Source organism: Plutella xylostella, chromosome 8, assembly GCF_932276165.1.
Source record: "Plutella xylostella chromosome 8, ilPluXylo3.1, whole genome shotgun sequence".
NCBI lineage: Eukaryota > Metazoa > Arthropoda > Insecta > Lepidoptera > Plutellidae > Plutella > Plutella xylostella.
Window position 1 is genome coordinate 2,851,196 of NC_063988.1, and position 142,488 is coordinate 2,993,683.

Here is a 142,488-nt window from a genome sequence, read left to right on the forward strand (position 1 = left end):
AAAGGGCCTACCACACGCGTAAGTATCACCACAGTTTTGCCTGCGCAGTGGTGCCTTTCTTGAAAGGCAATGTATTGCGTCTGTCTTGCGTTCCCAACATTAAAAAAAACGTAACTTCTCATCAGAGGCGTTTTTCCAAAAAGTAAAAATACTAATATGATCAGGGATTTATGATATTTGGAGAACCTAGAAACAGTAATATAATGCCTAAAATTTAGAAGTTAACTTGCAAAAAGGCCAAAAATGGCTTTTTCAGCCAAAATCTATAAATAATAAATTCTACGTTCTAGGTATTTGGTTCTTACTGCTAGGTTCTAAAAAAAGCCCTTATCTTGATGAAAATTTACGTAACTATTTTTACTTTTTGTAAAATCGATTTTGAAGAGAAGTTATGTTTTTTTTATGTTGAGTACCTAGCCTATCCTAACGGAGAGTCTCAGTGACGACGCGGACATGGAACGCGAGCGGCGCGCCCTGGCAGTTCGGTGCAACATGCTCGCGCGTAGGTTTAGTAAGTGCTCTAGGGATGTCAAGATTGTGCTCTTCAAGGCGTATTGTCAAAGTTTTTATACATGCCAACTGTGGACTAACTACACAAGAAGAGCATATAGCATCCTTAGAGTGCAGTATAACGATGCGTTGCGAATCCTGTTGAGGCTGCCGCGGTACTGCAGTGCGAAGGCCATGTTCGCCGACGCCAGGGTGCCCGACTTCTTCGCCGTGATGCGGCAGCGCGCCGCGGGGTGCTGGGACAGAGTGCGCAGCTCCAGTAACGAGCTCATTACTGCTATAAACCAGGATATCTATGGAAATAGGTTTATGATACATTGGTCGTGCCTGCACCAGTCTGCCAATAAGAAGTAGAATAATGATATTTTTTACAATGTGTTTGACTATGTGCCCCTTTACAGCATTTTAATATTTTAATATTTTAGCAATATTTTAGCATTTTATTATTATATATAATTGTGTATTTTAACTATTCTATATTTGTAATTACTTTGACTTTTATGGGTTGTAATATTGCCTGAAATAAATGATTATTATTATTATTATTATTATAGGCAAGACAGCTGCAATACATTGCCTTTCAGGAGTAGGGGGCAGGCCGGCTTAAACACGGAATACCGTGCGTGTAGTTGGTAAAGGGCCTACCACACGCGTAAGTATTACCACAGTTTTGCCTGCGCAGGCCGGCTTGTACTGTACATGGAATACTGTGCAAATGGGTGGTAGAACTGTATAGTGTATACCGCGGCAAGCCCGAAGGGCTGCTTGCGCATTTTTCGACATGTTTGAATTTTTAATAATTTTGCTATTCATTAGAGTCTTCTTTTAAATCCTTGAGTAGTTTAACATGTGAATGATTTTTTCAATTTTACAGCAATTTTTTTGTCCACTTCGATCGTGTACGGTTTGATTTTTGGGAATAGCAGGCAACTAGACTTTTTTCTAGTGAAAAAATTCTAGTTGTTTGCAAACATTGAAAATATACCAGTAGAAGAAATATGTGTGAATTGTGATAGCTCGGCGTACCTGCGCAGTTGTAACGGTGGTGATACTTGCGCGTGTCGTAGGCCTTTAAGGCAAGCAATTTTTTTTTAAATGTTTTACATCCTTTTTTATACAGGGCGTTACAAAAAGGGTATACTAAGCCGAAACCTACATGTGCAGCATGGTATATCTAAGCCCGAAACTGAAATCAGAATTTCAAAATTCGCGAAAAAAAATAATCATTCTCCATAGTAAAAAGTCACGTGACCAACATTTCTAGTTAAAGGACGTTTTAGCTATTGAACTGTTTTGTCACTATTTGTCAAGGAACAAATTGTTCTAAATTAGGGGCCTACACAGGCTTTGTGCTTAGGGCCTCCGATGCTCTTAATCCGCCACTGTTGCCAACGGTTTTTTCCCTATGGTTGTAAGCATTTTTAATTTTACTTTAAACCTCACCGGAAACTAAGTAATCCCCTATGTAGATACGGTAGCTATAAGTATTATGTGCAGATGCACATAATACTTATAGCTACCGTATCTACATAGGTACATATGGAACGTAGAGGTAAACCTCAATTTCCCGAGGAATTAACCACAGATAAATTGAGTTGCCCGCGGGTACAGCTGCCATGAGATAGATTACACCGCGCTGTGTCTTACTTATAGCCATGTTGTACGTTACGTTAGCAAAAGTTGGAAATACCAAGATAACTTTTTTGTGGTAGGTATATCATCGATCTATGTAGGTAGGTATATTGGAGCTGTACCTAAATGCATATTACAGATTTATCGTTTCCTTCCGACGACCGAATGGCGTAGTGGTTAGTGACCCTGACTACTGAGCCGATGGTCCCGGGTTCGATTCCCGGCTGGGGCAGATATTTGTTTAAACACATATATTTGTTCTCAGGTCTTGGATGTGCCCGTAAAATGGCAATAGGCCCGCCCCCTATTACATTGGGACTAACATAACACTCTGGCGAAAAGTGGGTGCAGCAATGCACCTCTGCCTACCCCGCAAGGGAGTACATTAGTACAAGGCGTGAGTGCGTGTGTGTGTGTGTGTGTATCGTTTCCTTTAATGTAGAGAGTACAGACTAATGACGGGTAGGTAGTAACGTAGTAAGTAAGAAAGTACTTAACCAGATCTGTAAGTACCAACCGCAATGGAATTTATCAAGACCATGTGTAGGTATTGGTTCCTACTTAACGCATACTTTATGGAAACGGCACGTCTTTCATTAAGTTTCATAAATGCCATCCCACCGCCCGGCGCCCGCCCCGCGCATTCCGGCATACCGATATAACCTCTAGGGGTGCTGGAATCTTCATTTCACTCTGTAGTAGGTACATCTAAGTAGATAGAGGCTTTGCTTCTGCCCCTATTCATTACTGATCTCGCCTCTGCCGACATCACTGAAATTTTGCACAGCCCAAATGGCGGGAATCTGAGAGATATTGAAAGTTTGAAAAATTGAAAGAGTGAAAATGCACGTGAAGTGTACTGTGGCTGTATTTCTTTCGTTAATTTCCTTCCATTATTCTTTTTCTCTTCCATCAAAACGAGGTAAGCGTAACTTAACAATAACTATTGAGTAGTAGGTATACCTATGTTACTTATTTAAATTTATAACTGATTTATTAGTAAAGTTGTTGCGATGATTATTAGTGGATTTTTCATGTTTTTTCCCTCTGTACTGAAAGGGTTCGATTCCCGGTCGAGCCATTAACTTATATATTACTACTACTCCTTTTGAAATCATTGTGTCGAGCAGATACAATGCCACGTTTTACTTGTTGGCTGAGACTGGCCGAAGAGGTTGTGTTAACTAGGTACATATTTTAGAACTATATTTTACCAATATAAATAACGAATGGTTCAAAAAAACAAGGTGCAAGCAAGACAAGTAAATACATAGGTACAAGAAATAAAATGTTATTTTGCAAAGGTTGCTTTCGGATTTGTGGTTAATTAAATAAAATCAAGGACTTTGTATATATAACAGGACTGAGTACTGCCAAAATTTTAATTACTAAAACACATCGTTTCAGTGTTGCCAGTGGCAGATAGTCAAATAAAACACGAATCAGATCAAAAAGTAACATTTTCCCCAGAAAAGTAACATGACATTTTTAAATAATTATGGAAACCGACAAAATACTTAAAATTCAAATTCAAATTCATTTATTGCAAGTCACATTGTATATTATTATGGCAGTTTATTATACAAAAAGTAAAATAATTTTCCTGTCCTATTCGATAAAATTTAAAAAATCAAAAAACATACAGTCATTGTCAGTCAAAACTTATTTCAGTTGCAAACACGACTCGTTATTAAATGACTGATTCCATAAAAACGTACTCATTTATTGGATTAAAATAATGAATTCAACATTTACTTAACAAATCACAACGCAAATTACAAAAAAAAACAACGACACATAGTATTAGGTAGTTACTTTGAAAAAAGTATCGACTGATCGATTCACTGCTAGTCAGACAGAACTTAGAGTGAACCTCACTCGACTCACTTGTTCGCACGCCGAGAAACCGGGATGGAAGATTGCGAAATAAACTCGACTCACGCGAGTGAGTGAATATGCGGCACGACGAAGTTGAAAGATTTTCACACCGTTAGTCAATTCACAAAATCAAGTACAAGCCAACGTAACAAACAAAAAAATGTATAATTCTTGGAATTGTTTCATTCATTTTTTTTTCCTAGAAAATCTAAAAAGTAACACAAATATAACATATTGAGTCGTGTAACATGGAGGTAACACAAGAGGGTCAAAAGTAACGTAAAATGTTACTTTTGTAACATTCTGGCAACGCTGCATCGTTTTCTGTTGTAATAAGATTCAATTTGGCAATCAACGTTTCAAGAGCCAAAACGAGCCGAGCGAGATAGCTAGATTAGAGGCCGTTTGTCCCTTACTAACGCTTGCCATCCCAAAAAAAACGTGATAGTTGGTAGAAAATATTTGATTTGATTTGAATTGAAAAAGTTAGATTTTTATTTCAAACAATCATTTAATTATCTTACGAACTCTGAGCATAACTTATAATAAAATAATAACTTTAAACTTACTAATAAGATTAAAGTTATTATTTAATAAGATATTATTTTGTATCGTACCTCATAATAATTATGTTTAACCTGTCATTATTTCAAACACTTGGTAGTATTCTTTTTAGTACCTCATGCCAACCTTCATCTGTCATGGCGGTTTGTTTTGAATTTATTTGTTGTTGTCTTGTCATACCTAGTTATTTTTGCAAATTAGTAAGTTTCATTGAAGAAATTGAGAAAAAGTGCTGTGTACAAGTTTGTAAAAGTGAATCGTGTGGTGGTTGCGGCATATTATTTCACAGGTAAGCCGAGAAAGGTAATATTAGATTTATAACAAATAGGGTAACCATGCGGTATGACAATCTATTGGGGCTACGAGCTACCACACAAAATAACAAAATTTTATTCGATTGTCCACGCATATCTTCGAAACTATTGATCCGGATGCGACCATGTTATTAGGGTTCCATACCCAAAGGGTGCCAACGGAACCCTATTACCTAGCTTCCACTGTCTGCCCGTCTGTCTTTCAATGTGCCATGACTAATTATATATTTTATTTCTTTGTCAGATTTCCCAAGAATGAAGATAAGAAAAAAATATGGCCAGCCATCCAGATGTTGTTCCGGTGATCATCATCATCCAGTTCAATGTAATGAAGAACCACACATGAGTTCCAGTTGTGAAGGCATTAGCTAATTCATATTTAAATTTTAACATACCTACTTATTCCATAATGGAAAATCTAATTCCTTAAAGAATTTAGGCAGTAACATTGGCCTCCGGCAGAATTGTATAAAACAATATTGTTTAGCCATGTTTAGTAATAATACAAATAAATTCAATAAATACAGTGTCTTTTATTTGAATTTGTCATAATCTACTATATCCCATTCCACGGGGAAAGACATTTGATAAGTCAAAGTCAACATATAAATACAAACAAAAACTAGCCTTATTCGAATGTAATAAGGGTTCTGTCAGATGTCTTTCCCTGTGGAATGGGATATAAACTTTCGCCGTCCTTGATAATCACAAAATAATTTCATTTGCCATAGACAGCTTCCGAAGATATATATCTCCGATATATGCAACTCCGAAGAGTGACTATAAGATTTTGTTAACCTACGGTAGCGATTGTTTAGTAGAATTATCCATAAATTGTCTACCTATAAAGCAATTTTTTTTTTTGGGTCCCAATTTTTGATCACTCTGTAATAATTATATTACTACAACAAGTCCCCAAAGTCCCACGTAACACAAATTTCGTGGTCACCTTATTAGAAAGGGACAAACGGCCTCATTACTACACCTCCTGCTCGGCTCGCTTTTGGGTTCCGAGTACTCAGTCCTGTTATATATACAAAGTCCATGAATAAAATAGATCGATTCGATTAAATAATCCACTTCCGTTTCCCACTTTATTTGTGCTTTATTTTGTAAGCGAAGGCGTTATTATTCTGAGGTATCATACCCCATTTACACTCTCGCACGAGTGGCGAGGCGAGCGACAAGGCGAGGGGCGAGGCGCGAGTGTGAACAGACGCTCGTGGCTCGCCTCCTCGCTCGCCTCGCCACTCGCGGCGCTCGCGTCCGGAGCGGTTTTTGGGGCACGAGTCAAAGGAGCTCGCGTCGAGCTCGCGTCGCACGCGAGCGGGTGTTTACACTCTCGCGTCCGCTTCATTCAGGCTTCTACATCGTGCCGCGCAGGTTGTGTTCGTCGTCGTATAATTATAACGTAGTGTTTTTTCCTCAGTTGTATAATGGATTGGTCGCAAGACGAAACATTTAATTTCATATAAGTAAATATTTCAATAAAATAATAATAATAAAAAAACACTAAAACGTAAGAAATAGCTGCTTAGATATATTAGTACTGTCACATAGAATAGGTCTAAACCATGTCTAAACCTTAAATTATTTCTTACGTTTTAGGCCTGGGTCTCCTATTTTATGCTATATGCGGCGTCCGACTTTGGCGTAAACGTTTCGATCAAAGTCCGAAGCCCTACCTACGGCGTCTACGCGCCAACGTCGGCGTGTGAGGGAGACCGCATTAGTACATTTCTATAGTGAGCATCGTGACGCGGCCTACGGCGTGACGCTGGACGCGACCTACGGCGTAAATAGGAGACCCAGGCCTTAGTGGTTTTTTGAAGTCGTTTTTTTATCATTATTTTATTTTATTACTTATTTATACTTAGTTTATTTGCAATAATTGACAATCAAAATTAAGAAGCAAATGATACCTATAAGTCCTACTAGTCAGTAGTAAACACGAAGTAGTTGCTATATACCTACCGTTGAGGAGTTCCCTTGACTACCTTCCGTTTCCATCATCAGATCAGCTCAAGGTCACCATCATATTTTTTTAATGTTAAAAATATAGGTAAGTATGTACTTTCTAAATTTCATTAACTACAATCGGTTAATAGGTACCCAAAATGGAAATTCATAGCCTGTTTTTAACCCTTTACCCACCCTTGGAGGTGGAATCAAAATTTGAAAAAAATGGGACCACATGGGATCTCAACCCAATACATAAAAAAAAAGAATTTTCAAAATCGGCCCATGAACGGCGAAGTTATCGGTGATCATACATAAATTCTTTATTGTTGCGGCTAAAACTTCGACGTCCTCCATCGTTGCTAGCTCAAAGACAACTGCAGCCTTACTCCCAGCGATGAGTGGCTGAATCGATTTCAACAAAATCGCTAATATCGTACTCCCACCGCACATTTTTGCGGCTCATTGTGTTATGACGTCACGCAAACCGTTCAGTGAAAATTATAGCGTTACTAAGCCAGAAATTCGCACCACGAGCTCATCACACAGACTAGATTATAATGTCAAAATTGCACTGAGCCGCCCCTTTGAAAAAAGTTCCTATTCTTGCAACGCAAAGCCATTACAATGGCTAATTTTCCTATTTTTGTAAGAAAAACAGCCTGTAATTATACCTACAAAGTGATGTGAAAGTAGTTACTAAGGATACGTGAGGATTGCAAACCAGTCTCCCTGGATATTCAAAGGAGTTGACGGACAATTTGATTGAAGACTTTAGCTCCATGAAACTAGCTGATTTTAGCGTAACAAATAAGGTGAGTATCCACGAACATAATAGAGGTACATGTGAAAGTTTCTTCAACTAAAGGCGGTGATCTATTCGCGAGCAAAACCTACAATAACCTCTAAGTCCGCGGTCTAAAAAACCTCCAACGAGGTTACAAAAAGAAGGTTTGCTGAAGTAAAGTGACAAAGACCCTTGGTCTGAAGCACGCCACGACTTTGCCAATGATGAGTGTAGACTGTTTGGTTCGCTAATGGATCACCAACGAGATTCGACAAGCCAACAATCTATACCGTCGCCTCGCCAGTGGATGACCGCCTTAACACTCATGTTCTTAAGGCATGAAGAAGAAGCCTTAAAGGAAATATCCTTCAAAACAAAGACAAACCTTATTTTACCATTGTTGTAGTCCTATGGCACCCCAGAGGTGTCATAACATCTGCCACCTATCTTTGTTTAACCACCTATGTTTGGTCTCGCTCCAGCCAAGTCCAGTGGCTAACAATATATACCTACTAATAATAATAATAAGATAAACCTTCCTATACTATCATAATGTCTGTAACCTAAACCCCATGATACTAACCAGAATTTTGGTATTTGTAGGTTTTTACTGCGTTGCAACTGGCTCCAGACTGGAATTTATAACCAAGACTAAATATTCAAGTGCCTATCTGAAGTACTTAACAACAAGTTGTATTAAGATCTTATGAAGTTAATACCTACATAAGAAACTAAATTGGCATATCATTCTGCTACTGAGTAAGTCACTTAAGCTGATTTCAATTTTCTTATTTGTAGCAAAAAAACCCTAGCACAAACACTTTAATTTTATGATGCACTGACAGTATGAAAAATAATTTACTTGGCTTGCTTATCTAGATTCTATATCTATAAAATATTATTTGATTCATCTGTTTTCTAAGTACCTTAGGATTAAACTGTAGTGCTGCGGTGGGTATCTTTTGTAGTAAAAAAATATACCTATGCTGGCTCAATCTCCGCCTACTACAGAAACAAGACTATCTATTCTTGGACCAACAGAACGCCTATCTCAGCTATTGGAACACCCAGGCTTGCTGCTCCATTTTACTTGAGAGCTAGGCTGGCTGAGCTAAAATTAAGGGGATATGTACAAAGGTTCCACTCAAGAGAGCCACGTACAGGAGCTTCACCACCTCTCAGAATAGAATAGAAAATCTACTAAATAAAGTTGTATCAATACCTTGATAGTGCAGTCAGCAATAGATATTTATGCCACCCCAGTAACAAAAATTTGATCCTCATGGGTGGAATAATAATATTTTATCTATACTTACTAACTTAAGTATTACTTACCTTAATATTAGTTATCATTATTTTCCATGTTACATAAATATTACCTATCAGTGGTCATAATATCTAAGGGCTTGCGTTGGGGTGGCATACATATCTCTTTGGTTGACTGTACAATATATTATTATTATATCCTAACCTATAGAATTACTATTAATCTTATTTCAGATAATCAAGAAGCAGTTTTTTAGCTAATAGAAGAGAACCTTATGCTTGATATTTCAGAACACTAATAATAATTGTGATGTGATTTAATATGATACTTAATAAACACAAAATACAGCAAAAACCATGTTTCATTTCATTATTTACCTGTTGATGTTGCACTTGACTAAGAGGTCATTCATGATCCTATTGATTTATAAAGGCTTGATAGGAAGTATTCCTTCTTAAGAGTCCGGCAATGATAACATTGCAACATGGAAGAATTGTATAAGTATGTAACATTGTAAGTTGTACTTTTAATATATGGATACCTTACCTGTTGCAATGTTATACCCTTGCTATTTCACCAACCGAGCAGAGTGGCAAGACAGTACTCTTCGATCTTAAACCATTCCGTGGATCACAATTTAACAAGAGTGCTCAGCGGAGGACACTGTCTCGGGCCGCTCTACTTGGTGGTGTAATCGGGGTGTTAGCATTATCTGCTTTATGAAGATTAGGTAGACACATTTTTTATGTTTAAAGCAGGGTTTACTTACATGATAACATTGTGTTTTTACATAAGCAGACACTTGGTCCATGCATAATGTTACAACTCTTATTACTAGTTATTACTGCTTTTTCTTAGAACTGCTTTAAACATAAAGAATAAAAAATAAAACAGCCGCATTCAACTTTTAATATGATTAATACATTACGAGTAATCGTTTATAGAGTTTACAATGCATGAGTCTAATAAGTACACACCTAAACTATGATCACTTACGACTTACGAACTTTTGGATTTCGATATGATTATGGAATTGTATTAAGTATATGTGGTTGAAAGCACGATCTTAGAGTATGGGTTTGCACTTATTATTCAGAAATATTATCACGGTACAAGATATTTTCAGTATTTCACTGTAATTGTAGGTTATGTTGAGTATTTTTTCAATAAATTTCCGCCTTGAGTTAAAACTTTCACAAGATATTTCCTTGGCTATACGGTGACACGCAACGTCTTCTTCTTTCTGTAAACAATGATTGATAGTTTAATATCTATAACTTTGTAACAAATTATCGTAATATTTTATCGGTCTATTTTATAAATCGAGTCGATCTGAGTCTGCAACTTAACCACTCCATCAGAATACTATACTTACGTCTTCTTTCTTCTTTCTTTCTTATATTATTATGTATTTAGTGCACAAATATCTATTTAAATAAGGAAATTCCATTTGTAATTTTGTTTTATCATTGTTATTGTATGTTGTATGAATGAAGTGGAGGGAGTGCAGTGTTGCCGCAACGGAGTTCTCAAAACGCACATATCCAGCGCTGAAAACGTACATTTAGGGTTAAAACCGTACATGAGCTGTTTTTTTACTAAAATCACTCAATTTAGCTTTTCCAGCTCTTTCGCACCTGCTCGTCAGCAGAAGTACTATATTTTAATAGATTTTAGTCGTGAGAAACGTACCTATATTTATTATAGCATTTTAAAAAGTGTTACAATGTCCTAAAACCTTCAGAGTAGGTACCCCGCAGTTTTATGTATGATATTGTTGGGGCCATAGGCATAGGGTCAAGAAACTTCGTGGGTACACACACAAACAGCTGACAGACAGGTACACAGATGTTTGTAACTCCTTCCCACCTTCCCTATCCTAACGGAAACTGCAGGTAGATGAACACTAGCTGTCATCTGCCTTATACTCATTGTAATCATGTAATAATCATATTGGTTGAGAAAATAATCATACAAGAAAATCAAAATCGTAACTAATTGTGGTTAATAATTTTTTTGCTGCGATTCCAAAAAAAATACGTAAAATAGTCCATAAACAAAGATTTTACACATGATAATCATGATATTGGAAGTTAAGTTTAAATGGTACATTACATGGACCAATTATATACACATTACACATGGGAGGCTAAAATAGTACGTCAAATGTGTAAAATGTACGCTAATGGCAACACTGAGGGAGTGTTTTCACAGGTTCACAGAGTATTTTGATTTTTAGTTTGAATGCGTTCAAAAGCCCCTAATTTCATATTTTAACGTTTACAAAGTTAAGTTTTTGTGAATAATAAGTAAAAAATGGCATGAGTGATGACTTTAACCTAGTGTTTACTAAGTATTTTAATTAATATTTTACTAACATTGAAAAAATAAAAACATAATATGGACTGATGATTACCGGATTTCTTATTTCAAGCTTCGCTAGTACTTCGAACGCGCACCAATTTTTTCCTTGTCAGAGCGAGAAAAAACACAAGATCTTATACAATTTTATAGAGCGACATCTCTTTCTTTCACCTCTATTGAAATACGGAACGCAACATCGGCCTGATATCGGCTTACTTCGGCTACCGTTTCAAAAATAATCACTAGTCGTTTCTTGATATATTTTCTACGTTGTCCCTGGTCCGCGGCTCAGTCAAAACCGAGGTGGTGGTACCAACTGAATCGGCCTAAATTTTTCAACTGAGTTTTAATTGGCTTTTTTGGATAGCGACTATTAATCGCTGGGAGTAAGGCTGCTGAACTCTGCACGAGAGTGTAAACACCCACTCGCGTCACACGCGAGTGGGTGTTTACATTCGCGCCTCCGCACGAGTGACGAGGCGAGCGTGGAGGCGAGGGCCGAGGCGAGAGTGTAAATGGGGTATGATCAATGTACCTAGAATGTAGAATAGGAAGGAAGGAAGTACCTACAGTATGGTTTTTGACTTTTTCATTCAATGCTACTTCCGATTTGTTCACACAGAAAACAATATTGCTGAAAGCCAATCAGTGTTGGACCCTCATGGATTTTTACTACTAAAATGGAGAACCGATTATACGAATCGAAGAATTCGATTCACTTTGCTGATTTCCGAAAAAGCCCCTTCATTCAATTGGATGGCCTTAGGTTTTTCGGATCGAGGGGACCTTAATAATTCAGATGTGTGTTTGCTATGGACAGATTATAAGGGACGTGATCATTTTGAGGTAATTTTAATTGAATTCTTATCCGAGCTACTGCATTGATGTAAATAAAAGTGATAAAAAATTTAATATTTTAATTAAAATTAATCTGCAAGTATACACACGATGTCATTGTCCTGACCCCTGAAACGATTCCTACAGCAACCTAGCTATATCTGATTTATGCAAACCATGATACATATTTACAGGACATGAACTCCGACGAGGAAGGGAAATTATTCAGAGATATAAACCAAAACTGTGAAAACTTCGTTCTTGATACCGAAAGCCGAAGTATTTCATTTGAGCGCTACTTTGATACGTGTGATGGCGACGATTACGTAATTGAAGTAAGGATTTATGTTGTAATTTTTATGATAGTTTCAGTGACATTAAGATTTCCATGCAGAGTGCAAGCTTTCACTCCGTTCGAGCAGTGACGAGTAAACGCGAATTCGTGTGGCGCAATAGTCACCAACCATCTAGCGGTTTACGCACTAGATTCGCGCCATATGACTTGGAGTAGATTTTCACTGCTCGATCGGTTAAGGAATACCTACACATGGCTCTCTAAATTGTATACTGTTTTTATTTAACTTTAGCAATGGCAAGTAGGTAAGCTCCACATAATATTGTACATAGTGCCAAGTACCTACCTACTCATATTTTCTGCTCAACAGGATGGCACAACACACATAATCTGGGCTCGTGGTATGGATAAATTATTTTCCTCTAAAGGATTATGTTTGGCTGGCACATCAAGCCAAGACCACGGATTTATTAGAGTGAGGCTCTTGACGCCACCGGCATTAAGAAAACCAAATGCACGTCAAATAAGAGTAACTAATAAGGACTTCAAAGTTCCTGGTTCCGATACAACATATTGGTGCAAAGTTCAAAAACTACCCGACTTTGTATTGCATAAGATGCATCATATTGTGGAGGTAAAGTATAATCATAAAAAGGAAGAAATAGGTATTTTCGGTATTCATATTCATTATAATTACCTAATTTCCCATTATGATGCTGGCATGCTTACTAAAACAGTACCTAAATACATAATTATAATTAAGTATACTAAATCAAAATACGTTTGTCTTTTAGTTTGAATCGACTATTACAAAGGGAAATGAAGGATTGGTTCACCACATGGAAGTATTTTATTGTGATACTGACCACGATAAGGAGATCCCTTTATACGAAGGAAGTTGTTTTGATCCCAAGCGCCCAGAAATCATAAAATCATGTTCAAAGGTATAAGTAAAATAAAGTATTTTATTAAAAAAGGCACGTACCTAACTAAATCCTTAAATTTATACTGAGATTTTATGGTTTACTTCTGATTCCAAGGTAAAAGCAGCATGGGCCATGGGAGCACTTCCATTTACATATCCGGAGGAAGCTGGATTGCCACTGGGTGGCCCTAAAGCTAATAAATACATAATGCTAGAAGTTCACTACAATAATCCGGAAATGAAAAATGGTAAGTAACTAGTAAGATAGGTAAATACTTACCTATCTACACTTTAATCACATTCAAAAGAAAAACCCTGTTAGGATAAATTTCGGTTTTCTTGACTAAGTATACCTACATTTAGATGGGCTGTTTTGTGTTGCACTACGATAGAAAGCATGTCCTCCGTAGTGAACTACTGAATAACAGCTAAGCGTAATTTACATGCTTCTGGCTATCTAGGATGATAATTAATCGGTTTAGTTCTCGTTACAGATTGGGTCGACAGTTCTGGAATAATTTTACATGTAACAGCTAATCGTAGACGGTTTGATGCTGCCATTATGGAACTTGGACTTGAATATACGGATAAAATGGCTATCCCTGGCCAGCAGTATGCATTTCCACTTAGTGGATATTGCGTTCCCCAGTGTACTGGGGTAGTAAGTAACTGAATTGTGTCATATTTAAGCATCTACTAAAGTTATTTACCGAATACAAAATACAAAAAGGATTTTCTTAGCCAACCTACCTACTACATTTGACAGGTACTAACTTATTACTCTTGCTATTTAAGGGGCTACCAGAACAAGGAATTGTTGTATTTGGGAGTCAGCTTCACACACATTTGACGGGTGTTGCTGTATGGACGAGACATGTTCGACAAGGAGTGGAATTGTCTTTGCTCAATCGTGATATGCATTACTCAACTCATTTCCAAGAAATAAGACTTTTGCACAACCCAGTACGGGTTTTGCCGGTATGCTTTTAAGAATTGTAATATATTTATTCTATTTTTTTCTTATTTTTAGTCAAATTAGGTACTTACATAAATACTATTTTTATTTTCAGGGTGACTTCCTGGAAACAACATGCTTGTATCGCACTTTAGATAAAGTCAATGCTACGATCGGTGGTCATGCTATAACGGATGAAATGTGTGTCAACTATTTACATTATTATCCGGCCACAGAGTTAGAAGTCTGCAAAAGTGCTGTAGCCAACGAAGCCTTGGAAAATTATTTTAAATTTGAAAAACGGTTAGTTAAAAAAACCTATAAATTTTCGTTTAGTGAAATTATTAAGGGCAGAATTAACGGTAACTAAATAATAATTCATCTTCATATTCCAGCTGGGATAACATGTCTATTTCTGACAAAGCCTCGCCGCGTGAAAACTATTTATCTATTCATCCGTGGACACCTCTTAGAACTCAATCTCTACAGAAGCTGTACGTTGAATCTCCGATATCCATGCAATGTAATAAGTCTGACGGAAACAGATTTCAGGTACTTAAATAAGTATAAATGTAATGCACCATTTTTTTCATACTATGGTGAGATGTGGAAAAAATAAGATCTTATAACATTTTTGTTTTTCAGGGAGATTGGGAAGGCATCCACATACCGACAGTAAAAGTGCCGCTACCCTCTGAACCTAGAAAATGCCCTGAATCATATTAATAAACAGAGATACCTACCTAACTACTCATTTCAAACTTACATCAATACTTTCCTTTGTACAGTCTGGACTAGAGAAACCTGACCCTTCTCCCTACTATTGTCAGTCTGTGGAGAGTCAGGTTTTCCCAGACAGTGCATTATCTTAATGTAAAATTTTATGTCTAACATAAACCACACATTTAACAATGTTTAGAAGTTTTTTTTAGAATAAATAGTAGTAGATGAAAATGTTGTATAAGTATCTTCATTACTAAACTATGATTATAATCATCAGCTTAAATGATTATATAGGTATTAAGTATGTATTATTATATGGAAATTAAAAAAAAATGTTAAATAAAATATAATATGTATGTATGATATGACCCTAAGCTTGTAAATAACCATAAATGTACTTAGTTATGTAGGAATTTAGCAGTACAGAATAAAGATACACGATAAAAACAAACATTGACATGATACTTTTTCTTTATACCTACCTATGTTATGTTAAAACTCCTTAAAAAAACCCAAGTTTTAAAAAAATAAGTTTTTTTTTAAGTTTCTACTATTGAATTCAGTAATGGATCAATTTATACCTATTTAATAAACGTGATAAACCAATCAGCATACTGGGATCTTGGTTGATTTTCATACGAGGAGGGTAGGACCGAGAACATATAATATCGAGTAAAAAGTTTACGAATCGATCTGCGCCAAAATGTACCCGCAACTATCATCCTTCATCCACCGAGCATAAAATATTTAGTTAGGTTTCATCCCTAAAAAAATCGATTCAAAACGGCAAGCGACTATACGATACTAAAATGTGATTTCCCAACACTACTACGATTAAATTTAATCTGTGAATCTTGACCGAATGAAGTTTTGGGTTTGACATTTTATTCATTCATTCATTCATCATTGGTTGGATTGTGAAGTTGCATCGCCGAAAATTATTTACCTTAAATTTATAATTTACTTCTTCGTTTTATTGTGCTCTTTCTGAACATGGCTAATAATGATTATGGATTCAATAGTGACGATTCACCGAATAAAACTAACTCGCACCTTCAGCTCCCAAGCCCAATAATTACTAGGCGAAATCGGACAGCATCTACGTAAGTTTCTAGTCTCTTTTATTTACATATTTACCTATGAACATCAGTCATCATAGAATAATATGTTTATCATGATAATATTTGGTTGTAGGTCTGAACGGGCGCTCGGCAATCCTCAGGAAAGTGGTAAAATTAAGTCATTTTGTCGGGAGAGGGGACATGGCTTTGTAACCCCTGATAAAGGTGGTGCGGATCTTTTCGTTCACATATCTGAGTAAGTAATCGTTATAGTGACTACCCTCGATGGCATGTAGGTCTGGGAGCACCAGGGCAACCTGTCTTCTTGACTTGTGCTTGACTTCTGTTACCCAATTTTTTACCAAACTGATTGATTCTGTTTTGCAGTGTGGAAGGTGAGTATGTGCCGCTGCCCGGAGACGACGTCACCTACCGCCTGTGCCCGATCCCGCCAAAATTTGAGAAAAACCAAGCAGTACACGTCCGGATAATGCATTTAACTCCTGAAAAACATTTGAAATGGGACGAACCACCACTGTAACCATATTTAAAGGAAGTATAAAACCTTAATTATTTACAACATTTTATGCAGTTCACCCTTCCACCATGGGTTACACCATACTATCATGTGTATTTTTAATTATGCAATAACACAATTATTTTCTGAGTTATGTATTTCACTAGTTTTTGTACAAGCCACCATGAAGTTTCTTCAACACATATTCTAGTAGCAGAATCCCACTTTTATGTTCTTGTGTCACAAAATATTTTTAGTTTTATCCTCCTGTATTTTACACTACCTATTTAATTGTAATCATTATTTTACCCAGTTTTTCTAGAAATATTGCAAAATACTAAATTCTTTAATTTGAAATGTAAAGATAAATGATGCAGTGGTCTTTTTAAATGTTAAATTAAAGTGAGAAGCCAACATGTGGTGCTAATTTTTGAAGGTTTTGCCATCGTCTTTGTAAGTTTTTGATAACAATGTACAGTTGCGACATTAATTGAGTAGGGGCTTCTTGCTTGACACAAGTAAAGTTTTATTAAAGTCACATGTTATTTAGAGGTTTTATTGACTGACCTTAGCACAACTTGTAGTGACTTATTTACTACCTAATGTTTCAACTAAAATCTGTTAAAAGCCAAGCAACTTTAGTTTAGCGATTATCGATTATGTATTTACAATTTCATACCTACATATTATGTTGTGTCCCTCACCTATCTCATTTCCTAAGTTAGTAATAAAATATTATCTCACTTCTTGGATTTCACACGAGACAATAATGTTGCAAATTCTTTGTCCACTTGCAGCAATACCTATTGTGTAGAACCTGAAATACTGCAACTTTCCAAATAGTCTCACATTCCGAGTAGATGTTACAATCTTTCATCTGTACCTTTTTAACCCATTCCAACTTATAACTTAAATTCTATTCCACTTACATATTTCAAACTTCTCACAACAAAGGCCTAAGTGTGGTCTAACCATGAACAATGTTATTATTATAGAGATATGGAATTTTGTATGTATTTATAAATAAGTCAAATTAATGTGGCCATGAAGCTTATGTACTTTTAACTGAACAGTCTGTAGCAGTATTACTAATAATGCAGCGAATATAGTATGTGTAAGTATTATGTGGTATTTTATTTGGATCTAATTAAACCTACGGCATCATTAACCTGGATTCGCTTTATCAGGAAGTACAGTCAGCTTATTAGTAGCTTAACATTTGTACTTGTAAAAATCACAGGGTGCTCGACCGACAATAGGTGGCAGGTTGACTGGTAGAAAATAGCTTCTAGCATTAAGTCCACCTGATTGTACATAATTACTTCTGTATATTGTGCAATAAAAGAATAAATAAATATGTAGTGTAACACACTTATCTTCCTCCAGAAAGATGGTGAGAAATAGTATAAAAAACATAAGAAAGAAGTCATCACGATTACCTGTCCTACAAAAAAGTGTTTTGTGTCCTGAATGGTTGAATAGGCTGTTTGTGATTTGACAAGGTATAAAAGTGTATAACTGCTAATGACGCTGACCGTACTTACTCTCTCTTATCAGCAAAATATATAGACACAGTCAGTAATCTTATCACCAACATTATGATACGAAATTAGAATGCTCTCTGTTAAAAATATGCAACTTTTTCCGGAAACAAAGACAGGTGTTTAATCAGTATGTATCGAGTTTATTACATAATTATTAAAAAACAATTTATAAATACTATTACAAACATTTGATTTTATTCAGTGTTACTTGACTAAACTTTTAATAACTGCCAATTTACTTACAATACACCAGTAACATGAAGCAGATTATAACTTCAGTATAAGCAATACAACTTTACACTTATCTTAATTTCATTACAAACAGTAACCTTGATATTATAAAATTCAAGCAGAGCAATAATTGTCAATAGACAAACATTGTTTAACAAAATAATTGCTATCTAGTGATAAAGCGTTTATTTCTTTATAAAAAGATATTTTTTGAAGAAAAAAACGTAAAAGTAATCAATGATGCCTTCAGCTCGAACACTGATTTAATTACACCCTAATTATATCCTAGTTTAGTCTGATCATAGCCTATGCTATATTTAATTAGTTTTATTAAAGCTTAACACGCCACCTGTCTGTGCTAGCGTGAGTTTAATATTAAATGAATTGGTGTGGTGCATTTAGAGGCTTGTCTAGCCTATTCTAAATCACATTTCATCTAAGGAGCGGTACCAGCTGACTCCAGAAATAAGTTTACTCTTTTGTACCTTTTCGAAACGACTCTCAAATAAGTTTATAATTTGCCAAGGTACAAATATAATAAAACCTATTAGATATTTATGGAGTGGACACTACTCTAACATATTATAACGAAACAACCTTAACGTTTGATACCATTATTATGTATATTCTATCTTAGGAATAAACTATATTTTACAGTTCTAATATTGTCAATAGGTGTACAATTTAAGTGATTTATGTATGAAAGAATGAATGAAGAAGGATGGTGAAGAAATCTTGAACGATTATTTTTAGCAGCCGAAATATCGCAAAAAAGGAAGACATACATTATTTCCTATAGTTATTCAATAAGTGTATGCTTTTAGATGTAAAAGCTATCATATGAAAAAGAAAATTCGATGTGTATAAACATTAAATGCGGCATCTTAGATTTTTTGCAAATTACAAAGTTAAAATAGATAAGTATAGATATCCATCCATGATTTGGTACAAATCAGAATTTTAACAAATTGATGGTTATGTGATAAATCGATGGTTATGATAATTACGGTAGGTACAATTACGGGCCCTACATAGATACTGCAGGCGCGGTAGCGAGCATGGTCGCTTCATTCTTTCCCGTTGCCGTTGGTTATACCGCCATTCTGAAACGAAAAAAAAGAAACTTTATAGTAATGATACAGAAATCAAGGGGATATGTACAAAGGTTCCACTCGAGAGAGCCACGTACAGGAACGTCACCCCCTATCAGAATAGAATAGAATAATGATACATATACAAACATACCTTACCTAACCTACGGTGCTCAAACATGGTCACTGACTGAGTCTCAAAAGTCCAAACTCAAGGTTTGTCAGAGAGCGATGGAGCGCAGTATTTTGGGAGTAAAGCGAACAGATCGCATTCGCAACACCGACCTGCGCTCCAAAACTCAAATAGCTGACGTGGGTGCCAAGACTGCTAAACTGAAGTGGGACTGGGCGGGGCATGTCTGCCGTATGCAGCCGGAGAGGTGGGCAAAAAATGCCACCAAATGGATACCCAACAACGGCCGCCGGCGCAGAGGCAGACCAAGAAAGAGATGGCGGGACGACTTGGACAATTTTAACACGGAATGGTGTGAGCAGGCCCAAGAAAGGGATAAGTGGAATGTTCAGGGAGAGACCTTTGCCCAGCAGTGGGACAATAGAGGTTAAGAAAAAAAAAAAAAAAAAAAAATACAAACATAATTGCTCACGACTGTAATCGCCGATAGGGTAGTCAAGGCGATTCATTTTCTACGACCTAGTAAGCCTGTAAATTCACTATTGCTCATAAGCTAGTCATAGTTAGGTCGAGTATAAGAGCTCCTTGCGATGTGTGACTTAAAAACCTGCCAGAGTATTCAAGACGAAGTTCGGGTTCGCCGGCCACGGGAGCACACGCCCGGAACTAGCACGGTGTCGCTGTCAACGGCTACATCGTGGAGGACATCATCATCATCATCAAGCTACAGAAGCCGGTCGTACCTCTGTGTCGAGCTGGTAGTGCCTCTTCCGCAGCGCGGCGAGGCGGCGGCGCTCTGCCTCCAGAGCCACCTCTAGCTCCAGGGTCCGCACCTTGCTCTCCATCTCCAGCCGACGCGCCGCCGTCAGCGTCAGCTTGCTCGTGTCCAGCGCTTCTGTTGGGGTAGATGTGGGATTAGGTTACAGTTCGGTATTAACAACTCGTTCTGAAGTTGGCAGCGATTACACTTTTAAATAAGTAAAGTTTACGCAAAGACAGCTCGGCGGATCAAAGTTCCTCGTCTGAAATGCAGCATCTAATCTAGCTATCGCTGCATTGCCTAATACGGGGCGCAAGAAGTGGTAAAAGTTTTCCGACGCGTTCGCTTTCGAGGCCGCGAAATGTGTGTGAAAGCAACGCAAAACTTTATTTCGCCACGTTTTATCTTTCGTTCCGTGGAGTTTGTCACCAAAATGCTAAGAAGAAGTCATTACATAGATAGAGCTTAATTTAAGTTTTTGATTAAGTTAAAATATGTATTAGTTTATTTATATTTAAATTGTATACATGTAATTGTATGTATGGGCCTTAGTTGCCTGAGAATAAATGAATTTTATATTATTATTACATACCCTGGTCGGTGATGAGTGCACTGCCGGCGCGCACGGCGGCCACCACGGCGCCGGTGGCGGCGGCCACGTGGCGCGACGCCTGCGTGAGGCGCGCCAGAGCGGGGGACGCGGGGGCTGAGCGGACGCGAGATGCTGCTACTAGTTGCGCCGTGCTGCCTGCCACCTGATGGTTGAAGAGGAAAGGGGAATGTAGATAGATATATAGAATATTCTTTATTTGTACAGTTTTTTATTTTTTTATTAAGCTTACATATTAATTCTAGTTTTACAGTATGTCCCAAAAAACTGTTTGTATACAGAACTGTTTGCCTGTGGGATCGGAGTCTCTTTATACTAAACAAAATACTTATATATATGGTAAGGGGCAGATAAACCTGACCTCTCAGAAGCATTGTTGCTATGGTTCAGGTTACTCTGCCTCTGACCGTACACACACAAGAACAGAATTTACCATGCTTATATACAAACACATAGGTACAAAAAAGGCGGTGTTATTACTAAAAGCTTATTTTTGAAGACAGCCTTTAATGTACCAAGTACAACCATTTCTTATTTAGAACCCTGCCGCACTAGGACATCGTCGCCAAGTGATGTAGGTACCACACATTTCAATAAGTACTAACGGCTTGGCTATGTAATGGTCTAGTAAGGCAAGGCTTAGTAAATAATGCAAGTAAATAAATATAAATACGCACCTCGTGTGCGGCCGCGGAGACCCCCTCGGACCGCCCGGAGCCGGACGGGCTCACGGCCTCGTCCGCTGACGACCTGATGAATTAAATAAACAAAACAATATGTTAATGACAATTATAATAATAAAAAACATAAGCCAAGCCAGAGTCTAGTAAGTGATCAGTATTCACTATCAATGTTTTTGTGTAGATATAACAGCTATCGGCTCTGCTTTGTTTGGGGTCGGATGGTCGTGTGTGAGATGTCCCCACATAATGTCACTCACACGAGCAGCTTGGCGGCGAACACGACGGCCTTGGCGGCGGAGATGAGCCCGTCGCTCCACTGCGGGTTGCGGCGGTACAGCACGCGGCGCGCCGGCGCGTCGCCCAGCTCGCCCTGTAGCTGTCGCGCGTCTTGCACTAGCACCTGGGGCATGAAGGTTATTATTAGGTGTTTCATTTTAAATCTAATACAGGATTGTTTTATAGGTATATAACTATATGAGAGCGTATAATACATGCGTCCAGTTTCACCATGCGGTCGTTCGCTGCATAAAAAGCTAAACGATGATAAATATGAATGCAAGCAAATTAAGTAAAGTATCAATATAAAAATGGCTGCACATTTTACATAGCTAAAGTGTCACGAATAGCTCGATACAGCATGAAGCATGAGCCGTTCTCCAATTTGCTATTGTCATTTATTTATCTACCCTAATCTTAGGATAGGATAGGATAGGACGTTACAATTAGGTACCTAATAGAGATGGGAAAGCTATGAATACTTAAATACTCAGTTCTCATACCTTGACGGCAGCCATGAGCGTGGTGCAGGCATCCAGGATCTTGCTGTTCACCTCTAGCTTCACCCCCGAGTCGCCCTTACGGCTTGCTGCCAGCATTTCCTGGTGAAGAATTTATTTATTAGGTTATGACTGTGTTTAAAATTGAACGGTATAAACAGAAGGGCTAAGAAAGACGTGACATAAGTTCTGGAATAACATAATTATGAAATATGGGTATTGCACACCACACTAAAATACCTATAGATAGTTTACAAAGATTCATTTCTGCTTTTCCAGTAAAAATATCCTTACCTCAATCTGCCTCGCCGCGTCTTCGATCGCCGTGTCCATATCAGCCAACTCGTCGTCCACACTCCTGGACCCGTCGACCGACCGGTCGGCGGACACGGCGGCCACGAGCATCTCCCGCACGAGCCCGGACAAGTCGCCCGACTGATCCGACGACGCGCCGGACGAGAGTGATTCCATGCATTGGACTGTGGCGTTGAGCAGTGACCGGCACTCGCTCGTTAGTTCTGTTGGAGAAGTTTATGGAATGTTTTAAATGAGCCCGTCGATTTACTTGAGAAATATTTCTAGATCTGCGTTCTTGATACAATCACTACCGGCAACTGACAGTTGAGCGGGATACATCCCTACAGTTCATTCTAATGCTAACACCACACTGCTTCCATGGTTCTGCAGATGAAGGTAAGTAAGTAAGATGAAAGCGTAGCACGCGGCGCATTTAAGACGTGACAAAAGTTCTCCATCGCGCTCGCTCTTAAGGCTGCGCGATGGGAGTTAGCGCGACGCAAAAACTTTTGTCAAGTCTTGATTGCGCCTCGTGCTAGCCCTTCAGATATAATGAAATACCAAGCTATATACTGACTATCAGACACGGCCATGTCGGTGGCCACGTTGGCCACGTCGGTGACGTATGTGGCGAGCTGCGCCGTGCTGTGCGCCGCGAGGACCGCCGCGCGCGCCACTGACCCGGGGCTCTCGGTCACCTAGAAGTAAAAGAAAATTATGATTTCTGCACCACAGTACAGGTGCAGATGTGATACAGAAAGCATTTAGCCTAGGCGTATGCTGGGACGTAGGCCGCACGCACAGCAAAGAACAGATTGTCAGTCCGGCTCTGATGAATTGGCGTTGGCATTACTTGACATCTCTCCGCGTGCATCACTCCTCTTGTAGTCCCTTATATGCCCTTCCCGCGCAATGAATCTATTAATCGATATGGATATTTTCTCCTAGGTTCGTATTGTGCATGAGCGGATAGGTACATAGATACGAACCATGGAATAAGGGGCAGCAGATCGAACAAGGTTGCTAGCAATTACCTCAATTATATTTCCATTTGTATTAATGTGCAATAAACAGTTTCAGTATTTTTTCTCACCTCTTTATGCCTGGCGAGGTCTTCAAACGCGGTGGCGGCGAGCGCGGCGGCGGCGCGGCTGGCGTCCCGGGTGCTGCCGCCATCTAGTGACGACAGCGCAGTGGTGGCCATCTGATGCGCCGCTGAACCAGCTGACGAGACTATCGCTAGCCGTTCTGTGGGTACATAGATAGCTAGATAATTCTTTATTGCACACAAACACAGAAATTAAAACAGGAAATGTACGACATAGACGGTTCAATTGTAATTTCTTCCACACTACCTCTGAGGATAGAAATATAGTGGGTAGGTTCTTTAGAGTTTATGGAGATAAGTTGAAAGCCAGTTAGCGATAATTTGGCAGCATGATCCAGTAGCCAGAATGACTACTCAAAGAATCACATTTGGGTATGGAGACAGTCGCGTAAGGCGCCATCTACAGCGGGCTTTGAGATAGTTTCTGATTCAATTTTGTCTGAACCATAAAATCTATTTATAATTTATAAGCCATGATCTACTGAAAGATGCAACACCTATAGAATATAGAATTAGTATTTTAAAGGTAACGAGCAATGCTGTTTGGGGAATAATGTATTTGTATTATTTATTCAAAAAGTTTTTAAATCAACCAACAAAGCAACAAAAACAATCGACTCACGTCTAACCACCTCCGCTTGCGCATCCACCAGTTGCCGCGTCAATTCTCCCACTCGCTCTTCCAGCGCCGTGCTGCCCTGCAGGAGGTCCTGCAATTCACACTCGGCACTCAGCTTCTCCGCCTCCACGTGACCCAGACGAGTCTCCAACAGCTAAGCCATGCAAAGTATACTTATCGCAAGCGCCGTAAGGTCCGTGGAGCAGCCGCAGCGAAGGAGCAAGGTAGAAGAGAAAAAAAACATGCCATTAGAACCATGCGATACAAATCATACAAAGCCAGTTTGTACAGAATATACATACTGTAGTTTTTCTATGTCACAGATCTGTGTTCTAGTGTGGAGGTTAGAAACGTTTCACTCAAGACTCATGCGAATTGCAATGCAATGTTGATTATGATGTATGTGTTTGTGACATACAAAAACTATAGGGATATTGAAAAAGATTACATTGATAGATTTACAATAAAATAAGATTTCTATAACATTTACATTAAGATTTTGCACATAAAATTTTACTGTGAAAGGGGAAAAACTACAAAAAGAAAGTAATAAAATAGTACGAAAGTGAAATGGTACTAACACAATGACGTCACAAACGTGTTTCCTTCACCACAGATTAATATTTTAGTCACAGATAAGACGTTCACAGTGTGGACGCTGCACAGACATTTTGATAAACAATTCACACTGTAATTTTCAATTCGAACCTGCATTTCTTGATCTTTATTTAAGAGTAAGTTTTTCAATTCCTGCTTCTCATTTATATTGGATTTTTCTAACTCACTGAGTTGTTCTTTCAGATCATTTATTTGTTTCTCTTCATTTGCCAGTGCAATTTCTTTTTGTTTTAAAGCTTCAGTAAATGCATTATTGTTTTCTTCGATTTTCTTGGTCAGTTCTTCAATCTTATTTTCTTTGTCGTATTTGATCTGTTTGTATTCTGCGGTCAATCTATTGATTTCTTCATTTAGTCTTAACTCTAAACCCTCTTTATCAGCTTTGGTATTTTCATATTCAGATTTAAGATGTATTAATTCTTCTTTCAATTTTGAAACTTTTGTTTCAGATACCTAGTAAAATAGATAAATGGGAGATTATTAATATAACGGTTTGTAAAGTACAACACAGACTTATTAAACATATTGTATTTTCATAAAACTAACCTCTTTATATTCAGCGAGCTCAGAGATAATTGATTCTTTATCAGATAAACAGTTAGTTTGTTCCTCGGTTAATTTCTTTACTTGTTCATGAAGATTTCTTAATTCGTCATTTTTCATAGTTACATTTACGTCATTATTAGACACAATCGCATAATGTTCTTCTTTTAAATTCAGCAGTTCATTGTTAGCTATTTCTAGTTCTGCATTTCTTTCGTTTAGGTCGTCTTCGAGTTTTGCTACATCGTCTGCTAATGTTTTGGCTTCAACACTTATAGCTATAATTTTGTCATCCTTTTCAGCCTGTGCCTTTTTTAAGTCATTGATGATTTCTTGTTTGTCCTTTAGTTTTTCTTGTAAATTTGTAATATCTACTTGATATTGCTTCATTTGAACTTCCAGCCCAGATCTTTGATCTTTGAACTCTTTGACCTCTGAGCTGATGTCGACTATCTTATCATTTAGCTCTTGTATCTTTGCGTCTCTAATGTCGATGTCGGCTTGCAGGCCGGAAATAGTATTTGTCAAAGATTCCAATTCATATTTTAGTTTCAAATTAGCGTCAGATATTTCAGAAATATTACTCTTTAGTGCAATTATTTCCGATTCTTTGGCTGTAATATCCTCATTAAGTTCTGAAACTATTGCATTCATGTTTTGTTCCATTTCTGAATATGCTGTTGCGTGATCGTTATTTAGTTTTTGCAGTTCATTCAGATTTTTCTCCACCTCAGATTGTAATTTATTTTTGTTTTCTATTTCAATAGAAAGATTTTCTCTTATTACATTGTACTCCTCTTTTAATTTTTTAATAGAAGTGGTCGATTCTTCACGAGATTCAGTAAGATTATCGACTTCAGAATGAAGTAACTTAATCTTATCAATTAGTACCTGAGTCTCATTGTCTTGTTTCATTCTACAATTATCAAACTCAGTTTCTATATCGGCCAGTTTTAACAGAGCTGCTTTCAAATCAGCATCTTTCTCAGCCAAAATACCATCTATCTGTTTATTTTGTTCTGTTATTTCTGCTAGATGTTTCTCATGTTCTGTGGCGAAGTGTGTTTCAACGTTGTTTAGTTTTAATTGTAATGTTTCTAAATCGGATTGTAAGTCTGTTACACGTCTTTCATGCTCCTAGTGAAACCAGAAATGTTAGAATGAGTTAATGACAAAATTACTATCTACAAAATGAGAGATGATAATCAAGATGTTATTACAAGGAACGAATGGTAATAAAATGAAAAAAAAAATAACATAAAAATGAACAAATCCATTTTAGTAAATCTCTACTCAATTAAAAGATTCAAAGTAATGGTTAGAATATTGTACATGCAGCTAGGTGAAAACCTCGTGCTAGCGAATTACAAAATTATACCACTCATGCAAGCAAAGGCATCTACTAAGTTTTTTTTACTTAAGAACTCTTTCGCATGCATTTTATTATTTATATGGTTAATACTCGTATTCATATCACACCAAATTTTGACATAATTGGTTATTGAGTTATCAACATGAATGTATTCTCTCGTGGCCCAATGGTCATGAATGATGATCACGACGGATACAAAGACATTAACATTACCTGCTTCTCCTGCTGAAACTGTTCTTTCAACACTTCTATCTGCTTCAGCGCTGCCTCCTTCTCTTCCACCGCTTTCGTGTACTCTTCTCCGCTCTTCTCTCTCAACCCTACCAATTCTTCTTTAACCCTACTCAATTCCGTCTCTCTATCTTCCTTTTCTTTTTTGATGTTCTCGAAATTCTCTTTAACGTCTTTCAGTTCTGATGTTATGTTGTTGATTTTCTCCTGTGCCTCTGTGGCCGCGGTCTTGTGTTCTATCTCCAGGGTCTCCATGGATGCTCGTAGTGTTTCTAGTTGAACGTCCTTTTGTCTCGACAGCTCTAGTTCGGCTCTCAGGCTGGTCAGTTCGTTCTTGTACGCTTGCACTTCTTCGCTGGATGACGCGCTTTGTTGGAGGAGCTCGACGTCTCTGTTGGTATCAATAATATAGGTTTAATTTTTACCTACCTATCTTGATAGACATAGGTCTATCAAGATAGGTAGGTAAAAATTTACTGCGAACATCTATATGTTAGAATTGTTTTAGTAATTAAACCAAAAGTCTGTCGATATACCGGTGTTGTAATACTGAACGTATATTTCGTATAATACATAGGTAATTAACTTTTAATATGTTATATTCACTACGAAGGGAATGGTAACTTCAGCGCCTCAATCCCTCACAAAACCTCCCCCACAAAAATCACCAATCAGTATAAATACGCTACACAACAAATAACTAAAGAACTCACTTGACTTTGTCGTTGAGTTGTTGTTGCAGCGCCATCTTGGCACTCTCGTGCTCGGCCGCCGCCGCGCGCAGCGACGCCGACAGCTTGTCCACTTCCGCTTTCTACAAACGAAACGAAACATTATGCTGTTTATAGTAATGACTAGAATTGTGAACTGCAGATGTTCATTTGGTCCTATTTTTATGTAAAGTGATTTTCCAAATCATAAAAACAAATAGCTATAATAGAACTTTTAATCACTAGCCATAAATAACGGGATAAGCTGCTCTCTTTTTCCCAAAAGCCCCAACGCAACAGAGCGCAATATAAAATTTTATTATACACAAACTAACCTGTCGAATTAAACTGATGTGTTCCTCTCTCAGCTGCGTGTAAGCTCCTTTTAACTTCTGGAATTTTTCGTCTGTCAGTTTTGCTTTTTCTTCTGTTTCCGTTAATTTCTCTGTAAGTAATAAATAAGGATTAGTAACTACCGAAATTAATACAACAATTTTACATAAAAATAGATAATATCTCAACGTACGTTTGATTTCGGGCGTCTGTGCGGATATAAGATCAGCTTTTTGTTTCTCCTGTTGTAGTTCAGTCTGCAAGGAAAAACAAGTTAGTTGGAATAGTTCGATACCACGATCTAGAACTTGCGTATGTTCGCTTCCCTGACACCTGACGGCATTCTTTGGTACCACTTCGCGGGATCCATCCTTATGACCGATTTACGGTTACAAATAAAATATGCCATAGAAAGTGCAGCATAACAAAACGTGACAAAAATGTTGCGTCACGCTAGCTCAGTTCGCGCGGCCTCGATGGCGAAGCACCTTCACTTTTGTCACGTCTTGTCGTGAGCATCTTGCGTGCCATGCTAGGCATGCAGGCCATACCTTAGTAGCGTGCAGTTGTCCCTCGAGCCGCGAGCAGTGGTCGCGCATGGCCGCCGCCGCCGCGTTGCGCTCCTGCATCAGCTGTTGCACCTCCGACCTGGCTCACAGATACAATGTCTTATAAATACTAGCTCACAGATACAATGTTAGGGCCTTATCATACTAGCGGGTTGCAAGCGTCCTTACGGTGGACCGGGGGCGTAGCGAATACGTTGCGGTCGCGCAACGAAGCTACAGCGGCAGCTTCGTTGCGCGACCGCAACGTTTTCGCTGCGCCCCCGTTCGAACCCGAACGGCGGGTTCGTTATCAACGTACATAATAACTATACAGCGATCCGCCATAAATACGTCGCTGTGATTGGACCACGCATTAAACGAGTTCGACATCGATAACGAACCCATGAAACGGTTCATCGCGTATATGTGTTTGTGCGAGAGTGTACATAATGGCGTCGACGCCCCTTATCTATTCTTGTATTGTGAAGGCGGTACCTCATTCTCCGGAGCTCGCCCTGCAGGTGGTCGATGAGGCGGTCGCGCTCCAGCACGGGGTCGGGTTGCGGGGAGGGGGGGGGCCGCTCGAACGTGTCCACTTGGTCGGGCGACGACATCTGAGGATCAGGTCAATATTTAAGGTTTTCAACATAAAACTACTATGCGATTGCTTGATGATGTTTTTTACGAATCAGTGATAGATAGATTTAGATTTTTCCCATGAATTCATCCCCATTTTCTCCCTTATGGGGGTGAAATCATCGAAATTGCCAATACACGTATATAATATTTTTCAATCCTCATCCTAAACCCAAAATTTGATACAAACTTTTATCCCCTATTTTACCCCTTTAGGGGTAGAGTTTCTGAAAATCCTTTCTTAGTGCTCACCTACACTACCTAAGGAACCTACGTGCCAAGTCTCAAGATTGTAGCTTGTGCTGCTTGGAGTGTGCGTTGATGCCCAATTAGTGACTTTCTTCTTTTATATCTATTATCTATATAAAAGTAACTCGTGTTAGTACGAACGTCTATAACTCGAGAACGGATGAAACGTTTATAGATAGATAAGAAATGGGATACAAGGTCACTAGCTGGTACGAACCAGCTCAACATACCTGGCTCATAGTATCAGACGTGTCGATGAGCGAGCCGATGGCGTCCTGCTCCTCGGGCGAGGGCTCCGGGATCGACACCACGGGAGCCACGTACGTGCCGAAGTCACTCTAAAAAAAAAAAAATAATTATATATCTTAATTTTCTACACTAATATGATAAAGAAGACAGATTTGTATTTGTGTGTGTATCTTTGTTACCAATAAATTCAAAAACAACTGAGTAACATAGAATATTTTTATCCCGGAGTTTCCACCGGAAAACTTTTCAAAGCGAAAGGAAGCTCAGACTGGCGAACTGAGTGCAAAGCAGCCTTTGTGATCCTTATACACGTATCGGACGCGTCCGATACGTGTATAAGGATATTTTTATCCCGGCGCACCATGGACAGTGACTGACGCTAATCTGACTGCCCAATCCTTTCACAAACCCTAGTCTAGACACACCTGCAGCAAGAAGTTGGGCGGGTTGGAGGGCAGGACGGGCAGCGACAGCAGGTTCCGGTAGTACTGCAGGCTCGACGCGTGCTTGTAGAACGAGCTCAGCTTCTTGAACTGTTGCCCGAATCTGAAAGAAGTATTTGATTAATATGTTCGAGGGAAGTTAATGTAAAAAGGCCGTCTCTGGCGGTAGTGACCTTAAGTAGTTTCTACATTCTAGGTACTGGGTCTTGGGAGATAGATTAGGGTCTAAAAATTGGAATGAGCATGAAAAGCGCATGTCAGCAGCAGTCGTCAAGCCTAGTCACAGGCCTTCGGGCAGCTTGAAAACATCAGTCGGGTTGCCCACTTACTTTAACTTCAATTTACCTCTCGCGATGTCCAGACAGCGTGTCGGCTGGTAGAGAAGCGTGCAATCGGAACAGTATCCTGACATTACAGTCGTATGCCTAGCTAGAGTCTTGCGGGCACAGAATGAGCTCAAGTCTGCTCTAGGATCAAAAATAAAAGCTTAAAGTTACCTCTCGCGATGTCCAGACAGCGTATCAGCTGGTAGAGAGGCGTGCAATCGGAACAGTATCCTGACATTACAGTCGTATGCCTAGCTAGAGTCTTGCGGGCACAGAATGAGCTCAAGTCTGCTCAAGGATCAACATCAGAAGGTTAAAGTTACCTCTCGCGATGTCCAGACAGCGTATCAGCGGGTAAAGAGGCGTGCAATCGGAACAGTATCCTGACATTACAGTCGTAGATCTGGCTGGAGTCCTGAGCGCATGGTATGAGAGCTGCCAGCCGGCACTGACCCGACGCCGTCATTGAGTTGGCGCGCGCGTTGCCCAGACTGTCGAATACTGCGTGCATGGAGTATGGTTGTTAACATTATCAGAGTTTGTATCGTCTTTACACTGTATAATAAACATCATTACTGTGTATAGGCTCAAATAGTGTCCGAGACTTTTAACTTTATGTTTGATTATGTACTCTAGTTATCCAATAAAGTTTTGTTAAGGTCACTTTGGGTATTATATGAGTTTATCTTTAGTACATACCTGCAGCTTGTAGGTTCAAAATGTCATCCATGTAGTCGAACAACTCCACGCATAGTTGGAAACTGCAGAAAAGAACATAGGTTAATAAACTAACAACATCTTTGTATTTTTTTTGTAATATTGGTACAATAAAGATTTAAATAATAATAATAAAATCAATGTGTTGTGTCAACTAAACTTCTCATCTCCCAAGCTGTTGGCAACCCTAAAATGTATAAATTATAAGTTATTTATGGCGTCACCTCGCAAGTGGTGGTGCAATTCACTGGAGAAAATGAGAACAAATGTAAGAAAACTTTTCAATCGCGCCAAAAATACGAAAAAAGAGGAAGATTGGAAAGCGTTTCAATTAGCAAGAAATAAATTAAAAAAAGAGACTAGAGCAAAAACTAGGGAATCCTGGAGGAATTTTTGCGGGTCAATTCAAAGTGAAACTAAAGCTGCGAGGGTAAAAAAATGCATGTCAAATGACTCTCAAAATCAGCTTAAAAAAACCAGATGGTACCTACACAAAAAACGAAACCGAAAGGAACAGCCTCCTGTTGCTCACGCACTTCCCTGGCTGTGAAATGCTAGCAGAAGAGTCGTGTGATCAAGATCAGCTGTCACCAATAATTAATTCTTCTAGTTACGCTGAATCTATTGCGGCCGCCGTAATAAATGAAGAAAAAGTAAGATGGGCTATCACCTCTTTCCTTCCCTTCAAATCGCCGGGAGCAGACGGTATAGTGCCGGCTCTCCTACAGTGGGAGGTAGATATTATCTCACCACGGATAGTAGGTATCTTCAGAGCCTGTATAGCCCTCGGGTATATACCTAAGGGATGGAGGGAGGTGAAAGTAGTATTTTTTCCTAAAGCGGGTAAAGATGACTACACCTCTCCGAAAGCCTATAGACCCATTAGTCTGTCATCATTTCTTCTAAAAACTTTAGAACGACTGTGTGACAGATATATACGTGACGGTGCACTTTCCGTGAAACCTGTCCATCCTAACCAACATGCATACCAACCGGGTAAGTCAACAGAGTCGGCCTTACACGCAGTGGTAAGCAAAATTGAAAATTCAATATTGTTACAACAATCCTGCCTTGCAGTTTTTATCGATATTGAAGGAGCTTTTGATAAAACTATGTTCAATAGCATAAGTAATAACCTTAAAAATCATGATGTAGACCCGGTCATCAGTGCCTGGATAACAAATATGCTTAAATCAAGAACAGTATCTTTTACTTCAACAAATGCAATAAGATGCAAAGTAGCAAAGGGATGTCCGCAGGGTGGAGTGTTATCTCCATTGCTGTGGGTTTTAGTTGTGAATGATCTACTTTGCGATCTAAATAAAAAAGGTTTTACAACAATAGCCTACGCCGATGACGTTACGATTCTCATTGGCGGTCTGTTTGTAAATACCTTATGTGAAAGGATGCAACTTGCACTGAACATCATAGAGGAATGGTGTCACATACATGAATTGTCAGTGAACCCAACCAAAACGGAAATGGTTCTATTTACCAAAAAGACTAAGATAGGTAATTTAAAGCTACCTAAACTTTTTAATACAACCTTAAAGTTAACAAATGAGGTAAAGTATCTCGGCATATGGCTAGACCACCGCCTAAGCTGGTCTAAACATGTGGAGAAAACCCTAAGTAAAGCAACAATATCCCTATACCAAACTAGGAAACTTGTTGGATCCAAATGGGGACTCAAGCCAAAGCTGTGTAAATGGTTGTACACAGCGGTGGTCAGACCTATAATAACATATGGAGCAGTGGTTTGGTGGCAAAGATCGAACTTCATTACTGTGAAAAACAAACTACGACAGTTTCAAAGGCTTGCATGCGTTTCAATCACCGGATGTATGAAGTCAACCCCAACAGCCGCCCTAGAAATAATTCTAGGACTTCCACCACTCGATATTATCATCAAGCAGGAAGCTAAAGCGGCGGCGATAAGGCTAAGTAACATGGGATTATGGTCAACGAATACTACTGCACAGGGACACAGTCGCATACTTGACATTGCCAAGTTGTCGGCTCCCGGGTCCACTGAATGCAGCGACACTACTATAAAGACGTTTATCTTCAACAGAAGCTACACTATCCAGCGAGATCAGTGTGGCACATCAGACGAAAACAATTACGACATCAATATCTACATTGATGGAGCCAAGAACAAGAAGGGCAGCGGTGGAGGTGTCTTCTGCCCGGAACTTAATTTACAATACTCTGTCAGCTTCGGGAACAAAGCTACTGTTTTTCAGGCAGAAGCTGCCAGCCTACTTGACGGAGCTACACAAATAAAAGACACAAAAAATTGCAATATCTGCTTCTACACAGACAGTATGGCTATTTTAGGTGCCTTAGGCAGAACTGTAACAAAATCTAAATTAATTTTAGAATGTCACAGAACACTGGAAAACCTAAGCATTTCAAATAATGTAACAGTACAGTGGATTAAAAGTCATAACGACAACATAGGAAATTGCGAGGCTGACCGACTAGCAAGAATGGGATCAAATACCCTACCAATAGGGCCAGAACCATTTATTAGTCTGTCATCAAAGGCAATAAGGCAATGTCTCACCGATAAAACACTATCTGAACACAATCAGGAGTGGAAAAATCGTGTAGATTGCAGACAAACTAAAGCGTTTATTGTATCACACAACCACAAACTTACACGCTACTTACTCAACCTGTCCCGTAGTAATATATCATTAATGGTAGGATTAATAACAGGACATTGTTGCGTGAATAAACACTTATATACCATAGGTAACTCAACTAGTCCCTTATGTAGGACATGTAAGGAAGTAGATGAGACGGTTGAAAAGCTTGTCCACCTACTACAGAAACAAGATTATCTATTCTTGGACCAACAGAGCGCCTACCTCAGCTATTACAACACCCAGGCCTGCTACTCCAGTTTACCCGGGAGCTAGGCTGGCTGAGCTGAAACCAAGGGGATATGTACAAAGGTTCCACTCGAGAGAGCCACGTACAGGAACTTCACCCCCTATGAGAATAGAATAGAATAGAATGGGTTGTCTTGTAAGGAGGTAGGTCGGAGGCGAGTTGAAAGACGAACGGTTGATGCTGAACTAAACGTATATTGTATAAAAGTATGAGAGAGTATACATATGTGTTAGTAAAGGTTACATGTAGGTATTATAATATAGTTGATATAGTCTTACTTACACACTACACCTCCCACGGAAGGGAAAAAAAAAAGAACTTTATATTATGTGTTCTTTTTTTTTTTTTATTACACATACATTTATGTTTATATTATATTGTAGTACACATGTTATGAATATTATTAATTAAAATCTTTAGACAAGTAATATCCCTGATTAAAATATAATTATTAACTTTTATATAGTTTAGTCCTATTCTTATGTACTATTGATATTTTACCATCCTTTATTAACTCTACATTGGGCGATAAATCTCTGATTACAGTATATGGTTCCGTCCATGGGCTATCAAATTTGCTACAATTTTCTTTCTTAATTACTACTAAATCATTTGGCTTATAAACTACAGACTTACTATTTTTATCGTATACATTTTTCCTTACAGTTTTACTAAATATAAGGTTATCACGAGCTTCTTTCTGTGAAACCTGAAGCCTATATTTTAGTTCTTTAGGGTAGTCGTCACAAGTATATAATGGATCTATTGTACCATTTGACAAATTACTAGGTAAAATACATTTTTTTCCATAAACAAGCTCAAAAGGTGTAAACTTTGTTTCTGTATGAACAGAAGTGTTGTACGAAAAACACCAGAACGGCAACCAATTACTCCACGACTCGGGGTGATTGTCAGTTTGTATTCTTAAATATGCTCCTAAATTTTTATGTGAGTTCTCCAAAGCGCCAATTGATTGGTGGTGATATGCTGTTGACTGTAGCTTAGTTATGTTTAAAAGTGTACATACCTCAGCCATCGTAGAAGAGAGGAATTCCGTTCCTCTGTCTGTTGCGATTTCTGTTGGTATTCCGTAAGATAATATGAAGCTGTTAACAAAAGCCTGTGCTACCTCAGAAGTACTTTTTGTCAAAAGTGGAACTGCCTGAACAAATTTTGATAATTCGCATTGCATAGTTAAAATGTATCTATACCCTTTATGATCCTGATCTAGCGGTCCTACTACATCTAAAAATATTTTTTCCATTGCGGTGTGCGCGGTAGTTGTGATTGTCATTGGTTCTTTAACGTAAGTGGAATGTTTTTGTCTCTGACACTTATCACAACGACTTACAAAGTTATTTATGTCGCGTTCTAATCCAGGCCAATAATAGTATTTCCTAATTTTATTAAACATCCGCCTTATACCTGCGTGCCCACTGGTTGGTAATAAGTGGAAGTCGTTCAAAATAACCCGCTGGTCGTCTTTATCGTCAATCCTTTGAATTCCTTGCAGAACGAATAATCGTGGACCATTCCACTCACTTGTTTTCTTTATTTCTTTAGCTAATGTTTCTATAAATATACTACTTTCTTTATTCTTTATACAATATATTGCTTGAACAGAACATTTTTTACAAAATTCCTCAAGTTCCTTCACAAATACGGCTCGCGTGAATTGTGAATGCGAACATGGGTTTATATAAATTACTTTCTTTGACGGTACATACATTAATATATTTTGATAACTTCTTTCCGTAATTAAATTGTCTTTTATTAATTTATTTAGTTTCTCTTCATTTATAAAACTCAATTCTACAGACTCCTTCGGTTTATTATTAATTCCTATTACTCTTGGTTGGTCTGTAGAAACAGTATAGTCCGAAGGGACGTAATGAGTAGTATTTTCGTCATTATTTATAGTAAGTTTTCTCACTTGTGCTCTAGTCATTACATTCATCACGCTTTCATTCATCTCTTTCAGCTCATTTGAAGTCAATCTTATACGGGATAGTGCATCTGCTGGTGCATTGTCCTTGCCTTTTACATATTCTACGGTGAAATTATATTCTTCCAACTGCAAACGAAATTTAGTTAGCCTACTGCTAGGGTCTTTCATACTAAACAAATAAACAAGTGGTTTATGATCCGTAATTACTTTAAAATGTTTGCCTAAAAGATATGGTCTAAAATACTTGATGGACCAAACTATCGCGAGCAATTCCTTTTCTATTGTCGGATAATTTGTTTCAGCTTTATTAAGTCCTCTGCTTGTGTACGCTACTGGCCTACCATTTTTGTTTGACAATACTCCAGCTATGGCATAGCCAGAAGCATCTGTTTGTAATTGAAACTCATTAGTGTCTGAAAAATCAGGGTACTGTAGTACAGGTGGAGACAATAGTGCGTTCCGAAGTTTCTCAAATGAATTTTGGCATTGAGTGTCCCATATAAAAGGTTGATCTTTTCGACATAATTTATTAAGAGGGTAGGCTATTTCTGCGAAATTTGATATGAATTTTCTGTAATAATTACTAAAAGCTACGAATCTTTTTACTTCGTCTAAATTTTTGGGAATGGGATATTCAGCCATAACTTTAATTTTACTAGGGTCTGGTAAAATTCCATCTGCAGTAATAACATGTCCAAGATATAAAATTTCTCTTTTTAGAAAATCGCATTTTTGTGGGTTTAATTTTAGGTTAACTTTTCTCAATCGACTAAATACATCAAATAATTTTTTATTATGGTCATCCAAACTTCGGCCAAAAACTATGAGGTCATCTAAATAGACAAAACATTTGTCAAATGCTAGGCCTGACATTGCAATATTTATCATGCGCGAAAATGCATTAGGGCTGGTTTTTAACCCCATTGGCATTCTTTTCATCTGATATTGCCCTGAACAAGTATTGGCATTATTTTCTTCATTTATTGAATTTACATTTGGTTTCGTGACTTGACACTGTGGCGTACAAAAAGCTGTATATTTCCTACTTTCTTCGGAGAGTTCCATCTGATAATACCCAGAAAATAAGTCTAGATGTGAGTAGTAAATTGCACCCGAAAGAGAGTCAAAAATTTCCGAGATGTTGGGTAAGGGGAATTTGTCATCTTTTATTCTTTCGTTAACTTTCCTATAATCAATAACTAGTCGCCATTTTATTTTACAATCACTAACATTTTTCTTCGGCACTAGTAATATCGGACTTGACCACTCACTTTGAGATGGTTCAATTATTCCGTCTTTTAACATTTCAGTGATTTGCCTGTTGATTTCAGCCTTATGGGCTTGGGGTAATCTATATGGTTTACTAAATGCCGGTTCTACGTTAGGTTTTAATTGAATTGATTGTTGACAAATATCCGTTGCGGTCAATTTATCCCCCGACAAATGAAATATGTCAGCAAATTTCGCACATATATTTTCTATAGCTCTCTGCTCTTCTTGGTTTAGATGTCCTAATTTAATTTGCGGCAGTAATTTTTTTACTCTATCTGCATTATTTCCACTGCTACCAAATTGAAATATGTAATAATCACTTAGCTTGTGTATTTCTGGCTCTAATGAATGTATAGATAGTTCTGTTTCCGTTGTATTTAAAACTTGAATGGGTATTTTTCCATTAGTTGGCCTAACTATTGAACCTGCTATATAAATTCCATCGCATATCTGTTGGGTACACACCATACAATCCTCAGACATACTTGTCTTGATAAAATAAACAGATTCCGATCGCGCTGGGATTAAATAATTATAATCATGAAAGTCATGACTAACTCTTAACACCGGCATAGTGATGTTTATGTTATCCGTTCCAATTAAGGTTAACGTATTGGTGTTGTAATCTAAAATTGATCTGTACTTCTCTAAAAAGTCGCTACCTAATATTCCTGCTGTGACACATGGTATGGTGTCAAATACGAAGAACTTATGTTGAAAACAATGTCCATTTATTTCTAGTTGAATAAAAACATATCCAATAGCCTGTATTGTGCCGCCGATACCATTTATGCAAGACCGTTCCTTAATAAACTCGATGTTATGTTCCAATAAATGTTTACATTTTATAGCCGATAATGACGCACCCGTATCAATTAGCCATGCATAATCTTTTCCATTTAGGGCGAGGTTCGTAAATAGGGTACTGCTACAAGAAAATATTACTTCATTATTCTCGAAAAAACTGAATTGTTTCCGATGATTGCTCACGCTGTTCCTCCGGTGTGTTATGAGAGTCGTCACTCATCATATTGACATGATTCCCATTGTCATAGTTCCATGGCCTGCCAAAATAATTAGAGTTATTACCTGGATAGCGCTGCTGGTAGTAGGCACCTCCCCGGTGCTGCTGGTAGCCCCCGCGGCCGCGCCCTGGGCCGCGCTGCTGGCCCGGGTGTCCGCGCGGCGGGCCCATGTACCCGCGCTGCGGCGGTTGCCCACGGTTGTACCCTCTCTGGTTTGTAAATACGCGTCCTCTGTAATTCCTAGAAGGTACGTTATTATTACTCATACCCATGATATCTCCAGAAGATCACACTTCTTCATCTTGAGCTGCTTGTATCGCATCCTGAAGTGAGCTGAAATTACGTGCAGCAATTATTGTGCTTAACCGTCGGTTCCTCAAACCGTCGGAAAATCGTTTAATTGCCATCTTTTCGTTCAACGGCCGTAATATGGCATAGTGATCTGAATTTCCGTCAGCTTGAGAAACCGTGAGATCCGCAAAAAGTTCTGTAATTTCCTTTCCGTATTCACTAACAGATAGTTCGTTTTGCCTAATATTCTGGAGTTTACACTGTATTGCCGTTGCTGATTTTTTCGGTAATAATAGACTTTTCATATCCAGTAACAAAGCTGACACACTTGTGTAATTTGACTCCATCTTAAGTTTAGCCGTTTGCGATAGTCGACTTTTAAGCACAAATTGTATCAAATTAGTTTTACATTCTTGTTTTGACAAAATAGTGTTGTAATAATCAATTCCATCAATCAATTGTTTCGTATTATTCTCCTGATCTGTCATTATGGGTAATAAGGTCAAAGCGGTTTTTAAATTAAAAGTCTCCATAATTGCAGTTTCACAACATAAACTCTTAACGTCCTCAAATAAAGACTCAAACTTCGTTGAAATATTTGTAATTAAACACAATTCCTCCTTACCTATCTAACCTAACTTGCACTCCTCGCTAAAATCGTCAATTAAAGTATTATATTCCGATAACAAAATATTGGCTTCCTCTAATTTTTTCGTTAAAATAGAACCATGCCTTCGCTTTGCCCCTATCTTTATTAAATATGTACGAATATCTTTTAGTTTATCATATACTCTGTTCAAGTTACATGCCATTAAATAAGATTTTCCAATACAAGTATCAATTAACTAACTGGTTACATATTATTAAGAATTAATAAGTATGATGAATAATTATGGGGGTGGGTAATACCTTCGTAATTAAATGTATAATAATTAACTTACATACGCAATCTGACAGTCCTTAAAAAAATCTTCCTGTTTAATCACTTCCAACTTTCAATCACTATATTGCCCATATTATTATGTTCACAATTATTATTTATTTTCGTAACACTGAACTTTAACACTCAAACCGCTTCTGCTTGGCCCAACCTCCTCGTCTGGAGCGCGTGAGCACGCGCGCGGCGCTCGATCTTCCCGTTGATGCAGTCGTTCACGTACTTTGCCAGAAAAAATGCTCCCAGAACTGCTAGCACGAACATCAGCCAGTACAAGTAATCGTTGGTCTTCGCAACGTGACCCATCAAATTTTCATTGTGCTGGATTATCTTGTTTGAATATCCTATTTGAGTGAGGATATCTTGACGATTTAGGTCCTCTACGGGAGGCCTCATTGTAGTTGCAGTGTTCCCCATTTATATAATTTACACAACACAATGTACGATAGTATACCACGAAGACACTATATTTTTAATGCTTCAACAATTTTTACTAGCCGACCTCATTAGGCCCGTCTCAAATGGCGAGGGTCGCCATGTAAGGAGGTAGGTCGGAGGCGAGTTGAAAGACGAACGGTTGATGCTGAACTAAACGTATATTGTATAAAAGTATGAGAGAGTATACATATGTGTTAGTAAAGGTTACATGTAGGTATTATAATATAGTTGATATAGTCTTACTTACACACTACAGTCTTTTTGGATAAGATTTTCTTTACCGTTTCTGAAACACGAGTAAAAATACACGGTCCAAATCAATCGTCACGTTTTTATAAACTTCTGCAAACTACAAACATCCCCCAAGGCCTAACTACAACATAATTACAATCCACATCCTCTTAACGGTCCTTCGAGCCGGACATCGACCAGCGACCTCATGCATACTCACTAGTTGTTAACATCATTCTCGGCGATGGCGTCCAGCTCCTCGGCCGTCAGACTGAGACTGGGCGGGAAGCGCGGGTTCCTCGCGTGGAACTGGATCTTGGTGACCAGCAGCTGGCAGTACAGGTGTACCAGGCGCCCGTAGCCTTCGCGAAGGTGGACCTGAGGGATTGTGAGCGTTATTAGTACGGGGAAAAAAAGCTAATAGATCCAAACGCTAGGCTAATTTCAGTAATTTTGTTGGTGAAAAATATGACAGCTGGTCTAGGGATTGTCACCGTGGTGGAAGGATTGTGGCCAGTGAGAATATCGCTGCCCGGAATTTTCCGAATATAAAGACAACTGATTCGTCACTCTGCTCCTTTCGTGTATCCATATTGCACAGATAGGTATACATAAAAGCAGTATCTTATGTAGGCGGTAGGCGATATCAAAGTCAATCAATATTTTGCGAAAAACGATGGAACTACTTACCGAATACCAAACCTTCGGACCTGATACGGCGCCATCTTTCTTATTTTCGCTTTCGTTTGAGGCAGAAAGGTTTCCTGAATAGCATAGCAAGCTTACCCACAGCTTCCCCAGATTCTCAATCATGCCGGTGTGTCTCCGCGAGTCGTCCAGACACGCGGGGTGCCCCTCGCGCAGCACCTTGTGCGTCACGTGGCAGAAATTCCACGACACGATGTCAAGAACCACGAGTCAAGCCGTGTGCCCCCGAGCTAATTACTATGGCATATGGTTCTTATCACCCAGGTGTAAAGCCACTCGGTTTGGTTGTAAATTCCATATGCCGGTAGGCGATAGCAAAGTCAATCAATATTTTGCGACAAACGATAAAACTACTTACCGAATACCGAACCTTCGGACCTGATACGGCGCCATCTTTCTTATTTTCGCTTTCTTTTGAGGCAGAAAGGTTTCCGGAATAGCATAGCTAGCTTACCCACAGCTTCCCCAGATTCTCTATCATGCCGGTGTGTCTCCGCGAGTCGTCCAGGCACGCGGGGTGCCCCTCGCGCAGCACCTTGTGCGTCACGTGGCAGAACTTCCACGACACGATGTCAAGAACCACGAGTCAAGCCGTGTGCCCCCGAGCTAATTACTATGGCATATGGTTCTTATCACCCAGGTGTAAAGCCACTCGGTTTGGTTGTAAATTCTATATGCCGGTAGGCGATAGCAAAGTCAATCAATATTTTGCGACAAACGATAAAACTACTTACCGAATACCGAACCTTCGGACCTGATACGGCGCCATCTTTCTTATTTTCGCTTTCTTTTGAGGCAGAAAGGTTTCCGGAATAGCATAGCTAGCTTACCCACAGCTTCCCCAGATTCTCTATCATGCCGGTGTGTCTCCGCGAGTCGTCCAGGCACGCGGGGTGCCCCTCGCGCAGCACCTTGTGCGTCACGTGGCAGAACTTCCACGCCACGATGCGGTTGTCTTGGAGCGGGAGACGGATCGCCACCATCTGCAGGGGTTATGAGCTTTAATGTCACTTTATACATCGTGCGTACGAGTGCGTTGCGATAGATATAAACACGTACATAGTGCACCTTTATTGTACACGGTTTCAAAGAATTAGCCAGTCAGATTTTCCGTGCAACTGCTTCCTTCTGTAAATCATTCTAGTATATGTGGTTCAAACATGGGTATGTTGTTCAATCAGGGGCGTATTTGGTTCAATCAGGGGAGTATTTGGTTCAAGCAGGGGGTATGTGGTTCAGACAGAGTTATGTGGTTCAAATTTAATAGAGGTATTTAGTTCAGACAAGGGTATGAGGTTCATACAGGCAGGGTATTTTAGTTTAGACAGGGGTACGTGGTGCAGACAGGGGTACATGGTCCAGCAGTGCCACTCACCCAGTAGGTGACGGCGCTCTGCTCCTGGAAGGTGCCGATGATGGTGCTGCGGACATGCTTCTCCTTCACCGGCGTCTCCACCGAGTTGATCGCCTTCTGGATCGCGAGCGTCTGTCGGAAGACACGAGCTTTCATTATTACAGAGGTTTCATACAGCAAATTTAGTGAAGGAAGTTTTGTAGCCGCTATACAAGGTGATGCAAAAGTGGTATAGTCAACCGATAGGGGGTTACTCAGGGCGTCATCCTAGATAAATTTTGTTCTACGACTTTAATTTGAAGTAATCTAAGAATCTATAGGGAAATAAATAAATAATAGCATTACAAGCATGTTTTGTAAATATTCTAGTTCTCATCACCACTATAAATTAATTTATAATGGCATGAGCAAGGCTCAGGTGATGTTTATGTAATAAATACGTAGTTTAGCGCTACGGTTGAGGTGTGGAAACATAGTTCACTCATTTAGGGTGAAGCTACTACTAATGACAAAACATTAAAATTGCTCACCCTTTTACTTGGTATCTAAATAAAAAATAACATATAAGTAGGTATTATTAAATTTAATAAAGTTTCATCGACCCTTCAATAGATTCATAATACTATTCTCTTATAGATAGGTATGCTATTACAATAGAAATAAAAATTAAAAATAAATAAACTAAACAGGAAACCAGTAAAGGTCCGAACACCACACACCGTATGTATGGGAGTACGGAAGTATGTGAGCATTCCACCAGCGCTGACTCATGGATAATGGCTGGGTCATTGCAGTCGCAATATTTATCCGCTTTAATTACTGCCTATTACACGTGACCCATTACTTAATAGGGGAATTCCTTTGCTACTATAAAATATACTACGAGTATAATAAACATTGCATGATGTTGGATAAAAACAATCGACGCAAAAAAACTTCATCATAAAAATTAAAACAGTCCCATTTTTTACTTAGATTGGGTTGTGTAAAAGTTTACTTATGATTATCCATTACTTTTCCTTTTATGTTAGCTACAACTTGTTGTGATGACTCTACAAAGATATCTACTAAGTTATCGCTGAAAGTTCTGTGATCAAGTAGATTTAAGTAGAAAACTTAATTCATTAAAGTTGAGATAACAACGTAGTTGAGGAGATACGCCCGACTTCACCCAACTTATAGTTTTGTTTACTCTCCATAGATTGAATCGATGAATAAGTCTTGCCTGGGAGTAGCTACATAGCTCACCGCGTTAGTAAGCTTAAGTGACAGTGGGCTGGTCACATCTGTCGAAGAACCGATGACCGATATGGGGTAAATATGTTCTGGAGTGGAAACTAGGCAAACGTAGTGTGGGACGCCCTCCGGCTAGATGGGGTGACTGCTATAGGCTAATGACGAGGAGTAGCTAATTGTGAGTTTTCTGTCAAAAAGGTTGGAGGGCAGGTGAAAAGTACCAACGCATGTATTCAATACTACTCAAGTATTTCGTAAGTTAAACATAATTTAAAATTACTTGTAGTTTATAGTAACCTTTTCCTTGAAAATAACAATATAAAATAATCAAAAAATGGCCCGAATCCAATGAAGCGACAAATTGAAATTGAAAAAAACATTGTAATGTTTTCTCAATTCAAAATGTTTACATTTATGTAGTTAGATTTTTCAGTTAGAATAACGGGAATGAAAAGTGACCACAATTCTGTGTATTAGAAACACAAAGATTGTTCTCATGATTTAGGTTGTTATATTGGTGTCACGCTGTGTGTTTTATTTGTGCGCTTTTTGATTGATCGTAACTTGTGCTGAGTCAGGTCGTTGTATAAGTATAAAGATCCTTTGTTTATGATCTCACTAAGATTTTGCACGCTGAGTAATGGAACGTTCGGTTGAAAATTCAAATATAATTGGCATCCAAGCACACTTGATATTTGGACTGCAATGTATACCAACTAAATTACCACTTCGGATGAATTAAATTGAAATAAACGCACATGCAGTGTAGGTAATATGCTTTGTTGCAAGGATTTATGGTAATGCGTGTGAGCACTGAGCAGCGGATATGCAAGGCCAGATGCGGTATGAAACAGTAACTTATATGTACATTTATTTTAACATCCGTAATCTGCGTATCAACCATTTAGTATTTCGATTTCTTTAGTGACCTCCCACAAATTTATACTTGCGTTGTCTGTACAGGTGTACACTAAGCGTGGTGTGAATCTCTATCCCAATCATCATCAGCCAATAATCATCCACTGCTGGACATAGGCCTCTCCCAAGGAGCGCCACAACACTCGGTCCTCGTCCTTCCTCATCCAACCACTACCGGCTCTACCCGCCTAAGGTCGTCGGTACAGCGGGCAGGAGGGCGTCCCACGCTGCGTTTGCCTGTTCCTGGTCTCCACTCGAGAACTCGTCTACCCAATATCAAGCCTCATTACCGGTAACAGTAACAACTGGAAAGAAAAGTACCTTTACGGCCAAAAGTCGGCGGCGGTTACTTGAATTCGTGAATAGTTTAATTATTGAAAAAATCACACGATTTCACGTGGCGTGCGCGTGTAATAATGACACTTTCATTATTAATGTGAGGAAAGGTTCATGGTACTAAATTGCCTTCGAGGCTTTGCTTGATTAAAGATAAAGAAACATTTATTTGACAAACCAACAACAAATACTGAAAATAATTCAATACAAAACCAATAATAGTCAGCAGAAATTATCATCATCATCATCTGCTAACACTCGTCCACAGCTGGCTTGTGCCTACGCGTCTGAGTTCGTCTGCAGAGGTTGTGGTGTTTCTTGGGAGAGGCCTATATCGATAGTTATACGGACGATTATTATCGGGTAATTATCAAATTCGACCTAGCACTCTCGGCAGACCTTTGCTTATTCATATTCTGCAGTAAGGCAGTATCTTTTAATTCAGTTTTGTCATCCATGAGGAAAACCCTAAAAACTGTCTTCAGGCAAAGAGTATTAACTCGACGGACTTTACATTTTGTGCTCGTTAAAAAGGCAGATACTATTATTTGGGGCAAATTTGTCACCGCATACCGAAATGAAATGTGAGGACATATTATCGAGTGCCGTGACTGTCGTAATTGTGGCGTGAGGAGAAAGTAACCAAGATCATGTTACGACATTTGGATTATTTACATTGATTATTAAAAAGGAACCTAAAAAGGTTTTTAGTTAATTAAAATTACATAGTCGATCCTCTCTGTTAAAGGTTTACCCATTGGTTGCTAATTGGTGTCGCTAGTGTAGGTACAGGAGTAAATAGTTATGCATTTGCATCCATTGCGCAAGACAAGCGGTAAGTAGGTATTAGAAGTTGTGAACTTTTTTTCGGTTATTAATTAGGTTTCTTTCAAATATCACAACATTAATTTCAATAATGAGAACAGTTCAGCAAGCCAATCTACCAAAAAACACCATAGATACGACTAGAAGGTATAAAATGTCGTATAATACACAGGTGGCGTACACAAAATAAGCAAAAAAAAAACTTACCAGCTGCTGGAACCTTTTCTCTGAGCTGGTGGTCGCCATAGCAACGAGTTAGTGCGGCGAACTGTCAGCGACATGCATTAGTGCGACCCAGTGCAAAGTGTGCCCGATAGATGGCGCTGAAAGAGACAGTGGCGCCACACAGTTTTAGTACTGTTAGTTGCGGGCGAAAATGGTACTAGAAATGAGAATTAAAATGCCGCATGCGATTTTAAATGATAGATACATAGGTAATTGTTTAGTTAAGCTACCTAACGGTAACAAATATTAATAACATTAAGAATACAGTTGTATTGAATGAGTACAGGTATGAGAAGATTAGTTTACCTGATATTTTATGAATTAAATAAAAGTGGAAGCAGCATGCAGAAGGATTATGTCTGAACCGTTGTGGAGTCTCAACTCGGAATTACCTGTAACAAAAAGAAACAACAGGTAAAAATTACTGTGCAGATTTTGTGCGAACGTCAGTTTTGCAGAATTTATGTCTGACTTTATAATGTTTTCCTACCGTAAAAAGTTATGTAAGTACTTACTGCCAGTTTCTATATCTCTATCTATCCATAACTGGTACTTAGTTACTTTCATACGATTTTGACATAATTAAAAGTAACAATCTGTCAAAATCGTATGAAAGAAACTACCAGTTATAGATAGATAGAGTTATAGAAACTGGCAGTTAATGAAAGAAATATGAATAAGAAAATTAACGAAATGATTAGAACACTGAGCGAGCGACCGTTGATTACTGCTACTGATTAGATGAACCGTACGGCTTCCTAGACGTACAAACTAGAGACAAGACCGAGGTAAGCTCCTTACGTGGGATTTATTTATATGGAGGGCACGAAAATCAGGCTACTAAGTATTAAACAATGTAGTAATATTATTTATCATTATGGCATTTGATGGATTTGTACATAACGTTACTGCTAAGCTCGACTTGTTGAAATGCCTGACTCAACGCTGTGTCAGGCATTTCAACAAACTTTAAATCTTATTCAATGCATATAAGTAATTTAGAGATTTATGAAAGTTGTTCAGAATTACGAGTTCTGTGAACTTCTTTGATCTTTATAAAGTCACAATGTATATTTTTGTATGCATTCACCTACTATACACTCCGCGCCGCCTACACTAAAATGCAAGTAGGTAAAAGGCGTCATAATCAAATTAATTTTAAACATAGCCCACGCGGGGAGCGGGTCAATGCAACGCTACTAAAGTGGGACTGGTTCGAAACTCATGGGATCAAATGTTTGAACCATCGAAGTAGATTTTTTTCTACTTCGATGGTTTGGACCTAAAGTTACCTGTGATGTTCTCCTGACTTTCTACTTATATTTCGTCTTGTAGGATTCGATGGCTTGTAAATCTTGTAATACGGAGAAGCACTAAAATTATGCACATGCATTTTGTATGTTCACTTTTTACATAAGCAACAAAAAACATAGTTTTCTTTTTTGATATTAAAAATTCTGTAAGCTTATGACTTTTTAAGATTATTATCTTTCCTTCTGGGTCCAGACCCACATTCAAGTTGGTAGCTGTTATTTCCGCGGCTATATCAGTCACTGCAGTGGGCAGAGCTGGTACCAGCACTCGGCACGCGGGCAGGATGCGCCGACAGACACGCCCCGCCCACTATCGCCGGCTACATCTAGCTACTCTACACTACCAACATACAAAATTACATACCTAACTATGTAAGTAAAAAAACTTATGACTAATTGTTTCGCCAAACTGGTGAACAGTTTGTTGGCGGTACGCTTGCTCTTATCAATAAATTAAAGTTTTAGAAAATGATTTATTATCTGCAATCATAGGCTATTGTTAGACCCACGCTGCCACCTCCGTGAGGTTAAGAATACGAACTTACTCTATAAGCATTCAGTATAAACTGACTTGTTTCACACCAGTTGCTGTTATTGGCTACATTGTAGTCGAGTAGGACTTAAGTTCAAGCGTAGATAGATTTACTCGAGTGAGAAACTAGGCCAAAGTGAGCGTTATTTGTATAAATAAATACATAATAATAATTTAAGTACTGAATTCAGGCATAAATTGATAATAAACGGTAGTTTTGAAGGACTTCCATAAACGATTTTCATAGACGGGAAGAAGAAGGCAGTATTTTTTGACCATACAGAAACATCTGACACTCTTACAACAATCACTTCCCATAAGTTTCTAACCACGAGCAGGCAGCGTCTAACTACAGGGGCACCCGCAGCAATAGCTCACGATTTCACAACCGGCCACGGCCATTGTACATTGTTCTGTGGGATTAGGTGAGCGTTTCCCATCCACCAAGCTGTCTCAAGTCTCTACCAATCTCCGCTATGGAGATATATCCGTTATTGCCGTAGCACTTGATAGGATTGATTTTTTTTATTCGGCGGGCGAGAGAATGATTCAAATATGGATTATTAATATGAACTTATGCCTTAGTAGTAACGAACTGATATTTTAATAAGTATCTCGTAATTATTTAATCTGTGCGTATATTAGGTCTCTTCCTTCTTAGTTGCACTTCGTGTATGTAGTATTATATGAGTTGAAGAGCTACCTAATTATGTCCATGGACACTTTATGTAGCAAGTAAGAGTTAACATACATGTATTAATATCGGTACAGTGATAATCTCATTAGATGCATTAAGTATGTAATCTGTATTAAGGCCAGAGACTCAGCGCCGAAGCTCAACTTCTTCCAGTCAAGCTTTGATGTGATTTTATTAATATTATGATGATAGTGGAGTTTACACAAAACAGTAACAAACAAGTACAGCATGTTTTATTCAAAGGTATTTGGGCCATGTTTAACGTGACCATACGTCCCGCTTTGGGCGGGACAGTCCCGCTTTCAAGCTGTGCGTCCCGCTGTCCCCCGCGAGGGCAAAAATGTCCCGCTTTCTTAAATAGACCAAACGATAATTTAAATAACCTACATTTTTTAACTTCATCCCATATTTCCTTTCTTTCTTTTAATCACTTGAGACAAATATTTATCTTCTTATCACTTACTCACATAGACTATAGGGAGTAATATGAGTCCGAGTTCCACCGAGACTCCGCGAGTAATTTCGTTCAGTGACGATCATTGACTCGCTCTTGCTCTATCGTGTATATAAATTTATCTCGCTCATCTACCAATTCCTAACAAAGAAGAAAAGCGTGAGAGTACATGTTTTCAAAAAAGTAATCTGTATTAACTTTTATGAATGTGAAAATAACATAAGATGCAGTATTGATAAGAATTAAATTAAACTACTCAAATTATTAAAAAAATCAAAGTATGATGTTTAAGAATTTTGTAGCGTCTGGTATGAGAACACCCAATTTGAGAATTTGAAACACGGAATATGTAAGTACCTAATTTACAAAATATTGCAATAACGATTTTTAAAATATCGATTTATAAAAATATGATAATTCGTGATTTTGACAATAATAAAATGAACGTTTCAAAAACTTTAGAACCAAAATCAAAGATAGGTGCGACGACGAGCAAAGCGAGGAGGAGCGTGTCCGGTGCACATAGATATCGAAAAACAAAGCGGAGCGTTTCAAATATAGAGTAAAAATATTGTTAAATAGAAAACTATTTGTAGTATTTGTTGTTAAATTACACAACAAAGCAAAACAATTGCTCGGATTTTTACGGTGTTTAATCTTAAAACCTTAGGACCTAAACCTAAAGATAGGTGCGACGACGAGCAAAGCGAGGAGGAGCGTTTAGGTGCACATAGATGTTGAAAAACAAAACGGAGCGCAGCGAAGCAAAAAAAATGTTAAATTGTTAACTAAGTCTTATTCGGGTATTTGTGTTCTCAGAATATTAAAACTTCGGGATTAGTTATTTAATCGATTCGATATAATAAAAAATCGTACATTTAAAACATCGAAATTATAACATCCGAAAAATTTACTTTGGTCATTTTAATAAATCTTTTGTTCGTTTATCAAATTTTTCGTAATTTTCGTTATTTGTAAACTTTACTAGAACTATGAAATTCATAATAAAAAAATCGTTATTTTCATATTCGTAAAAAAGTAATTCGGATTTATGTAGTGTACCCGTCTGGTATTTTTATAAAAACAAAGTAAGTAGGTATTTAGGTATCCTAAATATACCAAATTTAGATAAATATAAAAAAAAATGTCATTTAGCATTCATGCATCTCTCTCACATTTCACTCTTTCATCGTAGGGATTGCACGTTCAATTGATGCACTGAGCAAACTGAGCGAAAAGATAAGAAGATAATATATGTATCTTTGAGGGATATGAAATTCCGCAGGTGTCCCGCTTTGACAAAAAAAATAAATGGTCACGTTAGCCATGTTCCATAAACACTACAAAACAGTAAGTGCAGTATTTTGTGCTTTGCATATAGGTATGTATATGAACTGCTGAAGTGAGTAAAGAAATACCCTACTTCGAAATCAGTACTTTAGTAACCTATACTTTGTAATAAGGATGTTTTACCCACAAAGCAAATACATAGTAGAGCTGCCATATATCGTTTTCTATATAGGATAAGATGAAGCCACTAATCGGGGTTGAAGGCTGAGGTGCGCGGGGGTGCGGGATGCGAACTCCATCTTAGTTCAAGTAGATGAACTTTTATGTAGAGCTCAGGTTAACGCCATCTAAGTTCAAGTAGAAAAAGAAGCCTCTGTGGTTATACATTGCGTAGCTCATATGATATCTGAAGGCCAAAGAAGAATAAATGACGCAATGTATTTCAAATTTATTTGTCATTGCGAACTGGTAGACAGGGACGGACTAAGGCATAATATAAAATTGGGGGGCTAAATGGTCAGAATTATATACAGTATGAGGAAAGGGAAACATGATTTTTTTTTTAATATGTTTATTAAATAGTTACCTACTTAACAGTTACCTTTTTATTATTTATATATTAAAACTTATTGTTAATTAAATAGACAGTACTCACTATCGTTATTACTCAATAGTTTTACTCGAAGTCGAGTAAAAATCTACGTATGGACCGCAAAACTCAGCTCTAAAAACAGCTCGAAGGCTCGCGCCGCTCGATGGAATTAAATGAAAGTAATTTTCGTCGAACCTACTCGAAGCCGCTCGAAATATGTGTATGTGAATACTAAATGACGCGCCCCACTCGATAAATCAAAGCTGAATGGGTGGACGAAAGTCCATGCCATGGGTTATATTATACTCGACAGTTTAGCTCGATCGAGTAATACCGTATGTGAGTAAGTACGGACCAAAACACCAGATGGCGATCGGGATTGAAGAGCTCAACGTGCCTTCCAAAGCACGGAATCGTTTTCATTTCGGATATTCAAGTGATTAAAATCAGGTATAATATTAATCACCTGTAAAAAGAACAGTCTTATTAAAATGGTGTCGCTTTGTGACTCTGTTGTGTTTGGAAGTAACAATATGCCTGAATCTAATATTTATATATTTCTCTATAATTGCTTTGGAGAGGTGTGTGATATGATTAAATAAAGGTGGCTGTTCTTGGATATGTGCATTTAGTGAATGGAGCCAATCCTCATTTATGGCTGATAATCACGACGCACCCACACACTCTCATGTCGCCGCCATTGTTGTGCCTCAGTGTTTAGTTAGCGAGATTCCTTCCGCCTTTTTATCAACATCGATGGTTTTGATAATAAATTTAAGTTAGCTTTTCTTGTGATGGAATGTAAGGGGTAAGCGCCTTCTCTTATTTTTTTCAAACCTTTTTTTCGTGTTTAGTAGGTATGTCCTCCGCATTAAAATGTAGAGAATATACTTTGCTGTATTTTGTTGGACTCAGCCTGTGGATTAGTTTAATTCATTGCTGCTTCAATGCAGTGTCAGGAAATCTAAAAAAAACTACGTCTTTAATTCATAAATAAACATGACGCCCCCTATTTATTTTTTTATCCGATCTAAGCCGCCTGAGTACGTCCCTGACTAGTATTTCTATTTGACACTAGATGGCGCTTCCAGCAATTTAGAATGTTCTAGAAGTAAAATAAAATATAATTTAAAATATTACTACGCGTGAAAATATACTTTGCTTTCGTCCACAAATCTTCTATCATCACTGTAGCTCTTACATCCAACAATGCAACAACTTCATTTTGATCGAGAAACACGTAAAATAAAATCATTTCAAGACTCACTCGTACTGCTCAAGCTCGGGACCTGTCACGCACTGATGTCAGCACCCCAAGCGTGGAGTAACTGAACTACAGACCGTGTGACGACAGGTCGAACTTGGCTACGTCACGGCTACGTTGCTTACAACAGCTCTACTATGTATTTGCTTTGTGGTTTTACCTTTGACCTAAGTGTGCATTTACACTGCTGGCTGCAATTGCGTGAAGAAATGCAGTAACTTGACAGGAACCTACGCTCTGCTGTACTCTACATATTATAGCTACAGGAGTTACTTATCATCATCATATACATATAATCTTTGTACTTATAATTGTGTATTTGTACACAAGCCAGTACTTAACACAGTTCCTACCAAATCTTTTAGAGGTAAGTAGGACGACCACTAAATAACAATGGATTTAATTTTTATTCCTAAATTCCGACAGGAAAAGCTTTTTTAAGGCGAAAACAGTCATGCAGCATGCAGCCCAAAGCACGTAGGCATATAAACCAGATCAACTATAACTAGTCTAGACGCGTGTATACAGGATGTTCAGCGGAAGAGGATGCGATAGTGATTGCCCCTGTGCGCCAGCACTGCGCCGACAGGTCAACGGGGTCTCTTCAGCTTTTGAAAAGTAGGGAATGAGAACTGTCATTTATAAACACGGTCCGTATCAGCAACGCACCCGTAGAGTCGTGGTTGGAAACATCTATTTTCATGAGCTAGAGTAAACCCCCACAGCCTCGTCGACCATTACTGCCATGTGCACAGTACACATCATACCAAAATACATTAAAAACACAGATTGTCTGATCATCTGGATGCTTCCAGGCTGTAAACATGATATGTGCGCGTGGTTGAGTACAAAGAATTTTGGTCGTAAAGCTAATTTAGAAACGCATAGCACCATAAAATATTCCGTTATGCGAGCCATCGTTTACTGTAGTTCACTATGGTGTACAAACAGATGGACACGCGTGTTGCACATCATACATGTGTGTTCTGATAATTATTGTTATAATTATAAGTGTTCAATGTACGGAGGATGCGCTAGAACTGATAAAACTCTGAGTGAGCTTAACCCGCACCGCAGTGTGGGGGTTACATTGTTTCAGCTCTTTTCATACTATGCCCTCTAGTACGAAAAATAGAGGCATAATCGTACAGTGGTATGAATATTTAAAAATAAATTATTATTAAAAAATATGGCCTAAGCTTGTAATAGAGGGTGTTTTAATTAATTTCATTTGCAGGGAAAATGGAGTAAAAGTTACATGTAGAAACCGTGTCTATTAGAAAGGTAATAACATGGATATCAAAGATAAATGCGATTGTTAGAGAAATGCCATTACATAGAGAAAACAATATTGAATCATAACTTTAGTTAAATACATGCATAATGATGGTGAAATTCTTGAGGAGGTAGGTATCCTAATTTAGAATGGTCACTAAATATTATTTTATGTAAATTCATGTATACTTTAACTCGAATAATCATAAACATATTAAGTAAGTATTCAATGATGAATCAAGATCACTGGGTCACTATAAACCGGGCATTGTTCAAAAACTGGTTCAGATCTTCGACCCAATGACTTAGAACTAAGATGGAGTGACTATGAATATTTATGATTATTTTTACGGAAAATATAACGGTCAGTGTTTCTAAACATTCTACTATATCTACAACTACTACTGTATGCTGTAGTATAACTTAGTATATGGATAAAACGGGAAATATGATGAGTTTAATGCCAAAAGGGTGGATTCTGGCTCCATTAAAGGGACCGACCAAGTTGGCGAATTCATCGTATTAAGTATAAAATACATATCTACTTATTAATAAGGAAACTTGCTGCATAGTTAAGTAATGGAGAGTTAACCTTCCGAGTCATCGGTGACTCAAGGTAAACCCGATAAGTGTAATGTAATGTAGAAGTAATAATATTTATAAACAAACAAAAACTTAAGTATAATTATTCTTATATTTATTAAGTAAATAAGTTAAATGATGCATTCATAAAAAACACAAATAGGAAATAAATGTCAATTTCTAAGTATACACTATACAGGTTCAATCAGAAAAAAAACAGACGGTATAACATAACCACATCTAACCACCTACCGTTTATGTAGTAGGTGTCACGTACGCACCTTTTTGTAACTCTATCGACAACATTCGTACTACAAGGCACATCTATGATGCAAAAAAAACATACATACAAATACAACAGGCCGTCTCATTTACGTAATCCATCATTGAATGCTAAATACATATTTATTATTATGATGATGTAGCAATCAATCGCGGAACATTCCTTTGTCATCAGAAGCATGCACAAACACACCACATCATTGCACAAGGAATTCGCTGATGCATAACAAACAGGTCAACGACCAAAGAGTCGAAATTTAAAACGATAAAATTATGTCTTTACGGCCAGTCTTAGTACAGGACTGTTTTTCCAGTGTGTGATCCTTTCAAAGTGCTTCAAGGGTGATCAGAATCAAATGATGAAAGCATGATCTCTGGTGAACCCTTTTGACTTATAGTAGCAATGAATAAATGGTTGATAGTGCACCGGCCCTGGCTCACATTATATAGAGGATGCTCTCGAATTGGTGTGGCTGAAGGCGGAAGCAGACAATCACTGTCTTTCACTGGCGATCGTGCTTTCAATTCAATTTAGGGATTTATGGGCGTCTTCGTATCAATTTACTACGTGTTCATTTAGAGGGTTTAGTGAACTGTAACATTATTCTTCAAATTCCAAATGAAAAGCCAAAGTGAGACACAGACTCCGTTTTTTTGTCGAGTGAAGCAGGTGCCTAAGTGCGACTAACGCTAAGGCGCACAAAGGAACTTAAAGCCAATGTCGACCTTAAATCTGTGCTGCTTCGCTTTGACATTATACGGACAGAAAACAGACATGCCTACATAGATTAATACGCCGACATTAGCTTAGACTTCCTTTGTGCAACTCTGCAATTAAAAGTAAAGTTACAAGCTGCTTGTAAGATTTATAATTCTTATGTTGGTATTTGGTATATTTGTGTACCAATATGTAGGTATTTTCATTCGTGACCGAACTCTTTGTTCCGCTTGTAACCGTGGCAATGATCTTTTATTACTGTTTTGACCGAATTTATCTCCGAAACTATACAAGGCATACAAGTCATTGACTGATTTTATTCCGCGATGCAAACGATAACATCTTAAGTCACTGAGTTTCAAGCTAATCACTGTGTTTGTAATATCATGATATTCATGATCATGTTGGTTTTGGTTGCAGGTGCTGATAAAAACCTTTGATAGGAACCTCCGGGAAACTACATATTTAACAATATTCAGATATACTATACTATACATATACTCTAGATACGTTTTTTCATTACAATTGAATTAATATGTATTTAGGGAGTATATTATCAAGACATAATACCTATCAGACCTCCAAAAAATCTAAGAACAAAAGAATTCGAGAATAATATCTCTATTAGGTAGCGAAATACAAAAGGGACTTACCGATAAAATCTGATATAAACGTAAGTACATACCTGTTTTACTCTAACGGTGGAGCTAAGTCGACCTTGGGAGAGGCCTATGTCCAGCAGTAAGATTACAGCAGGCTAATAATGATAATGTCACAACACAAGTAGTCACAACACTTTAGACACTCATAATTTTCTTTCAGTTTGATCACTAAAGTGTTATTTGCAGACGATCGCGCTGTATTGTGAAACGCATCGAGTCGAAATTGATAAGTTATCGAATGCGTCACCACTTCACGACAATCGGCCTTTATCTAGCTTTGTTTCAGATAAAACTAAATACAACAGACGAAATTTGAAAGGTTTTTCCAGTTTAACTTAGAAAAGCATTAAATATTGATAGTTGTTGCAGTCCTATGGCACCCCAGAGGTGCAGAGGGTCTCCACTAACGTCCGCCACTTCCGCCTATCTTCGGCTGTCCTTTTGGCCTCACTCCAGCTTAGTCCAGCGGCTCGCAACTCGTTTTCGACGCTTCGGCGCCATGTTTGGACAGGGCGTCCCCGGGAGCGCTTGCCATTTGGTGGCCTCCAGTCAAAGGCTATAGTTGCGGCATTCGTAGCTCCTCTTCGTACAGTGTGCCCAATCCATCTCCACTTTCGTTTCGCAATTTCCTTGCCGATGGGAGATTGTCGGCACAGCTTCCACAGATCTTCGTTACGTATTGTCTTCGGCCAGAAAACGCGTAGGATCGACCTTAGGGACTTATTAACGCACACTTACAGTTTGTTCGTCAGCCCTTTCGTCACTCTCCACGTTTCGCAACCAAAGAGCAATACGGACTTCACGATGGAGTCGAAGAGGGAGATTTTTATCCGCCTTGTGAGCACATTCGAGTCCCAAACAGGTTTGAGCTGGGCAAACGCAGCCTTCGCCTTCTTGATCCTGCTCTCTATATCCTCATCTGCTCCTCCCTGACGGGTGACCGTGCTTCCGAGGTAAGTAATTGCATCTACCGAGTCCAAGCGTTGGTCATCGAGTATTAAGGCGTCCGAGGTTTTAGCCTTGATACGCATATCGACTGTTTTGCGTCGGTTTATTCGCAGACCCATTACTCTGGCTGGCAAATATTGATAGGATATTCTGCAATTATAAGGCGCTCTCTGATCACCGGTTCAATCTAATGAAGGTGGATAAAAACGCACTGGACCGACGACGGCCTTTGACAGGTGGCCGGTAGTGGCTGGACGAGGTAGGCCGAGGACAGAATGTTGAGGTTGAAGCGCTCCTTGGCAGAGGCCCTATGTCCAGCAGTAGATGATTAACGGCTGATGATGATGATGATGATGAAATATTTACAATAAAACAAACGTAACGTAAGCAAAGGATCGGTCAACATCTTGTGAAACTGTCTGTTTATGTACTCAGCTGCAACACAACACTAAAGACAAACTCTTTTGAACCTAAATCCTATCAATCATAGGGGTCAAAATCACCTGGCAAGTCAACGGCCAACGGGTAGGACTGAATGACGTAATTTGACACACTTGCAATCAAGTCAAGTGTAATTCAGGGCTTTATGACAATAAGTTAGAGGCTAATATAGCTTGCAGTGGATTATTACATCTATGTTTGTGTAGGTATGCAATAACGAAGTGTTTCCCTTGCTAGGAGTAATAGGAAGTTACTTATTTTAGGTAACTAGGAATGTCCCTTATTTATTTCACTTATTATTGGAGGCTGGGAAAATGTTTATAAATGAATACCTAAAATGCTAATACTGATTTTTAAAAAAATATTCAAAAATTAGGAAATAATTATGTTTGCAGTCTACTTTTGATAAAAGAATGGATAGGGTTTTCCGTTAATAGTTCCAGTGCTGTTCTATTGTCTCTATAAATCAATGGGATTTCACAGAATTGGGCTTGGTGTATAGGTACAGCTATTCCAAAGCCACTCTAGAGAAAATTACAAAACACATTCCCTGGCTTTATAAGTATGGCAAAGTATAAAAAATTATACTCTCCGACAAGGCAATTACTTTATTTATTTTAGATAGATAATGGACAACATTTCATTTTCTTTACCCTATATTTTTATTAGTTATTCGGAAAGTTTATAGAAAATTAGTGGACCCGTATTTTTTTATTTTGTAAATACATAAATTTTTGCATGTTATTTTTAACTTTAAAGTTAATTATTTTAAAACCGGAAGTGAAGTCACATATTAGGCTCAATTTTTATTTTTGTCTATTGCCTGAGTCTCGAAAAAAAACATAAATGACACTGACAAGTGACATTTAAACTTTGTTTATAGTGCCACAAACTTATCTGTTCCGGTGAGAGCGAACTAAATTGGTCCATACCTCATTACTTACTAATGAATTTCATATTGACATGACATAGATTATATGGACCAATTTAGTTCGCTCTCACCGGAACAGATAAGTTTGTGGCACTATACATGCCAACCAACAAATGGGTCATTTTCAAATGACCTTGATATTTCTAATGATGGAAAGTAGGTACTTATGATGTAAAAAAATAATCAGAAGCATTTTTTCAGCTGTGTAGGCGGTGGCATGCTCTGGGACTAATTATATAGAGGTCATCTCTTAATAATAAATAAAAAAAAATAGTCAGAAAGTGTCAGAACAGAATTAATGAAAATGACCCAAATAAACAACAGCGTCACGATAAAACGTCAACGTCAATCAAAAATGAAAGTATTATGTACATATTCCCATTCCATCCCATAGTAGTAATTTCTCTATTATTGCCGTAAAGCTTAATAATATTACCTTTGTTTCTTTGTATATACCCCTTGCTTCTTCTGATATTATCAATGAGATTGATGGTATCTTATCTTCTATTCCTAAACCTCTTTTAATTTTAGGTGATCTTAACTGCCAACACTCCTCTTGGGGCAGCACTATTGCTTCTACTCCAACTCCCTGTTCTGTAAATATTTTAGAATTAGTTGATAAGTATAACCTAGTTATATTAAATAATGGCTCAGCCACTCGTAGGACTGCTCCTGGCCAAGGCATAAGTGCCCCAGACCTATCTATCTGTTCACCCAAATTAGCAGCTGAACTACTCTGGACACCCCTTCCCTCCACTTTTGGCAGTGACCACTTTCCTATTTTAATTAAATTCCCTTCAAAATTTTCATCCACACCACCCTGTAAAATCAATCCCCGTTTTAAATTTAATCTGGAAAAGGCTAACTGGAGTAATTTTCAACAGAAAGTTGACAGTAAAATAAGCGCTTTACCTAGTGTTTCATGTGGTAATGAAAACTTATGCGCTGAGGCCTTAACAAAAAATCATTATAGAATCTGCTGAAGAAGTTTTCCCTCTTAAAAAATCAAAAAAGGTACAGTGCCCTTCTCCACCCTGGTGGGATAGTGACTGTACTTTAGCAATAAAAGATAGGAAATTGGCTGAACTAAATTACTCTAACTGCACTACTGATGAAAATTTTAGTATACTCACAGAAACCATCACTAAAACTAAACAGTTATTTAAACAGAAAAAGTTTGCTAGTTGGCGATCTTTTTGTCTTTCCATATCCCCCCAAGTAAATCCTTCCGAAGTGTGGGCAAATATAAGAAGATTTAAATCTGCTTTCAAGGAATCCACAATTAATGCTTTTCCCCCTTCTCTGACTGAACAGTTTCTTGACAAGTTAGCTCCTCCTTCAGTTCCCCCAGAATCTTTATGTTGTAATTATTCCATTCCCCCTTCAATAGTTGACAACCAAGTCGGATTAAACTCTCCTTTTAACTTAAATGAATTGAAAGGTATTATTAAATATTGTAAAGATTCCGCACCAGGATGTGATGGTATTCCATATTCTTTCTTTGCTCATTTATCTGATAATACACTATTATACTACTTAGAGATTATCAACCATGTGTTGATTTCTGGTAATGTACCTGATTTATGGAAAATACAGACAATTATTCCTCTGCTTAAACCTCTTAAAAATCCCTCAGATCCTTCAGGCTTCAGACCAATAGCTCTTTCGTTAGTAATACTTAAGATCGCAGAGCACTTAATTAAAAATAGGCTTGAATGGTTTATCGAAAGTAATAGTTTATTGCCTCAAAGTCAATATGGTTTTAGGAAAGGCAAAAGCACCATGGACTGTATTTCCCTATTAGTGACAGATATTCGTCTGTCATTTTCTGCCAATGCATCCGTTTTGGCTGCGTTCTTGGATATTACTTCCGCCTATGATAATGTTAACTTGAGTATACTACGTCGTAAACTTTTAGCTTTGAATGTACCGATTTTGTTATCCAACTTCATTATGAATATATTAACCAATAGAACTATTTTACTCGAAAATGGACAATCTACAAGCAGTAGAATTATATGTAAAGGTCTCCCTCAGGGATCTGTGCTTAGTCCATTGTTATTTAATATCTACTCGTATGATTTAGAATCATCAATTAGTAATGTAAATATTATTCAGTATGCTGATGATTTAGTTTTTTATTGCAGTAATAGGTCAATAGATGAGACGGTGACCATTTTATCGGGTGACTTGGGGAAGTTACAGATATGGTTGGATGCCAATCATTTACAGCTTTCACCTTATAAAAGCGAAATAGTATTATTTACAAGAAAGAGAATGCCTCCTCCCATAACAGTTTCATATGATAATGTCATAATTCCTGTTAAGAGTCACACTAAGTTTCTTGGTGTGATTCTTGACCGTAAATTGTCGGGTTTACCTCACATTGATTACATAGTAATGAAATGTGAGAAAGTATTAAATATGTTGCGATGTCTTTCTGGTGTATGGTGGGGTGCCCACCCCTTTTCAATGAAATTGCTTTATAATGCTATGATAAGGAGTGTTATCGATTATGGGTCTATAGTATTTGATCTTAGTAATGTCACTGGACTTAAACGTATAGATGTCATACAATCTAAGGCCCTAAGATTGGTAACGGGTGCTATGCGCTCTTCCCCTATCAGCGCCTTGCAAGTGGAGTGTGCCGAACCTCCCTTTGCCCTACGTCGGCAATACCTCTCTGATAAATTCTTATTTAGAATCCTACAATTTTCTCATCATCCCCTTATTTCCAAACTTCGATATCTTAATGAACATGTTCAGTCCTCTTCTTACTGGAGATATAAACCTATCCCATGTTTAGTAAATAGTTTCCGAAAATATAAATCTTTGTGTGCGCCCATCAATCGGTCAACCCATCTTCCAATTTTCGAATGTGATTATGAGGCCTTAGTTTCAAACTTAAATGTTATTTTAAACACTGGAGTGGGAAGTGGTGATTTTACTAACAATCATTTCTTACAAGTTCTTCAGAATGAATGGCAGGGTTATCATTATATCTACACAGATGCTTCGAAACATTCCTCTTCAGGAATAGTAGGTGTAGGAGTTTACCACTCCCAATATAACATAGTACAGAAAATCAAACTTCCTCCAGAAACATCTGTCTTTACAGGTGAATTATTTGGTATTTCGAAAGCTTTAGAGTATATTCTTATATGTAAACTTCAAAAGACAGTCATATTTACGGATTCATTAAGCTCTCTTCAGACATTAGACAGATTTCCATTTAAACTTAAATATAACTTTCCTTTAATTTTTAATATTAGAGCAGACATTCAAAAATGTTATAATCTAGGTATCTCGGTTTCATTTGCTTGGGTACCTAGTCATTGTGGCATTAGAGGGAATGAAATGGCTGATAGGTTGGCCAATGAGGCGGTTTCTTGTGGTGACACCTTTCCTTATAAAATATTCTCTCATGACTTAGATTCTTTACCAAAAACTTTTTTACAGTCTACATGGAAGGAAAAGTGGAATGCTTACACGAAAGGAGCTCACTATAAAACAATTCAAGTAGATATTCCAAATAAACCTTGGTTTCATAAGATATGTTATTCTAAAAACAAAACCTCTTCTCTTGTACGAATGAGACTGGGGCACGTTTGTACTCCGGCTCATTTATACAAGATGAATATTGTGACAACTCCTGAGTGTGAATGTGGTGCAGATTGGGCAGATTTGAACCATTTGTTCTTTTCATGTCCTCTTTTTGATCATTCTGATTTTTATAATTCTTTGATTGCCTTAAAAATTCCTCTCCCATCTTCTATTCATAGCTTATTACATATATGTAAAGTAAAGGTTTATAATATTTTAGTTGATTTTCTCAGTCAAAATAATATTGAGTTGTAAATATGTACTTATTTTTGTTTTGCCTTTTTTAATGTTTTATATTAAGTGTATTTCTTTATACCTGAACTTTCCTGATCCTATGTCCTTTCCTTTTTCCCTAACATTTCCGTGTTTCGTTTCCTTACCTTTTATTTTATAAAAAAAAAAAAATAGCAGTTAGTGGCAAATGCGCTAATCGCGCGAGTCCAAAAGAAAAAAAAAAAAAAAAATGAAAGTGACAGTTACTTTGTTTTTAAATCTATAGGCTTTGATCATCAAAATGCATCGCACCTGATGCATGACGTCATCAGCACTTTTTACTATTTTATGATTTTCTCAAAAATGATACATCCAAAAAATACAAAAATATTTTTTTTGTGGCCTTTAGAGCTAAATCTCGAAATGGTTTTCGATTTATAGCAGCTTTAGTTTTTTGAAATGTTGTCCATTATGTAGGTGAAATACTTTCTGATACTGGCATGTTATGGAAAATCAGACCAATTTAATATTATGGGAAATACAAGCTCCTGCTGGCGAGCTTCACTTCCTCTTAAATACTAGCTACCGCTAGATTATTCTTTAGTGACATTGGATTTTTTATCTTGGTATTTGTACTGTACTTAACCTTTTTAAGGGACTAGTTGAGTTTCCTATGGTTTATAAGTGTTTATTAACGCAACCATGACCTCTTGTTAATCCGGATATAATGCCGGTAGTAATAACTTTGCAAGTTGTCTGACTTACCTGAAACTTTTCGAACTGCTCTCTTTCAGCATCCAGGCTGTTCTTCTTCAGCTGGAGCACCCGTGGCAAGGATAGCGACGCCATATAGCAAACACATACAAAACAATATTTTAACTTCAAAACCACTACACTTCCGTAAAAACTAGGGCAGCTACAGGTGCTTTTTTAACACAACACTATGATAGTATAAATTACACTCTATTCAGTTAAAATGTTATATATTTAGTAATTAACTTGGGAAATCGCACAAAACATTAACAAAACTCGTCAAATAAACACACAACAACACATCAACACAACAAACGTCAGACACATGCTATGTCAACTCAGTACAAACGATCGTAAATATTTCATTACCAGCAGCGCCGGCTGTGAATTAAACATGAAACTTTTTTGACAGTTTAGACATATGTCACATGTCGCAAACGTCAAATTTTGAGTTTGAATTTTGGCAGTTTAGACATATGTCACATGTCACAAACGTCAAGTTTTAAGTTTGAAATTTTTTCACAACCGTCTCTGTTGCGTTGTTTATTTCTGGTTTGCGATACTTTTGGACTTTTATTTGACTTTGCTGCTCTTACGGATTCTGTTTTGCCCACGATTGGACTTTCTTACGGATATCTTAATAAACGACAACTATTGCGCTTTCCCACGGACTCTGTTTTATGCTCAAGTTTTGGTGTGAACATGTCCAGGCTGAAATGCTGTGTACCTGGCTGTGATGTCGTTGCAGGAAGTGGTACGTTAGTTTGTATACTTCATGATTGAAAAGGTTTCCAAGACAATCACATTTTAAGTTATGATAAGTTATCCAAGCAAACTTTTTTCCAGTGTTACTTATAGGTTATAGTATAGACTCCTACAAGTATTAACTGAACCTATAGGTAGCTGGAGGTCTTTCGGTTAAATTGTCCCTTCCAGTAGCTTAACCCATATATGCCCAGAGGGTCGCTAACGACCCACTTGAGTTTTTTGCATATTTGAACTTAGAATCTGAATCTTAATCATATCCCAAAGTAAAACAACTTCATATAAAAACTAGTTATGGGCATATATGGGTTAAGGTGTCTGAGAGTATACAACAAATTTCTTCCAACCTAACAGTAGGGAAGGATTTCTTTATTAATTATTGTTTTTGTTCAAGTTCTATATTCATTTTATCATTGGCTTTAAGCTTTACTTGATAAGAACATTGAATATTTTCAGGTACTCTCCTACACACGTTTCCAGATCCTAAGAAGAACAATAAGTTGTTTGAGATTTGGATAACGAGAATTGGTGGTGACCTCAATGAGTTAAATGTGGATTATGTTTACAAGAACAGAAGAGTTTGTCGAAAACATTTTGTGGAGACATACCTCTACCCCAAAAAATTATGTCCTATGGCAGTGCCTTCACGTCTTTTACCAAGTATGTATTATTTCAGCATTATAGTGCCACAAACTTATCTGTTCCGGTGACAGTTCAAGTAAATGTCTAATACTTCTTCATTCTATAAGATTTTAAGTTTGCCCATAGTGGTAATTAGCCCTTGAGGTTTTAATAAACCCATCTAATCTATATCAATATACAATGAACTAGTAAGCAATTTAGTTCGCTCTCACCGGAACAGATAAGTTTGTGGCACATTAAATCCTAATCCTAACTAATATTATAAATGCGAAAGTAACTGTGTCTGTCTGTTACTCTTTCACGCCTAAACTACTGAACGGATTTGAATGAAATTTGGTATACATATGGTCTAGACCCTGAGAAAGAACATAGGATACTTTTTATCCCGAAATTCCCTCTGGAAAACTTTTAAGGCGAAGCGAAGCTCGCGGGAAAAGCTAGTTATCTATATTTGCTTTTGATTCTCAATTTATACTGCTGTCATCAAATGTTTTGTATAAATACTTATTATAATAATTATACCTTTTTTTATACCATATAATATGAGATGATTATATGTAACTTTTCTTATATTTCAGAATGTGGAAAATTACCAGATGAATGTAAACACACTGCAAGGTTACTTCGTCTTTTTGACGACCTCTTCGATGCAGTTAATGGCAGTTATCACCAGGTAATGAATGGAAAAGTGTACAGGGCGGCAGTTACGCCAAAATCACCACACCACGCACTCTGGAGACGAAGCCTCAAAGTTTTAAAATCAATGAAGTTTTGTGACAAAGCCGGCCGTACTGTATCCGTACCTTCCGTACAGAGTTGGATTAAAACAATAGAAAGAATAGAAAAATTGTATCAGCTCTTAAAATCAATGGGTATAGACTCAATTTTACTGAGAAATGTAAACCAAGACCCATTGGAAAACTTTTTTGGAGCTATTCGGTCACATGGCCAAAGCAACACAATGCCCAATGCTTTCGCATTTGAAGCCGCCTATAAGTCTGAAAAAAAAATGAAAAAATGTTTATTTAGCCAAAATATTTACACAGGTTATCTTAATAAATGTTATGGATATAATACAGTTATAAATTATTTGGACCAGATTAAAAAAACTATGGTAGCTGGGGTTCTCACACTAGGCTAAGCCTGTGCCGTGAGTAACCAGTAGGCAGACTGTAACATTTGAGAACAGGTGGCTTGTTGTCAACATTTTGAGTAAGATTAGGGTGAAAGTAGTATATTTGGTTAGCATTTAAGATACAAATCATATGGTAGAAAATTAATAGTAAGTAAAAACCAAACTAAAATAACTTAAATAACTAAGTAAAATAAAATTTAAACATAACATAAAATCCGTCAATGGTTAACAAAAACAATGTAATTTTGTATAATAGTATAAAATACCTATACGTACAAGTCCTATGAAATAGGTAGAATATAAAGTTTGTATTATTTATATTGATAAATAATTTAAGTTCTGCCCATTCTGTTGGGGCGAACTGTGAAAGCGACGGAGTGCAGTGCCTACAGTCATTAAAATATTTAATAGAAAAACAAAACAATAAAGATACCACAAGTAGTTTTGAAATCAAAGCGGAGCATATTAGCATTGATGAACTGAATACAGATGAAATGACAGTAGGCACTAGTCGTACCGAGGTGGAAAGGACGGCAGCGATTGCTTATTGCAGTGGGTGGCTAGTGACCAGGGTCCAAAAATGTTGTTTTAAGAGCTGTCCAACATGTAAAAAAGATTTTGTAAGTGAAGAAAGACAAAATTTTCACAAAAACATTGAATGCAGGGAATATGAGAACAAAGGCTGGCTTTGTTACCCCACAAGAGAGGTGTTTGATTGTTTTTTACAGCTGGAAAACATTATTAACATCGTGCTGTCAGATAAATGTCACATAAAAAATATATCAAATTATATAAAAGTGATAATTGAAACCAATGTTGATTTTAATTTCATTTCTTGTGGGGAACACAAAACAATTAACATTGATTTTATAATAAATAAATCAATTAAATTTTTCATTCATACCTGGTGTACCACCGTTAACCAGATTTTAACAGGCAAACTGTCCTGTTTTAACGAAAACGATAAAATTAAGAAAAGTGCTTTCGAGTATTATTTAAAAAATAAAAGACGTAAAAATTACATATTGTTTTATTTATTCATAAAAATAATTTTTTCAGTTTGTTATCTGAAATAAGACTGCATAATTAATGTCTGTTTTATGTTCAATCTGCTAGATTATATTATTTTCTCCTTCTGGTAAGGAAATCTGTCAGCAGATTGAATAAAAAACAGGCATTGATAGAACAGCTATACAATACAGGTTACCTACCTACCTATACGTATAGTATGGTATGATTAGTTCCATGTTTGATTTCTAGATGGCGCTCATCTGCGATACGGATTCTGACCTTGAGTCAACAGTCTTATTCCGATTATACTATAGTAGTCTTTGGTCAGACACGCGAAAAGTCAAAAGAACGAATGAAATGGATTGAATGAACGAACTTAAACATTTTTTTTAACAGTATAACTTTTATGCTTCATTTACGCGTTGTCCGAGATTTCGAGGCAACATTCGATAGAAAATATTTATATTGTCATCTACTTACAGTGGAGTACATGGAGTATCCCTCAAGGGCTCCTCGATTGAGTCTGAGTGGAGTGAGAGTCAAGGAAACGTTTAAGAGGAATTATAAAAATTTATAACAACGGATGAAAATGTCATGTTTTTATTTTTAGGTGTTGTAATATATTTTGAGTAAATGAAATAACACCGCTATAATCTATAGTTATTAAAATCTATTGTGTAATTACGGTATTATTAGTACTTATTTAATAAAATGAAAAAATGAGACGGTTAGTATGAAATAATTTCTGTTTTGTTACCATTCTTGGGGCCTCAATAATTAAATAAACTTTAGGTATTCTTTAAATTTAACGTATTTAAAGGAAAGCCACAGTCTTCTTAAATGACATTATCAAGGGAAAAAGTCGTATATTCTTTAGAAATCTGTTAAAAATGCAATAATGTCTCAGTTTTGTTACCACAGTCCACAAATCAAGAATTATTTTTAATGCCTGAGGCGTAATTTAAACAACAACACACTAATAACTTTTACATAGGTTGGGGAATAACTAATATTAAATAATTAGAACCAAAATTAATTATGAAAGTAAAGAGTTTTAAACAAAATAGTACAAAATCTTCGAACAAAATGCAGGGACAGCTACTAAACGGACGGTAACAAAATTGTTGGGCTTGGTTTACATGGCACCAGCACAAAATTTGAACATGATGAATCTAAATCATTGGCCCAATTTCACATGAGATTCACTTCAAACATCTTCATAATAGGTTTAACTCTAAATTGGGTTATATATCGCTCGAAAAAACACATTTATAACAAAAAAAACAATAAATAAACAGTCATAACAATCCGACTTCCGTTATTAAAGTCACCATGTAAACCTGTCGATTTTGTTACTTTTTCGTTCCAACTATATGTTACCGTGCCCTCAGTAACAAAACCGAAGTAACAAAACACGCCCACCTAACCTTTGAAAAAATATATTAGCTGTTCAGTTACTAGCAGTGATAAACCAAATACCACAATTTGTTTAGAGTTAACCATGCCTTTATATATTAATTTATCGAAATAAATGTGTTAATAAATAATTGATTACGGTAGTAACAAACTTGACGGCAAATTTGGTCACAGTTCGACTGGTAATAAAGACAGTCTCACTGAGCTACCCACGGAGGCCTTTTTCAATTTTTTAAGCCGGCAATGTCTAAGATCTTAGTATTGCCATATTTTAAAAACGAACAATAAGCATTTAGTAAATTTTCTATAGGAAAAAATGCGGTAACAAAACCGACATTTCCGGAAGTATCAAAATCAGGGCTGCAATTATTTTCGATTTAAAAATATAAAACGGCTATTATTCGCACTTTTAATGATGTCAAATGATAATTATTTAGTAGATCTTCCGTAAAAACCCCTCCAAAAGTTCGGCTACTTAGTAAAATTTTTAATAAATTGAGCTTAAAGTTTCATTTTATGCTGGGGACAGGGCAAAATCGTGGGTCATGACTTGTTAAAATATTTTTGTAAAATTCAGTTTAAGAAGAATTTAATTACATTTTAGTTTTAAATATAGTCAATAAGTTATATTTTCAGTTAAAAGGCATTTTTTACCAATATAAGGAAAGAAATCCCTGCAAATCAATAAAGAAGTTGAGGGACATGCCAAAATGGCCGTTGTTATAAATTTTTATAATTCCTCTTAAGAATATATGGGTGTTAGAGAAGCCCTTGCGTTTATTATTATCTTTATCACTGTAACAGATAAATGTATGGCACTGTAACTTTTATTGCTAACTTGAAACGAACCGTAGCGTAAGCATACATAAAGTGTGCGGAGAGCTTATATAACTCATAAATATCAGTGCTGGCAACTTTATTTAATTATTTAATCTGTGGTGCACTTGTGACATTCTTTATTTTATAACTTAAATTTTGAACGGAGAGGAAGAGGCAAAAGCGTGTTTTACTTTTATTTTCGAAAATTCTATTCTAATAAATATAATTCGAATAACTGAATAATTTCGTCAGTAATTTAACATGGAGTTTCTCGAGTACAATGATATATCGGCAGAAATTAAAGGGGCCATGGTAAACTACTCATTTTGATAGAACTCATATGAATTTTTGTCAACAAACCACACCACATTGTATTTACTCGCTTACTGATGGTCTTTAACATTATTTCAGGTTCCCGGAAGAATTAAGATGACTGATCAAAATATAGTATTCAAAAACAGTAAGACCGGCAAAGTTGAACAAATATCTGCCAACGATATTGAGTTGGTAAACTTTCAAAAGTTTATTGGCTCTTGGGGTCTGAGAATATTTATGAAGAATGGAACTTTGCATCGCTATGGAGGGTTCAAAGAAGGAGTAAGTCTTTTTCGTAGTCCTCATTGCGACTCTTTAAATACTTTCATCAATCTGACTTTCAGAACGGTCTTTTGTGTCAGTTCGCGGTCATGCGCTAATGCGCCTTTCCGCAATAAAACAATAATCATAATTATAGTCTCATGCAGCCGAACCCTACATGTCTTAGCTTAGCTGTAAAAAAGTCAGCAGTCAGGTGGTCATTCTTCCTTAAAAGATGACCTGCCCCACTTAAATGGTTGGAACCATTCCACCCTTAAACTCTGAACTCCCTTCCAGACTGGGGTTCAAGCCCATTAATATCTGTTTCAGATATGCAAGTGAACTACCACCATTCTTCTCTCTTTTGCTATACAGTAAAGGATTAAATAAATAAATAAACAACTCATTTATCAATCAATTCTAGGAGCAAGAGAAAGTGGCGAAATTCTTCAAATCCAGCTACAACAAGGACATGCTAGAGAAGGAGCTGTCCCTGAAGGGGTGGAACTGGGGTACGGCCAAGTTCAATGGGGCGCTGCTGAGCTTCAATGTGGGCACTAACACCGCATTCGAGATCCCACTGCATTATGTGTCGCAGTGCAACACCGGCAAGAACGAAGTCACCTTGGAGTTCCATCAGGTATTATTCAACCTGAAACTATTTAATTTTGATGTTATCAAAGCTGGGATGCCATCCAACCCACTATAGTTACTATACAACAACCTAGCTTACACAGGTGGCCAGAATTGGCTGGTCCAAGAAGGCCTGAAAATATCCAGCAGTGGATGGGCTGATGATGATGCTCTAAGCTTCAAAACATAGTGACTATAGGCTTCAAAATCTATTTAGTTTATCAAGTTGATACCAGAGTATGATTTAACAACATGTCTCATCATACCAATCATGTAAATTACTTTTAATTCTTTAAATGCTTTTGATTTTTTGGAATAGTTTAAATCTTTATGACAATGATGGGCAATAACTGCACAAGTCTCCATTGCATCTAAAAAACATATTTCCAAATTCCAAACAGTTAAATCTATCCAGTACATCATGTCCCTACTATAACAACATGCCTCCAACCCACACAGAACGACGACACCCCAGTCTCCCTGATGGAGATGCGGTTCCACATCCCGACAAGCGAGCTGGCGGGCGACATGGACGCCGTGGACGCCTTCCACCAGCAGGTCATGACCAAGGCCAGCGTCATCTCCGTGTCTGGGGATGCTATTGCTATATTCAGGGAGCTGCAGTGTCTTACGCCTCGGTACGTATTTTTTATATCTTCTGTGTAGACCTCCTGACCTATGTCCTTTGTCCAGCAGTGGATGATTATTGGCTGATGATGAAAGACCTCCTGACACCAGCAAAAGTCTATCCCGCCATCTCAAGCTTGGTTGGTATGTTACTTAGCTACTCAAAGGTCTCCACTGAAACACCAGCGCAGTGTCCTTAGCTATAGCCAAGGGCGCTACAATAGCTGAGTGGACACCATTTTGGCGGACAGCAAATTTATACCTAACTTCTATATTATAATGTATAATTAAGCCCCTGTTTCACAATGTCTGGTTAGTCGCTACCTGTCGGATAAAATACATGCTGTCACTGTCTAAAAAAATATAACAGAGAGTGACAGCATGTATTTTATCCGTCAGGTAGCCACTAACCGGACATTGTGAAACAGGCCCTAAGTATGATTGCTGTCAGTGTCAAATAAAGTTTTATCTTTCTTTCTAAATACCAATAAAAACCAGCAGAACCAAGCTATTAGTTTCATTTAACCTATCTATACTTAATTTATGTATCTATACTAATTCACAAAACCCTCTCATTCCAGTGGTCGCTACGACATCAAAGTGTTCCAAACGTTCTTCCAACTGCACGGTAAAACCTTCGACTACAAGATCCCGATGTCGACAGTTCTGCGACTGTTCCTACTACCTCACAAGGACACCCGGCAGATGTTCTTCGTGGTCTCCCTGGACCCTCCCATCAAGCAGGGACAGACGAGGTACCACTACCTGGTGCTGCTGTTTGGAGTTGAAGAGGAGACCAGTTTGGAACTGCCGTTTACTGAGTGAGTTGTGCGGAAATATTGGCTAAGTTAGTGTAGCTAGAGTCACATGTTTTTTTAACGTAGGTATTAGGAGTCTTTGTTAGTTTATGGACTCCAATACCTATTTATGCGGGGAACACAACACTCTTCTTCTTACTGTGTAAGTGACCAACACTAGAGGACGATACTTATAACAGGGTTACTTTTTATATAAATACTATAACACCCGTAGCATTGAAAGCAAAAGCAATACAATATGTAGGTATAAAGTAGAAAAAAAAGGTATCATGGTCATGTAAGTGAACTATTTTCCGTATTTTTTCAGAGAGGAATTGAAAGAGAAATACGAGGGCAAGATCACGAAGGAGCTGTCGGGCCCCACGTACGAGGTGCTGGCCAAGATCATGAAGGTCATCATCAACAGGCGTGTCACTGGACCAGGAGACTTTTTAGGGTGAGTACCTAGCACCTAATTTACATACTACCTAATATATTAACTGTGCAAATATGCTTTTATAAAGCTGTTGAGATGGAAGTTATAAAATATTTCCCGCCAATGAATTTTGGTAGGCCGGTATGCAGTAATCCGAAAACCTGGATTAACACATAATCTACAGAAAACTTTTTAAAGCGAAGCTCGCAGTAAAACCTACTTATGTATTACTACAGTAAACAGTCACCCACCCTGTAAATCTTATTTCTTACCCCTTACTCGTGGTCTTGTCCACCTCATCTAAGGCTGTTGGAAAAAAGTTTAAAAGATGCTCGAGGAGTTTCTTTCACCATTTCTTCTCCTCTGTGACTGAGCCTGAAATGGTGGTAGTTATAATCTTGACAATCAACAAATAATTATATAACTGTAAATAGAAAACTATTTTTACACCAAAAAAGAATACCTAATAAAATTAGCAAATTGTAACTTAATTAGGGTGCAAAAGGTGGTCTTATCACTTAAAGTTTTAAAGCTATATGTTGAATAAAATAATTATTCTTACAGGCACCACAAGACGCCGGCCATCGCGTGCTCCTACAAGGCGGCGGCGGGCTACCTGTACCCGCTGGAGAAGGGGTTCATCTACGTGCACAAGCCGCCCGTGCACATCCGCTTCGAGGAGATCGCCTCCGTCAACTTCGCTAGAGGGGGCGCTTCTAGCACCAAGTGAGTGGCGTTAACACTTCTGTTTTGATGTATAAATCGGCAGAGTTTTAACACAGATGGAGTAGTGGTTACCTGGATGAGATCGCTTTACCGATAAGGCCGTATTGAATTTTCTCTTATTTTGTAAATTGTGATATAACAGGAAAGACAGAACAATGTCAACAAAATGAGAAAAAAAATATTCAAGAGAGATTAGCAATGAGATCAAATAAAATATATACATATACAAAAATCATTGTTGGGGTATTTTGCAGTACAAGTCGGTGTGTGTTGCTTAGCATCGAAACGAACGGCGGCTCAGCTTAGGCGGCAGGAGATATGTCTATATAAATTATCCATACAGAGAAACGCGCTGATTTTCAGCCGCTGATGCCACTGACCTGCTGAATAAATGTAGTGTTTGTCCCCACATTTATTTATATATTATTTAGTGTTTTACCGATAAAGTAATATTGTCTCGCTCCAGGTCGTTCGACTTCGAGATCGCGGTGAAGCAGGGCGCGGTGCACACGTTCAGCAGCATCGAGAAGGGCGAGTACGACAAGCTCTTCAACTACATCACCGCCAAGAAGCTGCACGTCAAGAACACCGGCAAGAATGTGAGTACAGGGTCCTCGGCTGAGCACTCGGTTAATTGCTAGCCGTTCATTGGTCGAGGATCAATCGATGATACTGATTCGCTACTCTACTTAGTAAAAGTGTAACAAATATAGTACACCCCTATACCCTTGTTACACCTACCAAGTAAAATGGCGGGCCTGTATGTCCCGGCCACTACTCTGACGATTAATTAGGGTTTTAAGGCTGAGTCCACGACGCCGGCGGCCGGGACGCAATAATGTGTTACTAATCAGCGATACCTAGTTATCAAGCATTTTTGCAGTCGCACGCAATATTATGTCTGCATCTATACACATTTTCAGTCTAAATTTTCATGATAGTTACGCTAGTGACGCCACTTTGTATGGGAGATTATGTTTAGCTTCCATAGTCTATGTAAATTATTATATCCGGTGCTAGGCTTACAAAACGTGTCGGTGCCGATATTTACCAAAAAATACCTATTGATGTCAAGACAATATTTTGTACACGCTTCCAAATTGCACTGTTCTAACGGCACAATTTTTAAAGCCATTTTTTATCTTCATTCCTGTCTAAACATTCTTAACCCTACATTCCCCGCGCAGGACAAGGCGTTATACGATGACGACTTCGGCGACAGTGACACGGAGAAGGAGCCCGATGCGTACCTCGAGCGAGTCAAGGCCGAGGCCAAGGAGCGCGCGAGCAGTGATGATGATGATGATGAGAGCACTGATGAGGACTTCAACCCGGATAAGCAGAACGAGAGCGACGTGGCTGAGGAGTGAGTGGGATAGATAGATAGATTTTTGACGTTTGCTTTTGAAGATGAACCTATTAAGCTGCGTACAGACCGGCCAAACGAACGGGTTTCGTTGAGCTTCGTTGCTGCAATCTGCCCTGTATTATGTATGATAAATATCCATCGTTGGGCGTTCGTTGGGCCGGTCTGTACGTAGCTTTACATGCAATAGGTTCATCTTCGAAAGCAAACGTAAAAAAAATAAAGTTCAAAAAGGGAGTGGATAACAACAATGTACTCAATTCGAAGGAATTTAGTGTAGAAATGAAACCACACAACTCGCCATTCCGAACAACCTTAGTTTCATGACTTGAGGGAAGTAGCGAGAAGAATATCAACTCGCCATAATTTCTTTATAAAGTCTCACGCCGTATAACAGACAACATGGCATTCTATAATGTTTCGTCTATTTTGTGTTGCACAGATACGACACGAACCCCTCATCTTCAGAGGAGTCGGACGCGTCCGGCGCCTCCGGAGACAGCAAGAAGGAGAAAAAGAAGGAGAAGAAACCAAAGAAGGCCAAGACTATTGTGAGTATGCATTGTATTAACCCTTTCATTGTATTTCCACCTTAACTCCGTTATAGATCACATATCCTTAATTGTATTTCCACCTTAATTCCATGGCATGTAGTTGAAAATGAGTTAAGCTTCGAAACGGCTTGACCTATTTGAATGCGGTATTTTCATTATATTTTTTAATAACCGAGTTTCGTAACAGTTACGTGTAGTGTAACACTTATTAGAACTTTCTAATATGAATTAATCTAATTAAATGCATGCCGTACGAATGTATCAATGCCTTTGCCTACCACGCAAATGCACCAAACTATACACTACCCTTAGCATGACATACATGGCAGTATAAGCAATTTTCATGTAATATAATAACCACACATTAAACCCCACCTTCCAGTCGGAGCCAGCAACGCGCAAGAAAAAGGACAAGTCCAAGAAGCGCGAGAAGGACGCCAACGCGCCCAAGCGCCCGTCCACCGCGTTCATGCTGTGGCTCAACGAGAACCGCAAGGGCATCCTCGAGGACAACCCCGGGATCAAGGTCACCGAGGTCGCCAAGAAGGGGGGCGAGCTGTGGCGCGACCTCAAGGATAAGTCGGTGGGTATTGTTGCAAGTCCTTGTGTATGGAGAACAGTGGTTAGTTAGTAGGAAGCGGGTGGCGTAGGGGGACATTGTGGTGCCGCTACACAGGTTCGTTATCGACGTAGATAAACGTCGCTATATCGCGATTGGTCATAAGTATAGTGGTGTGATTGGTGGAACGCGCATTAAACGAGTTTATCGACGTCGATAACGAACTCGTGTAGCGGCCGCTGAACATGAATAATATACCTCCCGTTAAAAACTAGGTTATCAAAAAAACAATGGTTTTCAAAGTTATACAGCTACGAATATACAAGTCCATTCTAATAGGATTGCAAGCTGAACTGTCCCATTAGAATAAACCGAGAATAAAAGCAAATGAAGAATGAAGTTGTGAAACCAACAACCTTCCGTTATATGTTTCATCATGACGGCCACTAGGGGAGCTGGTTTCTACATATACAAAAATACACTACATTTTTCGTTTGCGTAAAACATTCAAGTTGTGAATTATCTTGGTACTAAAATGTGTTTATTGTTCACCAGGAATGGGAGGAGAAGGCGAGCAAGGCGAAGGAGGAGTACAACAAGGCGATGGACAAGTACAAGGAGAGCGGCGCCGCCGCAGAGTTCAAGGAGAAGAAGAAACAGGCCGATAAGGTACAGTCAGCAAAAGATATATGTATGCCACCCAAGCCCAATAAGTGCCTTTTGTACACTGTCAAACTCGGGAACAGATAACTTTACTGTTACTGTCTTACTTTCTGAAGCTACATTTTTAAATGGCGCATTCAAATTGTCTAATAAGACTGGGTTGCATTGCATGTTTATCTTCTAAGATAAATAGTAATCCAATTTAAAACATCGATTTGTCTAAATATATTTTTTTAACTAACAAATAAATAAATATGTGGGGCCATTTCACACACGGCCATCTGACCCCAAACTAGGCAGAGCCTGTGATATGGGTGTCGGACAGTTGATATATCTACACAAATCCATAGATAGATACATATTAAATAGATAAACGACAAACAAACACAATCAATTAACATTTCTGACAACTAACCGAACCCTTCTTCTACAGGAGCGCAAGCAAGCCGACAAGAAGTCCAAAGCCCCTAGCAAGAAGTCTTCAGCGGCCAAGCCCAACACCAGCGGCTCGGGCGCCAAGTTCACCAGCCGCGAGTACATCGACGATGACGACTCTAGTTCATCAGATGATGATAAGGAGAAGGATAAGAAGAAAGAGAAAAAGGATAGCAAGGAGGTTTGTTGTTTTCGTTTGACAACTATAAAGTTGATATAAGCCGGTAATGCGCATGGTAAAACGTCAAATAACAGATGCTATCTGTACTTTTTACTTTCTGAAGGGCTAGCACGGGGCGCAATGAAGACGTGACAAAAGTTCAAGTCGCGCTCGCTCTTGATACTGCGCGATGTGAGTGAGCGCGATGCAAAACTTGTGTCACGTCTTAATTGTGACTCATGCTAGCCCTTCTGGTGTCATACATTTTACGTCACGTCAACATTCATTCGACAAGGTTCCTGTGAAATAGCAATTCAATAGGTATAACGGAATCAAAATTGATATAAATAAAACATAGATTGACATACTTTAGATTAGACTGAAAGATTGAAAACTGTATTATACACTTTTATGATTTTCAGTTATTTAGGTGTATATCTTAAACATTTGGTTTTACTACTCGCTTACAAGTTGTAATTTAGAAGTCAACTTTGAATCTGAAATGAAAGTCAATGTAACTACTTATCAGCTTTTCCGAAGCTTAGTGATGAACTGATGAATTACCCAATTAGCGGTCACGTGACTCACGTGACTGTTATCACGTTTTACTATATTTTACTGTACTAATAATCGATTGTGAATAACTACTTATTTCTTTTTAATCGGTACAACCCAAGTAGCAAAAATGTGTGCAATAAAGGTAACGGCCACGTTCCTGTTTTGCTAATATGTGCTGTAAAAGTCCCGTAATTAGTCGAATAATGGTCACGGCAGCGCTGTCTCGACGCGAAAAGGGCACAAATTATACAGCAATTCAGTGCTATGAAAGTCGAGTGATTGTAACCAAGAAGCTTATATAGTAGGTTAAAAGTCGAGTAAAAGTAAACTGTACCCAATTTAGGGTTGTCATAGCAATTTTGTTGCAGCTTCTACACTAAGGGTGCAGTAACAGCGATGTGGTGCTCATTAATCGACTAATAAGTAGAATAATAGCTGTCGAGTTGCTACAACTCTTCATTTTTGTGGGATAAATGCAACAAAATTACTTTTTCCCCACTATTTAGCTGAATTTTAGTCACACTGTTGCAGAAAAATATATGGAAGAAAATCTGTGGATTATTGTGACTGATCTATCGTAATGACTGATTACAAAAGCATAAAGGTAAGTAAGTCTCCATTAATAACTAAATGAGTTATTACTAGTGCAATTTCTATTGTTGCATTTTACACATTCGTATACGAAAAATCTTAGGCGCATTTAACTTTATCGATAAAGTAATAGGAATTCTTTAACATATGTTTAAGGGCTACGTTAAATCTTTCTTAAAAAATAGTAAATATGGTCAAAATTAATTAAATAAAATATAAAAATAAAATAATAGCCATGTTTGTTCGTATATCGCTATTACAGCACTATTAATCGATTTTTGATGCAATAATAGTTACTATGTTGCACTTATAGCAAAACAAGCAGCCATCATTAAATAAATTTAGGGTTCCTCAATGCAAAATCCTTAGCTTGACTAACCCGAGTTGGGGTGAATGTCATTTGATGTATTTTATTAAATGTAATTAATTAACGATTGGTTCATATTTGCTTCATTTCATACTTAATGATAAATTAACTAGCAACTATATAATTATAAAAAAAAACTTCATTTTCTTCACACGATGAAAAATTTATTACATTGATTTTCAGAATAGAATATAGCAAACATTTAAAAGTGATTGATTGATTGCAAAGCAAGCAAGTATACAACTTGAATAAAGCAGAAAAGATACTAATCACGCTTTTTTTCCAGAATGGTTTTCAAGATTGTGCAGACAATTGAGAAGGGAGGATATGTTTTATGGACCGAGACACCAGGCCCACGATTTCTTCAGTTGTTTTCTGTGGAACAACGGAACCACTTGACGTTTCGGCCATCGCACTTGACGAATTTTGAGACAAATACTTTGTTTGAACCTTAGTTTGAACTTTTCCGTATCTTTGTTTTAATTTTCTTTTTTAATTTCCATGACTTGTAATCCATTTTATCACGTAATAAAAAAATGAATGTGCAATGGAATTATTTATTTGCTTGTCACATTAAAATACTATAAACTGTATAAACGTAACCAAAATGCTGTTACTGAATTATTTATCGAATTAATGTGCCATAAGAGCATTTCAAATAGAATGTGAGCTATTACAGATATATGAGAGCTTTTATTCGAAATGTCGATTAATGAAGCTATAAGAGTTACAATGATGCAGTATAGTAAAATAAAATCTTTTATTCAGCAAATTAGATCCAAATAATACAATGATGAGTAATAGTTCTATAATAGCAACCTGAACAATCAATAAGCGAATTAATAACTCTTAAAGCTCTCTTTCAGCACTAATGTGTGCGTTAAATAAAATAAAGCAGCTTTTATAGAAATGTCGAATAAACGGGCTATATAGGTCGAATATAGGTCGAGTAGATGTGTATTCGACATTGTTACAGCGCAAATTAGATAAAAATGCTTATTAATAGCTGTACCACTTTTATGGCACAATCTAGTAAAATGTCAGCCATTAATCAATACTTATTCGATTTTAAGTGCTATAAATGGGCCCTTATTCGACCATTTTGCTTGTTGGGAAACCACAAACGATTTCAATACTAATGTATACATACGGATCGAAAATCTATTAAACAGATAGAACTAAGAACGAAATAAAACTAAGCTTTTCTCTGTATAGTTATAAAATGTTTAATTGACAAAGTTTATAAAAGAAAATTTGTTATGGAAAAAGTGAATTAAATCCAAAGCGCAATCTCGAAACATCACTAAACTGAAAAGACTGATCTTGGTAGGTACTACTATTTGCCAGTAAACTATAGTTGTGTTCTACAATCCTTAATTTCACCCGCAGAGCAAAGAAACTAAAAAGAAGGCGAAGAGTTCCTCATCAGAAGCCTCAGAGGAAGAGGCTTCGGGCAGCGGCAGTGGCAGCGGCAGCGATTAGGTTACATACTATAGGTACTAGCTTTAAACCACAACACACCCTGGGAAATATGTTCCACTTTCAAATGAAAACAGAGATTAAGATTAACCCTATTCCAGGTATCGTATTTCTGCTAACTTGGCGTTTTCAAAGCTAAGTATACTTATAGTGAATGGAGTAAAGTATCGCATGGTGTCAACCTGTTAATGGCTACTTCTAACTATACTGAGTCTTGTAATTTTGATGCTCGGCTTACGTGTGATTGTCGAGGTAGTACTAATTCACAGTTTTAAAAACGCTAAAATAAGAGGAATACGCAACCGGCTTTGAAAATGAAATGTATGGGCCAACAACAAACATGATGCCATGTTTGGGTGCGCTCATGTTTAGATTGTTTGTTTGTCCAAAGCAACAAGTGTGTTTCTTATTTTTATGTTACGGTCAGCTTTATAATAGGTATAAGTAGCTATACATACACTTTTGTACATGTACAAAGCGCGTATTAGTTCAATTAAACATTGAGTAAGTTAGTTTTTGACCATAAAATATACCTACATAATATGTGTATAGCTACTTATATGTAAAAAGCTGACTGGACCTACAACTATGAGGTTTTCCCCCAAATAAACTGTACTTGCTTTACACGATGCAAGATTGAACATTACAGCTAAGTAGGTATGATTAGATTGTTAACCTTAAGTTACTTATGTGTTTATGATTAAGTTTATGAGTAAGTTATGTTATGTTTATGAGTAAGTTAGTGTCATAATTAAAGAAAATATTGTTACAAATAGTACTCTAATTTTAATCTTAGTTTGTCCCAATTCACATGTCGTATACTGGTGTATAGTTGAAGCGGGGTTTCCACAATAAAAGCATTCTCAGTCCATGGATCAAAATAGATGAACAAGATCCGATTCCAATGATTAGCTATGGTTTAATCCGAGAGCACTCGGATTGCATGTTTGCACGATACGAATAGCATCTTAAGTGCCAATTTCTCCATAGTCGGTTATCTAACCGACAGGGATTGATTTATGAATTAATCGTCATCTCCATATAAAATTCATGACAGATGTGTCAAAAATCAACCACTACTCCCTGGTTATGGAGAAATTGGAACTAAAATCGCTGGGCCCGAGCGTACTGTTACAATGGAAACACTGTCATTTTCAGAAATATATAAACAGCCTTTATAGTATAACTTGTTTTATATAAGTATTTTCTAGTGATCGAATAAGTTGTTTGTTTGAACAATTAATGCGATCATGCGATGTCATGAAATATGATTCCCTACTCAGCCATTTTTGTCGTCAAATTACGAAATTAGTGCTCTCTGCATTTTACCATACTTGGGCTTAACAAACGCAATTAAAGAATAAGTAGGTACCTTTGTACATTCAATTTTATTATTTTTCAAATTCATGTAAACCATTTCTACTAACATTTAAATGCGCTTTGTTTAAGTGGACAATCCTACTTTTACATCGCATCTACCCAGAAGATACAGCTTTATCCCGGAATTCCCGCGGGAATTTTTCCTAAACTATTATAATGGCAATTTACTTTAGAGAAACTGTTGCTCTTGCTCATAAATTGTGTTGAGAGTATGACTGTTAAATTTATTGAATTATGTCTGTTTCTTACCGTTAGCTACTTTAATGTATGTGTGTATGTAAGATCTGAACACCTACCCTATTTGTAAATATATGTATTACCATTTGTTACGTCAAGTGTGATATAATTGTAAGTATTTTAATATAAGTTAATTTGTACAATGGACATATTTTATTATTATACCTATCTTCCTAGGGCCATAAAAACTCGATAGACCAGTTTATTTTCTCAAAAATATTCAAGAAAAATTATATTAAGTACTTGTACTTGTAACTTATTTTTCAAAAGCAAAAATACTAAGATGCACCATAGTAGGTACTTTACATTAACCAAAAATTATGAAACTAAGATCTACGAGTTTAGTACATACAAGGTGATCGTTAAACATTCTCACAAAAAGCTCGGCGCCAAATTTGGCGGCAAAGTTAACTAAATGGTTACGGAAGAAAAAGCGAGCCCTATTTTTTGTGACCTCCTTGCAACGAACGGTGCATTGTTTAAACCGAGGGGTGGGCCCATTTACGGTACGCTAGGGGCAGACGCGTACTACCCAGTGATAGCTTCTATGAAGGGAATAGAAATACCACGATTATTTATCTGTTTAATTTTAGTTCACATCAGTTGCATAGAAAGATTAGAAAAGGTTTGGTGCTTCTTTTATAACAGTATTTGATTGCAAGGGGAACGTATATTGTAGATTTAGCTCACCTACTAAAATTCCCACGACACGTACCGTTTGCAACTACTCAGAAGAGCAAAGATTTTTAAAATAACTCTTATGGGCATGGAATTAAAAGTTATTGGCGCTTTATCGCTAAAAGCGATATCTTTCAAGCAATCTTTGTATGGACACCTAGTTATAATAATGAACAAATCTTTTAATGATGTACTTAGAACTTACTTAAGTAATTGAATATTAGTCGTGGCTTACAATTATTTTACACACGGATTACTTAATTCACAAAATAGATAGCTACCTACCTACCTACCTACTATCCATACGAAAGAATACTAAAGTAATTAAGTAGGTACCGTAAGTTTGTTTTTTCGGATTTTTATTTTATTTAGGCAGTGTTTCACCGAAACTGGCCAAGACCCATTTTTACCCATGTGGTTATAGTTCGAAGACAAAAACTGCCCACCGCCCCGTCCGTCCCAAAATTATTAGTTCCTAGAAGGAAGGGCCGACCGTTTCATATTTTGTCATTGCCATTTGCCACAAAAAGTACCTAGTATATGTAACTATAACTAATAAAAAGGAGAATATCTAGGTATAAAAAATGGCAATCCTACTTATAGGCACAGAATAATAATAAGTAGTAGTAAGTAGTTAAGTACATCTGCATGGTAAAGGTAATTCATTCCCTTCTAACTACCGCGCTAGTCTCCTCTACCCAACCTCTACCTAGGTACTCTAGGTAGGCATCCTAGGCACAATAATGTTATCTAGAATCTGTAAGTAATCGATTTTTGTTTTTGTGGCCCATGAATGAATCACAGATTAGAGAGCTACTTATTATTTGTAGGGCTACTTAACTACCTCCAGTCCTACTCAACAAAGTCATAATTTTGGGCTTTCAACTTTACGCCTTTAGGACCTACGTTAACTATATTATGGTAACTATTTAAGTAAGTATAATAAGGTAAGTAAGTACTTAAAGAGAGCTATGGAAGATCTATGGGTTCCGCTCATCTCGCATAATCTTTATTGACCAAAACTCATTTCGCATAACTCGTATGGTCTAAACTTTTTTGGCCGAACCATCACTTTGCCAAGACTTATGTGGCATAGGGCTCGTTTCGTCTAAAACTCTTTAGGCACAATCTTTAAACACCTAAGTTTCGTTTGCTCAAATTTATGTTCGTCTATACCTATGTATAATCTTGTTTCTCATAATGTTATCTTAATAAATAATATATTAAGTATGTAGTAAATGTACAAATTGTGGTATTTTTCTCCTACATCCCGAAAATCACGATATTGTATGATCAAAAAATCGAAAGTTAACGACCAATATAATTATTACAAACCCTATCGAAACCTAAAAATAGGTGCGACGACGAGCAAAGCGAGGAGGAGCGTGTTAGGTGCACATGTTCATCAAAACCAAAGCGGAGCGCAGCGAAGCGGAGCGGAGCGTTTTCCAAACAGAGGAAACAATACAAGGCACCAGTTTGCGCTATGTAGGGAGACGCTCCGTCAAAGTTAAAGCCAAACGAATATTATTACTTTGTATAAACCTATGCCATAGCATTATTAGGCTATTCAAGATTTGGCCATACCATTATTAGGCTAAACAATGTTATGCGAAATAACTTTTTAATAAACGATATTTATGCCATACGATTTTCGGCGTAACGAGACTTTGACCAAACGTTACTATGCAATACGAGATTAGGCAAATAAATCTTATGCCAAAAAAGGTAGAACCAAGATCTATGCTTGTAGTCTCTGTGAAAGAACGCATCCGGAACGAAGTAGGTAATCCGACAGAGAACTAAAGTCACCGACATAGCTCACCGAGTTAGTAAGCTTAATTGGCAGTGGGCTGGTCACACCTGTCGAAGAACCGATGGCCGATGGGGTAAACGTGTTCTGGAGTGGAGGCCGCGACTATAGGCAAACTTAGCGTGGGACGCCCTTCGGCTAGATGGGGTGACGATTTGCGAAAGGAAGGTGGCTGGATATGACTGGATGCGGAAAGCTAAAGATCGCATCCAGTGCCGTGCTTTGGGAGAGGCCTACGTCCAGCAGTGGACTGCTATAGGCTGATGATGATGAAGTACTTACTTAAAGTAAAATGGACTCATCCCATTGTTAAGAGCCATCACCTAGTTAAAGCCCGGCTCCCAAACCAAAGCTTTTGGTAAGTTATACCCTAAACTTTCATCCATAGCATAACTAACTGTACCTAAAAGTCCAAAAACCTACTTATAGTCATTATTAGACCATACCATTGCGCATTGGTACCATAGGTCACAGAACACCCTATTTGCTATTTGGCTCATATCCTAACCGAGTCCTAAGACTCCTAAGTCCTAACTTGCTTAGTTACGATGGGGACTGGAATGTAAGCGTCTTTATTTAGTAGTCTATAGGAACTATTTCTCAAATTCCCAAGAGTCCCGAAGACCACGAAGACGTAAACAACAAACACGTCCATTCATTGAGACAAACGCAATGTTTTATTGGTGTCCCTCTTCCACAAACGTTAGTAACTTTGCCGCGCTTTTGATGTTTAGAAAATAACGTTGGCGGCATTCAAAAATCGGCGCGAGTAAATTTCAGTACATTGCAGGCGAAAGGAACCTCCGTAGACAACATTTTTTTGACATACTTCTAATTGTATTTTTAGAGATTTCTGTTAAAAAATATTTTTCCTGGTTAATAATGAGTGTGTATAGTGCTTTTCATGATTTTTTAACACGTATTTCAGCATAAAAACATCATTTTAACATAATCGAGTAAATGTATGAAAATATTCTATGAGATAGAAAAAAGACTTTATTTATTGCCACATAAAATCTATTTTCGTATGTTAGCCTTTCACGGATATAGGTAATACACGTCCTCTATTTGTTTGGTTACGTTGGCCAACCTGATCGCTTCGGCCAATCAGCGAAAAGATAGATGGCGCTGCAGTGACGACGCGACGACCCAAGCAAGCTTGCTCTTCGATAGATTTGCTTCGAGCTCCATACATTTTCCTTTGATCCCCTACTGACTACAGTTTGGTTGAGAAGTAATTTCAAAAATAATTCAAAATTTTCGCCATCAGGTAAGTCTAATAATTTTTCTAATCAAAGCTTTGTGATTTTATAAGTGTATTTGTGTTTATTAGTGCTAGATTCCTAAATTTGTTTCACGTTCCACGTTGGAATTCTTGTTTCTAACATGGCTATAGGCGTCTTTCATACAAAGTGCGCGTGGGTATAGGGAAGAAGACGCGTCATTTCAATAATTTATTTCTCGGATCTTTTCCTTTGGAGGTCAGAAACAGTTCTTCTACAACATTTAGATCAATAATTGAGGGATTATTTGCAAGTAACGCTTCAATCAGTTATTGCGTATTTTCTTCACTAAACACGAAAACAAAATGGCTCGTTCGACCCAAGCCTAGGACAGTGAACTCGTTATATGGGGCGATATCGTAATAAGCTGAATCCAGTGTTTTAAAGTATGGGAATATGTGCATTTGAACTAAAATGTCGAGTATTTGTTATTGGACTACAATATTTTCATGGATTTGGCCCGGAAATGCGTTTCCCGCCAAAATGCCGCCTTGGCTTCGCCTTGTAGGCGTCTCGGGTTAACTCTATGTCGGAATACTTGGAAATCTTGTTACATGTCTATCTTTCGCGTTATCTAACTATTTTTAATGACGATTTGGAGTGTTTCTTTATTGTTAATTTATAATATTTTCAGGAAAAAAGTTAAGATGTCAGACAAGCCGAAGCGTCCTATGTCCGCGTATATGCTGTGGCTGAACAGCGCGCGGGAGTCCATCAAGGCCGACCACCCCGGCCTCAAAGTCACTGAAATCGCCAAGAAGGGAGGCGAAATATGGAGGGGAATGAAGGACAAGAGCGTAAGTTTCATTTTCTAAGAATCAATCGATAAAGGTACTAGAATAATTGGGTTGACCTAATTTTAATTAAATTACCATTTCACAGGTTTGGGAAGAGAAAGCTGCCAAGGCCAAGGAACAGTACACAAAGGACCTGGAATCCTACAATGCCAATGGTGGTGGTGGCGAGGGCGGCGGCAAGAAGGCCACCAAGCGAGGGAAGAAGGCTGGCAAGAAGACCTCAGCACCTGTAAGTGTTGTCTCCTTATCTTGCATTAACTGTTTATTTCCTTGTTTACCATGCCGTGTTTTATAACAGTTTTTTGTTTATTTGTAGAAGTCCAAGAAGAAGAAGGAGGAGTCTGACGACGAGGAGGGCGAGGAAGAGGAGGAGGAAAGCGAATGATCTCTCAACTCATAAGAAAAACACTGTTCATATTGAATAATTTACTTGGACTTAATTTATTACAAAGTAAAAAGGGACTGACTTTCCAAAGTCTGTGTAATGCATTCAGGTTCGCAATTTTTGTGTAATTCATAGTATGACATCTAGATTATAACTGATTCTGTCAAGTTGTGTTTTTGGTACCTACAGAACTTGACTGGTGAACCAGAATTTATAGAATTTTTTCATGATTGCCTTTATTTTACTTAATTTTATGTTAGGCGCCAATATGAATTTATATTTTCATGAAAATTGGGCAGAATTGTTACAGCAAACTGCTAAGCTTTAATTGAATTTTTAATTTTCTATTGACATAAACTTATTTGCTACTTTTAATTTTGTAGTGATGGGTTTAAATGGACTACAGAGTTTGGAAAGTCTCACCATCGGCTAGGGTAGCCTCTAAGCCACACAAAAAAATAATGTAATGTTAAGTGTTAGCATGTATACACCGGGGAATTGTACAGTTAGCCCTCCCTTGTTAAGTTCGCTGTGACAACTGAGTGCTCACCATCATTAAGTTGTTTCTGACCCTATTTTCATCAAACTTGTCTGCAAACCTAAATTCTTTTTGTATTATGTATTTGTTTTGAAGCTGTGCTTTGTATTCAAATATGCCATAGTATAATGATACTGTATAAAACTAAGATTATTTTGTATTTTCCTAGGACATGGGAGTTGTAGTTGGACTTGTCTACCGTACCCAATATGTAAAATTAGAGACTTCATGAAGCTTATTGTTAATTAAAACCTACCTCTTCTCATTGTAAATTTCAATGCTGATGGTACCAAACATTAAGCTAAGAACAGACAGCATGGTTTACATGCTGGGCAATTTAAAAATAGTTTAGGCAATTGATGTGTATGTTGTATTTTTAGTTAGTTATAGGTAGGTTTTCAATGTGATTTGTCTCTCAAATTTTACATTTGTGTTAATTTGTAAATGAGAATTAGCATTCCTCGTGTCAATACGGATTTTACATGTTCAATAAAGTAATTTCATATAAATCTATTTTTAATTTGTTTTTTATTCTGTTGCACCCACTCTAGGAGCGCTGTAATCTAATCATAATAGCTAATAGGAATTTATCAGTTTACTTGCAGAAGAGAGGTCAATGATCTGACAAACCGTTGGAGCTTTCACTGAACCAACTAAAAAAATTAACGGCTAGGTGACATTTTTGAAAACTCATCGAAATAGTATGGACCATTATCTTTCATGGAAAGCCGCCCTTCTATCGAAGTATTTTGCTGTATGGGTCAGTAGGTCATGAGGATGTGTGGAGGTAGGTAGTAGTTAGCTGTAGTTGTATATTTCAGGAAGTAATACATGATAAATGTTTCCGAAATATAAAGGCCCCTGTACACAATAGCAATGGACCTAACTGCAACATCGCATGTGTAAACTCCCATCTATCTGTAGGATACTGATCATCGTGGCCTACAGTAGGCATTGCAAACCAACACAGTCATTATGAATGATTTAGATTTTAGAACTTGGGAAACAGAAAGCTTTTATCTATAATCATAGTCAGTTAAATACTCATTAGCAGTATAGGCAGCGATCGTACGATGGCGCGATCTAAACCTGCGATCCCCAAAGTATTTTGGACAAGTGACCCTTTTTCCAAAATGAGCTTTGTTACCTCAGACCCCCATGGCCTAAGTATTAAAAACTTAGAAGATCAACCCCTTATTCATATAATGGTCCGCTAACTTAAAACTGTAATCCCCGAAAGGGTAGTGAGAGCCACCCGCTATTCAAGCTGTGTAGACTTCTAGCTAGAGTCTACCATGTGCAGCAAATAGAACGCGTAGCAAAGCAACACAAACGATATCGGTTTACTATAGGTCCACAAAAATAAAAACCGATTTTAGCAGTCGACGAGGTCTTAAAATCGATACCTATTAAATAAAGTTACTTATTACAAATATCAAGATAGGCACCTTGGTATGTACTGTAAATAGTTGTTTTTAATGTTCGATATTGATTATTGACCACTTTGGGAACCCTAGATTAACCCTGCTCTAAACGGTCGTACCTACTCGTGCTCAGTGGATATTTTACGTAAGGGCAGATTTACATAAGTAACTAGCAATGGCGTGATGCAGAAATCGAGACAAGACAGCGTTAACGGTTTATAACTTGTGAACAAACAACGTGGTTTTACTATAGCACGACAACAAAGTCAGCCAACACGACAGACGCAGACAATGATCCTCGGAATAATTTATACTCACAGCCACAGACTACTTTATAAATAGTATTTTCTATTGTCTGTGATTATTTTTTTACTCTGTGGTCTTGTCAGTTGTCAAATAAAATCTAATTGTTTACCAAAATACCAAATAAAACTTTAATTAAATCAATAAAATTCCGATTTTTTAAAGATAATAATTGAGATATTCATTTAAAAGTGGTTTTCGACACAGAATTTACAACATTATAAAGGTACAGCCTAATGTATTTAAAAAATAATTTTAATCTGATTGATTGAGGTTATCTTACTTCTTCCAAGTTAAATTATATTTTCCAGGAATGGCTGGAGATGGCACAGGCGGCACCGCCGGCAGTCACGTAGCGCTGGTGACAGGCGGCTACGACCACACCATCAAGTTATGGCAGGCGCACAGTGGCGTATGTCTGAGGACAATGCAACATCCTGATTCGGTAAATAATATAAGTATAACACTTGCACATATGATTATAAGACTGAGTAGCTGGATGAGAAAGGACGAGGACAGAGTGTGGCGCTGCTTGGGAGAGGCCTATGTCACCACTACACCATTGTGGCCTGTGGATGATGACTTATTTTAACTAGATTAGATACACATTATTGGCCTCTGAAAACAGCTTACACTTTTCTCTGAAAAAACAATAAGCCATGGCTCATGCCATTCTCTGTTTTGTACAATGTTCTATGATTGTTTAAAAAGGTTAAATTTTACCTTTTTTATTTTTTTTGTACTATTAAGCCACAATATTCGGTATGAATAATTTATAAATTTTAATGTTTTAGCAAGTGAATGCCCTGGATATCACTCCTGATGGTCAGATGGTGGCGGCGTGTGGCTACCAGCACATCCGGATGTACGACCTGGCGAGTGCCAACCCCGACCCGGTGCTGATATTTGATAGCCAAGATGGGGTGGCCAAGAATGTCACCCGAGTTGGGTTTCAGGTACAAATTCTACTTACTATGACTAAACACTAAATCCTAATAAGGTCATTGTCATTCTCTAAGGCCCCAGGGTATAAATGTATGTGAAATTATCAAGAATCAGATTTATAAAAAACCAATAGATACCTTAATTTTATCAAGTTTATACCAAGTCCGGAAGAACAAAAACACTCTCAGAACTGTCCCCAACTGATTGCATTAAAGTCCTATGTTACAGAAGTCATGTTGCTTATTGTAATAAATGTTATTTGTGTGCAGGAGCAAGGTAACTGGATGTACACAGGGGGTGAGGACTGCTCTGCCAGGATTTGGGACTTGAGGTACAACACTGCAGCATTACACTTCCCATAGCACTTACCTCTCTTATTTTTTTTCTTTTTAGGTATTCCAAATTTTTCATATTCTTAAATACAATATTTATTAGACAAATAAAATACAATATCTCCTACATTATAAGTGGCCTCACCTCAATGCTAAGAACAGCGTGAAGCGTGTGTGCGTCTTCAGTACAAACACTCCCCACCACAAGTATCCTTGCTGTTTATAAATTGGTACAGATTTCCCTACTAATATTTTATCAGATTTTATGTTTTGTATTCCACCAATCAGAACTAGGCCAGCATGGTGGACTAGGCCTAAAACCCTTCCTTTATCGGAAAGAGACCCATGCACCAGCAGTGGGGACATGATAAGTTGTGATGATGTTTTGTATCCTTTCTAAACTTTAGTTCAACTAGTATGATCATGTGCAGAGAAACCTGACCCCCCTCTCATAGTAACAATGCTTCTAAGAGGAGTCAGATTTCTCTGCCTTATACTTACATTATATTAACATTGTTACTAATATACCTAGACCGCTAGTTGTCTGTTATATAAAATAAAATAAATTAATTATTAAAATTAAAAATTAATTAAAAACTACTGACCAGGGCGCGCCAGCCGCAGTGCCAGCGCATCTTCCAAGTGCCGGCGCCCGTGAACGCCGTGTGCCTGCACCCCGACCAGACGACGATCATGGTGGGCGACCAGAGCGGCATCATCCACCTGTGGGACCTCCGGACCGACCAGAACGACCAGCTGGTATGTGCAGCTTCAATAGTATTTTCTTTTGTATTTTGTAAAAATAAAATGGCTGCTAATGAACCTACTGAAAGAATCTGAACACGTCGGAACTAGTCGGTAGGTGTATAGATAGAACTGTGTAGTAAAAAAGAAATGGCATGAGTTCATCTGCAATTTAGAGTATGTCTTGTGTAAGTGCATACGATTCAATTATCATAAATCATCACAATTACACTCCTCACAACTCATTGGGCTCGCCTCGAACGGTTCGTGCTCTTGGTATGGATATGTATCGAGTATCGACTACTACCGCATGTGTAATCCACTTCTTTATGTGACCTGTATATGTCCCACTGTTGGGCAAAGGTCACATTACAAGATCAAATAATACCTAACTAAATATAAACTAAAAACCTACACTTCAGATACCGGAAGCGGAAGCGTCGATCCAGGACATCGCGATCGACCCGGAAGGCAAACTCATGGCGGCGGTGAACAACAAGGGCAACTGCTACGTGTGGACGCTGGCCGGCGACGCCAAGCCCGTGCCGCGCAAGCACATCCAGGCGCACAAGAAGTATGCGCTTAGGTGCAAGTTTAGCCCGGATTCTAGGTGAGGGTTTGACACTGTTTGCTGCTTGATTTGGTGAATGTTTATAAGAATGCACTAGTTTTTGTTCACTATAAATTGTACGATAAAAAAATAAATGATTCTATTAGACACGCGAAATGAGCCTGCTCGACTGGCTTAAGACTTAAAACGAGGGTAGGCCGTTGAGGTAGGCAGATGACACCGGCTATTGTACATCTACCTGCAGTTTTCTTTAGGGTAGGTGGGAGATTTTAAAAACAATATGTACCTATACCTGTCTGTCGCCTGCTTGTGCTTGTACCCACAAAGTATATCGACCGTAAGGTCGGGGCCGCGTTGGTCCGTTGCGTTGTCGCAGCCCTATATGTTGGATGACAGTTCCTTTGGCACGACGCAATGCAGCAATGGGATCTCACGGTAAGACCCCATTGCTGCGTTGTGAGATGTGAGACTCTCACTCTACGACTATAAATAAGTCTACATCATCATCATCATTGGCCACAGCATCTGTTGTAGATGGTAGTTGCAGCACTCGTAGGTTTATGGGTTGCCACATCGCCGTTGATGGCTGTACAACCCTATAGCGGCACGGCATTTCTTTCCGCATCGATCGCAAACAAAACATGAGTGTATTGGTGGTAGATCACGACGAAGTAAGAATAAGTCTACAAACCCCAACCAACACTAATTCTCATTTTGTCGTCAGTATGCTGGTGACGACGTCGGGCGACTGCTCGGCGCGCGTGTGGCGCTGCGCGGACGGGGGGCTGCGGCGGGAGCTGCGCCACGACGTGCAGCGCTGGGTGTGGGACGCCGCCTTTAGTGCTGACTCTACTTATCTGTTCACTGGTGAGAGATGTAGCCGATGCTGTCCGTTAAGGTGGAATCAGACGGTTCATTTTTGTCTTTCATTCGTCATCTTTCACTCAAAATTATACGTGTGAACTCAAAATGAAACAAAAGAGCTAACTAAAATGAATCGTTCACCCGAATGAACCGTCTGATCCCGCCTTTATCGACGTAAACAAACACTATTGACATAAATATCGCGCATTTAATGAGTTTATCTACGTCGATAATGGATCGGTGCCGCGCGGACTGGGTTGCTATCATCATGAGCCTATGTCAACCCACTGCAGGGTATAGGCCTCCTCCATGTTATGCCAAGTGCCACGGTCCTGTGCTACTCTAAACTTGTTAATTTTATTATTCATTTTTGGTGTACAAATAAAGTGTATTCTATCTATCTATCTATCTATATTATAAGTAAAAAACTGTATAGCTACTTATAAAGCTGTCTATACAACTATATTAACACCCCCATGTCGGCAGGTTCGTCGGACTGCTACGCTCGCCTCTGGCACGTGGAGTCGGGCACTCTGGAGCGCGAGTACTGCGGCCACCAGAAGCCCATCACCGCGCTCGCCTTCCGCGACCAGGTCTTGTAGGCACCACGAGTAGGAGCTGTTAGCTGTAAATGTATGTTTATGCCTAGTTTTACCATAGTCTGTTAGATCATTAACACCCCTGTTGCATTGTATTGTCATCAATTATACGTCATCTCCTTCTTCTTTTTCTTAATACTAAACAGATGTGTCATAACCTATCAACCACTAATCCCTTGTTGTAATCTAACAGAGTATGGTGATGGTGAAACTGGGGCTATCCTGGCCTACCTATCTCGTGTTTGTTCGTGACTGAGCTCACCTTATAAGGGCCAGCTAAAAACCAGCACTGTGGCCTTATTGTCTACAGCACACGCTGAGACACCGTGTGTTGAAAACATGTAATATATACCTACTTTTATGTGAACAGTTGAGTTAAGAGTGGTTGGAATGAACTTCAAACTCTTGCTTCACTACGTACAAATAGCAGTAAGTATAGGCCTCATGTTCGTAATTTACACCTTATCTGAGTAATTATTAACAATTTACTGTCGTTATTGTTCAATTAAGGGTTCATTGTACAAGTAATAGTTTAGGTTTCGAAAGATTAGTACGAAAGAGTTGTGTTTGATCGCCGGAAAAATCGTAATATTTTTCCGATGAGTTTGAGAAAGGAAGTTTCTGCATTTGAGTCTTATTTGCATTTTTATAAATACTGTAAATAGTCATGTACATATTGTATTTAAGTGAAATAAACTTATAGCTTTATTACTTTACGCGATGTAGTTTTATTCCTCAAATCCATGTTGGATGTATCAACTAACCAATGCCCCTAAAATCTTTTTCATAAGTTTTTTTTAGTAACTGTCATCTGCATCTGCGATTAGTACCTACCTATATTTTTACTATATTATTATTGTGTGATAATGATGTGAATTAATGCACTCGTATAAAATATTTGCATACATTTATTTCTGTAAGTATTGATCAAAATTCACAAATATTAATTGAATTACAGACAGATCTTTTGATTAAGTATAATAAAATCATTTAATAAGTTGACTATTGGTATGAATATACATACACACTCGAGACATTTTTATAATGATGTATTGCACTAATAACATTTATATTTTTATCCAATTGCATAAAATTTTAATTAAATCTATACACCTATACTATCCTAACGATTTCGCTATTTTGTAAACATTTAAAATGCATCAAATACTGGAATATTGTTATTTTAAAGGTCAAATAAAAATATAAAATAAGTACTTAACTATGTGCGGTAGCAACATACTTTTAAAAGGACGAAATAAGGTTTGTGAACATTTATCTTGGAATGTTTTTTTGGAATGAAGCGCATTCTGTCATGTATTATGGCAATATTTTTTACCGCCGACTAGAATATATTTGTCAATTTCGTGTAAGTATAAAATAAAGCAATAGAATCTTGTGTAATTGCAAAACTTATGAAACTTATAATTAAGTTTGTTATCCGCAACTTTGGACTTTTACGCTGAAAAGCAATAGCTTTTACGTAGAATAAAGTTAGCAGGCTCTTAAAAACATATAGTTACGAGTTATTAAACATCGTGCTTTTAAACATTGAAAGCCTATATATTATACACCTTGTTGGATAGAGAAAATAAGCCCTTCACTTAAGAAGGTATTCAGCAACCGACTACACACGGCTACAATAGAGATCAATTAACTTTGTCAGTTTCTAACACACGCTTCTGCTCCTGAGTGCAGCGCATCCCGAACACCTGACGCGTATACGGCGAGTTGGAAAACAGCAACTAATCAGGCACATACAGCGCTTCCGAGTCTTAACACGTGTCAAAACGTGCTCCTCTGAATCCAGAAACCGCTCGATGCTAACGCTATCTAGCGGTTTCAGCTTCCACTAGAAGTTCGGAAGCGGCAGTGGGTTGAAGGAGCCGATTTCGGAGTAGGTGTCGCCCTCGCTGGTGTAGGTGATGACGAACTTGAGTTCGACTTGCGGGCGCGGGGGGCGTTGCGGGCGCGCGATGAGTAGCAGCTGTGTGATGGCGGGCGGCGGCCGGAAGGGGTTGCGCGCCGGCAGCGACGTGCCCGAGGGAGGGAGCAGGCGAGCCTTGCAGTTCTAAGGGTGAATAACATGGTCTATTTATAATATGTGGACAGATTGGGGTGATTCTTAGCAATGAAGCATATATGGAGAGCCAAATTACCTGCTAGGCCAAACTCAAAACTATATGAACGGTTAGCACATAATTATGCCCGTAATGTGGATGGAAAACCAAATCATAGATGGCGTTATGATAGTAATAGGAATCCAATAATCTTTAGATCTTTTACTGGCGATGAAAGTCATTGCAAACAGCTTTTTATAATAATGCACGCATGATTGCATGATAATTTCAAAATTAATAATTTATCTACATACCACACAGCCTAACATGCTCACCTTCGGCACAACAACCTGGAAATTATAATCTTCAAGAGGCGACGTCAGTTGACTGGTCGTAGTGAGCACTACAACATTGACATCAGGTCGTGGCTTCTCCACACAGACATATAGCACGACGGTCACTCCGCCCGGCTCAGAGAATAGCGTCACCGGGTCGTGACCGTCGGAGCTCACCATCTCCAGAGTCACATGTATATTTGTCAACGGCTTTATTTCTACATTTCCGTTCGCTTGTGCGTTTTGTTCTGTGCGCTTGTTATTTGATCCGGCGTTTGCGTTTGATGGTGAGGTTATATCTAGTATTTTGTCAACTGGGCTATTTGGGTTTCCATTGTGTGTGTCGTCTGTGCTTATATCCACCATGATGTCATCGTTGGAACCGACGGCGGTGGCGGGAGGTTTCGTCTCTGGCTGCGGTTTGTCGACAGGTTTCTGTGTGAAGAAGTCTAGGTCGAGGATGGCGCTGTTTGTCGGCTGCGCTTCGTGCTTCGGTGAGATCTTTTCTAGTGCGTTCATTGGTATCTTCTTTGTGGATTTGCTGGAAAAGTATTAATTTATAAATTGTTAATTTTGTGTTGTCAAATTAAGACTATATTTCAAAATAATATTTTGGCAGTTGGGATCATAGCATCAGAAAAGGCTGTAATAAGGCTTTTCCAACAGAGAGAGCTATGCTATGTTGCTATGGATCAGTTGCTCGTGGGAACGCATTTCTTTCATCGCAGCTTACAGCTACAAAGCTCTGGTGGAAAGGCACCCTAAGATTTATAAAATAAACTTACCTAACAAACCCGTCCACCCTGCGTGCGTTGTCTGGGAGAGATTGCTTGAGCAGCTGCTCCCCGAGCGAGTCGAGCTGGTCCCACCCCTCCGCTTTATCTTTACTCTCTCCTAATAAGTCTATATCATCTGAAATTTAATTTTAAATTATTAGTTAATAAAAAAAATAATATAATTACGACTATAACGGGTAGATATGGTGCACGGGTTCCCCTCATCTCGCCTAATCTTTATTGCCCGAAACTCGTTTCGCATAACTCGTATGGTCTAAACTTTTTTGGTCGAATAAAACTCTTTTGGCACAATCTTGAAACATCTAAGTCTCGTTTGCTCAAATTGATTTTCAAATCGGTAATCTTGTTTCTCCTTATTAAGTTATTAAATAATATATCAAGTAGTACATATACAAATTGTGGTATTATTATTTTCTTTAATTCCGAAAATCACGATATAAAATGATCACAATATCGAAAGTCCAAGACCATTATAGTTATTACAAACTCCATAGGATCGAAATCTAAAGATAGGTGCGACGACGAGCAAAGCGAGGAGGAGCGTGTTAGGTGCACATATTCGTCAAAAGCAAAGCGGAGCGCAGCGAAGCGGAGCGGAGCGTTTCCAACAATACAAGGCACCACTTTGCGCTATGTAGGTACAACTAGGTACGGAGACGTTCCGTTAAAGTGAAAGCCAAACGAATATTATTACTTTGTATACCTAGCCATTGCATTATTAGGCTATTCAAGATTTGACCAAAGCATTGTTAGGCTAAACGAGATTTATGCCCTACGATTTTCGCCGAAACGAGACTTTGACCAAACGTTACTATGCAATACGAGATTAGGCAAATAAATCTTAGGCCAAAAAAGGTAGAACCATGGTGCACTGTTGCACCCATTTAATGCTAGTGTAGTTTTTAAGATACATGCATGCATACAGTCGCGGGAGCTACTTTGCTTTATACAATGTAATAATACAGTGATATGAATGTACCACAAAACCACATACCTTGTGGCATTAAGCTAACAGGTTTCAGCGGCTCCACTATCGGCGTCGCAGCAGGTTCACTCGAGAATATATCTCCCAGTTCATCCATGGTGCTCTTCCCATCCCCTTGCGGCGCGGCGCCCGGCCCGGTTGATAGCTCTAGCAGGGTGTCTTCAGCCTTCCCCGCGTCCTTCTTGGCGGCTTGTCGCTTGCGCATCATCACGAACGCCTGGTACTTGTAGGCGCACTCGTCCATCATGTCGCTCACGTGAAGGATGTCGTCTGGAATTAGGAGAAAGAAATATTAAGGGTAAAGTTTAATAATGTGTTTTAAGGTGGGGAGGAATTAATAAAAATGTGATAATGATACAATGAAATGAAGAGGAGTAATTTGACAAGATGCACAAATCAGACTTGTTATAAGAAAAAGGCTTATTAGGTGACATGAAGTCTACTTATACTACATTGCAAAACACCGCTAACCACGAACATTCTACTAAAACAACTTCAATTAAGACTTAAATTATTGCAGCGTAGGAAAGAAAGTTGACAGAGCTAGATGGAGACAGTACAAGCCCAACCGTTTTCGCATTATTTCTTTTATGCCGAGTTGCAGGAAGAAACTTTAAGCTAATCAACATTATCTATCTCCAATCTGTCTCTTTCTGTCCAAGCAAGGTAGCAACAAAGTTAAGTTCGACATTAGTTTAAACTTCCTTTCTGCCAACGCAGCATTCAGCGCACACTTCACTTTCAGGAGGAAATTACCCAGTTCATCAGCCTCCCCCACATGGTCGGACGCGAGGCGCTGCAGCACGGTCCGCTGGCGCATGCAGCTGGTGAACAGCTCGTGGATGAGCTGCTCCTCGTCGGCGGAGGCGTCGGCGGCGGAGGCCAGCATGGACAGCAGCAGCCCGGCCGCGTCGCCCGCCGCCGCCACGTCGTGCGCGCGCCGGCACGACGCCTCCGAGCGACGCTCCTCCTGCACAAGTGTCAAGTTTTTAAAACACTACGACAATAAAATTTACAAGTAACATGTGTGATAATGTTAGTATATAAATCATCATCATCAGCCTATGAGTCCACTGCTGGATGTAGGCCTCTCCGAAAACCAAGATCCTATTACAATTTAAGAAGGTAGATTAGGGCTGAATGAGGTAGGTCTAGAAAAGTCCAACAGAGGATAGTTGTTGGACCTATTTTATGTCTAAACATTATTATTAGTATTTTCTTCAGTATGGTTAAGAAATAATTTATCAAATGTACCTACATGTAGATAGAATAAATAAATAAACCCACCTCGCGAACCATAGTCTTGATGAGTCTGTTAGCGTGCTGCACATCCTCCGGCTTCTTGCTCTGCAGCAGTGTCTTCAGTAGCTTGGACTTCTCCTCGTCCTCAAAGATGGCGTGTTTGACTCGAGGCTTCACAGGGGCTTCCTCCGAGGGCAGGGGGGCCGGGGTCTCCTTGATCACTCCCTGGTTCTTCAGCATCTCGTATGCCACTTTGAACTTGCTCTCCTTTGGGTATTCTATAGCCCAAGCATGGAAGAGTTGTAGCACCTGTTGAGTATTGGAGAGATTGTGTTAAGACTTCACATTATATAGCTTATAAATATGCTTTATATGTTGGCTTTGTACCCACCCCAACCTTCCAAATAACTGTACTACTTAATAATACTAAATAGGCCTTTAGGGACGACGCAATGCAGCAATGGGGTCTCACTGTAAGACCCCAATTGCTGCGTTCTGAGATATGAGACTCTCACCCTACGACTACAGTATGTTGTTTTTCGGACCCGACAAACTTCTAAGAGTAATTTCATCGAGAAAAAACCCCCATATGTGGGGGTCTAAGTAAGTTAACTTAGATTTTCTTCTTCTTTATAGAAAATCATATCTCGAGATTTAAACGCCTTACATACATGAAATAAAATGCTTTTATCCGCAGTCATTTCTATCCAATAAAAATATCCACAACTGCTTAAAAGTTACATAAAAAAAGTTCAAAGCAACTTTAAAATGGCCGCCATTTCTAGAATATTGAGATTTGACCCCACATATGGGGGTTTTTCTCGATGAAATTACTCGTAGATTCCACCCTTAAAGTTTGTCGGGTCCGAAAAACAACACACTGTATAAATAAGCCTATACCCCAACAAACTCCCATCCATGTTTTCCTCAGTATGCTGGTGACGACGTCGGGCGACTGCTCGGCGCGCGTGTGGCGCTGCGCGGACGGGGGGCTGCGGCGCGAGCTGCGACACGACGTGCAGCGCTGGGTGTGGGACGCCGCCTTTAGTGCTGACTCTACGTATCCAGGGGCGTATTTAAAGATTACGCGCCCTGGGCTCCTGTAGTTTTCCGCCCCATCAAGAAATGAAAAAAAAAAACAAAAAATATATGTTTTATATATTTTTCTGTGTACAAAATTCGTAACAAACTTGTACATCATCGTAATCAATTTGATTAGTTAAATCAGCTTCAATGTTCAAAATTGCCAAATTATTCAGCCCTCCTTCGATAAGACTCGATCTTAAATAGTTTTTATTCGTTTTAACACTGATAATGAGCGTTCTGCACTACAGTTTGTCACTGCAGTACTAAGAAAGCGGATTTAGAAATTTGCCGCCAGTAGGCCATTCAATTTTTGCCGCCCATACTGACTTCTAAAATTCAATATGTTAATCCCGTTATTAGTATGATTGTGATGTGAACTTAATGATATTTCTATCTGTCTGTCTGTCACCAACTTCTTCAGATCTTTCATCAAATCTTTTTTAAGGTTCCGTACCTCAAAAGGAAAAAAATAACTATTATAGGATCACTTTGTTGTCCGTCTATCTATCTGTCTGTCTGATACCACCAATTTTCTCGGATACGGGTTACGATAGCTGACATTTTGCAAAGATATACATTACGGTCTCGAAAAAGTAATAAAATTAAATATTTTTTTTTTCGGGTTTCTTCCATACACGTAAAGTGGCCCAGTTCAGTCATGTATTATTTAACGACTTTTTTGGCTTGTCGTCGACACGATAAGAAGAAGAAGAAGGTGGGGATGATTTTTTTTGTTGGTGTGGGGTATCGTTGTATAGTTCTTTCAAAAATATTAAAGGTCTGCTCAAATATTAAGCTTCAAAAAGCAAAAGGTAGACTCAAGTGTCCTCCCCCTAAATGTTTGGTCCAAAAATATATAAAAAAAATCACTGATTTAGTAATATGACAAAATTCCACACAACTACCATTACCGCCGTTTCTAGTTTCTCCAAATTCGAAACTATTCCCGCCGTTTCTTGTCGCGTTACAGGCTTTTCAGTAATTACATATAGTCCAGTCAATAAATGACTCAAAATTACGTGTAGAGTGCGTGAGCAGGTAACTAAGCGATTCCTTCAGAAACTTGTTCAGGGGGCTTAGGTTGTTAACATACCAAAAGTCCTGACTCCTAGGTGATGAGCGGGGGGGAGGAGGGGGGGATAAAGGTACGAATTTTTGGTTTTTAGCTTATATCTCGAAAACGGTGCATCGGAGAGAAATATTTTCAAATAATTAAATAAAGTTCTTAAAATCATCTAAAACTTTTATAAAATATCTTTTTTTCTAATTCCTAACCGTTTTCGAGCTATTACCCTCGGAAAAAGTTGAAATTTACAACAAAAATGTATTCATGTCAAAACATTCATAAACATTGCATCATATTGTCTAAACCTATTGTTGTTGTTGTTGCAGTCCTATGGCACCCCAGAGGTGCAGAGGGTCTCCACTAACGTCCGCCACTTCCGCCTATCTTCGGCTGTACTTTTGGCCTCACTCCAGCTTAGTCCAGCGGCTCGCAGCTCGTTTTCGACGCTTCGGCGCCATGTTTGGACAGGGCGACCCCGGGAGCGCTTGCCATTTGGTGGCCTCCAGTCAAAGGCTATAGTTGCGGCATTCGTAGCTCCTCTCCGTACAGTGTGCCCAATCCATCTCCACTTTCGCTTCGCAATTTCCTTGCCGATGGGAGATTGTCGGCACAGCTTCCACAGATCTTCGTTACGTATTGTCTTCGGCCAGAAAACGCGTAGGATCGACCTGAGGGACTTATTGACGAACACTTGCAGTTTGTTCGTCAGCCCTTTCGTCACTCTCCACGTTTCGCAACCAAAGAGCAATACGGACTTCACGATGGAGTCGAAGAGGGAGATTTTTATCCGCCTTGTGAGCACATTCGAGTCCCAAACAGGTTGGACATTGACCGGCATATGTAATATATTCTAAAAGGGAATAAAAAAATCTACAACTTTTTTCCTCTTAATTTTTTTCGTTTATGAATTGGTTAAGACAATATGATGCAATGTTTATGAATTTTTTGACATGAATACTTTTTCTTGTAAATTTCAATTTTTTCCGAGGGTAATAGCTCGAAAACGGTTAGTAATTAGAAAAAAACATATGATATAAAAGTTTTAGATAATTTTAAGACCTTCATTTTAGTAATTTATAATATTTGTCTCCGATGCACCGTTTTTGAGATATAAGCAAAAAACCAAAAATTTGTATCTTTATCCCCCCCTCCTCCCCCCGCTCATCACCTAGGAGTCAGGACTTTTGGTATGTTAACAACCTAAGCCCCCTGAACAAGTTTCTGAAGGAATCGCTGAGTTACCTGCTCACGCACTCTACACCTCATTCCTTGACTGGACTAATAATACAGGCTTTGATTGATTTCAAAGTCTGAATAACTGCGTGCCAATTGTACCATCGCCAATTGTACCATCTATGTTGTGTATTTCCTCGTGTAATTTCTGTGTTTGTGTGCAATAAAGAATTATGTATCTATCTATCTACATATTTATTTTCTGACTGACCAACGTCTCAAATTCACTCTATTCAGGGTTTTGCCTTTCCCGATTTTCACTCATTAATTTAAGCCAGCGTTGTGTCGAGTTTACAAAAAAAAAGTAAATTTCCTGTAGCAGCATGAAAAAGCGACAAGCTTCTGAGCATGATTCAGCAGCCGCAGCTCTTATACTTATTATATAATATATTACAGTGCGTTTATTTATATATGGATTGTGTACACGTAAATTTATGTTAAAAAAATCTGTAAATTTGTTTTTACTAAATTTGCCGCCCCTCTAAATCTGCCGCTCTAGGCACTGGCCTACTTGGCCTATTGGTAAATCCGCCACTGACTAATTTCGATGCAATGCAATTTCGATATAAGGAAATGCCACTTATAGTTTTTTCTTAATTAATAAGTTTAGTTCTCTTAAACTTTTTTCAGTTTTATGTCTCTCTCTCTTTAGTAAGATGCATTCGTCCATTAAATCATCCGTGAGATCTGTAGGATAACACTTTTGGAGTGATAATGCGTTTGATTTAATTTCCGCTTCAGAAAGTGTACCCAAATTGGATAAAAATATTCCGACTTCTGTTCCACTACTTTGCCGCCCCAGAGCCTGCCTATTATAGCAGTCAGTGTAGAGTACCTACCGACCTACATAATTATGTATAAGAACGTTGTGGTGATAAATTTGCATAGATAATGATATCTTCCTTCCAAAAAATACCGAGGCGGGAAAAAAAAACTATTCCACCGGTTCAGAAAAGAACAAAGGCCGGCTTTCATACTTTAAATCAAATTTCTTTAGACATGAAAACAACATGTGGAAAGATGGCTCAGGGCCGTTCTAGGCTTATGTCCTAAAATATTGTTCTGTACTTCTTTAATCCTCCAGCCAACATAAAGCCCAAGGGCGGCCTGCAGGCCGCCCCTGGGCCGCCCTTCGCCGCCTACCGCCCCGGGCTGTAGCCCTTTTAGCCCTAGGGTAAATACGCCCCTGTACGTATCTGTTCACTGGTGAGAGAATTGGGCCCTTCCGGCCGCTGCCGCTGTGGTAGATGAGTAGAAAGATGTTGTGGAAAACGGATAATTGTAATAACTTAAACTATAGCTTCAACAAGGTCAGATGCTATGGTGGCCTAAAACTTCGAACAAGCTATCCATTTCAATAAAAGTTGTCCCAATACATTTTTTTATGTATAAAGATTCGGTGTACGAGTGATGTAGAATAACCTTTTTATTATTATTATGCATGCCTGCCCACCTGCTTTGGCTTTTCTCATCGAAGCACTAAACACTTTTCCAAAAGTAGTTCACACTGAATAACTTTGTGGCCATTATTTCCTGTACCTGACCTCCCTCTCATAGAAACAATGCTTCTGAGGGGGGTCAGGTTTATCTGCCCCTTACTGTACCTACAGCATAAAAGTCTAATACAATTATCACCTTCGTAGCTATACAGTTATCTCAAAATAACAAACCATCAGCGAAGCCGTAGTTCCTTCAGAATCCACATAGGTAATGTGTATGTATAAAGCTGTATGTACAACTGCAACTCTATTAACACCTGTATCCCCCGCAGGTTCGTCGGACTGCTACGCGCGCCTCTGGCACGTGGAGTCGGGCACGCTGGAGCGCGAGTACTGCGGCCACCAGAAGCCCATCACGGCGCTCGCCTTCCGCGACCAGGTCTTGTAGGCGCCGGGAGTAGGAGCCCTGGTTCACTGTACATTTATGTTTATGCCTAGTTTCACCATAGTCTTTTTAGATCATTAATACCCCTATTACATTGCAGCATTGTATTGTTATCAATTATACGTCATCTCCTCATTCAATTACTGACAAATATGTCGAAAGTCAACAACTAATACCTTGTTATGATCTAACAGAGTATACTGAAACTGGGGCGTAACCTATATCTTGTTCGTTGGTGACTAAGGTCACCTTATAAGGGCCAGCTGAAAACCAGCACTGTGGCCTTATTGTCTACAGCACACGCTGAGACACCGTGTGTTGAAAACGTGTAATATATTTATATCTACTTTTATGTGACCAGTGTAATTGCGTACAGTTGAGTTAAGAGTGGTTGCAATGGACTTCGAACTCTATCGGTTTAAAGTGCTTCCCTACGTACAAATAGCAGTATATGATATGCCTCATGTTCGTAATTTGCACCTTATCTGAGTAATTATTAACAATAAACTGCCGTTATTGTTCAATTAAGGGTTCATTGTACAAGTAATAGTTTAGGTTTCGAAAGATTAGTACGAAAGAGTTGTGTTTGATCGCCGGAAAAATCGTAATATTTTTCCGATGAGTTTGAGAAAGGAAGTTTCTGCATTTGAGTCTTATTTGCATTTTTATAAATACTGTAAATAGTCATGTACATATTGTATTTAAGTGAAATAAACTTATAGCTTTATTACTTTACGCGATGTAGTTTTATTCGTTAAATCCATGTTGGATGTATCAACAAACCAATGCCCCTACAATCTTTTTCATAAGTTTTTTTTAGTAACTATCATCTGCGTCTGCGATTAGTACCTACCTATATTTTTACTATATTATTATTGTGTGATAATGATGTGAATTAATGAACTCGTATAAAATATTTGCATACATTTATTTCTGTAAGTATTGATCAAAATTCACAAATATTAATTGAATTACAGACAGATCTTTTGATTAAGTATAATAAAACCATTTAATAAGTTGACTATTGGTATGAATATACATACACACTCGAGACATTTTATAATTATGTATTGCACTAATAACATTTATATTTTTATCCAATTGCATAAAATTTTAATTAAATCTATACACCTATACTATCCTAACGATTTCGCTATTTTGTAAACATTTAAAATGCATCAAATACTGGAATATTGTTATTTTACAGGTCAAATAAAAACATAAAATAAGTACTTAACTATGTGCGGTAGCAACATACTTTTAAAATGACGAAATAAGGTTTGTGAACATTTATCTTGGAATGTTTTTTGGAATGAAGCACATTCTGTCATGTATTATGGCAATATTTTTTACCGCCGACTAGAATATATTTGTCAATTTTGTGTAAGTATAAAATAAAGCGATAGAATCTTGTGTAATTGCAAAACTTATGAAACTTACAATTAAGGATGTTATCCGCAACTTTGGACTTTAACGCTGGAAAGCAATAGCTTTTACGTATAATTAAGTTAGCAGGCTCTTAAAAAACATAGTTACGAGTTATTTAACATCGTGCTTTTAAACATTGAAAGCCTATATATTATACACCTTGTTGGATAGAGAAAATAAGTAAGCCCTTCAGTTAAGAAGGTATTCAGCAACCGACTACACACGGCTACAATAGAGATCAATTAACTTTGTCAGTTTCTAACACACGCTTCTGCTCCTGAGTGCAGCGCATCCCGAACACCTGACGCGTATACGGCGAGTTGGAAAACAGCAACTAATCAGGCACATACAGCGCTTCCGAGTCTTAACACGTGTCAAAACGTGTTCCTCTGAATCCAGAAACCGCTCGATGCTAACGCTATCTAGCGGTTTCAGCTTCCACTAGAAGTTCGGAAGCGGCAGTGGGTTGAAGGAGCCGATTTCGGAGTAGGTGTCGCCCTCGCTGGTGTAGGTGATGACGAACTTGAGTTCGACTTGGGGGCGCGGGGGGCGTTGCGGGCGCGCGATGAGTAGCAGCTGTGTGATGGCGGGCGGCGGGCGGAACGGGTTGCGCGCCGGCAGCGACGTGCCCGAGGGGGGGAGCAGGCGCGCCTTGCAGTTCTAAGGGTGAATAAGACGGTCTAGTTATAGTCAATATGTTGACAGGTTGGGATGATTCTCAGCAATGAAGCATTAATAACATGGAGAGCCAAATTAGTTGGCCAAAGGTAACTCAATGTAGCTATATGAATGGATAGCACATAATTATGCCCATAATGTGAATGGAAAAACCAAATCATAGATGGCGTTATGATAGTAATATAGGAATCCAATAATCTTTAGATCTTTTACTGGCAATGAAAGTCATTGGAAACAGCTTTTAAAATCAAATTAATTCATTAATTTATAATTTATCTACATTCCACGTAACATGCTTACCTTCGGCACAACAACCTGGAAATTATAATCTTCAAGAGGCGACGTCAGTTGACTGGTCGTAGTGAGCACTACAACATTGACATCAGGTCGTGGCTTCTCCACACAGACATATAGCACGACGGTCACTCCGCCCGGCTCAGAGAATAGCGTCACCGGGTCGTGACCGTCGGAGCTCACCATCTCCAGAGTCACATGTATATTTGTCAACGGCTTTAATTCTACATTTCCGTTCGCTTGTGGCGGACCGGCGTTTACGTTTGATGGTGAGGTTATATCTAGTATTTTATCAACTGGGCTATTTGTGTTTCCATTGCTCGTGTCGTCTGTGCTTATATCCACCATGATGTCGTCGTTGGAACCGACGGCGGTGGCGGGAGGTTTCGTCTCTGGTTGCGGTTTGTCGACAGGTTTCTGTGTGAAGAAGTCTAGGTCGAGGATGGCGCTGTTTGTCGGCTGCGCTTCGTGCTTCGGTGAGATCTTTTCTAGTGCGTTCATTGGTATCTTCTTTGTGGTTTTGCTGAAAAAGTATTAATATATATACCGTTAATTTCTTGTAGTGTTATACTACCAAAATAATATTTTGGGCATTATGGTCATAGCATCAGAAAAGGCTGTAAGGAGGCTTTTCCACCAGAGATGTGCTATGCTATGTTACTATGGATGCGTTGCTGGTGGGAACGTATTTCTTTCACATCATCGCAGCATACAGCTGCAAAGCACATCTCTGGTGGAAATGCACCCTAAGATTTAGAAATACAAACTTACCTAACAAACCCGTCCACCCTGCGTGCGTTGTCTGGGAGAGATTGCTTGAGCAGCTGCTCCCCGAGCGAGTCGAGCTGGTCCCACCCCTCCGCCTTGTCTTTACTCTCTCCTAATAAGTCTATATCATCTGAAATTTAATGTGAAATTACAAGTTAATAACAAACTTACAATCACGATTGTGACGGTTAGTTACGGTGCACTGTTGCATCCATTTTATGCTAGTGTTTTAGTATATTCATAGCTTGTCCCACCCTAAAAGGTTTTCCGGTAGGAATTCCGGGATAAAAATATCAACAATGTTCTACAAAAAAACACATAAAAATCAGTTGTATAGTTTTAAAGATTCACGCATGCAGTCACGGGAAGTTACTTTGCTTTACACTATGCAATGAAGACAGTGATACCAATGTAACACAAAACCACACACCTTTTGGCATTAAGCTAACAGGTTTCAGAGGCTCCGCTATCGGCGTGGAAGCAGTCTCAGTCGAGAATATATCTCCCAGTTCATCCATCGTGCTCTTCCCATCCCCTTGCGGCGCGGCGCTCGGCCCGGTTGATAGCTCTAACAGGGTGTCTTCAGTCTTCCCCGCTTCTTTCTTGGCGGCCTGTCGCTTGCGCATCATCACGAACGCCTGGTACTTGTAGGCACACTCGTCCATCATGTCGCTCACGTGGAGGATGTCGTCTGAAATTTGTGGATGAAAATGTTTAGGGAATGTAAATGTAAAGTGATAAGTTGGGGAGGAGTGAATAAAAACATTATGATTATGATACAATGAAAAGGAGTAATATGGTAAGATGCATAAATCAGACATAAGGACAGTTATGAGGAAAAGGCTTAATTATTAGGTGACATAAAGTCTATTAATATTACATAGCAAGACATGGTTAACAACCACCAACGTTGAATTAAAACAACTTGAAATAGGACTTATTAAATTCTAAGCTGTCCCCGCGAGCTCCGCTTCCGCTTAAAAAAAAATCCCTTGGGAATACCGCGATAAAAAGTAGCATATGTGTTAATCCAGGGTGTCAGCTAACTCCATACAAAAATTCGTTAAAATCGGTACAGCCGTTTTGACGTGAAGAAGTAACATACATATATAACCTATACACAATACTCAAAAACTTTCGCATTTATAATATTAGTAGGATTGCGGTTGCGGCGTAGGAAGGAGTGTTGATAGAGCCTGATTGAGATATAGTATGAGCCTAACAGTTTTCACATGATTTCTTTAAACACTTTCACGAACGTGATGAACTTACCGAGTTCATCAGCCTCCCCCACATGGTCGGACGCGAGCCGCTGCAGCACGGTCCGCTGGCGCATGCAGCTGGTGAACAGCTCGTGGATGAGCTGCTCCTCGTCGGCGGAGGCGTCGGCGGCGGAGGCCAGCATGGACAGCAGCAGGCCGGCCGCGTCGCCCGCCGCCGCCACGTCGTGCGCGCGCCGGCACGACGCCTCCGAGCGGCGCTCCTCCTGCAAGTTTATTTAACCGTTATTATGCTATGGTAATGGTACACCAACACGCACTAGGCCAGCGTGGTGAACTAGGCCTAGAATCCTTCATTTATTGGAAGGAAACCTGAGCCCCAGCAGTGGGGAAGTAATGGGTTGTGATGATGGTGATGAAGGCTATGGACTTATGAACTGTAACCCATTGAGTTAAGGACGAACCTAAAATAAATTTGAAAAATGCCATACCCTATTTAGGGTTATAGGGAGCCCATGTCTATTCAACTCTATTGGCGAGACATCAAAGCTGTGATTGCCACAGGATGTGAATGTCAAACAAATTTAATAGTTGAGACAAGACTTGTTATGCTCATGTTTTGGACTTGAAAATGTTAAGACAGGTAGATTGTGGCTGAATTAAATGTAAACCTAAGTCTAGAATTTCCAGCGTCCAAAGTAGTCTGCTAAGATCATGTACCTATTATATGTCTTAACATATATTTTCTTCAGTATGGCTAAGAAAGAATGCTTTTCCCAGTATGTAAACTATGTATGTTTAATCAAATATACATGTAGATAGTAAAATCAATTAACAAACCTCGCGGACCATAGTCTTGATCAGTCTGTTAGCGTGCTGCACATCCTCCGGCTTCTTGCTCTGCAGCAGTTTCTGCAATAGCTTGGACTTCTCCTCGTCCTCGAAGATGGCGTGTTTGACTCGAGGCTTCACAGGGGCTTCCTCCGAGGGCAGTGGGGCAGGGGTTTCCTTGATCACTCCCTGGTTCTTAAGCATCTCGTATGCCACTTTGAACTTGCTCTCCTTTGGGTATTCTATAGCCCAAGCATGGAAGAGTTGTAGCACCTGTTGAGTATTGGAGGGATTTTGTTGAGACTTCCCATGATATAGCTTTATATGTTGGCTTTGTGCCCATCCCAGCCTTTCAAATAACTGTAATACTATACTATAATGATGGATGGAGTGGCAGAGTACTTCTACCCCAGTATGCCCACATTAAAACATTAGAAGATGGTATAATTTACCCTAAGTGTTTCAATCATAACTTCAGTGTAAAGGCCTCTACACACCAAAGCCGCTGACCCGGCGGCTCAGGCCGCCGGCCTCATTTTGAACAATCATGCCTCATTTTGTACTATGTTAACCCGCCGGCACTAGGCCGCCGGGCTATGCCGCCGGGTCAGCGGCTTTGGTGTGTAGAGGCCCTAACAATGCAATTTAAATTTGGATTGATACATAGGAATATGATTAAATAATAGATTTAAAAAAATTAAATTCTGTAGGATTGATAGATCACTTCTATTTAATATAACACTTGACCTCAGAAGTAACTGAGTAAGTATTCCAAAAGTTGGATACAGAATACAAGATAATATGTAAGGGAAGATTTTTTCTATGATTTGGTGATGAGCAGCAGGAAAGGGTGACAGATATACACCTTAGATATTCCTATTAGAACTTTGAAAAAACATATGTTCTGACTCACCCTGGTCTTAACATCGGGCGCAGTGCGATCGGCGAAGTACTTGGGTGACACCAGCTTGATCATTTCGTTCAGGAAGCGGAACTTCCCCACTTCAGCCTGGAAGTTGGTGTCGCCGCGCCTCATGCAGCGGTCCAGCATGGTCAGCGCGAGCATCGCCTCCTTGGCGCTCGGCGAGTGGATCCGCGCCGCCAGCGCCTGCGCGCCGAGCTGCGGGCCCTCCGCCGAGTCCTTCATGATGGCGCAGAACGCCTCCAGAGCCGCCGGGTCGGGACATGGCAGCGATTCATTCGTCGCTTTTACTAAAAAAAAACAAACAACGTAACACGTACTGTATTTTTATGAATTAAAGTTTTTGAGATTAGGTACTTACGGATCAAAGCTTCAAGGCTGGTCAGTGTGATATTCATAGCACTGAAATATGCTTTGTTGTTTTGGAAAATTATAAATTCAAGAAAATCATCTTTCGATCGAAAACCGATAATGAAATGACAACAAAACTTCGACAAGTTCTTTTGACATTACATTTCTTTATCGTTATCTGTGGTGAAAGGGCTAGTTTCAGTGGTGCTTCGGTGTTGTGGTTGTGGTTGGGTTGTGGCTTGTGGCTTAGATGTGAATGCTTTTGTGTGGTCTTTTGTGGTTCCTGCTGACACGAGTCTCTCTCTACCCGTGGATAAGAATACAAAATTCGACGAGAGTGGACGAGAGTCTCGAAATCGTCGATAGGTTTGAAAGTACATAGAGTTATCTGCTTTTGCATTTGTCTCTGTGTGTCACCTGTCACTGTCACTTGTCAATCAAACAGCTGAGCAAGTGCTGCACTGCGTAAACTAGAAACGAAAAATTCTAAAAATAATTTGTGATTTGACTATTTTACGGTGGTGCCGTAAGAATAAAACGCAAAATGACGCTGTGGCGCCTATCCAGACTTGTTGCTCAAACAAAGAACTTGGCTAGACCTGAACAAATGTTGTCGAAGAGGCCCGCTACGACGACCCCAAGTGGGGCGATACTCCCGGAGCCCGAGAAGCAGCCGTTTGGTCTCCTCGGCATCGTGTGCGCGGTGGTGCCCGGCCTGCTCGTCGGGGCCGCTATTAGTAAAAACATTGCCAACTTCCTAGAAGAGAACGAATTGTTTGTGCCATCCGATGATGATGACGACGATGACTAATTATGATATTGTGAGTATGCGCCCGCTAAATTCTCATAGTGCCTGATAACCAATTTATGTAATTATACATATTAAGAAGTGGTCAATAATTGTTGGTTGTGTGCAGGCATCCTGAATCTATGCTGATTCCTTACCAGTCTTTAGTGCTACATCATATTTAAATGCTCAGAGATGTAGTACAATATTTATTTTATTCTCACTACTTTACTTTGTTGCAGATGACCAAGGTTATAAATAAGACTCAAAGTGTAAGTTATATTATTTTTAATGTTTACAATAATTTATAAGAATGTTAAAACTCAAAATATATTAAAAGTTTTGTGCTTACAATAAATTAGTTAAAATCTTCGGACATTACAAGGCAGATAGTAAATACTTCTTTACATAATGTGTATGTACCTAATATGTTATTTAAGTTTTAATTCAATCCATATTTACATGGTATAATTTACATAATAATACAATTGATGGTTACAAAGCTTTTTTTGATAAATGATAATAAAAATGCAGAAATTACTGTAACATAATAAAATGCAAACCCCACTACTGTGCTAGTCAAACCATTATCTCATAGAATACTTCTCATCACTTGTGCTTAATATTTTAAATGTAAAGATGAGAAAACACAAATAAATGACTTGAAAATGGTGTGAATCAGTCTTTTCTTTCCTATAGATCATCCGATCCTTTTAGCTTCAGGAAGCCCTTTATGGACAATTTTATTATTGTATACAATAGGCATAAAAATCAAAACAACTGTAAAAGGTGGTCCATTATGGCAGCCAAGGCAATAAAAGTTACACTATACATACATATTTATGGTAATATTACAAATAAATGGACAATGTTGGTAGCAAAATCTAATTAATTAATATGAAATGATCTGCAGTCATTAGGATATTAGAATTAGATTTCAATTAAGTATTTGCTAATTATGTTAAAATTTAAATAATTAGTTTATTTGTGTATTAGAACTTGAACTGATAATTAAGTGGATCTCATAAATTATTCCAGGTACAAAACATAATATTATTTACATTTCTTTAGGTAACAGGCATTAATTTCCAGCTTGTGTGTTATTGTATTGGGTCACCAAATCGCCTTTCATCTAGAAATTCGAAACATTTAAAACTACATGAAATTCTCCAATGCACACACATAGCGCCAACATCTAAAATAACTAAAAACAGGTCATATCCCAAACATGCTCTCGTCGCTAAATATTTTTAATGGCAAAACACGTCAAGGCTGGGACCGTCTATTAAAAAAAAGCCTGTAATAAGTTTGACGCAGTGTACTCGTATCTGTGTGATCAGCTCTCAAATCACTGCATTTTACTTTAGTAGATTATAAGTAAGCACCAAACAGTAGACAAACAGTTCCTACGCGCCACGGTAGCATGTTCGGAATGCAACCGCAATGATTATTCCAAGCTCCGCTACTGTCTCCATTACTCGGGGGGCCGCTTGTGCTCGCCCCAGCCGTGGAAGCACTTGGTGAATCGCTTGGACTCCTTGTTCTTGAGCGTGAGGAACAGCTTGCGCGGCCGCTCGGGCTGGACGGTCTTCATGTGCTGGATGTATACCTGGTGGGGAATTTAGTTGGCAGTTGTGAAGTGTGGTTTGGGATTGTGAATAAGGTTGTCATTATGGTAGTGTTAGCAGCATAGATTGTGCAATTTACATTATTAAACTCATCACACTTCCTTTCTTGATAATAAATAGCTAAATACTACTGTGATGGATACTGTCGACGATACGCGATGCGGAAAGAAATGATACAATTTCATTTTAATTAATATACTAATCCCATGTCAATCATAATTACATATAGAGGACTATTAATCTTCTTTATGTATGCTAGAAAATCAGACATGCATTGATTTGTCCTAAGCCTTCTAGTTTTTTTTCAGGAAGTGTTCCCCAGAATAAACAACGCCACAGATGAAATATGAATAAGGCGTTAACGTCATACCTGCGCAGACTTGTAGGCGAGCTTGATCTCGACCTCGGAGCACTTGGCGCCGAGCCACAGGAACACCTGCTCGCCGTTGTCCAGGATCATTATGTCGTCGTCCGCGAGGTCGTCCTGTGAATGCATCGAGACATCATTAGAATTACAATAATTATTAATATAAGATGTATAAATAATTGTTAAAGTTATCAGTAGTTATTCTTGAACGTAAAAAACTACTAAACGGATTCCGTAAATTCACACGGCAAAACGTTATCAAGTAATTCGAAATTTCTTTGCAGCACTGCAAAAAGCAATTTCAGCATTTGAGCGTGTTAGCTTTTGTTGCTATGATGCATGTCAAACGCAGGCTGATAAACTTATTGTTATGACCTATGTTAAATATGCATCTATTTAAACTTGTATATCTCATAAAATGCCTTTTACACATTTTATTCCTATCCACATCATAAATTAGTATTACTTTAGTACTGATTACTTCCATGGTATTACCTGACAGAAATCGGTGCATTTCTCCGAAACAGTAAAGTATCCCTTCTCATTGGAGCAGCGGAACAGTCTGGTGTAGTTGAGGAAGTCTGCGTCGGTGTCGTAGGGCTTCCGGCCGCCGAGCGCCACCCAGAAGAAGTTGTCCGGCTCGCTGCCCTCGTTTATCACCTGCGGGGAAGGTTGGTGTTATACGGTTTTAGACATTTATTTCTCAAAAAGAATTACAAATTCACTTACATGAGAAACAACATATTTTCTAAGTACTAAATTAATCTAAAATAACAGCAGGCGTAATTATAGTTAAGTACAAATATATAACTGCCCTCGTTTATAACCTGCGGAAGGTTGGTGTTATCATGTCGGGGTCACCAATGTGCACTATCATTCATAATAAAATTAGGCAAGGAAATAATTATAAGACTCCTGAGATTCCGAGTACTGGTGAGTGTTGTAAGTACCCCCTGGTTTCACGGTTTTAAAGTACTATTTGGGGTATTTGTTGATGGCCATAGCTATTGCCATTGAATGCATCATTTTTATAACTTGCATGTGTCTAACATGTGACTTGAAAGAACCTACTAGAATTCGGTAAGTTTACGTAAGCACTGCAACCTATTTTCTAAACAATTTTTTTTATTTTGCCACGTCTTTCTTATTTATTACTAGCTGTTCCCGCGCGCTTCGCTTCGCCTTAAAAACTTTTCCCGTGGGAATTCCGGGATAAAAAGTAGCCTATGTTCTTTCCCAGGGTCTATACCATATGTATACCAAATTTCATTCAAATCCGTTCAGTAGTTTTGGCGTGAAAGAGTAACAGACAGACAGACAGACACAGTTACTTTCGCATTTATAATATTAGTTAGGATTCCAAAACCGAAAGTCCTTTAGCAACACCTAGCCTACCTGCAGACTGGTCCACGGGTTGTTGAAGTACTTCTCGGCGAGCTGCTCGATGAGGCGCGCGCTCTCCGCGTCCGCCTTGCCGCCGACCCACACGTACACGATGGCGGACTCTTGTTCCGAGCCGGCGCTCTCTAGAGGCACGTAGAGGATGTAACTGTTGGAGAGGGATTATTATTATTATTATATATGAATAATGGCAAGGCCCCATTGGTGCGTTACATGGTTGCAGCCATGTGTTTGTTATTATTGTTCTTTAGGGCCCACGCGACGCAACGCACCAAAGAGGCCTTACGCTAACAGTTACATACAACATAATGTTTTTTATGCGATATCACAATTTGGTATATTGAAAGTTGCTCAGTATGTCCGGTACATTGAAAAGACAATGTGAATGACACAGGTAAATTTTTCCTTGTATATTATTGATCAGGTATAATTATCTTAAAGTGATGGGTTTACGTACACTTTCGCACTTATTAGAACCATATTTTACTGACAACAACAAGAATACAGGAAACAGTATAAGACAAAACAAAGAGCAACATAAAAGGTTTTTATGCACTATCCAGACCGTCAAAAAGTCACCAGCTCAGCATGTGCTGTATGAAGACGGTACATACCAGAAGGCGCTGTTAAGCTGCGAGGCGTCGGCCTTGACCTGCACGAGGCGCGTGCACAGCGGCGACCCGTTGCTGCGCAGCTCGAACAGCTCCACTTGCGGCTTGCCCTCCTGACAACACAAATGAGAAAGTTTAGTAAGGGGAAGGAACGTGAGTTATATTAGGTTAGGAAGTTAGATTAGGTAAGAAGGATGCAAGGTTTATTGTGGACTAAGATATTAAGTCTTCGCCAGTATTTGTCCATTGAACTTCGCAGATTTAAGTGGTGGAAAACTATAATAAGCACACTGATAAGAATTCGATAGTGTTGCAGCGTGTTTACCGCTAGACGGCACCCCAGCCGCGTTACTAAAAAAAATAATATCGAATTAGAAACTGGAAGTACTAACAATAGATGGCGACTATCTCGCATTCTAAAAAGCACAAATGCTTTAAAGTAGTAAATGTGGTGCATCAGTGCACAGTCGGTACCGGCTTGGCTGCGCGCGCGCCGCCCCGCACGAGGATCTGCTGGTGGAAGTGCGCGAGCAGCTTGAGCCCCTCCTGCTGCTGGTGCGTGCGGACCACCTCCAGGCGCCGGCACAGCTGCTTGAACTTGCGCTCTAGACCGAACGTGAAGGTTAGCCAACCCATGTTGGGGGCCAGGCGACCTGGTGACAGATTAAAGACTAGTTAGCAATCAGCTTAGAGCTTCTAAATATAATTCGGTAAGCTTAAAGTAAATATCCATAAGTATAGATCCCGCGAAGAGGTACCTACAGAGGTAGGTAGGTAGAGGGAGACTACCGACAGATGGCGTTGCAGCGAAAATACTCAAGTCCTACATCGCGGTATTAAAGCTTCAGCAACCGCAAATTCCCGACATGTAACCGTCGGGTAGAAGCACACGTTCGAGGATCTTTCGTTTTCAATATAGCTTCTCATCTTCTTTTCAATAAACCTACGCTAATCCACATCGGCATATACCTGAAGTATATAGCATAGACATGTATATGGGAAGGTTCATCTACGTCCGTTTTGTACATACCTTGCCAGAAGTAGACGACCCAGTTGGCGGCGTCGGCGTCCGAGTCCTCGGCGTCTGTCTCCTCTTCCTCGTCGTCCTAGTTATTTAAACAGAATTAATGTTAATTAGGCGGCAACCTTGCTGCGTTATTGAAATTGTCTATTAGATAGCAACAGTACATGGTTTTGTAAGCAGAAAATAAAACTCAGTCTAAAATTGGTGTGTATGGCCAGATAATACTTTTACGGTGAATTTGCAATTTTACCAAGTTGTTATAACTGAGCAAAATTCCAGTAAGTTTATTTTAACGTTGGTCAAAAAAACAATACAAGTAGCAATACCCACTCCAACCTTACCTGATTAGTATTAGTATAGCGGCACAACAGCACATAACAATCCTTCGAGTGGAACACTCCTAGCTCCTTCTCAGGTAAACGTGTGAATGTCCGGCCCTCCAGAACGAATGCCTCCATAGCTTCCAGGGACCCGTTCCACGCTTCGGCTAGAGCTGTGGCCTCGGCCAGGCTGACTGGCGGCTGCCGTGGGGTGAACAGGGCTGATAGGTCCGCTCTGGAATACAAGCAATGGTTAGGGGTTGTAAAGTTGCGACGAAGCAGGGGATAATTGACGTTGGAAAACTTGACGATTTCGATTACAAGGCTTTCACTGGCCGGTGGTGATGATTATTAATAAGGTATTAGAAGCCTCCTTAAATATGATTTGTGGAGGTATACAACAGACTGGACTACAGTAAAAAAAATACCCCGCCAAACGAGTACTGTCTCTCGCCCATGTATTATATTTACAGAGTGGTTCATTGTTAGGACCAATAGAAATGCAGTAATAAATTACTTAGATAAAATAGCAACACAGTAAAAAAGGTTCAGTACTCGTTTGTTAAAAAAAATATACTATAGGTGTTGTCACAGCTACGACCGGTACTGACTTGGTCTCCTGCTGCCTGGCCCAGCCGGCGAGGTCGGCGCCGGTGCGCGCCACGGACTCGGCTGTTCGCGTGAAGTCCACCGCGATCACCTCCTCCCAGCCGGGGAAGTATGTCTTGAACACCTGAGGGAGAGGAATGGTTATTAGAGTCCGACATTTTGCAAGAGATTTACTTACCCCCTTGTTGATAAAAAAGTTACAGGACGCTTTAGCTATTCAACTGTTTTGTCACTCTAACAGAGAACAATTGGTTCTTTGACAGAGAGGAACAAAACAGTTAAGGTCTTCGCACATTATTATTATTATTATTTATTTTTTATTATTATTTATTTAATTATAGGTAAAATACATAAGAAAAAACAGGCTTAAAGATACTACAATAATCCTCGCAGGATTGTGCGCAGCACCTTCATTCTGCGTTATAATTTATATACAATTAACAACTTGTGTCTATTAGTAGGTATCTATTTGAAAGTTTGTATAACATGATTCAATTAGGTAGGTACTTAACATTCATAGCAAGCAACAAATGTAGATATCGTAAGTAGGTAGGTATGTATAAGTAAAATATAATTTATACTACGTTTTACTCTGAGGCAGCAATATAGGTACTTAAGTAATAATTTATCACTCGAGCGTCGACATAAAGTATTTTTTAAGTTTAATTCTAATATTTGAGTGGGTCAGTGATTGTCTTGTGTCGGTGGGTAGGTTGTTGATGAGTCGCGGAACAAGATAAGAGCTGGTGCGCTCGCCGTACGAGTTATTTGCTCGCGTTGTAACCAGTTTCTTTTGTGTGACGCGTCGAGTTTGTACAGGATGATTAATTTCTTGTTGAATGTTTGTATTGAAAAACTGTTCTTTAAGAAGCATGAAGTTAACGTTAGTGTATACCGGAAGGGTTTGACAATACTTGAAAAGTTTGGTTTCATCATTTTTGGAAGAGTTTTTAATTTTAGTTGGTACTATTAATTTGAGAAGTCGTACTTGTAGTTTAAAAATGGAGTCAAGATACGTTTTAAATGTGCGACCATAGCTAGTTAAACCATAGTTTATGGTAGATTCACAGAATGATTTGTATATTAGGATTTTGGTTTTATGGGGAATTCTGTTTTTGATGACATAGAAGTTAGCGAGCAGGGCGCGTAGCTTATCACATACCCGTTGTACATGGGCCCCCCAGTTGAATCTGTTATCTATGACCAGGCCGAGGTACGTGTGGGACTTCACAACCTCAATGTGCGGGCAGTCGCACATGTCGCGATTGTCATGCATACATGCATGAGTATGTGCGATTAGTTTAGGCACTGTTTCGGCGCTTTTGAGGTATGGGGATCGAATATTGATTAGTTTGGTTTTGATTGAGTTGAGAACTAAACCTGCATCGTGGCACCATTTACTGATATTGTTGAAGTCCTCCTGTAGATTATTTAAAGCAACGTCAATATTGTGGTCTGCTGATATAAGGCATGTGTCATCTGCAAACTGGTAAAGCTGACACTCATTAGAAAAGTGGCTCATATTATTGACATAGGCCAAAAAATGTAGCGGCCCTAAAACTGATCCTTGAGCCGTTCCCTGCGTGATTTCAATAGGCTCACTCAGGTCATCCCCTACCTTAACGCGATACGATCTATTTGTTAGGTAGTCATTACACCATGTTAGGAGGGGTCCACGGATTCCGGTATAACTCAATGATTTAAGTAATTTTTTGTGGTCCAACGTATCGAAAGCTCGAGAAAAATCAATGAAGAGTGCAAGGACATTTTTTTTGGCATTTAGCGCACTATTAATATCATCCGTGAACTTTGAAAGAAGGGATGGGGCACTCTTTTTTGGTTGGAATTATAACAACTCCATGCCAACGCGGCAGCAACTCTACTCACACTCTCAATGAATAGTCAACGAGTGGACAACGCGGTGTCAACGAGTGGACAACGCGGTGCCAACGAGTGGGTTATTAAAGTATTTGCGGGTTAGCTTAGATAATAATAAATAATAGAAATATGTATTTGTTTGTTTGCCGCCATTTTATTAGTAATGTGACAAGAGGTGACCATAGACTACATAGAGGATGACCATAAACACATCATTCCTCCACCTTTAATTGTAAAAATAAAATATAACCTAAAAAACTTGTATACAAAAATATCATAGAAAATACTGTATAGAAAAACATGCACCTAATAAAATAACTAGCCACTTATCATGTCTCATCGTTATGACACATCTCCCCAAAGTCCCAACCCTAAAGTCGCGAACAGTCGTGGACGTTCAACCGCCTGATCGCGGCCAGTTATCCGCCGGGCGCGTCCACCGCGGCCGCAGCTGAGTCGCGCACCGCCTGGCGGCACACCGCCTGCTCCCTCCACGCACAGCGAGGGCCTCGGCCTCTGCTGCATACCGTCTGCTGTTGATGACTGCGGAACTTTCCTTCTTAGTGATTCAGCGGCCTGGCGCGCCTGTCGCACTCGCCGCCGCCTGCTGATCCACATCCGAAGTCTAGGGAAAGTATGTTGGCCGATTGCTCTTCGGGTATCTTCGCCGGTAGCTGATCGCGCGCCGGTCTCGTGCCTGTCGCTCGGTCCCGCCGCGCCTGCCCCTGCCGTCCTCGAAGTTGCAGCGAACCGCGAGCCTCTCGCCTCGCATCTCTCGCCCACTGCTGCCATTTGAGACTTGCCCACATACTTTATTAATAATTTCGCCCCCCGCCAAATAAACTTATTCACCTTTCACCCGTGGTGCGTAAATTTTATCCGTCCTCGTCGCCATTAAAGTATTTGCGGGTTAGCTTAGATAATAATAAATAATAGAAATATGTATTTGTTTGTTTGCCGCCATTTTATTAGTAATGTGACAAGAGGTGACCATAGACTACATAGAGGATGACCATAAACACATCATTGGACGCGCCCGGCGGATAACTGGCCGCGATCAGGCGGTTGAACGTCCACGACTGTTCGCGACTTTAGGGTTGGGACTTTGGGGAGATGTGTCATAACGATGAGACATGATAAGTGGCTAGTTATTTTATTAGGTGCATGTTTTTCTATTAAAGTATTTGCGGGTTAGCTTAGATAATAATAAATAATAGAAATATGTATTTGTTTGTTTGCCGCCATTTTATTAGTAATGTGACAAGAGGTGACCATAGACTACATAGAGGATGACCATAAACACATCAGTTATTCAACAGACAACTCGTCTAACCTCAGTTTTCGGTTGAATTTTGACCAATGCGGATATTTTCGCACTTCTTCTATCAACTTTTCTTTCTGCATGATTTTGAAAAATATCACCGTGTAGCCATTAAATAAGTTTAAATTTATGATGAAAGTTGTAGGCTCACCGGATTGTTCAGCATGTTCAGTAGTAGAGGACTTATATCATTTTTTGGTAGAATGTAAACAATATAATTCGGACAGAGCAATGTTATTTCGAAAACTTTGAGTCAATTTAATTGACGTTGGTGCATTTCAGACTATCCTTTCAAATCCATGTTCTATTGAGGCCAAAATATTGTATAGTTATGTAAAATATTGTTTAGATTTAAGACAACCCTAGATTAAGATTAATTTAAATAGTGTACATATGTCTCGATGAGACTGACATGGTCACAGTTTATTATTATTATTTTATTATTAAACATTTATTTTCAGATATAACATCCATAGTGAATTAGTAAAACATGTCGAAAATTGTTAGTCAAAATATTAACATCATAGGTAGGTACATGCAAAAATTAAATTAAATTAGATCCGAAATAATAAATAAATTGTATGTGACCTAAGTCTCTTTAATAAATAAAGATTCAAAAAATAAATAAATCACGTTGTACCGCTTATCAACGTGCACTCCGTCCTTCGATTCTATAGTGAATGATGGCGGGCCGGGGGAAGGCACAGGGCGGACGGTTGGGCTGGCAAATGGTTGCCCGTCACGCGTCAGTCGCAAACGCATAGTCGTTGCGTGGACGACGTGTAGTCATTGCGTGACAAACGTGTCGGGGTTGACCTTTATTGTACGATGCGAAGGACACTCGTTGTACACTACTTTATAATCATTTTTTGAAATTAGACCTTGAACATATACAGGGCTTAAATATCAATGTCTATCATAGAGTCGAGTCGCCGGTGAGTTGTTATAATGTGCGAAGACCTTTGGGCGTTATTAAACAAATAGGTCACTAAAAGAAAACGTGACATTACGCGAGTTTGCAATGTTGTGTACCTTACTACTTTTAGGGACCTAAGGTCTGATTTTTCTCCTCAGACAAAAGTCATCTGGGGATTAATTGTGATGCTGTCGCTTCCAATATTGTTTGCACAAGTATGTGTGTGTGTGAGAGAGACGGCACTATACCTGCGTCTCGGTGCCCTCCTGCAGGCGCGTGACGAGCGCGTGCGGCGGCCGCGGCACCATGTTGAACAACTCCTGGGCCAGCTTCACCGCGGCCGCTCGGACCAGGCGGGACGACTTCTTGCCGAACCTGGAAAAATTATGGAAACAAATTAGGGAGTGTCGGTTTCTTCGAGCAAAGATTGCCACTGGCTTGTTGCATTGAGTCAGCCAGTCATAACGCATAAACTGTTATACGTGGTTTCCGCGTTCAAATGGTAATATAATTATAGGGAAATAAAAAATAAGGTGGCTCCTCCGTTAAAAAGCTATATCTAATTATAAATTGTAAGGTGAAGAGAGGAATATTACCCGACTGAGCTATCACCGCTCGTATAGAATAGAATAGAAAGCTAGAGGCTTATAAAATGGAGGGGTAAGAGGCTCAAGTACCGTAACACTAACCTCTTAATTCACATTCTTCGTCCTCATCATTCTTTGAACACAATAAGGCAAACAAAAACTCACCATACAAACACGTCATTCTTCGCATCAAGTATGTACACATTCCTGGACGCAAGCACATCCCTGGTGAGCGCCTCCTCGGGCTGCGGCAGCTCCAGGTACCCCATCCCTAGTTCCACGCGGTAGAGGCGCGGCGGGGTTATCGCGAAGTCCTCGGGCACGTGCTCCTGAGGGTAGTAGAGTTGGGTGTGTTAGAGCAGACTAGTTTTGCTGGGTGGAATACGAAGTTCTGGAGAGATGTTAGGAAATTGGTACGATTAATGCAACGAGATAGAGTTTCAGTTAGTTTAGCAGAAGTCTAGAACTTTAAGAAAATAATAAACAATACGCGGCATAATCAGTAATCGTCATAGGTTGTACTAAAAACGAAATGGTTCGACAATAAACAAGATGCGGCCAGTTTTTGCTTAGTTATTTTCAGTGACACACCATCTATTCTATTCTCTATTCTCTGTGGGGGTGTAAGTACCTGCACCTGGCTCTCTCGAGTGGAACCTTTGTGCATATCCCCAAGGTCTAAGCTGCCTTCCTAAGCTTGGACCATTTCCCACCACGCTGGTCCACTGCGGGTTGGTGAGTTCACATATCTAGATGTGCTAAATCTAGATATGCAGGTTTCCTCACGATGTTTTCCTTCACCGTAGGAGCGATGGTATACATTGTACTTAAGTTAAAAGAACTCATTGGTACATGTCAGCGCCGGGATTCGAACCCGCATCTCTTGCGTGAGAAACGGGCGCTTACCCGACTGAGCTACCACCGCTCTCTGAGTGACACACCATCTTGTTCATATATTGTTAATCTAAGTAGCAGACCCATATTCTACAGTGTCTTACAACTAAACTCACGAGCAACGAAAAGATTCCAGTGACATATGGAACGTCAACGGCAGGTGGAACTCTTTGATTGCCCGTGAGTGTAGTTACGGGCTATAACCTCGTATAATTTCACTACAGAAATCTCACCGTAGGCACGAAGGGCGTATCCCCATCATACTCTAAGGTCTGCCAGAACTTCCTGGGCTCCTTGCCGTGGGGTTCCGCCACCAGCTCGCCCTTGTTCTTGCGCTCCTCCTTGTTGATCTTCTCGGCGAATAAGCGGGCTTTCGATTTGAGCGTGTTCTTAGCTTTTTTGCCGTTCCTGTAAGGTTTTTTTAAATTATTGTACTGTTTGATAAATGGGAGAATTATGTTTTGACTATTGTAAGATATAGACAGAGGAGACTACTGAAGTTGGAAACCGACATAAATCAAAAAAGTAAATGGTTACTATCGGAGTCGCGCGGAGTGTTGGGTCGCCACGGTCCGGCTCGAGGGACCATCTTTATTTCAATACCTACGCTTACCTACGGTCTACAATTCTCACCACAAGTAGATGACGAGCCCGGTGTCCAGTATGAACACGTGGCGGGGGTCGAGCGAGGAGGCGCGCGGCTCCACGGGCTGCAGGTAGGTGTATGTGTGTGTGTGTGTGTGTGTGTGTGTGTGTGAGAGAGACTCACCACAAGTAGATGACGAGCCCGGTGTCCAGTATGAACACGTGGCGGGGGTCCAGCGAGGAGGCGCGCGGCTCCACAGGCTGCAGATGGATGCTGTTGCCGGAGCCGTGGACTCGGTACAGGCGGGTCACGTAGTGCTGGGGGGGAGAGAGGCGTTTAGTAGTATACTTTTGATTGCATAAGAAGAGAAGAAGACCTTGAGGTGCATTAAAACCATTCTGACTTTGACTTTGCATTTAAATAGTGCCTCTATTTTATGTAAAATACACAATCGGTAGGGACTTTATAAATGGATGAAGTTATAGGTTTAATATCACACAAGATTGTGCATAGGTAGACTGAAAACTTTCCTGTTTCTAAAACCTTAAGGACTTGGCACTACAAGCGGCGTGTGGTACAGTAAAACTAGGCTATGGTTAACAGTTTTGGTATTCATATTTTCATACGGGTTATTGTAGTTATACTGAGCTCACTATCCCTAGCTGACGTCTATGACTAAAACCCCAAGGTACCTAACACAATACTCACCGGATCATCCACAGTATAGAACCCTGACGGCGTGTGGCTGCCCTGCAGGTACACGGGCGGGGTCGGGAACAGGGCCAGAAAGTCCGCACTTTCGTCCCCCTGCTCCTGTCGTCGCGTATTTATGAACTACTAGCTGTTCCCGCGCGCTTCGCTTCGCCTTAAAAAGTTTTCCCGCGGGAATTCCGGGATAAAAAGTAGCCTATGTTCTTTCCCAGGGTCTACACCGTATGTATACCAAATTTCATTCAAATCCGTTCAGTAGTTTTGGCGTGAAAGAGTAACAGACAGACAGACACAGTTACTTTCGCATTTATAATATTAGTTAGGATCCCTAAGTGACTAAGTTTATATCTATAACTATAACCTCAAGTTACCCAACACAATACTCACCGGATCATCCACAGTATAGAACCCTGACGGCGTGTGGCTGCCCTGCAGGTACACGGGCGGCGTCGGGAACAGGGCCAGAAAGTCCGCACTTTCGTCCCCCTGCTCGTGTCGCTGTGTGCGTCTCGCGCCGAGCAAGTTGCGCAGGTTTACTGCGTGCATGGCCGCGCAGGCGCCTTTGTCCAGCTAAGGGGTGAAAGGTTGTTTAGATTTATAGGTAAGATTGTGGGAGAAGTACCGTTAGAATAATTTACGGTTTGGAATGATGAAAATTACATAATCTAAATAGTAGAAATAAAAAAATAAAAAAACATACATATACATGAATTGAGAACCTCCTCCTTTTTTCAAAGTCGGTTAAAAAGCAATGCCACTGATTTATAAAACAATCAATTTTTAACCTTTAAATACATAATTTTAATATTTAACTTTTGTGCCATTAGCTAGCGTTGCAGACTGTTTTATTTATCATGTAAGTTAAGTTAAAAGTTAAGTTGTATCCTTACCGTAGCCTTCGACCCGATCCAGAAGTGTATGTCCCAAGTCAACTGCCCCTGCTCTTCCACCGATGTCTTCAGAATGATGTAGCAGTCGCCTTCGAAGAACTTGCCGTGGGCCACCTGATAAACAGACGGTTACTAAATACATAACTTGTTTACGTCAAGTTGGGGTATTTTGTTTGTAAACTTTTGGGTTGAATTTCGTGGATGTAAGTTTGTGGAATTGTTTGTTTACAAGCAAAATAAGTATTATTAGGATTTTCAAGTGGATTTGGAATACTGATGCGATTGAAATCTCTGAATGTTCACTATCAGACATTCACGTATTTTTACTTTACTCCATTGCAGGGTAGGCTAGACAGATTTTTTCCAGATTGGCGTCAGTTGGTCAACAGACAGAGACGTGTGGAATAAGCAAGGGGAGGCCTTTGCCCAGTGGGTACTGACCTCATCAACAGGCGCAGGTATGAAGTTCTCGATCTCCCAGACCTGCAGGCCGGGCGCCTGCCCCGTGTCCTCGTCGAAGAACTCCGAGTAGTCCAGCGGCGGCTTCTCCAGACTCTCGTCCCAGCGTTTGGGTCTGAAACATTGTTATTGTTTGTAAGTTTCGCTAGCCATAACTGGATAATGAAAAGGTTTTCAGTGCTGTTATTGTTTGGGAATCATACGAGACACCGAAAAATAGCTCTGCCTAACGGTTTTTTTCATCCTTTTACTAACTAGCGCCATCTAGCGGCGTTCTCTAGTAGTAGTTCCTTACTTAAGCTCACTATTCCTGCCATTTTCTGCAGAACTGTAGCACATAATTGCTGTGCTGGGTGTTGGCTTGCTCCTGTGCGCCCCATTCCTATAAAGACTAGCCCCATCTAACGACGTAATCTACTACTACTTCCTATTGCCATCTAGCGGCCCCCTCTAAAACTACTTCCTCACTTGAGCTCGCTGTTCCGGCAGTCTTGCAGCTCGTCGCTATGCTGGGTGTTGGCTTGCTCCTGCATGCCTTTGAGAATGAGGGCGGAGTCCTTCTGTTCGGGCTCCGGGCGGCCGCGGCGCAGGCGCAGCTTGCGAGCTATAGGGTCCGACTTCACACCTGGAAGGGGGAATGAAGGTTATTTTAACGAAGTGGAAATGTTGAAGTTGGCTAACGACTTATAAAAAATAATGTTTAGGTGCAGAGTTCTGGGTTCGTGAGGTCTACCTCAACGTGAACGTATATATATATATATATATATATATATATATATATATATATATATATATATAATATCCGAACGTACACAGACTACATGCCTTGACTGTTATGAACGTAAGTACATGAAGTGAGATAAACACAATATGAAAATCGCGGCACGTGGTTCTCCAGTACCTACCTAAACAGACAACATGCGCGAGTGAATGCCACACAAATAACACTGACAAACAAAGCACTCACTACTCTGATTAACGTTCTCATTGGTCACCGCTCCAGCCAATTGCAGTTGAGTTTGCAGCGAGAAGTCTATATTGTAGAACTGGACTCCAGACCCTCGAGTCCTCTCAACTGGCTTCGGAGGCATCACCAGGTCAGGGTTGTTGTGTAGTTGGAGACTCTCCAGGTCGCTCAGGAGGTGGATGGCATCCGGGAGAGTTATTAGCTTGTTGCTACTCAAGTTTAGGCGCTTTAGCGAGCCGCATCTGTGGATTTTATTGGTGCATTGGTGGTTTGTGTGGAAAAGCGTACTTATAAGGAGGGGTAGGACCAATAGTAAGCGAAATAAGGCTGATAATGATGAGGCGTACTTAATGTTTATAGTATTATTTCTATGAGTTAATCTTTGGGTTAGTGGTGAGTGATATCTCTAAACCTTTACTCTTTTTTGTAGATAAAGTTTCTTCTCTCCCGCCGACATAGCCGTACATTGAATTTAGGATTACTTATACAGGCTGTCTGTCTTGCTCAGTATGACACGCGTCAATACTTCTGCGAGGTATTATTGATTGAAATTGTGATTAAGCTGGTAAGTTATTTCATTATGGAATGATCTAAATCCGATACAGCTGAATCGGCAACATTATATCAACGATTTCACTTTTCCGTAACGAGACAAGTTAAGATGATTAAAATAACTCAATGATGCAAAGATCAAGAAATATGATCGCGCCTGGTGAAAATATCCAATCATAATAAATCTACTACCTGTAATCATATTAATACTTAGAATCCATATTTAGTACTCATTGAAGCGTGTCAGATAAAAATACATTTAAAAGTATAAACATAGCTCATTAGCGTTAATCATACTAAAAAAGTGAAAGTTGATAATATGACTAACCATTATACCACCGTGTTATTATTAGGAAAATGTTCACTGAATAATATTATGTTTCGTTCGTTGTACAATGAAAATAACTGTTTATGTAAAGTGGTAAAGTTATTTATGCAAATATGTTATTGCCTAGTGAACTCGACCTTTCGAAACATATTTTTACTTATATCCATAGTGCGTATACGCGTAGAAAGCTCGCCCAAATTTGACAGAGCTTAGCAGGTGTAGGCAGTATCTATGGAACTTATTCGCAATGATCTATGCTACTTTTCGGTAATGATTCCATTAGGCTAGTGAAGCTAGGAAGGCCTTCAAGCCCGCTGGACCGACGACCTACCTATAAACAGGTAGCCGGCATCGGAAGTGGCTAGATGATAAAGGAACTTATACGGCTGATGACCCAACCCCAACCTATATGAAAAGCCAACAGCATATACCTGCAAAGCCCCTCCGGTATCATCTCCAAGGCATTATTAGCCGCAGAGAAAACCTCTAGACTGCTCAGCTTGCCAATCCCTGACGGGATGCCCTCAAAGTCCAGGTTATTGTCATCCACGTGCAAACGACGCAGGTTTTGGAGCTTGCACAGGGACGCAGGAAGTGACGTCAGCTTGTTCCGTGATAGGTTTAGGCTCTCGAGCTTCTGCCACACGTCCATTACTGGAAGAAAACGGTGAGTGAGTTAAGGGTTTCAATGTTTGGTTGGAGGACTTTTTATAGAAAGAATAATGATGGTATTTAAGACTTTAGAAGCGCGTAAAAAGTAAAGTTGTTTTTTTTGATACAGGTTCAAAGATAATACATATGACTCAAATTTTCAATTTGCAACTATATCCAGGATGGATACAGGTACAAAGATATGACTAAATTTTTCAATTTGCAACTATACCATAGAGGCGACGTGACCGACTGAAGTGTTTATGCAGATTTGCATATCTGCAATCGCTTCATTTCTACGTCTGCGAACCGTGCGTGCGTAAATATGCTTATCGAGTATCAATCTAACTTTTTACTGAGCGAGTTTATTCAAACATGCTTTTTGTGAACAATCCGTCATTATTTTGTGTGAGCTAGTGCGGCGCACCAAAGTACCATCGAAGAAATCCAAGATGCCTCGAAACAATATCGTGCGACTCGTGCAAGATGTCTTTCCTCGATAGTACAATAAGCCCGATTTCAACGTTACATGGAGAATCGCAGCAAGTTTTGGATATCAAGACACGGCTCTTCTGTTGGGTACTGCAACTGAAACCTAGCCCAACATACCTAAATAGGTAAGGTAAATACCTACAGACTTCCTTTAGTGATAAAAAAAAACACACATTTAAAAAAATATACAGTTGGCTTAAAATTATAAATCACACAGCCTTATCGCTAAAAGCGATGTCTTCCACCCGACCTTTGGAAAAAGCCTTAACCAAACAACTCACCAGAAGAAATCTCAGTAATCTCATTGTCGCTCAAATTCAATCGCTTCAAGCTCTGCAACGAGTAGAGAGCGTCGGGGACCTTAGTTAACGCATTCATGGACAGATCCACGTCGGACAGGTTGCACAGGGTGTCCAGCGACGTCGGCAGATTCGCCACGGTCCGCTGAGTGTTGCGCATGTGAAGAGTCTCGAGACTCTGCAGAGAAGGCAGCTGTCTGCGTGGACAGTTGGAGTATGTTAGATTGTTGGGACAGATATGCGCGGTATGTAGTGAAATTGACGGTGATGGATGGCGAATGTTTGGTTTGGTGTTTTTTGTTTTACATTGTTTTGTGCGCTGTTTGTTTGGTTACTTGTAAAATATGTTTGGATGGGAAGTATGAAATTTTAATAATTATATACAAATACAAAATACAAATACAAATCGTTTATTTGGTGCTAAGTAAAAGTTCACACAAATGCATCTTATCTCTAGTCCCTACACTAGGATTCCCTGTGTTGTAGGGGCTAGCTTTCACTCTTCCACACTATTTTACAAACATTTAGAATATATATTAGAGTGTTACAAGAAAATATGTACAATTACAAGTACAGTTAGTAACTAAGTAAAATAAAATATAAACCCGTTTACATTTGAATTGATTATGATTATGTGTGTATGTATGTATGTGTGTGTGTGTTTGTGTGTGTGTGTGTATGTGAGTGTGTGATCACGTTAGTATAATTATGTTGTTGATTATGAGTATTAGTAAGATGTTGGTAGGTGGTGTATTGTATTGTCTGTATTATATACATATATAGATAAGTAAGGAAGTATGGTTAGCTCTGCGAAATAGTCTTGGGATGTTGGAATCAACCACTGATCTGTTTTTATTTCGGTATAAATGACTCAGTTGATTCATAATTGAGTCCAAGAAGCCAGGTGCATATTTTATTCTTACAAATGAATCTAGTGGAATTGACTATATCAATTAGATTATGTAGTTTTGTGTAAATGAAAGGTCCCATGTAGTTAAAGCATCTTTTGCCAAATTTTAGTTTGATAGTCGGTAGGGTCCATTTTAAACATCTTTGTGGACGATGTAGTTGCGGTAAGGTCAGTAAAGCTCCTTTATGGAATCTTAGCGCCGTGGCTAGTATAAATAGTCGACGAATGCTAAGTACCTTTGTTTCATTATATAGGGCATCAGTGCGATACTGCCTGGGTTTCTTATAAGAAACTTTAAGTAAAGCACGTTGTGCACGCTCAACTTTAAGTAGGCGCGATTTACATCCCGAACCCCAAGTAGTTATGCAGTAGTTGAATATTGATTGAGCTAGTGAGAAATAAATAGTTTTAATAATTGCTTCTGTAGCTATGTCCCTTAGCCGTCTAAATATATGCAACAGCTTCCTTGTACGGGATGAAATTGAGTCTATTTGCATAGCCCACGATAGGGAACTGTCAAGGAAAACGCCAAGGTATTTGATGCTATGGACACGTTGGAAGGAAGGACAGTTACATAAAAGGTCGTTTTCACAAGTATGTAAGCGAATTGCAAACAATGAGTGAGGGGCAGTACGCCTGGAGACACAGAATTCGATCACCTTTGTTATGTCGGCGTTTAATGTGAGAAGATTGTGTGCAAGCCATACATTCACTCTGTCAATTCCAGTTTGAGCTGCAGAATAAGCCTCTTCCCAACTTTTACCGCGGAATACAATCGCCGTATCATCAGCAAAGGTGAAGAGCTTTGCATTGGATAGGTTTATTGAGCAAAGATCATTAATGTAGAGTAGAAAGAGAGTAGGACCAAGCACACTGCCCTGAGGCACGCCAAAACCTATCGTTCTACTGTCACTGTAGTGCTCGCCAACCCGTAATCTTTGTTCACGTTCACTAAGGTAAGAGGTAAACCAGTCCAATGCAATACCGCGAATTCCATAGCATTCCATTTTTTTTAACAGAATTGGACGTGAAACTGTGTCGAATGCTTTCGCAAAATCGAGGAAAACACCTACGCACATTTTTTTTTTTTTTTTTTTTTTTCATATTTTGTTTGCCAACATGCAATCGGTTTAATATAACCATAAGCAGTTCATTTCGTGGTTTATGATTGGCTTTGCAGGCATACCCTCCCATTGTCAGGTTGCCTTCTAATGTATTATTGGTCTATGTTATCCCAGATGTTTTTTCTTTTTAGTCTTCTGGTGGGTACATTACTGGTAAGGTCAGTGGCCAGTTTGTTTGGGTGATTTACAATCCTGTCTCGGTAGGTTCTTGTAAGTTTTGCAACCTCCTCTCTCACGGTAGGCATTTTCAAATATTCATGCACCTCATCCATTCTGGTGAACCAGGGTGCATTTACAATGGCTTTGAGTACTCCGTTTTGAAATCTTTGTAGGATTTCAATATTTGTTTGGCTTGCTGTTCCCCACAGTTGAATACCGTAGGTCCACACGGGTTTCAGGACTGTTTTGTAAATTAACAATTTATTTTCAAGTGATACTCTGGATTTCCTACCCATAAGCCACTCCAGTGATCGGTATCTCTGATTTAGCTCGTCTCTTTTCTTCTGTATATGGCATTTCCAAGTTTGTTTCCTGTCTAAGTGGAAGCCCAGGTACTTTACAGTAGATTGATGGGGGAGCACTTCATTTCCAAGTTTCACTGGAGGGCAGTCTTTTTTCCTTAAGGTAAATGTGACATGATTCGACTTAGTTGCGCTAGCCATTATTCGCCAATCTCTCATCCATTTATTTACTTTATCTAAATGGCTCTGTAACATTTCAGATGCCAGATTGTGATTTTCATCGGAAGCAAGAACAGCGGTATCGTCTGCGAAGGTAGCGGTCATCACATTGTCTGATTCAGGCACATCAGCAGTATAGAGTAGGTACAGCGACGGTCCCAGCACTGAGCCCTGAGGAACTCCTGCATTGATCTCGTAGAACTCTGAGACTGAGTCATTAATCTTGACATAAAATATGCGATGTTCTAAATATGACTTTAGTAGTAGGTACAAGTTGTGGGGCAGTGACTTTTTCAACTTGTAGAGCAGGCCATTATGCCATACCTTGTCAAAGGCTTGTTGCACATCCAAAAATACTCCTGAGCAGTACTTCTTACATTCCAGAGCTTCCCTAATGTGTTCGCAGACCCTGTGTACTTGTTCAACAGTGGCATGGTTTTTTCTAAACCCAAACTGGTGGTCAGGGATAGTACTGGCGTCTTTTAGGCTTTGATTTAATCGAGCACTGATTATTTTTTCTAGTACTTTCGATAGCACTGGTAGCAAGCTGATTGGCCGGTACGAGGAAGTCAGATGCGGAGGTTTCCCAGGTTTAGGTACCATTTTTATCTGGGAAACTTTCCATACACGAGGAAAGTATGACATTCTTAATATAGCATTGAACAGTGTGGTTATGAATACTATTGCCTTTTTAGGAAGTTGTTTTAGTATCTCTGCTGTTATTAGATCAAATCCTGGTGCCTTTTTTAGTTCCAGTAGTTTTATTGTATTCCGGACCTCTGTCGGTGTGCAGTGTTGTAAGGGTAGACTGAGTTGTAGGTCAGATTCAAGAAACTTTCTAACTTCTTCATCTAATGTCTCTGTTCCCATGCTGCTGTTCGGTTGGAACACATCACTTAGAAATAAGCCATAGGCTTCAGCTCTTTCTGGGTCCGTTTTTGCCCACTCGCCACGATCCGTTTTTAGGGGATGTTGAGCCAGTTGTGGTTTGTTTCGTGATTTGACAGTTTGCCACAGGGAGTTTTCAACTTTTGCTGGAGTTTTGGCTGTCAAGTTTTCTAAGCGCTGTTGCAATGTGTCATTTTCAATTTCCACAAGAAACCTTTTGAGGCTTGCAGCTGACTTGTTGTATTCCCGTTTATCTGCTGGATGCCGGCTATTCTGCCAAATGCGTCGAAGTCTACGTTTTTCTAAAACTCTCTCCTTTACAATAAACGGAAGATTGGAGTGTGATTTATTGTTAGATGATTTCTTCTGGGATGGAGTACTTGCCCATGCTGCTCTTTGAATGGATGTTATGATGTGTTCGGTGGCAGTATCTATATCATCTTCACTTTTCAGACAAAGTTTGAGATTTAAGTTTTCATTAAGATGTCTCCTGAAGTTTTCCCAATCTGTGTGATTGTTGCACAGGTACGGATTGACGGGACGTTCAATAATGGTATAGCTCAGAGTCGCTATGACTGGTGTATGATCCGAGGATGAGTCATGGCAGCTTTCTACTGACAGAAAATGAGTCTGCACGCCTTTGTAGATGAAGAAGTCCAACAGATCTGGGAGTTTTTGTGGGTCAGTGGGCCAGTATGTGGGTTCACAAGTTGTCAGGGCATTAAGCTTGTGGTAGTCCATACTCTTTTTTAAGTTGCGTCCTCGTGTTGTGGTGAGGCGTGATCCCCATTGTAGATTCTTTGCATTCCAGTCCCCTCCGACAATAAATCTATGACCAAGTGACTCGAAGAATCTATTGAAATCCTCCTCTGTAGTCTCCGGATTCCTCTTTTGTTTTGGCGAGCAGTAGATGGATGTTATTGTGATTGGACTCTGTTTATCATGTATCATTATTGAAGTTGCCTGAATTTTTGTTGATCTATACTCTGGGAGTAATTGGTGCTGAAGAGTATTTTTTATAATAATTGCAGTGCCTGCATGAGAGGTGTTATCAGGGTGGTACGTAGCATAGGTACTATACCCCTCCAAATTAAAAGATGTTTTTTCTGTTAAGTGAGCTTCAGATATAAGAAGTATATCAAGTTTTTGAATATTAAGTAATATTTTAACTTCTTGTTTTTTACCAATCAGTCCGTTCACATTCCAAGTTGCAACTCGTAGGGCCATATTATTTGACTAACTTGTTCACGATGGTTGTCAAGAGTCCCATTAAGGTACTCATGTGATCAATAAGGCGATCTAGTTTCTTTGTTTGTTCTGAAAGTATTGTTTCAAGGCTGCCTGTTACTCCCGCTGTAGCTTGGGCATACGTTTTGTTTCCCAGATTTGGTGTGTATTCGTATGTGCCTGATTTTGGTTCCTCGGGGTTCTTACTTTCTTGTTGGTTTGGCTTGGCTGATTTGTTGTTTGGTCTAGAGCCAAATTTCCTCTTCTCAATTTCTTTAAAAACTCTGCATCCTCTGTAGTTGGCAGCATGATCTTCTAGGCACAGGGCGCACTTGGCTGGTTCTTGTCTGTCCTTTTTAGGACAATCCGCTGTGTTGTGGCTTTCAGCACACTTCACACACCTGTATGGCCGCATACAGTAGTTCTTGGTGTGACCATATTGTTGGCATCTCTTGCATTGGGGGATTGTGTTTTTCCGTATTGGATCTTCTATTTTGACACTTGTGTGATAGATATATTTAATATTTTTTACTTCACTATTATTGGGCCCAGGTTCTAGGTTAACAAACCAGGTTGACAGTGGTGTCTTAGTGGATCCATGACGTGCATTTATGATTTCCCCTTTAACTGTGTTTCCGGTTTCCTCTATGACGTCTTTTATGGCTTGAATAGGTGTTGAATGGTGAAGGTTTTTTATGACAATCCTACACGGTCTCTCACTTTTTGGTACAAAGGTGTGACCAATCAGTTGTTTTTCACGAACCACTGCCATTACCTTTTTGTATGCATCCATATTTTCAGTAGAAACTCTCATTTGATTTTTGGTGACAATCTTGAATGAGTATTGCGTTTTATCTAATACCACTTCAATGGTTTCTTTCAGTTTTGTTACATTTTTAATGCCATATAGCATAATTGGTGGCGGCTTAAGCGTTTTCGACGTAACTTCAACTTGAGGAGCATCATCAACATTGAGTGCAGAGTATCTATTGTGAGATTGTAGATCCTGCTTTTCTGGTGACGGTGTACTTAGTCTCTTCCTTTTGTACCTATTTTGATGTTGACGGAGTATTGGGATTGTTTGCCAGTCATTTTCATCCTCACTATTTTGATTCTGGGGATCGAGATTAATTTTGGCTGATCCCGAGCTTTTCAGCAGTTTGCCTGCGGCATCTTTTGGATTTTCACCAGTAGCTTTGACTTTCTCAGAGGCCTGGACAGCCACCTCCGAGAAAGAATCTACCATATGGGAGGTAATTTTATGCAATGGCAACACTAATACATTGACATGTCATTTTGACAGCTGATTTTTGAACGCACTCTCCTGACAATGGTAAATAAATGAGGGTAGAAAAATAAATTAGGCTTTTCAAGTGACTATCGCGAATTTTGTTTGCACTATTTTGGTTGAAATACGGCAAATCACACGCAGATAACACTTTCACAAATGTCCAAAGTATTTGTCTACACTTTTTTGTTGGTTTAATATCACAATATCACTGTTTGCACACAAAACTGAATTTAACTTCAAGAGCAGGTTATTGTTTGCTTGACAGTTGACAGTTGTACATATCGCCAGTATCGAGTTTGGTCACGATGTGATCTACAAGATTTGTTACTGCATCTTCAGTTGATCTATTGTTGCGGAATCCGTATTGGTTATCAGACAATAGGCCCAAATATACATTCAATAGAAAGGCAAGACAATCCATTTCATTTTCTTTAGCGAGTATAATTAAACAGAGGAAAAGTATGCATTTTTTTAAATACTATAAAAAAAATTTAATTCCTTCAAAACTCATGTAAATAATTATGCATAATTACTAAGTAACATATGAAAAGTGGAGGTCCAGTAGTGGAACCAGAATAGGCTCATTCAAAAAATACCTTCTTGTATATTTCTAAAGTATGCACTTATTTACAACTGTACTTATGTTGTCTTCGGCCATACCAAATCAATGCTCAATAACTTCACATGTCCCTCTAAAACACTGCACATGTAAACCTTACCTCAACTGGAACAACCCCAGTGGGTTATCATTCAGGATGAGGGTCTGGAGGTTGACTAGGCGCCGCATCTGCGGGGGCAGCGTCTCCAACATGTTGCCCGACAAGTCCAGGAACAACAGGTCCGTCAGTTGCACAAACAACGTTGGTGGTATGCTCTCTATTCTGAAATTGTTTGGTATTGTTTACTAAATAATGTTGTTGTGTTTGGTTTGATAAACTTTCTACAGTCTTTTGTGTACAATGATAGGCAATAGTATGACAGTAATGAACACTGCAAAAAACATGAAATGGGAAACTATTATTATGAAAGAAAACCTATCTAAGTCTATCATACAAAAAAACTCATAATTATTTCACAGCTGTATACATTTTGATTAACTCAGTATTCACATATCACATTTCCATCAGTTTCGGAGCTATGATGGTTATGAAGGTTGCCATCTCAACTCAAGACACAAGCACCAGAATATGAGCAACCCCATTTTATTGTCAGGTTTAAAAATACATTTTTACATCAATCATCAAAAAAATATCTTGTAAATCTTACTTGTTATTGCTAAGGTTGAGCACGAGCAGGGACTTGGCCCGCTCCAGTCCCTCGGGCACCTCCTTGAGCCGGTTGTGCGACAGGTCCAGCGTGGTCAGCTCCTCCAGGTGGAACAGCTCGGCCGGGATGCCGGAGCTCTTCACCCGGTTGTGCCGCACGTTCAGTGACCGCAGACATTTCAACTCCGTCAACTCACCAAATAGCTTCTCTAGGTTGTTCTTCTTTATGCTTAGATTTTCCTGGTTAAATTGTCAACTTTGTGTTAGGAGCTTCAGCTATATTGATATGCTGTATTACTGTTTTAAAGTTGGAATGTACAATAGGTTGCCTCATTGCTAAAAGAAGAGATTCCAGGAAACCTTTGGGTGGATACTTAGATAATACATGAGAGCAGCACATATACTGCACATAATATTTTATACTGTATACATACTTATTGTATTTGAATAAGTAATGATGTAGATTGTAAGATAGTTAGAGACCAGGGCATGAAATGTATACCACTGATGATGGACTACTCTCATTTAGGTACGTGGATTGCTTATTGTGAAACAGTTGTTAATTTGGACAGGAAAGTGTACGTATTTGATACCATTGAATGTATGAATCATAGTATAATTTTACTGATATGTACTTAAGTACACGTAAAAAATATGTAAGTTGTGTCTTTGTTTGACTTGCTATACTTATAGCAAGTAAGTATGAAGTCATAATTTGAAAATGCTATACTAATAGTAATAATTATTTACATGATTTAGCTACTTACCAATTTCATAAGTTTGCCTAATTCTTCAGGAATTTCTGCCAAACAGGTTTTATCAAGTCTAAGCCATTGTAACCCTGTCATATATCGAATAGCATCGGGGAATTGGTCATCCTGAAATACAAGTAAGTATAATTTAGGCCACAAAAACAAAAATAGGTTTATCAGGTTAGTACATCGAAGTTAAGTTTATATTTCAGAACTACTCACGCTGAAGTCGTTATTACTAAAGTCCACACCACGAACAAATGGTAATAGGCCTGTGTTAGCCATGTCTTCTGGGTATTTAAATTGGCTTGAGACTCATTTGTAAACTATTCGTTACAAATTCTAACAAAAACTGTGACTGTGAGTGAAAATTTTGCCCTCACGAGACGAGATGTCACCGTATAGTAAAATAAATAAATGTCGAATGGTGACACATGACAGATATAAAAATATAACCTAATCTGTGTTCGATAGTGATGTCTTGGTATACAAATACAACCGCACGATTTTGATTATGTTTTTTATTTTTAATCATTCTTCTGAGCTAGTATAGAGTATGACCGTGACCGCGGTCTTTTCGTTGATCCTTGATCGAGGACCTTGTCCAAGGAACATAAGTACTTGCTGGTCCTTCCTTCTCGTTAGAGAAGTTCTTAATAGGTGCTTATGGGCCTTATGGCCTATGACGCTGGGCAAGGAATCTATAAATTCCTTGAACTACGATTCTAAGTAGGCACTGAGCCACTGGGCAAGGAATCTATTCCTTGAACTACGATTCTAAGTAGGCACTGAGCCGCTGAGAGGTAGTCATGAATAAGATAGTCTTGGTCTTGATTGAGAACGGAAATCTTAGTTATGATAAAGAAACGCTGGTAGCATACAAGTACCTACTTAGGTACATAAAATACTTAGTTATAGTATGATAAAAATACTTAGTTAGATTCCAGGCTTCTCAGATCATTTTCTTTCTTTTATTAACTTGCATTGTACTGAATATTTTTGTTCTCTGATGCTTTATACTCGTAGGAGCTTTTAAAGCGCGATCGGTCCCGGCTTTGATTCCCATCCGGCGCGATGCAGTTATTTGTAAGAGAAATAAATAAACTATTCACCAGTGCTATTGATAAGTAAATTGGGGATGTGATATGTAGGGGAGGTTAATAATTTTCACAAATATAACTCAACATAACTTTATTCTATTTAGTTTGGATGTTAACAAATCATTATCTACAAAATTATTAGGTACATTTAAAACCATTATACACCATCGGTAATTATACAATTTATACCTACTCTCGGGATCGTAACCTAAAATAATAAGGTCAGCTAAATCCAGATAGAAAAAAAACAGAAAAGAAGGGGGAAAATGCAAATGATTTTTATTTCAATATTTTTGTGAAGTGATTGAAATATCATTTTTTAATCTGATGCTTTTAAATGCTTTTTAAAGCTTGGGAGTTAATTTTTTATGAAGACTAGAGATGATGAAAACTATTTCGCTTTTGCAAGGTTAGCGCCAAGAGTCATGGCAGTGGAATAATTTGTAGCAGATTGTGGTATTTGAATAATTATATTTATGTGTAAGTATTTTTCATTCATTACCAATGATATGTTGGCAGGTCACAAACTAGGCTAACAGTATTAGGAGCTAACCTTGAATAAATTTCATTAATATCTTTTCAATATGCATCATATTTAACTATGTGTGACTATAAAACTAATGGTTATTAACTTGTATGAGTAACATATTGTATACTTGTAGGTTGGTGTATATTGTGGTGTTGTCTATCGTGGCATGGGGGGCATCGCAGGCACTGGCCCAGAAAGTGCTGCATTTGTGCCCAGCAGAACCTGAAATAAATATTGAATATGCTTAGGATTTAAGTATACTCTTTATTACATAAGACATATTAGCATTACTAACATATTAGGAACATGGTCAGAAAAGCTTATGCTTTTATCTGGCAACTGCAAGTATAGAATCTAGTGTGCCTGTTACATTAGATAGTGGCCTAATTTGCTTAAATACAATGTCCTGTTTTGATGAAATAGCAATATTATTGAAAATGTAACCCACTAATGTCACATCATTAATAAAACATAATACTTATTATAATATTTATCATGCCTAATATTTATAAACTACAGACTTGATCTAAAAATAAATTGTACCTGTTTTTGTTGACTCTTTTGCATTTCTTCAACCTTTGCCCTCTCCACTTCAAATATAACTGGTGCAAACAGGATGACAGAGGAACTTGCTACAACCCACACTATGGAGCGGGACAGTCCATATAATGATTTGACTCCACACCTGCAAGTCACAATTATCATACTTGTATAGGCCTGTTAAATTACTATTAATCTTGATATTTGTCTTGATGCTAAAATACAGTTTCAAGTTTTTAATTCTAACTATACTACATATATTTAATGTTTTTTCATAAGAAACTTACCAGGACTTGGTGGTGATGGCGTAGGTGCCGTTGCGGATGCACTCGGGGAACATCTCAGTCAGGCCCCAGAGTCGTTCTGAGAGGGTCTCATCAGGTTCCTAAAAATATAATATTAGAGTATCAATTTATAATTATTATTTTCTACATGTATGAACTACATGTTGAATGTATGGAATTTATTGCAAAACACTGTTCATACATATATTATGTCTGTTCTATATTTTTAAAGTATAAACAAATTAGCAGAAATGTTCTAGTAAACACAATTACTTATTTCACCATAATTATGTAGATGGAGAATAAACAAAGCTTCCTACTTATAAATCAATTATCTCAAACTGCCTAATGCATTCTAGGAATTCGTTGATAAGAATCTCATTAAATAAAATAAAAAATATCAGAATTCAGAAAATTGCAGATTCAATATGAAGCACTATCAACATAACCTCTTCAGGTGACATAACCAAAATTATAATCAATGTGCATTGTTCTAACAAGATTAACAATACAAAGGAAATGTTGATACAGAAGCATTACTTACGTCGTCATATTCTTTGAGAGGGCCAGAACTAGGAACCAGTGAGTCAGATACTGCAGGCTCAGGACTGGGTTCTAACTGCAATGTGAAAGTTTTTGGTTAAGAAAATTGGAAAATTTCACTGTTCACCACACTAGAAGAATATGATAAAAAAAAACTGTACCGGGGGAGGGTTGAATATATCCTCGGGTCTACGTTCAGGTGTATCATCTTTACTGGCCGTGAGAGATTCCATCCCGCTATCGCTCTGTTCAAGCTCATCAGTCAAATCCATAAGCATGTTATGGATTTAAGAAACCTTTGTACTGAGCACTAAATGGGTTTATTCTAGCTGATTTAGCTATACCAAAATAGCTAAATTTAATGGAATATAATACAATTTATCCCAAAATTTCCAGTTCCACCACACACAGATTAGAAAGAGAAAAGAGATAAATAAATCATAGACGCGGTAGAGAAATTTGACAGGACAGTAATATCCACAGATTATGAATAACGTGATTTGTCTTTGCTAAGTATAATTGTTCTGAGTATAAAGAATCATCAGTCATCATAATCATTGGTCGAAGAATCATCACTGCCAAAATCACATAAAGATTGTGAAAAACACGAACACCGCAACTACAGCTAAATACTGATAATTGATCATTTAATCACCAAATCATTTTGTGTCATTTCTTCTTTAGGAGTGCTGCGAGCGCAGTTGCAAGAAGTATCTGTTGATATATATTGTATTACATAGTTCATTGTCACTACACACTATTTTAGATTATTACTAAATGCATTATCAAGACAAAATAGCCTTTGACAGTTGTAATTTGTAATTTTTGTATAAATAAATAAAACAATGAGTATACAACCACTACAATAAGTCCACAGAGTAGGTAATATAGTAATAAGTCATTGAATGGCCTACACGGAGATTCTACAGCTATATAGCAGCGTACACACCGGGCCAACGAAGGCCAACGAACGAATTACGTTGGCTTTCGTTGCTGCAATCTGCCCTGTATTATGTATGATAAATATCCATCGTTGAGATAACCGTTGGCGTTCGTTGGGCGTTCGTTGGCCCGGTGTGTACGCAGCTTATGGCAAGTGGCAAGTGCATGGCGCTGCAGCTGCTGTCTGCAGCACTGCAGGCATGCGCAGCCGGAATAATCAGATTTAGAGAGGTATGTTCCTAGAGTCAGATAAGATCACGGCGCGATAAGACTCTCACATAGGCCAACCAGTAAAAAAAAAAAATATTTTAAAATGCATAAACCAAGCACACTGCAATGCAAACGCAAGGCCTAAAAAACTATTCTAAAGAGAAGTCCAAAGCACACCCCACAGACAAAACCGTTATTATTCTGAGGGCAACAGAGTAAAATAATAATAAATTAAAAAAAATAAAAAGAAAAAATATGTCAACGTCAAGATTTTAATTTAAATTTTCCGAAATCAATTTTATTTTCTCTTTCCTACTTAAATGACCAAAAATTGATAGGAAATATATGAATCTAGCATAATTTTTTGGCTACTATCTTGTGTTCATGGTTTATGTAATTAAATGTTTAATTTCATTTAGTTTGCAAATTGTGGATGTTTTCTGTTTGTTGGTCCAGTTTTGTATCATTTGTTCGCTCCCGAAATCGCAAGGACGATACGGTAAGTCAGTTTTTACTACTCTGTAAAACTCCGGTAGGTAATAGAGACGAGACGATACGGGGGCGGCACCCAAACCACCATCCACCACGGAAGGTTAAAATCGCCCCACAGGTCACACATTCATAACTTAGCTCAACCAATGATGTTATGATGGAATATAGTAAAGAACACCATCTTTATACCATTAAGTAACAAGTTCATCCACCCATCCATGATTCCATATAACACGTAGTGTGCATAATATTTGCCATAAAACATGAAAGGGCATGTACATAGTTGGTACTGCATCTAGCTCTTTAACCATCAATCATTTATTCCATTGGGTTATGAGAGTGATGGAACAGAAAGTGCTGTCATGTACTGTGCATGTGTGCCCACACTTTGTCAGTGTTACTCTTCAGAGGTTGAAAATCTCATTGGGATTGCCTTCTGTGGACAAATTTCGGCCATGGTTTAGGATATGGTTTCATTTCAGTTAGTCACAGGGACACCCTCACCAATATATGTACTTATATAAAAAAATTATCAACTTCTTACTTACTCTCCCGTTTTATTACAGAACAACAAGTTACTCTACATTAATTTCAATTTTTAATACTGCATTATTACGTATTATCTTGTGCTAGTCAGTAAGATGCTCTGTACCCAGTGGTTTCCAAATACTTTTCGTTCAACATGCTTATTTGCAAAGCCCTTTGGCCTTGAACTTGTTTCCATACACCTATCTGCAGTACACACACTTAATTTCAGTATTGTTTAATTTTATCAGAACCCTTAGGACTTCTCATCGAACCTTTTGTTCCGCAGAACACTAATAATAACCGCTGCTTCATATTGTAATTGCTCCATTAAATACATTTAAATATAGGAAGGGTGTCTGGTTTACTAGTGATTACATAAAGTGAAGAGATTGCTTCCTATTTCAGTGTGAAGAGTTGTTATTGGCCGCTTGCCAGACCTTTTTATAATACCTGGATGCTGTTGTCAATCAAACATGTTATGATCAAACTTGTTTCTTTTTTGTTGACTTAAACTGATTTAGAACATAGCTAACATCATAAAGCTTCATATCCTCTAAACTCTAAACTAGAGAGCCTTCAACTTAAACTGCATTCTCGGTTATTAACTAGCTATCAATCTATGGGTCACACACAAAACCTACCAAAGCAAAGATTCAAGCACAATACAAATCTAGAGATAAAATATATAATTTTATATCCTTGATATTTTTTTATCATAAATTAGAATGTTGGAAACACCTTTGTGTAAAATTTTATCATCACATCACATCCATATCGCTGGGGCACAGGTCTCCTTGCAATGAAGTAAGGCTTTTAGGCCTGGTCCTCTTCTATCCTCTAAGCCTATTGCATTACCACTACCAAAGGTTAACTGGTAGAGAATGCATAAGAAGCAAATAGCATTAAGTTCGCCTTTCTAGTCTTTCTACCAATCAATTTAATAATTGTAATAATAATAATAAACACTGAGATATTATAAGCATACCCAGAGTTACCCCTTTTCATGCGGTTACGTCCTTTCTTATGGTTTCAACACAGTTCTGTATGTAACTATTGCATCATCTATGAGATGTCGCCAAGTCATTATGTGCATAATAAAGTTATGTTTATGTTTATAATAATGTGGATTTATATGTTGTCCCCTAGCTGTTCAAACATGCTTTGGTAGTTTTGCTTCGCAAAGTATATATATATCATTTTATTTTAATGTGGTAAAAGGACTAGTGATGTAAAAAAATTGTTGTCAGGTGGCTCCTTTTCCCATGTATTTTGCAAACAACTAAAATAATAAGGTAGCTTCCATGGTATGAAAATCAATTTAATGTTTAATCCTATTTAAGTTATTATTCCGGCAATAGAAAAATAGTAGGCACATATTTTATTTTTATTTTTTCAGTCACGATATCAAATTCCAAACTGTCTAAATGCATACCGTATTTAAAAGTAGTCTTATTTGTTTATTTATTAAAGATACCGTAAACATTAATTAGAATACAAGCGATATGCAGTGGCACGCGTGACATCATGTTTAGGTCTTCAGTCTCCACGGTTCACATTGAAATGGCGATGATAGTCAGGTATCGTTTATGATTGTGACCTATCACACCATTATTGCGTGATAGGCCATCGACTCATAACCATTGCTCTCTAAGCTTATTGAAGGCAATTATGTTGGGGCGTTTAACTGATACCTAAATACCTGTCTTATTCGATTTATTTTGCATTTATTCGCAAAAACCAATACACACGAAAATATTTCTGTTTGTTACATATTCAATTTCATTACATTTTATAGGTGGATATGATGAAGATATTACAAAAAGGTTGCTTGTTTATGTTTAGTAAATTATTTCTAACGATTTCCGTGATCAATAAGTTCAATAGACCAATTATTTTATATGATCCATCAG

The 142,488-nt window shown here is 38.7% G+C and overlaps 11 protein-coding genes and 1 long non-coding RNA gene across 24 annotated transcripts in view; 8 read left to right on the forward strand and 4 right to left on the reverse strand.

Annotated features, from left to right (window-relative positions):
• Positions 1–2,753: 2,753 nt before the first annotated feature.
• On the forward strand, positions 2,754–15,461 carry LOC105397436 (tyramine beta-hydroxylase). Its single transcript, XM_011569463.3, has 11 exons — positions 2,754–3,064; positions 11,898–12,121; positions 12,307–12,447; positions 12,778–13,041; positions 13,202–13,351; positions 13,448–13,580; positions 13,827–13,993; positions 14,128–14,310; positions 14,403–14,590; positions 14,683–14,839; positions 14,933–15,461. Exons 1-11 carry the CDS (start codon positions 2,986–2,988, stop codon positions 15,011–15,013), a joined length of 1,767 nt encoding a protein of 588 aa, XP_011567765.3. The 5' UTR covers positions 2,754–2,985; the 3' UTR covers positions 15,014–15,461.
• Positions 7,233–10,105, forward strand: LOC125488904. Its single transcript, XR_007266581.1, has 3 exons — positions 7,233–7,672; positions 8,248–8,403; positions 9,145–10,105. It is a non-coding gene; the product is annotated as an uncharacterized LOC125488904 (long non-coding RNA).
• Positions 15,462–15,895: 434 nt separating the features above from the next.
• LOC105397428 (cold shock domain-containing protein CG9705) lies at positions 15,896–17,712 on the forward strand. The gene is made up of 3 exons (XM_011569452.3): positions 15,896–16,113; positions 16,205–16,327; positions 16,459–17,712. Exons 1-3 carry the CDS (start codon positions 16,004–16,006, stop codon positions 16,610–16,612), a joined length of 387 nt encoding a protein of 128 aa, XP_011567754.1. The 5' UTR covers positions 15,896–16,003; the 3' UTR covers positions 16,613–17,712.
• A 539-nt stretch (positions 17,713–18,251) lies between these two features.
• On the reverse strand, positions 18,252–62,916 carry LOC105382555 (huntingtin-interacting protein 1). Of its 8 annotated transcripts, none has more exons than XM_048622788.1 (26): positions 62,623–62,916; positions 46,367–46,452; positions 46,043–46,158; positions 42,542–42,652; positions 41,997–42,149; positions 40,679–40,836; positions 31,398–31,459; positions 31,022–31,199; positions 30,355–30,475; positions 29,911–30,018; positions 29,291–29,409; positions 28,799–28,895; positions 28,441–28,504; positions 28,250–28,359; positions 27,918–28,018; positions 27,187–27,595; positions 24,444–24,594; positions 23,807–23,961; positions 23,291–23,411; positions 22,711–22,934; positions 22,420–22,518; positions 21,898–22,040; positions 21,635–21,707; positions 20,940–21,102; positions 20,331–20,482; positions 18,252–19,466 (listed from the first exon to the last, which is right to left on the reverse strand). In XM_048622788.1, exons 3-26 carry the CDS (start codon positions 46,079–46,081, stop codon positions 19,431–19,433), a joined length of 3,147 nt encoding a protein of 1,048 aa, XP_048478745.1. In that variant the 5' UTR covers positions 46,082–46,158; positions 46,367–46,452; positions 62,623–62,916; the 3' UTR covers positions 18,252–19,430. The 8 variants fall into 8 exon arrangements, with proteins under 8 accessions (XP_048478745.1, XP_048478744.1, XP_048478743.1 ...); XM_048622787.1 differs by lacking the exon at positions 62,623–62,916 and adding an exon at positions 55,745–55,921; XM_048622786.1 differs by lacking the exons at positions 46,043–46,158; positions 46,367–46,452 and adding an exon at positions 41,621–41,689 and having other exon boundaries at positions 42,066–42,149.
• Positions 62,917–68,554: 5,638 nt separating this feature from the next.
• LOC105382537 (FACT complex subunit Ssrp1) lies at positions 68,555–80,689 on the forward strand. Its single transcript, XM_048622793.1, has 14 exons — positions 68,555–68,710; positions 68,810–68,995; positions 69,399–69,614; positions 70,067–70,245; positions 70,816–71,055; positions 71,360–71,488; positions 72,032–72,193; positions 72,660–72,792; positions 73,381–73,559; positions 74,002–74,110; positions 74,496–74,696; positions 75,228–75,341; positions 75,769–75,951; positions 78,836–80,689. Exons 1-14 carry the CDS (start codon positions 68,660–68,662, stop codon positions 78,926–78,928), a joined length of 2,175 nt encoding a protein of 724 aa, XP_048478750.1. The 5' UTR covers positions 68,555–68,659; the 3' UTR covers positions 78,929–80,689.
• A 3,459-nt stretch (positions 80,690–84,148) lies between these two features.
• LOC105397401 (mobility group protein 1A) lies at positions 84,149–86,549 on the forward strand. Its single transcript, XM_011569421.3, has 4 exons — positions 84,149–84,303; positions 84,951–85,113; positions 85,199–85,342; positions 85,430–86,549. The coding sequence occupies exons 2-4, from the start codon at positions 84,964–84,966 to the stop codon at positions 85,496–85,498; spliced, it is 363 nt and encodes a 120-aa protein (XP_011567723.1). The 5' UTR covers positions 84,149–84,303; positions 84,951–84,963; the 3' UTR covers positions 85,499–86,549.
• Positions 86,550–87,847: 1,298 nt separating this feature from the next.
• On the forward strand, positions 87,848–103,238 carry LOC105382536 (target of rapamycin complex subunit lst8). 3 transcript variants are annotated; one of them, XM_048622799.1, is made up of 9 exons: positions 87,848–87,989; positions 88,075–88,208; positions 88,558–88,719; positions 88,978–89,039; positions 89,649–89,799; positions 90,207–90,394; positions 98,166–98,291; positions 101,809–101,825; positions 102,391–103,238. In XM_048622799.1, exons 2-9 carry the CDS (start codon positions 88,077–88,079, stop codon positions 102,504–102,506), a joined length of 954 nt encoding a protein of 317 aa, XP_048478756.1. In that variant the 5' UTR covers positions 87,848–87,989; positions 88,075–88,076; the 3' UTR covers positions 102,507–103,238. The 3 variants fall into 3 exon arrangements, with proteins under 3 accessions (XP_048478756.1, XP_048478757.1, XP_011550743.3); XM_048622800.1 differs by lacking the exons at positions 98,166–98,291; positions 101,809–101,825 and adding an exon at positions 91,080–91,222; XM_011552441.3 differs by lacking the exons at positions 98,166–98,291; positions 101,809–101,825; positions 102,391–103,238 and adding exons at positions 91,080–91,222; positions 91,706–91,905.
• LOC105397844 (ADP-ribosylation factor-binding protein GGA3) lies at positions 92,709–109,161 on the reverse strand. Of its 3 annotated transcripts, none has more exons than XM_048622794.1 (8): positions 109,006–109,161; positions 108,636–108,934; positions 97,280–97,543; positions 96,749–96,962; positions 96,002–96,262; positions 94,996–95,122; positions 94,211–94,751; positions 92,709–93,886 (listed from the first exon to the last, which is right to left on the reverse strand). In XM_048622794.1, exons 1-8 carry the CDS (start codon positions 109,040–109,042, stop codon positions 93,668–93,670), a joined length of 1,962 nt encoding a protein of 653 aa, XP_048478751.1. In that variant the 5' UTR covers positions 109,043–109,161; the 3' UTR covers positions 92,709–93,667. The 3 variants fall into 3 exon arrangements, with proteins under 3 accessions (XP_048478751.1, XP_048478752.1, XP_048478753.1); XM_048622795.1 differs by lacking the exon at positions 97,280–97,543 and adding an exon at positions 107,732–107,995; XM_048622796.1 differs by lacking the exons at positions 92,709–93,886; positions 94,211–94,751; positions 94,996–95,122; ... (1 more) ...; positions 96,749–96,962; positions 97,280–97,543 and adding exons at positions 103,413–104,591; positions 104,910–105,426; positions 105,675–105,801; ... (1 more) ...; positions 106,944–107,157; positions 107,732–107,995.
• A 252-nt stretch (positions 109,162–109,413) lies between these two features.
• On the forward strand, positions 109,414–110,145 carry LOC105397383 (essential MCU regulator, mitochondrial). Its single transcript, XM_011569400.3, has 2 exons — positions 109,414–109,816; positions 110,025–110,145. The coding sequence occupies exon 1, from the start codon at positions 109,540–109,542 to the stop codon at positions 109,804–109,806; it is 267 nt and encodes an 88-aa protein (XP_011567702.3). The 5' UTR covers positions 109,414–109,539; the 3' UTR covers positions 109,807–109,816; positions 110,025–110,145.
• Positions 110,056–135,815, reverse strand: LOC105382535 (protein flightless-1). Its single transcript, XM_048622806.1, has 24 exons — positions 135,633–135,815; positions 135,426–135,536; positions 134,660–134,898; positions 134,113–134,274; positions 127,256–127,470; positions 126,263–126,485; positions 124,952–125,193; positions 124,453–124,609; positions 123,967–124,099; positions 123,526–123,639; positions 123,023–123,205; positions 122,108–122,241; positions 121,572–121,746; positions 120,610–120,773; positions 120,106–120,232; positions 115,745–115,866; positions 115,155–115,368; positions 114,820–114,895; positions 114,264–114,442; positions 113,793–113,902; positions 113,173–113,326; positions 112,273–112,437; positions 111,781–111,894; positions 110,056–111,391 (listed from the first exon to the last, which is right to left on the reverse strand). The coding sequence occupies exons 1-24, from the start codon at positions 135,693–135,695 to the stop codon at positions 111,257–111,259; spliced, it is 3,711 nt and encodes a 1,236-aa protein (XP_048478763.1). The 5' UTR covers positions 135,696–135,815; the 3' UTR covers positions 110,056–111,256.
• Positions 135,816–136,584: 769 nt separating this feature from the next.
• On the reverse strand, positions 136,585–139,270 carry LOC105382534 (mitochondrial import receptor subunit TOM22 homolog). Of its 2 annotated transcripts, none has more exons than XM_048622804.1 (5): positions 139,062–139,270; positions 138,408–138,482; positions 137,867–137,964; positions 137,583–137,724; positions 136,585–137,261 (listed from the first exon to the last, which is right to left on the reverse strand). In XM_048622804.1, exons 1-5 carry the CDS (start codon positions 139,149–139,151, stop codon positions 137,196–137,198), a joined length of 471 nt encoding a protein of 156 aa, XP_048478761.1. In that variant the 5' UTR covers positions 139,152–139,270; the 3' UTR covers positions 136,585–137,195. The 2 variants fall into 2 exon arrangements, with proteins under 2 accessions (XP_048478761.1, XP_011550739.3); XM_011552437.3 differs by lacking the exon at positions 139,062–139,270 and adding an exon at positions 138,568–138,839.
• A 552-nt stretch (positions 139,271–139,822) lies between these two features.
• Positions 139,823–142,488, forward strand: part of LOC105382532 (inositol hexakisphosphate kinase 2) — a 45,138-nt gene continuing 42,472 nt past the window's right edge. The window contains exon 1 of the mRNA XM_011552432.3: positions 139,823–140,057. Within this exon, the coding sequence (XP_011550734.2) occupies positions 139,992–140,057 (66 nt within the window). The 5' untranslated portion in view covers positions 139,823–139,991. The remainder of the gene's footprint in view (positions 140,058–142,488) is intronic.

Bases quoted from the DNA above. Each gene is read 5' to 3' on its own strand.
- LOC105397436 (XM_011569463.3), top strand. From the start codon at position 2,986: ATGCACGTGAAGTGTACTGTGGCTGTATTTCTTTCGTTAATTTCCTTC. The intron at 13,994-14,127 runs GTAAGTAACTGA...TTGCTATTTAAG, and splicing joins TTCCCCAGTGTACTGGGGTA to GGGCTACCAGAACAAGGAAT. The intron at 14,591-14,682 runs GTTAGTTAAAAA...TTCATATTCCAG, and splicing joins TATTTTAAATTTGAAAAACG to CTGGGATAACATGTCTATTT.
- LOC105397428 (XM_011569452.3), top strand. From the start codon at position 16,004: ATGGCTAATAATGATTATGGATTCAATAGTGACGATTCACCGAATAAA. The intron at 16,114-16,204 runs GTAAGTTTCTAG...ATTTGGTTGTAG, and splicing joins CGAAATCGGACAGCATCTAC to GTCTGAACGGGCGCTCGGCA. The intron at 16,328-16,458 runs GTAAGTAATCGT...TCTGTTTTGCAG, and splicing joins CTTTTCGTTCACATATCTGA to TGTGGAAGGTGAGTATGTGC.
- LOC105382555 (XM_048622786.1), bottom strand. From the start codon at position 62,706: ATGGCGTCGCTATCCTTGCCACGGGTGCTCCAGCTGAAGAAGAACAGC. The intron at 30,476-31,021 runs GTAACTTTAACC...TACTTCTTTCAG, and splicing joins CTGTCTGGACATCGCGAGAG to ATTCGGGCAACAGTTCAAGA. The intron at 27,596-27,917 runs GTGAGTTCTTTA...TGATACCAACAG, and splicing joins CAACTCAACGACAAAGTCAA to AGACGTCGAGCTCCTCCAAC.
- LOC105382537 (XM_048622793.1), top strand. From the start codon at position 68,660: ATGGAGTTTCTCGAGTACAATGATATATCGGCAGAAATTAAAGGGGCC. The intron at 72,793-73,380 runs GTGAGTACAGGG...TTCCCCGCGCAG, and splicing joins TCAAGAACACCGGCAAGAAT to GACAAGGCGTTATACGATGA. The intron at 74,111-74,495 runs GTGAGTATGCAT...CCCACCTTCCAG, and splicing joins CAAAGAAGGCCAAGACTATT to TCGGAGCCAGCAACGCGCAA.
- LOC105397401 (XM_011569421.3), top strand. From the start codon at position 84,964: ATGTCAGACAAGCCGAAGCGTCCTATGTCCGCGTATATGCTGTGGCTG. The intron at 85,114-85,198 runs GTAAGTTTCATT...ACCATTTCACAG, and splicing joins GGGGAATGAAGGACAAGAGC to GTTTGGGAAGAGAAAGCTGC. The intron at 85,343-85,429 runs GTAAGTGTTGTC...GTTTATTTGTAG, and splicing joins GCAAGAAGACCTCAGCACCT to AAGTCCAAGAAGAAGAAGGA.
- LOC105382536 (XM_048622800.1), top strand. From the start codon at position 88,077: ATGGCTGGAGATGGCACAGGCGGCACCGCCGGCAGTCACGTAGCGCTG. The intron at 88,209-88,557 runs GTAAATAATATA...TTAATGTTTTAG, and splicing joins CAATGCAACATCCTGATTCG to CAAGTGAATGCCCTGGATAT. The intron at 90,395-91,079 runs GTGAGGGTTTGA...TTTTGTCGTCAG, and splicing joins AAGTTTAGCCCGGATTCTAG to TATGCTGGTGACGACGTCGG.
- LOC105397844 (XM_048622794.1), bottom strand. From the start codon at position 109,042: ATGAATATCACACTGACCAGCCTTGAAGCTTTGATCC. The intron at 108,935-109,005 runs GTAAGTACCTAA...GTTTTTTTTTAG, and splicing joins CAGCCTTGAAGCTTTGATCC to TAAAAGCGACGAATGAATCG. The intron at 96,263-96,748 runs GTAATTTCCTCC...TCCTAATTCCAG, and splicing joins GGGGGAGGCTGATGAACTGG to ACGACATCCTTCACGTGAGC.
- LOC105397383 (XM_011569400.3), top strand. From the start codon at position 109,540: ATGACGCTGTGGCGCCTATCCAGACTTGTTGCTCAAACAAAGAACTTG.
- LOC105382535 (XM_048622806.1), bottom strand. From the start codon at position 135,695: ATGGCTAACACAGGCCTATTACCATTTGTTCGTGGTGTGGACTTTAGT. The intron at 126,486-127,255 runs GTGAGTTGTTTG...GTTTTCTTCCAG, and splicing joins GATTACTGAGATTTCTTCTG to TAATGGACGTGTGGCAGAAG. The intron at 123,206-123,525 runs GTAAGGATACAA...TTCACCCCTTAG, and splicing joins GGATCGGGTCGAAGGCTACG to CTGGACAAAGGCGCCTGCGC.
- LOC105382534 (XM_011552437.3), bottom strand. From the start codon at position 138,684: ATGCTTATGGATTTGACTGATGAGCTTGAACAGAGCGATAGCGGGATG. The intron at 138,483-138,567 runs GTACAGTTTTTT...TTCACATTGCAG, and splicing joins ATATATTCAACCCTCCCCCG to TTAGAACCCAGTCCTGAGCC. The intron at 137,725-137,866 runs GTAAGTTTCTTA...TGTGACTTGCAG, and splicing joins GCCATCACCACCAAGTCCTG to GTGTGGAGTCAAATCATTAT.